The 121,114-nt window shown below is 47.1% G+C and overlaps 4 protein-coding genes across 6 annotated transcripts; 3 read left to right on the top strand and 1 right to left on the bottom strand.

Moving 5' to 3' along the window:
* Window positions 1-13,791: 13,791 nt before the first annotated feature.
* On the top strand, window positions 13,792-22,722 carry LOC144722293 (stathmin-2-like). Of its 3 annotated transcripts, XM_078600409.1 has the most exons (6): window positions 13,792-13,892; window positions 17,438-17,561; window positions 18,775-18,870; window positions 19,859-20,028; window positions 20,842-21,033; window positions 21,652-22,722. In XM_078600409.1, exons 2-6 carry the CDS (start codon window positions 17,537-17,539, stop codon window positions 21,709-21,711), a joined length of 543 nt encoding a protein of 180 aa, XP_078456535.1. In that variant the 5' UTR covers window positions 13,792-13,892; window positions 17,438-17,536; the 3' UTR covers window positions 21,712-22,722. The 3 variants fall into 3 exon arrangements, with proteins under 3 accessions (XP_078456535.1, XP_078456536.1, XP_078456537.1); XM_078600410.1 differs by lacking the exon at window positions 18,775-18,870; XM_078600411.1 differs by lacking the exons at window positions 13,792-13,892; window positions 18,775-18,870 and adding an exon at window positions 15,444-15,578.
* A 1,923-nt stretch (window positions 22,723-24,645) lies between these two features.
* Window positions 24,646-90,162, top strand: LOC144722289 (myomesin-1-like). Its single transcript, XM_078600403.1, has 35 exons — window positions 24,646-24,798; window positions 31,821-31,989; window positions 32,785-33,469; window positions 35,090-35,247; window positions 36,300-36,392; window positions 37,778-37,866; window positions 38,488-38,550; window positions 42,395-42,559; window positions 46,295-46,456; window positions 47,506-47,647; window positions 49,796-49,995; window positions 50,118-50,174; window positions 51,441-51,565; window positions 54,267-54,450; window positions 55,800-55,977; window positions 57,588-57,709; window positions 61,282-61,425; window positions 63,125-63,330; window positions 64,885-65,011; window positions 65,538-65,716; window positions 66,643-66,757; window positions 67,468-67,518; window positions 68,526-68,662; window positions 68,929-69,076; window positions 69,677-69,736; window positions 71,178-71,245; window positions 72,430-72,543; window positions 74,048-74,135; window positions 83,842-83,880; window positions 85,297-85,402; window positions 85,663-85,826; window positions 86,194-86,230; window positions 86,782-86,804; window positions 87,744-87,799; window positions 89,008-90,162. The coding sequence occupies exons 2-35, from the start codon at window positions 31,871-31,873 to the stop codon at window positions 89,296-89,298; spliced, it is 4,695 nt and encodes a 1,564-aa protein (XP_078456529.1). The 5' UTR covers window positions 24,646-24,798; window positions 31,821-31,870; the 3' UTR covers window positions 89,299-90,162.
* A 9,070-nt stretch (window positions 90,163-99,232) lies between these two features.
* Window positions 99,233-103,246, bottom strand: LOC144722292 (fatty acid-binding protein, liver-like). Its single transcript, XM_078600408.1, has 4 exons — window positions 103,096-103,246; window positions 101,822-101,994; window positions 100,447-100,536; window positions 99,233-99,522 (listed from the first exon to the last, which is right to left on the bottom strand). Exons 1-4 carry the CDS (start codon window positions 103,160-103,162, stop codon window positions 99,469-99,471), a joined length of 384 nt encoding a protein of 127 aa, XP_078456534.1. The 5' UTR covers window positions 103,163-103,246; the 3' UTR covers window positions 99,233-99,468.
* A 13,913-nt stretch (window positions 103,247-117,159) lies between these two features.
* Window positions 117,160-120,834, top strand: LOC144722291 (uncharacterized). Its single transcript, XM_078600406.1, has 2 exons — window positions 117,160-117,527; window positions 120,356-120,834. The coding sequence occupies exons 1-2, from the start codon at window positions 117,291-117,293 to the stop codon at window positions 120,641-120,643; spliced, it is 525 nt and encodes a 174-aa protein (XP_078456532.1). The 5' UTR covers window positions 117,160-117,290; the 3' UTR covers window positions 120,644-120,834.
* The last annotated feature ends 280 nt before the right edge of the window (window positions 120,835-121,114 follow it).

Below are 121,114 nucleotides of genomic sequence, written 5' to 3'. Positions count from 1 at the left end.
CTACGTGACTTTACCGAAAAAACCTAAGAATATGATGCCTTGCAGTCACGAAAGCTTCAAATCTAGAATTCAAATATCTGCTTTTTACATAAGCCAAGGTCATAATTCATACGATTAATATAATTCATCATGTCAGCATTCCATATTTCAGGCAGCGTACAGTAACACATTATCTTAAGTGCTGTTTTATACACAATTAAGGGATTAATAATTCAATTTCGTTTTTTTATGTGCTTGCCAAGCTATTTGTGAATTAGCGTGGTGTGTCTATCAGACATACATAACCACAAGCCATAACTACAATTTATTATCGGCCTTTTCATAAGCATCTGTACAATTTTCAGTGCTTCCCTTTACCAGAAGACCACAACATTCAAAATCTGATCCTAAGCTCAATCGGACAAGCTCAAGTATATTAAATAAAGCGTGGCCAGTTTTTGGTTGAAGCGATTGCTGTTGTACCCCTTTAGCCGGTAAACGGACACTGACGTAGGATCCTTGGATGAAATGCGCCTTCCAAATGTAAGTTATTATTATGAGTGTCGGACGAATGCCTCGGGAAGAAAAGGAAAATAATTTCTGACAAAGGTGCCAGACGTATGAGTGACGGACACCGGCCCTCTGACTTAATGACAAAATGTGTGAACAATGTTGGCAGTTCCTGAGCCATTGGGCCACTTTTTTTGTTTAACGCCTGAAACTTATTTTCTAGCACCGGTGCAGGGAGGGGGGCTTGTTTATATACCTTGGGAGGGGGGGGGGGGCGTCGTGTCGGGTCTCGTGTACATCACTGTAACCTTGCCTTGGGGGTCGTCCATAAATGACGTCACGCACCTGGGGGGGGGGGTCAGACAATTGTGACAATGTGTGACGAGGGGGGGGGGGGTGAGAAATGTGACGTCACTTCAACTTTAAATAAATATAGAATTGTTATAACAACACTAATTGTTATAACAACACTCCTACAACATCAGAGTGCAGCGCCACATTAAATACGCACTACAATGACAATAGTTTAAAGCGATTTGAAGCATGTTTTATTTTCAAAATGGAAATATGGTTTTTGGGGGGGGGGGGCAGAGCTTTGTGACGTCATATTTGACAGGGGGTCTGACTTTTTGTGACGCCGTGTGACGAGGGGGGGGGGGTCAAAAATCGTCCAAAATCGCGTGACGTCCTTTATGGACGGCCCCTTGGTTAACGAACAAATGCGTTGCGTTCCAGCCTTCCTCTGAATGCAGGAGCACCTGAACGCGCTTTCGTCCGCGGACAAGCCGACACGCCGATTTCCAGCGATGAGGTTCTTCGACCATGTATGTGTGGTGTGTGCACGGCGAACTTCTTTCGCACCGTACGTTTGCCAACCGCGCTAATCGGAGGTGCGGGGGGGGGGGGGGTTAGGACACAAACTAATCACAAAAAGCTGTTATAGAGAAATACGTTTTCAATTTAGATTTAAAAGTGTAGAGCTCCAGTGGCTTCCTAATATCGGCCGCAAAAGCGCAATCTGCAAATCCCGCGATGCGGTGACCGTATTTTGTTTGACGGTTCGGCAAAATCCGCCGCTGCAAGGATGCCCGGGGTTTGCGTGATGGTTTATGTCCTTGACGAGATCAGCATGGTCTCGTGTGGTTCAAAGGTATTCATCATGCGTCATCTGCATTAACGACCAATCAACAACGCGCCGTTCCTCGCACGCACAATGTCTCACTGCCCCCAAAGACGCCTGTGTCGCCGTTCACTCAACGATGCCACGTTTCCAATGTGAATTTCGAGGTGGAATGTCAACAGTTGCAGTTTACCAGCCAATCGCAATTGTCTATTCCAAGGTTTTAATTTAAAGAACACATCTTAACGACTGTACTTTTCTCAGTGGGTAGTGCTCAGAACCGTTTAGAAAAACTGCAGAAATTAGCATAATTAATTTAATTCCAAAGCGAACACATGCAGACTGTTCGGCCATAAACCTGCTTGAGGCATCCCACATCACAGCAAATAAAAAAACATACACTTGTTGGAGATGCTATTTCACGTGTAATTCATACGAGGCAATAACACACCTGTCATTCATTTACGTGCACTTGCTGCTGTTACCTGTTCCCACAAAACAAGACATATCACATTCAAAACACAGCGCCATTGGAAAATTATGGTGAACATTGGCACGCACTGCATTGCATTTTTGAATGTCTGCTCGGCCTGGAATTAGTGAATGAATTATGAACGTGCAGCAAAGGAACTCGAGTAATAAGAGTAAAAGCGGTGGCCGTGAGGGCAAACGCGAGCGAACGTCGCCGTGACTGCTGAGACACAGGCGGCTTGGACAGGACGCGCGTCGCGAGAAGCGCCGGCTCCAAATGAGGGAACACGTGCCACACGATGATGCTGATGCTGATGTGCAAGGAGGGCAAAGGCCTCATTGAAACTATACAACTATACAACTAGCAACGAAGTGGCACGTTTTGTTTACGTGGTAAACCTTTACTAATTGGCTGCGTCGGGTGGTGGCGGGTTTAACGACACATTTATATTTACGCGATGTAACCCCCCCCCCAAAAAAAAAACCTCATGGATAATATTGGTCGTGAAAGCTCACGTGTCGAAATTTACTGCTTTTTTATTTTACCGGGTAAGGCCCACTGAGCTACATAGCTATTTTTCAGAAGCTACCTTGTCACAAATGATAGCTGAACGAAGTGGCTTATCAAGTGAAAATGTACAGCAGCCAAATACTCTAAACGCATGATGTTGATTCTAAAAGTGGAGGGGAAAACCGGAGGACCCGGAGAAAAATCCACACGACCACGGGGAGAGAGACACGCAAACTCCAAATACACAGCAGGCATCAGGGTCAGGATCGAACCCACGACCTCCTGTATACCAGGCGAGGTCGTTAACATCTCGCCACCGTGGCGCCCCAATTGCAGCAATTGCATCCATACATTGTCACACTGCATTGCGGCAATCATCAAGCACATACATTGCTTTGTTTTGCCACCACCGACAACCTAACCCTCTCCTCCACCCAACAACAACGCGATGTTAATACCCTATTACAAATCCGGAATGTTTGCAGGAGAAACATTCCGGACTCTTGTTATCCGTGGGGTTGCCTGTCAATTTATCTCAATTATCCATGGGGAAAAAATGTGGATACTCACAGTTAATAAGTAAGTCTGAGCATTCCTTTTCTCGTATGTGTCCAGTCCATCACAAAAGCACATAAATATGAAGAATAGGGTCGCACATACTACATTTCTGTAGACCCTAACAGCTACCGTGAATAATCGGAGCAACGTGTAAGAGGGTCGTGAATAAGAGGAGCGCAATAATTGGCTGCCTTGTAACGTTTTTGGGACTGGAGCTGCTCGTGCCCACCTATAGCTAAGGGTGGCATTGGCTGCGAACACCACAAATATCTGCCCATGAGATCGATGCAGTCAAACATTTATAACAGCAAGGAATGTCGCTGTTTTCCTCCTGCATTGAAGTTTAAACGCTTGAGGTGGGTCACTATTGTGGCAAATCGCCCGATGATGCTGGATGTAATTACCAGCGAAACGTCGTACTCAGATTGTAAATGTTGTGGATTCATACAAATTGGTTATTTCGGTAAAGTCACGTATGTAAAAATAATGATTAATTATAACTTGATTTTTTCTTTTATTTCTACATACGTGACTTTACCGAAAGAACCAATGAGTATAATAATTCCTGCAGTCACGAAAGCTTCAATCCTAGTTGTGGATTCACTCTCCAACACACCGGTGGGCTGAAGTAGTAACTGTTTGGCGTTTTGTATACTTGACAAATCCCTTACTGTTTGGCCGTGTCGGGTGGTGGAGGGTTTCGATACATTGACACTTACGCGATCTAACCCAAAACCCTTAACTATGAGTAATATTGGTCGCGAAAGCCTGCTACGTGTTAAACTACGACAACAGAGGCTATCCGCTGAGTAATGTGGCCCTCCGGTGGAGTGTTTCGGAATAGCATCTTATTGCTGTGACGCAGCAACACTCATTGCCATGGCGGGATATTGGGCGGGATTGGTGGCACAGCGCTCTCACTCAGCGGAGTGCACGTACGTGCTACGGAGCCGGCAACCTAAGATCGATTCCTGATGACGAATAAAATCAGTGGCAATCGATATCTGAACCGGTCCTGCCCCTTCATCAACCTCCATGGTGAAGTATGGTCAAACAACCTCTAAGATCGCCATGGCAGGATGAAGCTTTCATCCTGCAGTGAATAGAAACAAACACAACTCGGAGCCAGGATGTCTCAAAAGCACGTGTTTGTTCTCTAATCAATGTGTTTGTTCTCTAATCAATGTGTTTGTTCTCTAATCAATGTGTTTGTTCTCTAATCAATGTGTTTGTTCTCTAATCGATGTGTTTGTTCTCTAATCGATGTGTTTGTTCTCTAATCGATGTGTTTGTTCTCTAATCAATGTGTTTGTTCTCTAATCAATGTGTTTGTTCTCTAATCAATGTGTTTGTTCTCTAATCAATGTGTTTGTTCTCTAATCAATGTGTTTGTTCTCTAATGGATGTGCTTGTTCTCTAATGGATGTGTTTGTTCTCTAATCGATGTGTTTGTTCTCTAATCGATGTGTTTGTTCTCTAATCAATGTGTTTGTTCTGTAATCAATGTGTTTGTTCTCTAATCAATGTGTTTGTTCTCTAATCAATGTGTTTGTTCTCTAATCAATGTGTTTGTTCTCTAATCAATGTGTTTGTTCTCTAATCAATGTGTTTGTTCTCTAATCGATGCGTTTGTTCTCTAATCGATGCGTTTGTTCTCTAATCGATGCGTTTGTTCTCTAATCAATGCGTTTGTTCTCTAATCAATGCGTTTGTTCTCTAATCAATGCGTTTGTTCTCTAATCAATGCGTTTGTTCTCTAATCAATGTGTTTGTTCTCTAATCAATGTGTTTGTTCTCTAATCAATGTGTTTGTTCTCTAATCAATGTGTTTGTTCTCTAATCAATGTGTTTGTTCTCTAATCAATGCGTTTGTTCTCTAATCGATGTGTTTGTTCTCTAATTGATGTGTTTGTTCTCTAATCAATGTGTTTGTTCTCTAATCAATGTCTTTGTTCTCTAATCAATGCGTTTGTTCTCTAATCGATGTGTTTGTTCTCTAATCAATGTGTTTGTTCTCTAATCAATGTGTTTGTTCTCTAATCAATGCGTTTGTTCTCTAATCAATGTGTTTGTTCTCTAATCAATGCGTTTGTTCTCTAATCAATGTGTTTGTTCTCTAATCAATGCGTTTGTTCTCTAATCAATGTGTTTGTTCTCTAATCAATGTGTTTGTTCTCTAATCAATGTGTTTGTTCTCTAATCAATGCGTTTGTTCTCTAATCAATGTGTTTGTTCTCTAATCAATGCGTTTGTTCTCTAATCAATGTGTTTGTTCTCTAATCAATGCGTTTGTTCTCTAATCAATGTGTTTGTTCTCTAATCAATGTGTTTGTTCTCTAATCAATGTGTTTGTTCTCTAATGAATGTGTTTGTTCTCTAATCAATGTGTTTGTTCTCTAATCAATGTGTTTGTTCTCTAATCAATGTGTTTGTTCTCTAATCAATGTGTTTGTTCTCTAATCGATGTGTTTGTTCTCTAATCAATGTGTTTGTTCTCTAATCAATGTGTTTGTTCTCTAATCAATGTGTTTGTTCTCTAATCAATATGTCTGTTCTCTAATCAATGTGTTTGTTCTCTAATCAATGCGTTTGTTCTCTAATCAATGCGTTTGTTCTCTAATCAATGTGTTTGTTCTCTAATCAATGCGTTTGTTCTCTAATCAATGCGTTTGTTCTCTAATCAATGCGTTTGTTCTCTAATCAATGTGTTTGTTCTCTAATCGATGTGTTTGTTCTCTAATCAATGCGTTTGTTCTCTAATCAATGCGTTTGTTCTCTAATCAATGCGTTTGTTCTCTAATCAATGCGTTTGTTCTCTAATCAATGCGTTTGTTCTCTAATCAATGCGTTTGTTCTCTAATCAATGCGTTTGTTCTCTAATCAATGCGTTTGTTCTCTAATCAATGTGTTTGTTCTCTAATCAATGCGTTTGTTCTCTAATCAATGTGTTTGTTCTCTAATCAATGCGTTTGTTCTCTAATCGATGTGTTTGTTCTCTAATCAATGTGTTTGTTCTCTAATCAATGTGTTTGTTCTCTAATCAATGCGTTTGTTCTCTAATCAATGTGTTTGTTCTCTAATCAATGTGTTTGTTCTCTAATCAATGTGTTTGTTCTCTATTCAATGTGTTTGTTCTCTAATCAATGTGTTCTGTCTCTCAGTGATAATTACAAAGCACGCGTCACTTTGTGCTTCTGTGCGCATTGCTCAGTTTCTGTTCCGTCTTTACTTTCGAGTGTCCTTGTCATGGATGGCTGTACGCACTTGTCGTAAACCCCTTTTCAGGTACATTGTCACGATTCCGTTCTTTCTCGCTCCTGGCCCCCCTTACATTGGAGCAAGCTCCCCTACACGTCAAACCATCAGCCTCACTGTCCATTGTCCAAATTTAGACTTTAAACTTTCGTGACTGCAGGAATTCATATTCTTGGTTCTTTCGGTAAAGTCACGTAGATAGAAAACTGAAATCAAAATTGAAAGCAAAAAATCCACGACGTTTCGATCGCAACACAAGCGTTCTTCTTCAGGTGGAAAGAAAATAGTTTAACACGTGGTCGGCTTTCACGTCCAATATCCACAAGAGAGGTTTGTTGGGGGGTTTAGATCGCGTAAATATAAATGCGTTGGTAAACCCGGCACCGCCCGACACAGACAATTCGTAAAGGGTTGTCACGTAAATAGAACATGCGTTACTAGTTTACTCTTAAACACACCAGTGTTCTGCACTCGTAACGAAGTGGCACGCTTTGTTTATGTGACAAACCCTTTACTCATTGGCTGTGTCGGGTGGTGGCGGGTTAAACGACACATTTATATTTACGCGATCCCACCCCCCAAATAAACCTCTATTATGTACAATTTTCGTCCTTACCCTAAAACACTCACTTATTATCCCTTGCTTATCCAAAACTCCTCTTCTCCTCCCTCTCCCTTTCACATCATTAACACCATCCCTCGTTCCAACTTCTCTCCCCATTTATCACGCCCACTCATCATTAACCACTGATTGTCACTCTCGTCATCGTTCATGGCACGCGTCATCATCATATCCATCACGCGCTGCAATCCTTCTCATCGACTCATCTCATCGCATCGCACTATTCTGCTGTACAAAGTGTTCATTCTTTGTTCTGCGTATTCGTCAATGTGCTATAAATCTAAAATTGGAAAGGTTGGATTTTTCAAAAGCATTGCGACGAGCTCGTTCTCATTATTTAACCATTTTGATCTAAATATGCCTCAGCCCTACTACTTTCAAGTGCTTCACATCTTATCGAATTCCTCCAGTCTAAATAAAAAAATCAGATTCCCATATTATGCAGTTCAGCATACAGCAATTGTGAGTAATGTCAACTCCAATATTGTAACTGTGTTCAAGGACTAGCGAACTTAGATTTTCACGTATCATTAAAAAAGCTCCGAAATAGTGGGCCAAGATTTTTTAATGGTTTTGCGACTGAATGTAACGCTTATTAAACTTTCTATCAGGAGGTAATCAAGGGTGCTGAATAAAAATATAAAACATTCGATTTTTGAAATCGAAAAAAATTGTAGTTGTTCATTCTTGACCCTGCCCACTCCCCCCCCCCGCCAAATAATAATTAGGGGTAAAACAACCTTGACCCTTCTAGATTTGAAGCTTTCGTGACTGCAAGGATTCATAACTTGACCCGTTTGTTTTTGAAATGGGTCTGTGGAAGTTTGTATTTGGAGGCTTTCAAGGATGTTTCATCGAATTTTTTTTTTTTTGAGATCCATATTCGTGTCGATTTTTTAAGAGCGTGACACTAAAGCCGCTATGAAGTGGGCAGAAGCCATCGGTTATTGTACTAATAGTTCTGCTCGGCTTGGCCAGTAAGTGCGGGCATGTTGTAATGTGCAATTAGCCCACGATAGTATTTCCTCGACGGCCGCTGATAAGAAACTTTTCTCGTGATGAGTTTGGAATGCATATTTGTGTATCGATTGCTAGCTGCATCATTAACGGAGAGAGATCGCTCTCATGGATTTTTGAATACTGTAATTATGTAATAGCCATGTTAACATCTTGGTTCTTTCGGTAAAGTCACGTAGAAGGGAAGTAATAAAATAATAAAAATAAAACATAATAAAATATTTTTATTATTAAAAATAAAACATAATAAAATATTTTTATTATTTTATTACTTCCCTTCTACGTGACTTTACCGAAAGAACCAAGAAGATGAATCCCTGCAGTCACGAAAGCTTTAAATCGAAATTTAGCCATGTTAACAGTTCGGGGACTGCGATTCGAGTACATTGTCTCGTTTAGAATTATTTCTCAATGTTTCCCTTCTCACGTGTATTTTGTAATCCCCAATAGCCTAAAATGTAAAATGAGTATTTGCATATGATTTGCACAAATTGCAAGTAATTGATTCCCGTGAGCACAGTTTTGCGCAGGTTGTGGGTTTTATTTTAAATAAATTAATCGATGCATTGTTTGGTGCAAACAATTTAATAGGGTTGCCATGATTTTGTTTGATTTTGAGCCCAGGACATTAACCATGCGAACAGTCATGTGGCTTTCAAAAAGTGAATATGACAATTACAAACTCAAACTATAGATGTAATATTAATACTTAATCATGTATATTCATCATAATAAGTCAAGGTCAATGAAGGCTTTGGCAAGCCACATGTATATTATTGGCACATGAGAGAGCAAACTTTAATTTAAGCCACTATGAAGTTGACCTGCGGTAATTATTTAAGTAGATGTTCACGTTCATTTCAAAGTAGGCGTCGTCCTAAAATGAAATTTGTGTTTACTTTAAAGAAATTAATTTTAAAAAATCATCTGAGAGGCCATTAAGGTCAACATTTTGGTCAATATTTTCCGTAGGCAATTCTAGAGACTGCAAAAAAATGTGACAATTAATACATCATTACCATCGATGGTTAGACTAACTGCATACAGTATAGATATTCAGGGAGATCATGCTGTCACCAGCCTCATGTATTATTCAGGAAGTCGATCCATTCTTGTGAAGTGCGCAGAGACAGCCATATATACACACACAGCACTCTCGACCAGCCAGGCAATATTTCACCCGTGTTTAACCTGTTCAGCTCCAACGTTCCGACAGAATGCACGCATGGCTCATGGTTGTTATACGTTTGTTCAACCAGCTGAGACCTCAAGAGGGCAGAACAGGTCTCATTTGAGAGTGACCTCGGTCACAAAAAATTGCAAACCACAAAATAAAAGAATATAATGTACAGCGATGAAGCAGATTGAGATCAGAGCAAACACGCGTGCGAAATCAGTACAGTACTCATGAAGCACGGGCACATAGTCTTTCATTTCCAAGGGATATTGGAACTCGTGCACGAACCTGCGTCGTGCGTTTTTATTTATATATACTTACTCTTTCGTTCTTTCGGTAAAGTCACGTAGGTATAAAATAAAATAAATAACGACGTTTCGGGCGCAACACAAGCGTCCGTCATCAGGTGAGAAAGCTTGGTCTGCTGTTAAGGCAGACTATTTTACAAAAGGTTTGAAATGGGTGTAGCTCAATGGTCATAAAGAAGTGGGCGGGGCTAGTAATGTTAATGTGAGAAATTAGCATGCAAATGTAGAATCGGAGAGTGGCCTCCACGAGGCAAGAGAGAGTGCAATCCAAAGGACAAGTGAGCATGAGAGTGCAATTATATACTGTTGGATGAGGGTCTCCCCCACGCCTTATAGGCTGTGTGTGATATAGCATTTGACTATACTTCACCACGCTGGTCAGTGCTGGTCGAAGGTGCTGGATATTGCCTCTGACGCTGTATTGAGCCCTTTACTTTGCACACGGTCGCCCGTCTGAGTAATATCAAGACTAAAACCTGCTTAGCTCGTCAGATTTTGATGAGATCGGGCAAATTTCTGCTCTGTTTTTTTTCTTCCAAAAATGCAAAATAACAATTTGTATCCATGTCACGAGCTGGTGCGTAAGACAAACATGGGCTCTCTTCCCTCAACCAAGGCAACTGATTTGTGTCTTCCATGTGCAGATGACCAAATCACCTGGGATGGTACCTGATCTCGTCAGATCTTGGAAGTTAAGCAGGTTGGAGCCTGTATTCATCTAGGATGGGCAACACCCATGCATAACAGGTGTTACAGGATGCAGGGCCACGTGGTGAGCAGCAGAGGGCAGTGCAGTGCAAAAGGCACAGTTGTATTGTACTTCAATGCTCCAACGGCTGAGTTTTTGAATTCACTAATTTTCAGTGATCAGCTTGGTAAAGTATATTCATAATCACCCTCATGACTTGTACGGTGTGGAGAGGACCTCATCCAGCAGTGGACTGTTAAAGGGCTGTACATATACATCCCTGTACATGCTCGATGTATTGCTAAATAATTATCCATCACATTCACATCTACAATATAACCCTGTCCTGCTTATATTCACACTTTTATTATTAGCTTTTTTGTAGAGACGGTATCTGGGAAGGACTCATATAGAACCTTAACTCCCCTCTGGCTTGCAGAATTCTACACATAATTCCCTGCACTAATTATAAATACATCCTATTCACACTCTATAAATACTCTTTGGTTCTTTCGGTAGATTCACGTTGGTGAAAAAATAAAAAATTAAAATAGAAATAATCTAATTAAATCACGACGTTTCGGAAGCAACACAAGCTTCCGTCATCAGGTGGGACAACCACAGTAAGAAACAAAAAAATACTGTAGTGGGCAAATTTGATTATTTCAATTTTTATTTTTATTCTTATTTTTTTATTTTTTCACCTCCGTGACTTTATCGAAAGAACCAAAGAGTATGGACCCTTGCAGTCACGACAACTTCAAATATACTCTGCAGATAGTCATGTGTCTTCCTATTTGAATAACGTGTTCAGATGTAGTTGCATTTAAAAAAAGTATCCGTCCAAATCATATTGGACTGTAAAAGATAAAGGTGCAGCCCTGAAAATGACCGTTCACTCCACTGCTGGAGGAATGGTCATCAGTAGAGTGAGCTGGTGGGTATTTTGCCTACTCTTCCACGCTGGCCGGATTTCCTGGAAGATTTGGGAGTACTTACACTTTACATCAACACACGCACCCTTATACTGCTGAGTGGACAAGAGGATGGGATGATTTAAGAAATGTCCACCAATGTATCAACTGCCGTGCTGGGCTATGAATCTGCACCCCATTGATTGCAAGTCGAGTGAGCGAACCAACAAGAGACCACAGCCAACGTCCCTTGCACGTGTCGACAAGTGCGTCGTGGCGGGCATTGATGGGCACCAGAAGGAGTTAAGCTTTCGCAGTGAGTTCAAGAGCCAGGCAGCCGGTACAGGGTCAAATGATAAAGAAAGCAGTGCCATGTCAATAGAGCACGGTCAGCCAGCCGCACAGGAAAGGACACACATTTGTGTGCTCTGCAGTGGACGTTACAGGAATACATTTTGCCATCACTCAAAGGCAGGGGGTGTTCGAGAACCTTGCCAGACTGTTTAACTGCCTTTGCCCGGAGATCGGATTTATGGCCTCTGGTTTGCAAGTTGTGGGCATAACTCGGCACAACAGTCGAATATTACTGCAGTATTACAGTACCATTGGTGTACGTCGTCCCTACTTTATACGGTGTCGATGTACGTTTAGGCATTTGCTCAAGGGGCGGCGATGCACAGGACACCGTCTCTTGGCGTTGTGCCCTTAATACAGGGCAGCAGCAGAAGCCATTCGTTTCATGTCATTGCCAAAGCTGCCTGGATGTTGATATGGGATAGGCACAGGTCCTTGTTTTATGTTGACTGCGTGCACGTCTGTAAAGTACAGCTGAGCACTTTGTTAATGCTCCCACATGCCACCAGATGATGGAAATTACTGTTTTCGCTCATTTTAAATTGAATTAACTACCGAGTGAATCGCAATGCAAACATACATATTCATGTGGTGCAATGTCCTTAGAATTGAATACATTAGTGTCTCGTGTGTGCGTGTGACGGCATTAGGTATGGATCATGCGACTTGCACCTGCAATTGTGATGCCTCTGTGCCTGGCAGAGTGTGAGGGATGGGCTGCTGCTGCTGTGTGTGGTGGTGTCTGTGAGTCTCATTATGAACGCAAATGTCCACAGGATTGACTACATTAGTGTCTCCTTCTCTATCTCGTCACATGGATGGCGCGAGTCGTCCTTGTCACGGTGATGGTGTCCGTAATGGATGGTGTGCTGCTGCGTATGATGGAATCTGCGAAGCTAATTAAGAAGAAGTATCGATACAATTGGCAATGATATATCTTGCCTGTGTGGTGGCATTATCTATGGATTGGATGACTTCACCCTGTAAAGGTGATGGCGCCTGTAGCAATGTAATGGATGGTGCGTTGCTGCGTGTGGCAGTCTGTCCTTTTGCATTTGTGAGACGCTGCTGCTGCTGTTGTTGTGGCATATGAAGGTCGTATCCTAAGAGGGTCACGGCTGGATGACACGACGGAGATGATGCTGCAAGAGGACATGGGAAGAGCGGACGATGGAATCGGTAAAGGAATGGGCTGGTGAACATTTGGATTGAACTCTCCAGGTTGAGACGAACGTTCTCGAAAACGCGTCCAGTGGGACTTTGAGCGATCCATTGAGCTGGCGAGCAACGTGGATCGCTAACGTCGCAGGAGATGGCGACGGACTGGGGAGGCCCTCATCCAGCAGTGGATATATCGCGCCTGCTGATGATTGTAGCGGCCTCTAGCGGCTGTAAGGGCCACATTGGTCAGCATCATCAGCCATGGTCCACAGAACCACTGCGTGCCACGAATAAAACAAAAACATTTATTATTTTAAACCATATTGGATGCGTGTATTGTTGAGTTTATGAATCAATATTAATCCGGTTATCGGTTTACCTCAAGTAACCCCCTCTCACATTCTCCCTCCTCCACATTTCTCCCTCCTCCACATTCCCCCCTCCACCCCCACCTCCACCCCCACCTTCACCCCCTCCACCCCCACCTCCACCCCCACCTTCACCCCCTCCACCCCCACCTCCATCCCCGCTTTTCCCCCTCCACCCCCTCCTTCACCCCCTCCACCCCCACCATCTCCCCCTCCACCCCCTCCACCCCCACCTTCACCCCCTCCACCCCCACATTCCCCCCCTCCACCCCCACCATCTCCACCCCTCCACCCCCACCATCTCCACCCCCACCTTCACCCCCTCCACGCCCACCTTCCCCCCCTCCACCTCCACCTTCACCCCTTCCACCTCCACCCCCTCCACCCCCACCATCCCCCCCTCCACCCCCTCCACCCCCACCTTCACCCCCTCCACCCCCACATTCCCCCCCTCCACCCCCACCATCTCCACCCCTCCACCCCCACCATCTCCACCCCCACCTTCACCCCCTCCACGCCCACCTTCCCCCCCTCCACCTCCACCTTCACCCCTTCCACCTCCACCCCCTCCACCCCCACCATCCCCCCCTCCACCCCCACCATCCCCCCCTCCACCTTCACCCCTTCCACCTCCACCCCCTCCACCCCCACCATCCCCCCCTCCACCCCGGCCTTCCCCCCCACCTCCACCCCCTCCACCCCCACCATCACTCCCTACACCCCCACCTCCCCCCTCCCCTCACCCCCCCCCCCCCACGTTAACCCCTCCCCTCCTGCCCCCTGAACACCCAACCAATGAGAAGGCGCGTTGGACGTCGCGTGACCAAAAAGGACATTTGCTGTGGCGTCGTTGCTATAAACTCCCGCGTTGCGAAATTGGTAAATATTTTGCTTGTAAAGTATATACATACACACCCTTACCAGAATCGTCGCAATTATGAAATCACCCGCGTTTTTCAGGTGTTTTATTTTAAATCTTCGCGGCCGCACACTGTGTTGGGAGAGGGGTGGGGGGGTGTTGAGTCGTCGTGCGGTCTGGACCAGAGAGGGCTTTCAGGCCACGGCCTCGGAATTTTAAATGATCCAGCCACCCTTATTATCTATCCCTCGTTATCGCTGTCGCCAAGCACTATAGCGTTGCTAACGCGCTCCGTAAGCGGAATGAGCCCGGTGTAAGAACGTTTAAATATACTACAAAATTAATATTTGTTGGTAAAAAAATCAACTTTTCGAGGTTGGCGTTTGAGAAGGCCCCCATTTTCTAGGCTTCATGGGTTTTTGAGCCATTTTTGTTAATCTACAATTTTGAATTACACGTCTACTCCAGTTTTTTTACCGCAACTATACAAGGCTTTTCCCACCGTGAAGCGAACAAATCCCATCGTGTGCTCGGCGAACAAATCCAGTGCTCCATCCAGCAGTGGAATCGCCGTGGTCGATGACAAATGGTTCGCTGTACAAGAGGTTCATTAACGTGGCCATAGAATACAATGAAGACGTCCTTTTTAGTGAAATAAAATGTCATCTTACCAAATATTCTAAACGTTTAGAAAAATTTTTTTTAAAAATACTAAAAAAAAACGCTTTAATGAAATGTACTGTCCGAGCTGCCCCTCCCCTGCCCCCATCGCCCCTGGGCGTGGCTCCCCGAGGCTTGCCGTGACGTCAGGGGCCACGTGGTGATTTACAGGCAATGTTGAGTTGAGCGTGGACAATTAGAGCCGTTTAATAGATTGTTTTAAAATATATTTGTTTTTAATGATAGAATATAGTATTGTCATCAGCATAGCATACCTATACCAAGTTTGCAGTCGATACGACATTGGGAAGACGGTTGAAATTGAGTTACAAGATTTGAGGATACGACGACAAATAAAAGCGTGTAAAATGTAAAAAATATATATTTTAATTTTTAATGATAAAATATAGTCTTGTCATCAGTATGACATACGTATACCAAGTTTGCAGTCGATATCACATTGGGAAGTGTGTAAAAATTGAGTTACAATATTTTTCTCTTTTTCATCTTCTTGTTTTTTTCGGTAAAGTCACATAGAAGGGAAGTAATAAAATAATAAAAATAAAACATAATAAAATAATTCTCACGACGTTTCGGCCACAACGCAAGCAGCCATCCTCAGGTCAAAACCAGGTCTGTCGAGGCGACAGCGTCTGAATATTTTTTTAAGGATACGACAACAGACGGAGTGAGTTAAATAATAAAAGCGTGTAATCACAATCGGCCAGGGTTATCGATGATGATTTGTTATTGAATAAACACTTTACATGCTGGTTTTTAAAATTATACAAAATTAAGTACATTTTAAACAATACATATGTTTGGTTTCATATACTGTACAGTACTGTCCCTGTGACTACATCGCCCGGAATTACCCAGCTCGTAGAAGCCACGCAGGTTGAACGTGGATCGTGATTTGTTGAAAAACAGGAGCTACAGGCTGCTGCGAGGCTGCGTTGTGGGAAGCCCCAGAGGACATTGATGAACAATCTTGTTACTGTGTTATGCTGTGCTGAACTTCTACCCACACTGACCGGCGTGGTGAAGTATGCCGTTTTACACCTGATGAGGGGGGCTTGTGTTGCCTCCGAAACGTCGTGATTTATCTTCTTGGTTCTTATTTTATTATTTCCCTTCTACGTGACTTTACCGAAAGAACCAAGAAGATGAATCCCTGCAGTCACGAAAGCTTTAAATTGTGATTTAATTTAGTTGTTTTCATTTATTTTATTGTTTCACCTACGTGACTTTACCGAAAGAACCAAAGAGTATGAATCCTTGCAGTCACGAAAGCTTCAAATCCAGAATATGGTCACATAAACCCATGCGGCGTGGGTAGGCCCTCATGCCGCAGCAGTGAATCCACAAAAGGGCTTCGCGTATATTACATTACTAATTATAATGTATCAGTCTACAGCGGTGTGTTTTTAAATAAAAGACTATTCGTAATTCGTGTTTATCAGGCGACGCTTGCTGGCCATTCTGCCAATGTGAAAAGTGATTCAAGCCTCGCAACAATAGATTACACTTGGCTTATTATGCTTGGATAAATAAGATTCAGTTTAACACGTCGGCTGTGGCGACCAATATAAAGGTCATTGGGTTTGATCGCGTAAGTATAAATGCGTCGAAACCCTCCACCACCCGACACAGCCAATTAGTAAGGGATTTGTCATGTAAACAAAACGTCAAATAGTTACTACTTAAGCCCACCGGTGTGTTGGAGAGTAAATCCACAACATTTACAATTCGAGAAAATGTCCCCTAACCAATATTTTAGTTTGCATTTTAGGAGCGGAGTGCTTGTTGTGGCATTCAAAATTTCTGGCATTTATGTAAACTGCAGACTACATAAAAATACCACCTGTGCATTTTGGTGATATGATGTCCACAGATGTTCATCTGGACAATATGTGAAAAATAGCTTTATAGCTCATCCGATTCCTCCAGTATGAAATATTCGGATGTCCACCCAATACTTATGGTTGTGTACGCAGGTCTACTGTGATCCATTCATGTTTGTACTTTAAAACGCCTGTGGTGTTTGAAGGTTATTGTATTATTAGTACTGCAGTTGAATTTCACGTGTTGCACGCCATGTCCACCTTCTTAGTGTTCTCCATACTGCAGTTTTTTAGGGGATTATATTCACGTATTCATTGTGTACATCTCTTTTAATGTTATCGTTGCACCTGTATGTACATCCTTACTAACAGACATATACTGTAATGATATCTAATACATTAATATGTATTTCCCCCCAGCTATTTTTAGACTAAGAATATTGCATATTTTAAATCGGTGTTAAAAGCAGCAGTATTTGCCAGATTAATTGTTTATTGAGATTCTAAAGCACAAATACCTAATCTGTTTATATATAAGAATATTTTATTGCAACTTCGATAGTTTGCAGAATAATATGTATTATTGTTCAAGGTGTTGCATTACAATGCAGATTTTGGTGTACTCACACTTGCATTAATACATCTGCAAGATGCATGGGTGTGGCATTAACATTTGCATTCGTAATAGTATCTGCACAGTTGTTTTCCCGAACATGGGGTGAAACAAACTCTTAAAAGTATAGAATAAGGTGGCACGAAATCGAATCAGTTTTACGAATACACAAAGGGCAATATCTGATCAACTGCCTCTGCAGAAAAAAGGAAAAAAAGCTCAAGACAGCAAATGCTACGTGTAGGACCATACCATTATATTCAGGGGGAGTCGCACAACATCAATACAATACACTTATTTTATAAATGAAAGCCGGCACAAATTGTAACACGTGTATACAAATTGTAAGCTAAATAGCTTATAATGAATAGTGGTGGAAGATGTTGATTTGGTATTTTTGTAATGACCTTGTGATGGTTTGCTTCTGATGGTTTCTCCCCCACTGCAGTGTATCAGCCCAGTGGTGCTGAGTCAGTGTCTGAATAAAGACAGGCATTCCTTACTGCAGTGTTGAGAACTCTCAGCCTTCATCCCACCGTTATCCGCCATGGCTACCATTTCCAAGACCGCAGGTAAGATTCAACAGAGATAGGAGCGGCTCCTTAGCATTGTGTTGTCTCCAACCAAGCTGCTATTCTACATCATATCACGAGATTACATCGGGCTTTTGTTGAAAACCTTTACATTTTTAGATGGTTTTAAAAATGATGGTACCTTAATTGTTAACAAAATACAGTCGGGATAATATTAAGCGCGTGAGGAAAAAAAACGAATAGCGTACCGGGGATATGGGGTGTTTTGTCGGAATGAAATGCCTGATGCGTGCGCTGCAGTCAGCACCATGGACAGCAGCTTCCTCTCATTGGGGCTGCTGCCACACCCTGAGCAGAGAGCGATGCCAAGCGCAGTCGCATGTGTGAAAGCGATTGCAATTCATACCGAATTGTGTAACCCTTGAAACTAGAAAACCCCCCGTTATGCTTTTAGATGCATAAATTGTATAATTGTGAGTGTTAAACTACGTTGCAAGAGATGTAATCGTCGGTACGGTGTAATTGCTATGTATCGGTTCTTTTAATGGTGCAGGAGCTCGGCTTCGTAAAACGGTTTTGGTACCTTATTGAAAATGTTTCGCGATTAAAATGTATTTGCTCGGGTGAATCGGGGGTATAAACAACGCATTGTCTGATTATGCTGTTTAATTGCCACCGCAATGGCACGAGAGCGGCCACATGCGTTACACACGCGACATTTCCCATATATACTGTATAGATTAATGGTTAATACTCTTCCATGCTGCTGCCTTAAATGGTAACTGATCGACAATTTTACCTACGCAATGCTTTTTTATGTGTATAGATACAGTCGATGTATATTTGTAGTGATTGTTTACCAAATGTGTCTAAAATATCCAAAGAGATTTATAGAATATTATTTTTCTGAGGAAATATATAATTGACTTTGAATGTAATAGATTTAAAAAAATGACCGATTTCGCGAGGCTGTGGTATTATTAGCCTCGATAGTGTGTGCAGTATCATTTCTAAGGTGTTAAAATGCAGTTCATGGTAACGATTGTCATGATTGAATTCGTAAAAGCTGTCGTGATTTCATTGTCACATGCTGGGCGTGGTCTCCCATTGCAGGTCTCTTACAAATCTGGGCCCCCCCCCTACAACCTTCCCTTATCTATTCCTACTGCACATCTACAGAGTCGATAGTGTATATTGTGTACTTGCTTGTGATATCCTTAACACCTCCGTCTCTTGCTTCCTCTTCGTCTAGCTTACAAGGACAAAATGAAGGAACTTTCCATGCTTTCGGTTCTGTGTTCTTGTTTTTACTCTGAACCTCGCCCGGGGTCTGTATATAAATATGGTGGTCAGTAACAATTCCAAACTTCATACATTCTTGTGTGCATGCTGTTTGCATGTTTCTGCGAGTAATGTGTTGTCCTTTTCATATTTTATAAACACATCTCCAAGAGATTGCTCTGAGTATATGTTTGGAGATATCATTGCATGTGGCCTTTGGCGCATACAGCGAGTTTTAGTTGATTTGCTGTTCTAAAAATGGCTTAATATGTTAAACAGCTGTAATCATTTTTTGGCTGAAGATTTGGTATTTCATAATACAGTACTGCACCACCCTAGATGAAATACATTAGTCCCATTGAAGGGTAAATTGATTTGGAAGGATGCTGCTTGACATGTTTTATTGGTGAGGTCCCTGTAATGCCATAACTGACCCCTATCTGCTTCTGTGAACCAAAATTATTTCCACGAAATCTATAGGACCGGAGACATTTTTGTTTTCTGGCGATTTACACGAGACCTGTACAGTCAACATGAGCCTGCATGAGTCTGCACGTACTGTAATTGAAATGTGCACGATTGCATTTACTCCCAAATACCAACAGCAGAGATTGGTTTTAAATGCGTACAGCGATAAAGCTGCTTAACATTCAGCTGAGGCTGTTTATTGCTGACATGGATATGCTGCATATCACAACATCAATGCTAGATCTACAAACATAGGATAAATATGAGCAGATGTAATTATTGCCATAACCACCCCAAAACATATTTAGTCGAATTGCAGTCATGGATTGAATTACAAGTGCAGCTAATGTAAGTTTCATGCATACTCTTCGTATTGTAATGCATGGATTAACTTATTGTTCATTTGACAATCGACTGTGAGTCCTTTTTGATTTTGAAATCGTGTTTCTGTTCCGTTTCTGAATGTTGAATATGCTTATTTTCGTGGCTGTATAAAAGAAAATCATCATTTTTACATGTACATTCACTATATTCCAGCAAATTGGATGTGCGTATTCATGCTAACATTTAACTTCAACTGCCTGCAGACATGGAGGTGAAGGAGCTGAGCAAGAGAGCTTCGGGCCATGCTTTTGAAGTCATCCTGAAACCTCCGTCCGCTAGCAATGCGGAAATCCCACTGTCTCCGCCAAGAAAGAAGGATCTTTCTCTGGAGGAGATCCTCAAGAAGTTGGAGGCTGCTGAAGAGAGAAGGAAGGTAAGGCCTCACGAACAAATTAGATATGACGGGAACGAAGGACATGTTTTTAACCTTTGGAGGGGTTGGAAACATTCCCAAGTTGCCCTTTAACCCGGTGGCACATGAGACTAGCAGAGAACATTCACATAAACAGTAAATATTCTTGGTTCTTTCGGTAACGTCACGTAGAAGGGAAATAATAAAAATAAAACCATAAAATTCTCACGACGTTTCTACGTGACGTTACCGAAAGAACCAAGAATATGAATCCCTGCAGTCACGAAAGCTTTACATCCAAAAATAAACAGTGAATGCAGTGTGGTTCCTAGGGTTTCAACCGAACCGTAGACGATGCATACTTTGTGGTGGAATATCATGATTACAAGACCGTTGGATGTTACAGTAAATACCCGATATGGAAGTGAACTATAATTTTGTAAACCCATGACAGCTCAGATTTGTTTTTTGATCTCTTAATTTGATTCATCTCACATCCATCAGATATTTTGAGTTTTGGTTGTCCAAGCTCTCGCTGAGCTTTGTTTTTGTAAGATTTTTTGACGTTCAAGAAAAAATATGATCATAGAAGGATTAATACTTGGTTGATATGCAGTAATGGTATATATTGACAGGGCAGTCTTGATATGAACAAAAAATCTATGCTACAATGGCCGTGGATCCGAGCAATATCTTAAAATGCATTTGACTAGTAGTACAGCAACAATATAACCCCCCGTCACAGAACTCTAGACCCATTAAAGCACTGGGCACGCTCGGAATGCCGACGACACCGGAGATCGATCAATGGGCACAAACAATTTGTGTGCGCAGTCGCAGGAGGCCCAGGTGCTGAAGCAGCTGGCCGAGAAGCGCGAGCACGAGCGGGAGGTGCAGCAGAAGGTGATGGAGGAGAACAACAACTTCAGCAAGATGGCCGAGGAGAAGCTGTCCCAGAAGATGGAGGTGACCAAGGAGAAACGGGAAGCCCAAATAGCCGCACTCATGCAGCGGCTGAAGGAGAAGGTGAATGCACCACCACAGCCCTGGGCAGCCCGGCCACGTCCATCACCATCGCAGTGCTCCATTGCAACCCAATATAGATCTCTGTTCTTCCAGTTGCTGTGACCGGTAGCCCCTCAATGTCGTTGATAGCATTTGCCAAAAATGTCAGCTGGCTTTGGGGTAATTTTTATTTGCAAAAATGGGCTTTGACTTATTTATGTTGGTTGGTGCAAGCTTGGAATGATAGATTCAGAGCAGAGATTTGTTAAAATCGCACCCGTCACAGAGCTGGGACTGTCCAGGCAACAAGACTCAGGTGGGGTGCAGTTTTTATTAATAATAGAATGATATACATTCCTTCGTCAGTCCACTGCTGTGTAAAGGCCTATCCTTGCTGTGTTAGACATTGAGGTTGTTCGACCATACTTCACCACCCTGGTCAATGCAGGTTAGTGAAGGGGGGGGGTGCACTCAGTACCAGTTTGGATATCACTCACCACTGATGGTCGCTGTGGAGTGGAAACAAACCCAAGCTAGCCCGGTTCATAGTGCAGTGTTTTAACCATCACTTTTTCAATGTAGCCAACTGAAATGACACATCTTTGCCTGAAAATGTGTTTCTGGTTGTGTGATGTGCAGGAGAAGCATGCTGCGGAGGTTCGCAAAAACAAGGAGCTGAAGGATGAGCTGGAGGGATAAAGAGCAAGTCCATCTGTATTCTGTGCTGAATGGATCTGGATACAGTGACATACACGCTTCTTTAATGTGAACAGCATTTTATCATTGGGCTTTTGGGTGGTTTCCATGAAAGGTTTGTGAATTTTGAGTTACATGTTAAAATTGCCAAACATCTGCATATATTGTTGCCTCACTGAATAGGGTTTGACAATAAACTTGAAAAAAATAGTAATGTTATTGCCTGCTATTTGAGCCTGTTGTTAATGTACAAGTAAAAGTTATGTATTTCCTCACTTGTGTTGGTATTTGTTATTTGTACTATTTTGTTTGGTTTTATGTAGTTGTTTATTTTGCTACAATCTCCAGATAATAACCACATTCCTGATCAGAAGCTTACCTGTCTGCCAAAATAACAGGGTGGTGCAATACAGCTCAAAATAGTTCTATAGCTTACATTGTAATAATTTGGTGGTAGTGTAGCTGGTTGGCAAGGCCACAATTAGCATTGAATGGGTAATGCACATTACAACACTTGTAATGTTCTAAGCGCCGTAAGGTTAACGGAGAATTAACTACAAAACAACACTTTTTTGGTGAACCAAGTAATATTGTTTTGAGCTGTAGGTAACCTTAACTGGTGTCACCTGAAGTTACTTGCATGTTGCAGAAAGGATACATACTTTTGAGAGCAGTATTTTTTGCGCTGCACAGTTGGTTCCAAAGCTATGTGAAACTAAATGTGAAATCGAGCATTGTACACAAATTTGTGTACAGGTTCCAATTGTTACTATATTGGCTTAATTGTTAAGGCACTTACATGTAATTTAACTGGTTGTGCAGTATAAAATATGTTTTGCTACAAGTAATAATAGCTTAACCTAGAAGTGCACAGTTGTGGCTTTCTGAATGTTAGAATGGCATATGTAAATGTCCTTGTATGTTGCCTTCTATGCAGTACATTTAAGTACTAGTTGTTGCCATAAAGGCCACATTCGCCATCATTCATTTGTTTAAATAAAGTTTTGAACTTGATTTCTCTTGTCTGAGTTTTCTTTTCACTTGTACAATTGATTTGTTTTTTTCGTTGTAAGATTTTATGACCTAAACTGCACCTACCGCTCAATGTAATAGTCAAGTGTTTGCAAATTATTGGCAATCTAACAGGTTATGTTATATTTGTATATACACCATGCACTGTGATAATGGTTTTTCAGTAATTATTTCCTAGATGTAATAATAGCATTACATTCTTGTTATCAGACAGAAGGCGTGAGCACTAATTCGCAAAATGTCGCTCTGCGTTGAGCTGGGGAGAATATTGGCATAGATTGCATTGCTCATTGCTCCCACTGGTGACCAACGTGTATTGCAAACATTTTAATGAACAACAGAGGTGCAATAAAGCACTTCCGTTGCGAGAGCGGTTCAACACTGCCGCAAATTTCTGTCAGGTTTGACTCTCCCGAAGGCAATGCGTGGCAATAAAGTGGTGATCACGTAATGGCATTCCCCCCCACCCGCGTTATGAATTGAGAACATTGCTGTTCGTTAGCTGTCAGCTCTGTGCTGCACTGCAGTGCTTGCTGTTTTTGCCTCGACTGACCTTTTTTTTTCGACAGCAGTGATTGTGCAAAGCTCGCGATCAAGGATGTATCCATCTGTTGCAATGGAGGTCACCATATGCCACATACGCTAAAGCAAAAATGTCACCTGCACATTGTATTTGTCTCACCTCGTAGCTGTTTGTAGGATGATTTATTGAAGGCCTGGAAAATGCTATTAAGCATAAAAAAAAAGTTTGTTATTTTTAACAAAAATATTTTATTAGACTTTTGCTGCACACAAGAACAAAGGCCTGCGGCATAACGTTAGGTGGGGGGGGGGGGGGGGTGATCACGTTTCTTAATTACATAAAAATACTCATTCAAATATTACATTAATTTGCAGGGCAGCGCCCTGTGTACACTGGTATTCAATTCTGATGTAATTATTTTGTCAGTGTGTATTTTTCAGGGTCTGTCAACAGATAGGTCTTGGGACCTTGCAACCTGTGTTCAGACATTTTCAATACTGTCACTTGCTGCTGACCTGCTCCTACTGGGCCATCTGTAAAAAGAGATGTTTTGCTAATCGGATTACTCCGATCTAAATAAACATGCAGATTCTGATCCACTTGCAGAATTGCATACATACGTTTTTATTTAAAAAATATAAAGCATTTTTTTTGTATACATAAAGATGGGGCTTTATAACCTTTATGCTAAAATGCTATATGGGTTTTACTTTTCACGAAAGTCTCGTCGTTTTGACATGCCTGGACCTAAAATACTGCTGCAGCCTCTTAAAAGGGCTCATATGATGGCCACTAATGGAGCCGCCTGATTTACCACTGCGCCTATGGGAAGATAATCCGAGCTGGCAATTGGGAATTCGTCTGGGAGGTCATCCCTAAATTTGCCGGGACATGATTGACGGCTAGCGATTAAGACGCGGTTTATGGTAATGTTGATAGCAAATTAATATAAATTGTGCTGGTGCCCTTTAATGCTTGCCGGCAAAGTTCCTAAATTGTAAGCTTCTAGCTCAAGATGGGCCGGTGCGAAAACGCAGTTTTAAGTTATGCACAAAGAGCTGAGCTCGGACGAAACGGAGACCACACATGGCTCTGGGAAACCTTTTCGCTCGCCCATTCCAAACCAGCCGTGCGCAGACGCAGAGTTTCTTCGATATTATCCAGGGAGCTCTGCGGGCTATATTTTAACCTCCTCAGCCGCGCGCCACCATACAAGGCCGTGAAAGTATTCGCATGCCCGAGATGCGACCCAGAGGTATTACAGTGTTTATTATTACTACTACTACTATCACTGCTGCCTCTACAGCCCTCTTTGCCTGTGCCAGCTTGGAGTGCATGTCTACCGGCCAACCAACCGTTCGTAGGCACACCCCACCCACCTGTCACCACTAGCACAATCAGCAGCACCACGACCACTCCATCCCATCGCAGCACCATCGCCCTTGCCCTTCAACTGCTGAGACCTAACGCGCGTCTGCTCGGGTGCCACAACCACCATCGCAGAGTCCTGGACCGCGGGCTGCTCTTCGCGTCCGGTGAGTTTCACGCTCGAGCATTCGCGTGCACCCAACAAGGCGAAGTTTGGTCGGGCAAGGCAAAGCGACCTCCGGCCCAAGCGCACGCGTGTTGAAGTTCGATCGCACGGCACGTAACCGACCGGCCTAAATCGGAGGGGAGAGGACAACGATTTAAACACAACTGAGCATTGGGGCGCTGCTCGTCGCACGTTAACAGCCCTGAGTCGGTGGTGGAAATGCCCCGTTCCTGTGCCAGGGGCGAGTCTATCCATAGGATAACCGCAGTTGACTTCCCCACAAAGTGGGGAATAATTTTATCTATCACAGAGAGATGATGGGTTGTCAATCCACCCCCTCGACCAGGTCTTGAACTCGCAACCTTTCCGATTGCGAGCTGCTCGCTCTCACGCTGAGCCACTCGGCCGCTCTCGGCACGTTCGGAGTGGTTGCTGATGGCTGGGGTCAAGGTGTGAGTCGTGGACCTGTTGCACATCAACACAGACAAAGCTGTACGCTTCGCAAAACGTGATAGTTGTCACTGTCAACGATAACGTTGCCTTATAAAGCTAAGCGGGTAATTACAATAATACGTCTTGAAACTGTTTTTCATACATTGATTGGTTCATCAGCGGGAAATTTCAGTGTCAATATTTCCTGAAGAAGGCTAGTCGGCCGAAACGACGACCTAGTCATTTCATGTGACTATAAAAAACCCCATCTATTTTTACTTCTAATCAATCCGTGATGTAAAAGGTAACTCAAGCAGCAAATTAGGAATATTATAAAACTGCAAATTGTAGACGGCACACATTTACTACATGTGTATTGGTAGCATGACTGTTTTTGTCCAATTGCTCATATAATTCATGTAGCGTACATAGACGTTACATAATAGCAAACGCATGTGGACGATTCAATAACATTCGTGTTAACAATGATCATGTTAGTATTAGCACCTATAAAATGAGAGACTTGCTAATCAGTCTGTTGTGTGTGTATTTGACATCCTATGTAACAACAGACTTAAAAAAGTGCATTGATGTAAAACGCGAATGCGTCATTGCAGGGTGATAAAAGGGATTTCATATTAATAATGAGTCTGGGGGCTGTTCAGAGTCTGTTTCCAAACCTTTAACGAGTTTGCATCGGCATGAAATCTTCGTATATCCTGTCGACGGTGATGTTACCTGTCGTGCCGATGTTTACCTCCAAGACTTAGGATTTCAGATTTAAATACAGCACACTGTTGTTGTGTGCATCGAGTCGTATCGGATACAGTATTCGTTTGTATGAAAGTTAAGTGTTAGTTTGTATACATAGGTATTTGGGTATTTTAAGATATCTGAAAATAGCTTAAGTAGTATTCGTCAGCGTATTGGAATTGTCTACAATACAGCAGCAGTCCAAGTCTTTTGCCAGAAGTATCAAAATAGAATCGTTGCTCAATGCTTAATTAGAGTTATGTTGTCTTCCAACTATCCCTATGGACGATTCTATATGTGGCACTGTGTTGGATTGACAAACTACAATAGGATAGTATTATATTTCTTTGAATAATTGTTACATTTGAGAACTTTAAAACGGTCATTACACTTTGCCATTTTTTTTAACCTTATCCATTCGCGGGTATGCGGATGACGGCGTAAACGAACCGCGCATCGAGTCATTAATTGATCGAGATTCTAAATGCTCGCGGTACAATGCATCAATTCAGCTGCGTAAGAATCGATAACGTTGTTAATGGTAAGCCGATTATTTACATTGAGGCGGGATGGCGCACATAACCGTAACAAACGAGACGGACACAAACGCGGCGAAATCATCTACCCTTGAATTGAACCTTGGCCGCAACTCGTGACGAATCAGTTAAATTGTCACATCGCAAATGCTCCCACCAATCGCGCATCTTCGCGTGCAAGAGAGTAATTGTCCGATATTAATTGTATGTGATGAGTTTTTTTTTGTGCGGCGGGGGTGGAAATTGAAATTCAGCCCTACATGGAATGCAATCGGCAGGCTTAATCAATAGTGCGTCAAAGTTATCCGAGCATAATTAACCTGTAATATGGCACTTTATTTATTTAATTAGATGTCTTTGTTCATAAAACAAAGACCTGTGGTTGTCATTAGGGTGCGTCAGGTGGTTACGTAATTAGTAATGCATGTTGAGACAATTGACCCGAGGAGCGCACTAATTAATGGGATTAATCGTGAGAAGGGCGAGGGATACCCGACCCCTGGTGTTAAGTGACGCATTGATGGGGCCGCCTGAGTGAGTGTTCATCTCTCGCAGGATTCATTAGGTGATGACGTGAATGGGATTAGCTTGACTAGGAGGCGGTGTGAATAGGCGATTGGCCACGTCAGCACAGGGATCGGGCCTCGTAGCTGCCAACTCACCTGGGCAGAGTTGTCAGCGGTCCCTATTTAAAAATAAAAATGTGACGATGCCCCCTAATGAAATACATCCCGCATGCATTTTGCTGAATACATATTTACTGTGGCTCAAATGCAATTCCCCTGATGGCCCCGAGTCTTATTTTTAGATACATTCCAAATGACGTAGCAACATGCAATGGTTGGGGTGGAGTGGTGGCGCAGTGGTTAGCACACTGCGCGATGAACCTTTTGTTTGAGTCTTTATGAGTGGCGAGTGATATCGCAACTGGTCCACCAAGCTCTCCCCCGCCCCCCGCCCCCCTTGCCTTTACCAACCTCGACTGAACCAGCGTGGTGAAGTATGGTCAAACAACCCTCATATACAACACGGCATGGGGTAGCCTTCCTCGAGCAGTGGATTACCTCGGGCTTTCAATGATCGTTATACCGCATGAACTAATGGTTACGTGAAACACCAGTGAGGAGTAGTGGTCGGATGATTATACTACCGACGGTCTGCAGTAGCTGTCACAAATCCCGCACATTTATGGGAAAGCAAAAAGAGAGCGCAACCAAAGTCAAGTTGGGTTATGTTGGAACTCTACAATAGTTGTTGGTCCATTTGTTGACACGGCAGTAATTCTATCAAGGATGCACAGTGCGGATAATGGGCTTTCAAAACAACCTTCAACATGCTTCCTCCATCCCCAGCCTCTCGGGACCGATTTAATGTCCGTAAATCGATAAATGCGTGTAGTGCACGTTTTTTTTCTGACTTGTGAAAACATACCACCTGATTTACATGTGCATGGGGAGGACAGGATACAGAGAGTGGAGTCTGTCGTGTTGTATTGGTGGTTCCAGAGACCACGGTGGTTTGAGTGTTATGTTAGGTGCTCCTTTATGATACAAATGTATATGCGGTGGCCTTTTGGCTCAGAGGTCAGAGCACTGGGCCGGTGACCAGGCACCACTGACATCCTGCGTTTGAATTCAGGCAGTCACTCGATAAACCAAGTTGTCAACACACCGTGAGTCAATGATGTAAGTCTGGGCACAAGTGACATCGCACATTTGGATAATCACTGAACTTGACCAAATTTCAGCTACGGGAATAACAAATACGGGTTTTAATGTTATATGACATTAAACATTTCTGTAGAAGGGTGCGTGGGAAAGTGCACCCCCTATAGAGGTTAAATGAAGGAATCTCAGAAGTAGTTATTTAGCGATAGTGCTATTTAAAACGCGCAACAATATTTCACGGACATAAATGACCGTGGGATGTTTTCTAAGAATACATGTGGTGATGCGCACGCCTACGATAGTTTTTCGAATGAATGCTTCGCCTCATGATACGACACTGGCAGAACATTTAGAATAATACTTGGGAAAATACGAGGATTTATTTTAATTCGCTAATTTATTGCAGTTGAAATGTTGCACTTACTAATTATTGTATTGTCTGTAATTAACTCAAGATGCCACAACACATTCTCAAGGAAAGTTGAGTGCGTTTGCAGATTTCTATCGATTTTTACTCACGGTTTGGCTTCCCGAAATATTCCGCATTACGGTAAATGTTGATGGCTTACGTTAGCACCATTGGATATTGTCTTTCCAAAACACATGTTTTCTCAGTAGAGCACTTTGGAACCTGAGAAATAGCAATCTGGATCCACTTTGTTCTCTTCTTCAGTGGTCCTTAGCTAAACAGCTTCAACTTATGTTTTAAAACATTAATAATCATGCTTAAGAGTCACATCTATCATACATTGTGGACGTGATCGATCTCAAGAACACCCCTTTCTTCAAAGAAGGCGTCCCATCCACTTAAATGACTGCAGGTGTATTCTTGAAATCTATTCATTTCAATTTGTAATATTATACACACTATGAACGACAATTAGATTACCCACAACAAATGGCAATGATCTATAAATTGCAATGTTATTTAGTTGCAGTGCCTGGCCTATGGATGATCATATTTCATTTTTTTCTGTGCATATTTCAACGGAGGCAATCTGTAACGCAGTTGAACAGCTGTTAGAGTGTATGCTTGAGAAAGTAACCTTGAAACATTAAAACGACTTTGCAGGCATGCAGAAGAGGCCTATTAGCTTATGCAATAACTTTAAAAAAAAAATTATATATCAAAGACCATGTGGAGTTTTCAGTCGGTGCTCGCAGCATGCAAATATTAATGCCTTTGATCAAATCGTCCAGAATCCACCCCATCTCGTCTCATCTGGGAAGCGAAGCCGGGTTAGAGTCTGGAAAGTGTTCCGAGAGGTGATCACCACGCACGTGTAGGTCCCATAGGGTTGCTGTACTGGGCGACATGCAGCAGAGGGCAGGCCAGCATCATCTATTGTTGTACTGTACCTGTACGCTCCCAGGTCTAATGCTCCTCCCCGCCTTTACCGAGCCACACTCACCAGGCGTGGCGCAGTCTCGTCAGTCAACCTTCACGATCTGCACGGCGTGGGCTTGAGGGAGGAGGGGGGGGGGAGAGCTCACCAGAAGGGTGGTGCTTATGACAGGTGCTGCAATTGCCATGGAGCGATTGACATGAGTGGTGGCTTTTTGGCACTCCGCCACCGGCCCGCCCTTGAAGGTCTCCAGGCTTGGTTGGGAAGTTGGGACTGTGGCCTGGCCTTGTGTAGTAGTTAGACCTCTTTGTTGTGCTAACTTCTTGTTGTTGTTGTTTGTAATTTTTGTGTTTTGGTGCCGTTTCTTTATTTGAAGATTAATTTCTTAATTTGTTTGGTAGTAGTAGGGGTTTACATTTGCTCGGTAGTGGCAAAATATGGGATTTGGTCCATTTCTATGTATGTTGCACTTCTTAAGCTAACCGTGCTAATTGGAGGTGCGGGAAATATAAATATATGTTTCATTCATGTACTTCGTTATGGGATGCCGGTAGCATGAATGACGCTGTGTAAAATAAAAGTATTATTATTAAATGCAGTGGGGGGTATTTTTTTACTTACTTAATAAATTAACATTTCATCTGTGCCCCATTCGCACGAGCGATTCGGATAGGACCCCCCCCCCCGCCACCCCCGCCCTCCTCCACCACCATCCACCACCATCCACCACCATCAATTCGCACTCGGCAGCTGTGATGCGACCTAAAGTCGGCGCGCAGTCGTCACTCCCCGCGGGGTGTTTGCTGGGCTGGGACGGTATCGCTTTAGGAGCTGTCTCCGGACGCCTGGTGAACGAAGGGCGTTCAGAAACGTGGCCGCTCTAACGGCCTCCATATATAGACCGTGCCCAGCCTCGGGTGTGGCTTAGGGGGTACCGGAGCGTGCTCATCCCTCGTCAATGCTGGATTATCCTCGTAGCAAAAGTAGCTACATATGTAGCAGCTACGGGCCCCGCACTTTCAAGGGGCCCGCGCTAAATGCTTTCAAGCTATCAATTCCGGTTCAGTGATTCTGCACTTGCTCTATTGCTATAGTAAAAGCCTTCAACTTTTATGAACGACTGGGTGTTTAAGGTTAGCGATTTTTCATATTATCTGGCTGTATAGCAAATGAAAACATACAATTATGTGACTATGCTGGTAAAAAAGTTTACGTGTTTTAATATTTACGTTTTTTTTTTATTTAGGGCCCCTTTAGAACACGTGCTACAGGCCCCGCACTAGCTTAATCCGGCATCGCCCCTCGTCTCAGTTGAATTGCTGCTTCCCGGCGAAGTCCCCGGCCACAGGCGTTGCGCCGGCGAGGCCAGCACAAGACCCACTTGGATGTGTTGGCGTCCTTCGCCAGTTGATTTGAGCCACGGACCTGCGAGCCGCAGAACGTCCGAGTGCGTTCTCTCAGAAGGGGGCCACCACCTGCTCGTTGACATTGTGCCAACATTGAAACCTCGGGGTACAATTCTCACTCCTGACAACGAGCAAAACCGAGAAAGTCTGTTCTCCTATAAGGCGGCAGTCGCGTGCCTGAAGAACACCGCCTCAAGGAAAATGCGTGATAATAAATAATATATAATGCAGGGGTAAATCGCAGTCCGCGATGACACGTGAGATGCGTACGCAGGCTGAACAAAAACCGAGGTGTGTGGGTAGCATCTAGAAGCATCCAGCAGCATCCCGCTGCCTTGTGCGACGCTGCTACGCTGAGGCAGCCGCACAGCCGCTTATTCCTCCTCGCGCGACGTAGTTCCGTTCGCTCAATCGCGTTATATCCAATTCGCATCTGCGTTATAAACAAAAAATGTTCTCTAATACATTCATCGCGTTATATCCAATTCGCGTTTTGAAAACAACGCGCTTAATAGGAGAACAGACTGTATAAATAAAGGGTTTGACGGGCTGACTGATATCCCCTATCAATAAATTGTGATGATGTGTACAGTCGGCGTGTAACGGTGCAGCAGTTCAACTGCAATTGATTGTTAAAGTCCAGATAAACGCAACAAATAACGCTTGCGAGAACCCTTTTGAAGCGATGTACGAAAAGCGCATACGAAATGATACCTCCCATGTTACGTTTAGGCCAGGGGAGAAAACAGAAGCCGACACAAACGAGACAGAACGAATGCGAGAAGAACGTGCGTGCGGGATGGTCGGGCGTGTGACGGGAACGATTACTGAGTCAAATCGCGTTCCCAAAAATCATGGCCGTTGCGTGACACGTGGGTTGCAGCGCCGTGGAGTTTGTGATTTGAGGGGACGACAACGACCGCCGGGCTCAGGATGGAGACCGCCGCCGCTCTTCCCTTCTACCAGAAGCAGCATGAGCACTTTGACCAGAGCTACCGCTACGCGGAGACACGCAGCATCATGCAGAAGTATCTGCGCAAGGACAAGAAGCGGTGAGTGGGTGGACGAGGGGAGGCCCACAGGGCCATGTGTGCATTCACACAGGCCCTGTGGTGTCATGAGCGCTTCGGTATCGTGGAGCCGGTTGGAGTCTCTTGTGAGGCTGTGTTGAAAGACTAGAGAAGCAGATAATATGTCCTCATTTACTTATATAATATAGTTTTTTACTAATTTATCCATGAGAGCCACACTGAGTCGTAAAATCATTTTTCAGGTTTTTATTTTGCGTTGTTCTAAGCCGATGTGCGAGTGCTTGTGCACGTGGGAGGGAAACCGGAGTGCCCGGAGAAAACTCACACATACAGATGGACACAGATGGCGATTAGCCCGCTTGCTGTACTGCCATCTCCTGGGGAGCCAGGGTATGGCACCTCGTCGATGCCAGCAGGAAGGGAGCTTCACAACATTCGCGTGATTCACCAACCCTCACCCTCAAATTGCTGGATTTCAGGCGTGCGTAGCCACCAGATACAAAAATTTAAGTTTTTTTACACAAGCCATCGGCCACACAACCTAGGTGCTGAGGAATAGGCAAATGGGTGAAAAGGTCGGATACGTGAACTTAATCCGTAATTATCCTGGCCTCTTCCGTTCTCATCTGATTAAAATAAACTTGAAACTGGACACCTACGCGGGTTAATTCATCTGGGCGGGATGTATGTGGCCAGATGTGCGACGTCGTAGTGTGCCTGCAACTGCGAACACATTTCACTTGCGGTTCTCAACACACGACTTCACCACCACTTGCGCCCACGTTCCGCGTCCGCTTCTCTCAACTTTGCGAGCAGCGTTGAAGACGACGACGAGTCCGAAGGCGGCTTCGTGCAGCGGAGAAGCGTCCGGAAGCGCCAGGAGCAGGTCAGCCAGAAGCACCAGGAGAGCCTCCACGTGACGAGCAGCCACAAGCAGCAGCAGCAGCTGCAAGTCTCCAGCCGCCAACAGCAGCAGCAGCAGCTGCACATCAAGAGCAGCTTGAAGCACCGGGAAGCCGAGGGGATGCACCTGCAGCAGCACCAGCAGCAGCAACAGGTGAAAGGGCTGCATCGGCAGCTCGACAGCGGGAGCCACTTGGCCCATGATGATAGCAGCCATCAGCATCATCATCTTCAGCAGCAGCAGCAGCAGCAGTATCAGCAGCAGTATCATCATCACCAGCAGCAGCAGCAGCAGTATCATCATCAGCAGCAGTATCATCATCAGCATCAGCACCATGTGGTGGAGGTGTGTCTCGATTGCCACGAGAAGAAGCTGCGTGAGCAGCAGCAGCAAGAGGTGATCGGGAACGGGCTGGGGGTCGCGCAGGGGTACAGGCTGGGGGACGCGCAGGGGTACGCGAAGCAGCAGCAGGGCGTCCACGCGTGGTCCGTGGATGACGCCGAGGAGGACGAGGAGCTGGAGGAGATCGCCCGCACCGTCAGATCGTCCCGCAAGGAGATCCGCAAGAAAGCCGCCCAGCTCGCTCTGCGCAGGAAGGTGCGTCAGGGCAAATTGATGACACTTTGAGACTGGAGCGTGCCTTTGCCTAACTGCAACCACTGTATACTACTGCTGTGAGTTAACCGCATCGTCATACTACAATACTCTGTTTTATCATTGTTGTAGTAAGTGCACACAGCTTGCAATCGTCGCCAACCCAAGCACCCGCAAGTCAAGCGGTGCAACCAAGAGAGAGAGAGAGCGAGTAGGGGAAGGAACATAGTATCTGCTCTTCAGGTGTCATAGGAGCAATGACACCTGGGGTGGTGACGTGGGTCTGCGGTGGCGTACATTTGCCGCTCGCTACGGAGGATTTCCAGTTCGAGGCCAGTGGCCGCCCCGGTTAATGCTGCACGTGTATTCAACATAAATGACCGCCATCAGCTTCACGGTGGATGTTGTACAAAAACAAACAAATCCCGTGAATAGTTACTCAGTAAAAAAGAGGAAGGCCACGTGTGTCACCAGCTTGGGTCCATAATATATTTTTGTTTAACTTAAATTACTCGTGCATAGGAACATCGTCCCTGCCGGGAGGACTGATATCCATGTGCTGGCCGGTGCTACAGTCATCCTGCGCCACACAGGGACAGCTGCCACTGGTGTCCCCTTGGCTAGACTGTGAGCAGGGAATTGGGATGGTTGAGATAAGACGTGATGTCATGCGCTTTTTGAGTTGCTTAGGCCATCCCTGTACGAGTGTTCTGTCTCATCCAATCCGTGTTCAGTCACCGCTGTGCTGGAGGTCAAAACACTTCCCTTCTCTATCATCTCGGGAACTCCTTTGCCAGTACCAAAATATGAGAATAGTTTTTCCCCTTTTTTCTGGCAACAAAACAAGTGTTGAGATGTTGAAACACCAAACTAAAACCTTTTACAAGGAATCATGTCTGCATTATCCACAATACTTGTGGTCAGAATGCAAAAAAAAACATACTCTGATAATATATGCATTGTCCTTGAAACTGATTGGTCCACACCAGAGACAGCTTTCTTTTGAGCCTCGTCTCAAAAGGTGTTAGACCAGTCTCTGGTGTGGACCAATGAGTGTCAAGGACAATGCATCTATTATCAGAGTGTGTTTTGTGTTTGTATTCTGACCACAAGCATTGTGGTTAAAGCAGACATGATTCCTTGTAAAAGGTTTCAGTTTGGTGTTTTAACATCTCAACACCCGTTTTGTTGCCAGAAAAAAGGGGAAAACCTATTCTCACTCCGCTTCTCTCTTTGCTAATTCCCTCACACCGCTCGACTTTGGAATTCCCTCCCAGAATCTTTGTTGTTGTTTCAAACATATTATAATAACCTTGCTCAATTCAAGAAAACCTGTTAACTGTCTTCTGCTACAGCTTTAATAGGACTGCTTCTTGTTGCTGGACGCTTGACATTTTGGGCATTCAGAACTGTGGCCTAGCAAGTGTAATTTATATAAATAAATAGATCGGCAGATGTCTCCCTGTTGATGTCTCCCTGTTGATGTCTCCCTGTTGAAGTCTCCCTGTTGATGTCTCCTTGTTGATGTCTCCCTGTTGATGTCTCTCTGTTGATGTCTTCATGTTGATGTCTCCCTGTTGACGTGGCCCTGCTTGACGATGACTCCCGATGGGTACCGTGCAGATCCTGGACAGCGAGGAGTACCAGGAGCGCGTGCGGGATGACAAGGTGCAGCACTCGCCAGAGTTTCTCATGAAGCCGCGGTCGCACGTCGTCTGGGAGAAGTCGACCGCACGCTTCAACTGCACGGTGCAGGGCAGGCCCACGCCCCACGTCAAGTGGTGAGGACTTAGAGTGTTGCCTGCCACTGGGCTGGCACGGTGTCCCATCTGCCCAATCTGCCAAACCATACAAATAGATGGAACCTGCAGAATGTGACCAACGGCCTAATGCACCGCGTCTTACTTGAAGGAAAATTTATTTTTTCGCATTGCTGCTGGACATGCATGTGGGCTGCTGCTGCTGCTGCTGCTACTGCTACATCGATGTAACGGTCAGCACAGTGGACTTTGCAATGCAGAGGTCGCCAATTCTATTCCATCTCCTGCAGTAAGAGTTGAAACAATGACGCAATTTTCTTAAACCAACCCTTCCCCCGGGCCTCTGTCCACCCCACAGTATACTCGGGTACACCACATTTATTCACTTGTCAGGTGGTGTGTGGTGGGGTCACGTGTAGTGGGGTCAAGTGTGGGTACTCCCAACTCTTACAAGACATCTGAGCGTGGAAGAGTAGCTGATGAGAGTAGAAAGACCGCCGCTATTTTAATTGCCATGTTATTCTACGATATATATTATCTGAACTGGTCCTGGATAGCCCCAGCCCATCCCCTCTCACCGACGAGCACAGTGACGTATGGTCACACTATCCCCATGCTCCAACGCGGCGAGGGGAGGCATTCGCCCAGGAGTGGATTCGCAAACGGCCGGAATGTTTTCTTTCTTTCTTTAGATCTCTACGAGGTAAGGACCATTTGTTTTGTTGATGGCAAGATGTTAACTTCCTCGCCTGGTATGCAGGAGGTCGTGGCTTCAATCTCGATCCTGACGCCTGCATATTTTGAGTTTGCATGCTCGTCCCATTGTCGTGTGGATTTTTCCTCCGGGTCCTCCGGATTTTCCCTCCACATTTATGAACACACTTTGAGAGTATTTGGCTGATATCAATTTCCACGCGATAAGCCCCTTCGTTTAACTATCGTTTGTGGACAGGTCACTTCTGAAAAAGAGCTATACAGCTCAGTGGGCCTTGCCCGGTAAAAAAGAATTAGTTTAGTTTAGTCTTGTCGGCTGCGTCTTTAATGTGCGCGGTTGTGTCTCTGTTGCGCTGCAGGTTTAAGAACAACAAGCCCATGGATGTGCACCGCGAGCCGGGAAAGTACCGCATCAGCAGCAACTACGGCGTCCACGCACTGGAGATCAACTGGTAAGGGCCCCCAGCTCCTTGAGGCCGAGAGCCCAGAAGCCACGCGCACGGACATCCTGACTCCGTCTTCTTGGTTCTTTCGGTAAAGTCACGTAGAAGGGAAGTAATAAAATAACAAAAATAAAACATAATAAAATAAGATAATTATTTTAATTTGTTTTTTTTATTACTTCCCTTCTACGTGACTTTACCGAAAGAACCAAGAAGATGAATCCCTGCAGTCACGAAAGCTTTAAATCGAAAAATCCTGACTCCGGTCGAGGAGTCTGATGCTCACATCGAGGAGGGATTCTGTTGTCAAGCTCATGATCGTCATCATGATCGTCATCATAATCATCAGCAGGGATCATAGGTCGGTAACCAAAGTAACGAGGAGAGACATTTTTTTCGAATTCGGTAAAAAAAACTTTAATATTTCAAGAGCCGCAATGCATGTGAGTACGAGACGGTGGGTCCTTCATAAATAACGTCACTTATCATCCTCAAACAGCCGCATGCGGCTCCGTAGACGCAGGTTGCCGACTCCTGGGCATGATCGATTCCCTGCTGGATGAAGACGTCCCCAAGTTGCCGCCGTGCGTCAGGGTCCTGCGATTGAACGACCCGTCGAGTATCTGCACCTGGAGCTGATTTCACAGCTCCATCTGCGTTGTCCATGTCCTGTGTAAAGGAGGGCGCCTGCTCTGCAGTCATCAGCAGGCCAGGCTGAAGGGATGTCCACAGGCCTCGCGATGGCTGATCTGTAATATTACATGAATGGCGAGTCAAGTAGAAAAAGTCCCACTCCAATTCCCCAACAGCTTAGTCAGTGCTGGTGCTGAGTCTTCAACAGTAAAACCATGTTACATAACTTGGCATTGCAAAGGACAATATACAATAACGTTGATTTAGTTTTCTCTTATTATTGATGATCTTGTCTGCATCACTTGGCCAATAACAATGTGCAGGGTGTCAGAGTTCACCACGTAGGATTTGCAATTATAATATTTTGAGTTGAGGTATAAATCATCCTCTGTCTCTCCTACCCATTGGCAAATTCTGGATACTGATTCTTTACAACCCATCTGATGTGTGGTTGCCTGTGACCAATTCACTGTGGATGTGCCCAATCTCACTGGGCTCTTAGAAGCTAAATAGGGTTGACTGTGACTAGTACTTGCATGGGCAACCATCAGTGCATACTAGGCTGCGAGATGGCCAGGAGACGGCAGTACAGCAAGTAGGTTCAGTCCGCAGGTCATTCACAGCAATGGAACCATTCACAATGCGAAAGGAGTAGCCGCAGCACGGCTCATGGCACGGCCGCGCCATGCAAACGACTTTGCCTATCGCTGTACAGTGTTGCCCATGGGCGGCTGCTCAGTTAACGTTTCATGTAATTGCAGGTGCAATGAGGATGACACGGCTCAGTACCGCGTCTCGGCCATTAGCACCAGAGGAGAAACGTCCAGCTTCGCCACTCTGGTGGTGAAAAGTGAGTACCCACCTCACCTCACCACCCCCCCCCTCTCTCTCCCTCCTGCCTTCAGTTGAATTTATCTTACCACTCAGACGTGGTACTAAAAATTTATGGTATCGCGCAAGGTTAATCATAATTTGTGTAATTATTGTCACATTAGGTACGATGTCGGAGTAGGCGTGCACGTGAGAACTGATTGTTGACGATTTATACTAATTATATGTAAATCATATGACGAGCTAACTGAGTTGACAAAAGTAATACGAACAAGACAAAACGTGAGATGCAAATACACAAAATAGAAAGGGAGACGGTAAAAAATGAGATCAAGAACCTATTTGGTCTTGAATCGTAGCGCCACCATAAATATTTGTGACAATTCAATCAAACGGCTGGCGTTGCGGTTTTGTTGCAGGCCTCGCTTTCACCATGTCCACAAATCAATGGGGAATATCCAACTTTCGGCTCTTTCTGATGTCACCATTGTCCCGCTCGACTTTGTAACCTCGGATAGCTGAAGGGAGTGATCGCGGGGGGGGGGGGGGGATAAACGAACGAGCGAGCGAGCGAGCGAAGCAGTTTCAGGCATTTCCTCCTTTTGGTGGAACTCAACTCCCGTGTTTTGTGTCACACCAGGATTCAGGAGCGAGTTTGACGAGACCTGCTTCTACTCCGGGATCTCCACTTTCCCCTTTGACTGTGAGTCGCTTGAGCTCAGAGCACCTCCTTTTTGCTCAGAGGCAGTTAAAAACAATTTGGCCTGGGTTTGCAAATCTTCCGATATGGGAAATTGGAGGTGCAATGCTTCCCATTGCATTTATTTTATTTACATATATATGTATGTATGAATAAGAAAAGTATGTTTTTTTGGCTTTCTAATTTTTTTAATATATCAGCCTGGCGTGATTTGCAAACCTAAAAGAAAGTTTCTGTTCTCTGACCGTGAGTACGCATGAATCTGCGGTTGTGCTGCACGGGTCTGCATATGTTGTTTTTGGACCATACCGCATGTTACTTGGCACGAAGAAGCTCCTGGTACATGGAACGAAACGTCGGACATCATGCCAAACAACATATGGTACAACCCGAAAACACATTAGTGTAGATAATCATCGCCATTACCACCACCAGCGCCATAACTTCTATCCATCAGCCCCTTCTCTTGTCAATCACCATCATTCACTCATTATTTACTGCCGATCTTTTAATGTCTCTGTATGCATGGGTTTTATTGAAGAATGTTTATCACGGTTATGCTAGCAATTTTTAAGAGAAACTCATTTTCAAGGGTATATGTTTCTACGGACATTTGAGAAACAGAATGCAACGTGCAAAGCATTTGACGGAAATGCAGCATAATTTAAGCAATAGTCTCCTCAACCCCCCCTCTGCTTCCGTCCAACTAACACTGTCATTTGGTGGTTCACCGCAGATATTTCATTGGCAGGCCGCGTTTGGTGGGGTAAAGTGTGCGTACTGCTACTTCTTGCCAATGTGGAACAGTAGGCCAAGAACCCGGTAGAGGGGTTCTCATGCCAGGCATAGGAAAGAAAGAGCAGGACTGCACTATTACCTTTGCACCTTTTCCATGGCATCTTAAAAAAAAAAAGTGTAAGCAACTCCATGAATCACATTATATAAATATGTAAAAAAAATACATTTTATGAACGTGCTTCAAGATGTTCTCACAGACTCCTGGACGGTCGTGCCAGATGGCGGATTTCTTGTTGCGAACCGAGCCCTTGGCGTCTGCTCCGGGGATTGATTTGAATGTCATCCATGCCCAAGAGTGCCTCTTGCAAAGAACACGCACTCGGGAGCTGACGAAGGCCTTCCTCCAGCTGACTCGTAAAGCCAGCGTGGTACTTGTTGCGAGCGAGTGCTTTGAGGACGAGTGCGTGGGCTCTCGTACAAATTGCTCAGAAGCGCTGATTTCAATATTCTTTCTCGAGACGTTGTGTGTCGTGCGTACTTGGAATTCGTTTTCGATAAGCCCCTTCGTTAAGTGTCAAAATCCCACGGAAAAATACGTGCGACTCTCTTTACAATTACGATAGCGTCATTCATGATGATATACAAGACACGGTGGTCGATCCGCAGCTGTTTAAGGGCCTACCCACGCAGTGCAAGTCACGGGGTTTTTTTGACCATACCTCACCACGCTGGTCACGTTGGTCAAGACTGGGAGCGTAGCGGCATAGTGGCAGGAATGGCACAGCGGTAACACTTGTCCACCTCAGCAAGAAGGGAGCCTGGGTTCAATTGCCGACTCAGGCACCTATCTGTGTGAATGTCGTATGTTCTCCCTCTGTTCTGCATTGGGCTTCTCCGGTTTCTAGTTTCCACGTACAAAGTGTTGGCCAAACATCCCAATTATGAAAAAAAAATACCTCTTTTGGTTTATGCACATCAACATATCCACGGACGGTGACAACTTGGCAAGACCGTCCTGAAAACGAGTCTGGAGACTCGGTGAGGCATTCCTGGGTACAAAAGCCTAAAAATAATAATAATAACAATAGTCATGGGTGCACACAGCCAACGCATGGTGGATTTTACTACACGGCCCTCTGCTTCCCCTGATGCAGCCTTGTGGAAAAACAATAATAATGTATGCTGAACTTCTTTCACACCGTACGTAGCCAACCGCGCTAACTGGAGATGCTGATGTCTCACAGAGCCTCACCCATCTCAGTCTCAACAGGGACCTGCATTAGGGTGTTTGGTTGTGTTCATTTAAGCGTGCGGTCGGTGGTTACGCACGTGGCCTGCGATACCGTGGGCGTCGCCGTGCCTCTGCCCTGTCTCGCCAGGAGAGGGCAGTACAGCAAGTGGACTCATCGCCCTTTGTTTCCACCTGTATGGGGATAGAGTGTTGCACCTCTGACGCGCGTGGGTTTTCTCCGGTTCACTCGCACACTTGTATAATAAACACGCATCATCAATTGGCTGAAACCATGTTAAGATAAAAACCCAATAGGGGCATGACCCTCCTGATAAAGAGTCACGTGACCCAATGTGCCTCTCCTGGATAAATAAGTGCAATATTAGGTACGTTGAATATTATGAACAGACGTTTTCATTTGTAAGTAAACCAGAGTACCTGCAGAAACCCCATGCGTATAAGGAAATAAAACTCATAAGGCCCACACAGATGGGTTCAACAGCTCATTCGCTCTACTGCCGTCGTCCGCTGAGCGCCTCTCCACCCTGTGGGTTTGGGAGTTCTCACAAAACCCGCGTGATCCACCATCCCGTGCCTCGAAAGTGGCGGCTCACAGGCACGCACCACCGACACAACCGCCTTGAAGTAATACGGAAAAACACAGACTAGAAATGAATAGGAAAATAATCTATCAAAAAAATTACGTGTAACATATTGTGCAGGCATTTAAGTGTACTTGTCTGTCCCTAGCTCTTCAGACAGACCTGTCACAGGATTCAATTTGTTTCCAAATCTCGTGAAAATAGCTCTCTCTTTATATAACCGGACGAATTAGCATATTTATAGCTTTGCAGTGAAATATAATTTCCTTTCAATGCGAATCTGTTATAAATGTCGGGCATGCGGCCACAGTAGCAGAAGGTATGGACGCTCGTAGTATGATGCGTATGTCAGTCCCTGACTAATGCCACACAATTTGCTTGCAGCACTTTATCAGCGGAGATGCCGTTTAAAAATAGTTTGGCTCCTACTGCGCCAAAGAATTCACCGCGCGGCCACTTGAAAGCCGGAGATAATGGGATGGAAAATATTGCCACTGTGGAATGGTTGTACCGTTGACACCGAGCACACTTAAGAGTGTTAATAAAATGTAAATTAGCACGAGTAATGTGACCTACGAGAACTGGGCAAATGTTATCGATGTCATTGCAAAGTTGTAAGTTTGTATTGTATACGCAGATAGAAACATATATTCAGCTTTTGAATTGCGTAAACTGTGCCCATTGCATAAAATAATTATAATCAGTTGTTTGTCAATCCGCTGATAGCTTAAACGCCTCTCCATGCCGTATCGGTCATTTAGGGTTGTTTGACCACACTTTAACGTGCTGGTCACCACAGTTTGGTGAAGGAGATGGCCAGAACGGGGTTCCAATATTACTCGCCGCTGATGTTGGCCATGGCGAGGAATCGAATTCATGTTGCTGGGTTTAAGTTCGTTGAGATAAACTTCATGATAAACTTAATGAGAGCGATTTTTACATCTCATTCTGAGAATGGCTGTGATAAATCGTGATGCAAATATCTAATTTCTATACCCTTGGAGAATGCATTCATCTTTGGAATAGAGTGGGTTTTGCCCCGGCAATCTTCCAGGTAATTGTGGGACAAGATGCGGGTGCACTTAAAATCAGCGTGGTGAAGTATGGTCAAATAACCCTCATGAGCCGCACGGCGTGAAGATGTCTCCATTTCAGCAGCCGATTAAAATATACGGAGGGACATTTGCAGATGAAATGTCTTGTTGTCTCCTTCTTGCTCATGTCTCTCCTTCCCTCTCCAACCCATTTGCTGCCCATCTCACCCGCTCTGCTGCAGTGCCAGCCCTGCCCACGGTGTCAGGGCTGGAGTTCGACGTGCGCATCATGGAAAAGTTTGGCGTCACGTTCGGCCGGGAGGGAGAGACGCTGTCCCTGTGCTGCACCGCCGTGGTCGTGCCAAACTTGCACAAGGCTCGCGTGGAAATCCAGTGGTTCCGTGATGGTAGGGGCCTCTCGTTAATTTTAATGAAAGTACATACACGCACACACACACACACACACGTGGAAGGGCCCGTGTGACTCAGGTGGCGAGTTCTGTGTTCGAGCAATGAACTGGCACCCTTGAAATGCTAGGTTAGAATGAAAGTATAACGAGAAGAAAGACCAAATTGAATATACATAGCGTCTAAAGTCAACTACGTCAGAAGAAGTGTTACAAAAGCGGGGACTACGTTATGGGATTAGGTGAAAAGGGGGGAGATCAGGGCAGGGAAACATCGGAGAGAAAAGATGAAGCAGCACCATGGCACAGCCCGGGATGAAGCAACCTGGGCCTAGCACCGACAACAACAACAACAATGAGCCGGGGGCAGCTGGGGCAGCACAAAGGAGTCCCAGGGCAGTCTAAGGAGGGAGTGGCAGGGGCACAACGCCCCACACCAATGAGTGCTAAAGTCTAAACCTGGTTACCATTGACTGTATATTAAAAGTACCCGTTGTTATTTTATTGTTTACTAGTTCAAGATGTTGTGGTTCCAATGATTTTATGTTGTAGTTTTATTCACACGGGAAAAATACAGATGGTCTCCACTTTACGACCATCCGATTGGTGACGGTCCACATTTGCGACGTTTATATAATTCAACCAAGGATCCATTTACGATGCAAACATTTTATTTATGATGCATCTTCATACATGACTCTGAACACATTTGAACAGTCATTCTGGTTTCCGATGCGACTTGGCGTGGAGCTTTTGTTATTCTCATGATTTTTTGTGGATTTTTACCCATTAAACCTTGTTAAACATGTCCGATAAAAGGGAAAAAACCTCATCAGAAAGTGATGTTTTCACTGTTTATACAGTCAATGAGGAAATAGGGTTTCGATTTCCGACGGGGTTTCTAGGAACACATTGTGACGTCGTGAAAGCGGGGACCGCCTGTACTCTTTTTCAAGGTCATGTAAAAAACACATTTTTTTATTTTCTAGGTGAGGCCCACTGAGCTATATAGATCTTTTTTCAGAAGCGACTTGGCCACAAGTGATAGCCCAACGAAATGGCTTATAATGTGTAAATTTGCAGCAGCCAAATACTCGAAGCGCATGTTTTTAATGTGGAGGGAAAGACCCGGAAAAAAATCCACGTGACCACGGGGAGAACATGCAAACTCCAAATATACAGGCGTGAGGGTCAGGGTCAGGATCGAACCCACGACCTCCTATATACCAACCGAGGCAGTTAGCATATCCCCACCACATGTAAATGGTGTCTGTCGCGAGTATGGATACAGAGGCCTATTGATGTGGCTCTTGAACAGAGTGCTGTGGGCTCAATGACAAGCTGCAGGAGTGTTAAATGCAAATGTATTTTTTCATGACACGACACGGAGAGAACGGCCGGATGTGATGGTGAAGAGAAAAAAAAGTGACTGTTACAAAGAAGGAAATCGCCTGTGACAGTGGCTGAGAGGCTCAGTGAAATCCATGCTCACTCCCCATTGTGGCCAATTATATCAGATCGTTCATTCCATCACGCATGATTTCCATTAATTTTACGAGTTGTGTTTTCCCCCCTTTAAATTATTCATGTTTTTTGCTATATCGTACCTCGTTTTACAGCACTTACATGAACACGATGTGAAAATAATTTAGATTCAACGCACGCCATGCATTAAGCTTGGAAAACTAAAAAAATATTTACGCAATAAACAGATGTCAGATTCGTGCCCAGGCATTTTTTTGGCACTGCCTTTGCGGCCATGATAACGGTTTGTGTTTGTACAACCGCTGCAATCCTCATACGACGGATATTTGATGGGGAAATATCCATCGGGCCACGGTATAATGACTCAGCCATCTGCACGCTAAGATACAGGGTGCTCAAAAAAATGTTAACACATATATGGGACTATCGTTTTTAATGGGAAAAGAATGGACAATACACTGTAACATGATAACAAATGTGATGTTAATAGCTTCAAAAGGTCAAAGAGTTTCCACTTGATAATTGTTTTTTTACCCTTCTATCTGGCAACAAAACTGACACCTTTTTACAAGGAGTCATGTTTGCATAGACCACAATACCTGCAGTCATGTAAAAAGGTGTCAGTTTTGTTGCCAGATAGAAGGGTTAAAAAACAATTATCATATTTTTACTGGCAAATGAGGTGAGTTTCCACTTTTTCTCCATTCTTGTCAACACACACGCCTGGAATCTTCTCCAGTCCAGAGGCACATTTCTTGTGGTATTATTACAAATTCCCAGATGTACTTTCAGCATCGTGTTATGAAATTCGTTAGGAACTCTCGCAGAGCAGTACAACCCTGTGTGTTCGGGGACTACCCACAGACACGGATTTCACAGAATTCAGATTTTCTCTGTGTGTGTGTGTGTGTGCAGTCATTGATGTGCAGTGGGGAGCGGTGGCGCAGTGGTTAGCGCGCTGCGCTACGGACCCGGTGAACCGAGTTCGTTTCCCGCTCACGGCCAAAAGCCAGTGACCATTATCTGAACCGGTCCTGGGCCTCCCCTAGATTGACTCAGCCTCAAATTAGTACCTGGTTAGATGTGTAAACATCGCCACTAGGGGAGACAAAGGCGGCCGGGCGTGGTGTTGGCCACCCACCCCCCTCGTGTGCCGTGCCAGCCTTCATAGGTGCTACTCGCCAACAGCACTTGCCCCAACAGTCTGTTAATAGGCGATACGGGGGATTTTTTTGTTTGCAGTCATTGGTGACTTCACTGAGACCGTGAAGCCGGCTTATTGCCCTAACCCCCGCTCTCATCGGCCACCCATGCTCGCTGCACTCTCTGTACGCTCGCAATGCCAACCTCGGCCACAGGAAAGAATACATAATTGAAACATTATGCGGAGCAATATATAAAATATGCCACGTAACTCCCCTTTGCGTATAATGCTTTACTCTTAAATCAAAGTGGTACTTTTTATGACATTTTATACCATTCTATGCCATTCTTTGCTTCAGAATTTTTTTATGTATCACAGTTAGACTGTTTAATATCATGTATTACTCTGGCGTGCATTATTAACGCACGATGTCTGCTGATGTTGTACATTTTACATGGAACTAATGAATTTCTGCCTTTTTGCCAGTAAGTGAGATGCAAATCTCAAGGTTTTGTATCCTGGTCATTGAAGGTTTTACCTTGGGGTAGAGCGGCGGTGCAGCGGTTAGCACATTGCTCTACGAGCTCTGCTTTCTGAATTAAATTCCTGGCCAGAGCTAACATCAGCGTTGAGTGAGACCTGAACTGGTCCAGGGACTCACCTCCTACCAGCCACTGCACGCTGGCCAGCGTGTTGGCGTATGACTTGGCGTGGGGAGGCCTTCACCCAAGCGTGTATTGACAAAGGGCTGTGAATTGCTGTTGTTGGTGCAATAGTTTGCACAGCGGGTAGACGGCTCGTTATCCAGACGTGGCAGACGAAGCGGCGGTGCAGCTTTCGCTAATCTCCCCGCCTCTGTCCAGCCAGCAGTATAAATCGGTGCACCAGAGTTAGTCGATTGGCAGGTCACGTGCGGTGGGGGGTAAAGTGTGGGTACTGCGGCTTCTTCCAAGACGCCTGGCTAGCGAGGAAGAGTAGGCCAAAAATCCCGGGTAGTCGAGGCAGTGGCACAAGCAGGACATTGCAGGGATGCGTCTTTACCTTTTAAAAGTAATTACTCGGCACCCCCCCCCCCCCCAACGGCCGTGTGCGCTGTGCTCGCTCAGACGTGCAGCTGGAGGAGTCCAAGTGGGTGCAGCTGTACTGGAGTGGGGAGAAGGCCACGCTGGTGCTGGCCCACCTCAACAAGGAGGACGAGGGCCTCTACACGGTGCGCGTCGTCACCACCGGCGGCGCCGCTCGCCACTCCGCCTACGTCTTCGTGCGCGGTACGCGGCGGCTCGGCGCGCTTTGCTCCCCGACTAAGACGTCGGGGATCAAGCGCGTGCTGTTCGGCACGCTGGCCCGACGTTTCATCTCCGCGCGCACCGGCAGCTTGTTCAGGATCTGAATTCATCGTGCCGGGCAGCACGCGGTGCAACCCAATTTTTTTTACTCTCAAAGGTGCATTTTTATTTCGTGCCAAACTAAGTGAAACGCCAAATCTAATGTAATGGGTTTGTGTGTGTGTGTGTGCAGTTATTGATCACAATGCTGAGACCATCATCATCTCGCTAGACTTGAGAACTTTGTTTTATCACAGGTGACTGAAACCGGGATTTTAACCCAAGGTTCTTTGTGGTACTCGCTCGAAAGCCTGACACCTAAGCCACCCCGCCACCTCAACACTAAACCTAGATTAACAAGACCGTCAAAGGCCATGCCATGGGGCGCTTCACTATGGGACCCCACCATTGCCACGGGTTTACTGAATAACCTGTCCTGCACACATCTCGGTCTATGGATCTCGCATTGTTTCGCCTGTCTTTCCTATCTTGTATAAAACACGAATTGGATTGATATGGCGTCTAATAGCAACTACAAAAAATGTTTCAAGAAGCTTCTCAGCTCTTGCTAACTGCCCTCACTCGAGCTCAATTTGTTGCTGACCTCTTTGAAGGACTCACTGTTCGATTGTGGCCGCTGCTTAGCAAAGGGGTGAAGTTGTAAGAGTATAATAACACAATTAACTAGGTAACATGACATATTATGCTCCATAGTATCGAGGACAAGGCGACACACTCTTCACCAAGGTTATTCACACCGACACGAGAACACATTTTGCCACAAATTGGACTGGAGAAATGAAGGCATAAATATGGACAGAGGAAGAAAGCAGCCAGTTTTTGCCATTGTAACAACCAATGTGAACGTCCTGTCTGTACGCCCACTACACACGATAGGGGATCTTTGTCTGCACGTACTCACTCGTGCCTGTGAGGTTTCCCATGTGCCTGTGTGTGCCCCCCCCCCCTGCCCACCACCGGCGGTGTTACAGATGCGGCAGCTGAAATTGCCGGCGCACCTCCTGCTCCGCTTGGCGTGGAGATCCACGATCCGAACCGCAACTACGTCATCGTCTCGTGGAAGCCTCCCAGTGGCCAGGGAGGCAGCCCCATCACCGGCTACTTTGTTGAAAGGTCAGTGCCGCAAGCAGATGCCATTTTGTTTTGCTATTCTTCTCTCTCTCTCTCTCTCCAAATTATCCCATCAGGGCCAAGTCATGATGTGTATGTGTCCTCTCGGAGGGAGGTGAACAGTTGGCCCAGAAGTCAAGAGCACTGAGCCAACACTGCTGAGATTCTGCGTTCAAACCTGAGTTTCAGCCATTGGTGATAAAAGAGGGCTCTTCAAGTGCAATGAGTTGATGGTCTCAGTCTGGTCGCCAATGACTGCACACAAAAAACCCCATCGCATGAAGAATGCACCCTCTCGTGCGTAGATGAAATGTTTGATTGAAGAGACCTCGGATGTAGTTCTGCGATAGTTGTCTCAGTGGGCCATTCTCCCACACGACATGACGTACTGCTCCGCCCGACTCCATCGCATCTTTGGCACGTTTCGAATAACATTGGCAATAAAAAAAAAGTCCTCTTTAAATTAATTCAATAACACTATAAACTTTTTTTTTTTACCAGGTATGGCCCACTGAACTATATAGCTCTTTTTCAGAAGCGACCTGGCTACAAGTGATAGCCTAATGAAGATGGCTTATCACGTGGCAATTTATAGCAGCCCAACACTCTAAAGGGATGTTTCTAAATGTGGAGGGAAAAACCGGAGGAACCGGAGAAAAATCCAGACAACTACAGGGAGAATATGCAAACTCCAAATATGCATGGTTCAGGGTGGGGATCGAACCGACGACCTCCTGTAAAGCAGGCGAGGTAGTTAACATCTCGCCACAGTGGCGCCCGTTAAGCAGGGCTTCACATTGTACCATGGGATTTCTCCAGAGGATGGCACCACAGAACTACTTCTGAAGTCACTGCAATAGACCTCTCTTACGCAACACGAGATGGAGCTCATTCATTTGTTCCCTGCAATGTTTAACATCCCAGCGTAGGGGGAATGCGTCCCGTGTATACGTGGTTAGGGCATTGCATATAACGACCAGAAGGTCGTGAGGGCAAAGTTAGTTCAGAGGTCAAATGAGCTTTTAATCTATTTGTAGTCAATGACATATGTACTACTTTGTGCTAAGGAAAAAGCCTTTGTCCTTTTGACTAACTTACTGCCGTCATAGGCATCTGTAAGTTCAACTGCTGACTCAAGGCGACAAATGAGATATAATTGCTGTCCTGAGCAAGTTAGAATGGAAAACCACTTTCAGTGAGTTTTTTTCTTCTTCTAACAAGTAAAGCCCATTTTTGGCTTCTGAGGCATTCGCAAATATTTTTCACATGTGCCTGGAACGGTTGCTGTGCTCGTGTTTTCACACATCATATAAATAAAAATACCAAATGTCCTGGTTTGGCCGACAACACTCCCTATTTCACAGGGGCTGTTACAGTGTCCTCCAAGCATTTGCGAAAAATGCGATTTTTGTCCCGAAGTGTAAAATGTTCTTGTCTCAAACTTGACTCATGATGCGGGAGAAGGGCTCCCACCCTGAGTTTTGGGCACAGTTGGCAAAGATGGAAGGCAGGGCCCTGTGAGCGCTAGACGGGGCCAGTGTCGGAAGAGCACTCGCTGTGGGGCAGAGCTCGTGATCAAGTTGGTGTAGAGTTATGCAAGTGGATGGGGCCGATGGAGAGAGATGGTCTGTCGGCTCACCACGTGTCCCGGTTGAGCCTCCCAGAAATTTGGTCGCTTTAAACATCAACAAAGCAAATGAATGGAAGACGTGGGAAGAGAGGCCATTGCCCAGCTGTGGGAAATGACAACATCAACAACAGTTTTCAATGAATAATATTGGTCGCGAAAGCCTACGTGTTAAGCTAACTAATCTCTATGGGGAGGATTCTTTTCCTCTTCACAAATCTGGAAAATCGCCCGTAGAAGCTGGTTGTAATCGTCAGCCAAACGTCGTCCTCACATTGCAGATGTTGTGGGTTTACGCTCCAACTCACCGGTTGTGCTCAAGTAGTAACGAATTGGCACGTTTTGTTTCTGTGACAAACCCTCATGTCAATTGGCCATGTCGGGTGGTGGTGGGTACACGACACATTTATAGTTACGCGACCTAACTCATAAAACCTTCACGAACAACAACAAAATGCGAATGGAGCTCCTGGTAGCTCCTGCGCGGAGAGTGACGCGAGGTGACGGCGCTTTGTGCCCGGCAGGCGCGAGGTGAACACGGAGAAGTGGGTGAGCTGCAACGACGCGCCGGTGCTGTACGCGCGCTGGGTGGCGGCGGGGCTCGTGGAGTGCCACTCGTACCAGTTCCGCGTGCGCGCCGTCAACGCGGCCGGCCTGAGCCTCCCGTCGCGGCCCTCGGAGCCCGTCATCGCTCTGCACCCGGACGAGGCCGCCAAGCTCAAGGGTGCCCGAACCCGTGTCGGCTGCAAGGACGCGGCGGATATGTTTACGCATGCGTATCCTGCGGGTGTGTGAATGTGTTATGCGAGTGTCGGAACGTTGTTGTTGTTGCTGTTGATGCAATAGGAACCCCTGCTGCCCCATGGACTGGACAAATCTTTGTGACTGAAGAGGAGCCGACGGGTAAGAGGGATGTCCTGAACTGCAGCTGCGGTTTTGCTTTCATCATCGTCAGCATCATCGTCGTCGTTACTGGCCTCCCGCATTTACTTGGCTGATGTTATCAAATGCAAAAAATACAAACACACCTCATTCCTCATTAACACGGCTCTGGTTTAGTTTGTTGTCCTTCCCCTGCACCTCCGATGAGCACGGTTGACTACGTACCGTGCATAAGGAGTTCAGCATACACACGTATCATTGTAATGGGAATGGCTGCAGATTTTATGACAGGCCTGAAGATTTTATTAATTTGTAAAGTACCTGTCAAACTAATGTGGAAAACATGAGAGCCCTATCAGAAAACTTGGTCCACCGAGGCTTCAAAGCACACCAGCCTCCTGATTGCATCAGTCTACCACATTCCCAGTAACACGTGGAATAGGTAGCTTTTCCGGCATACGCTGAATTCCAACTTTCTCAAATTCGGCTTTGATAGGTTTTAGTGAATTGCACTGCCGTGCATGTGTATTACACTTCTGTTTGTGTATAACACCGCTGCATGTATATATTACACTGCTGTGTGTGTGTAACACCGCTGCATGTATATACTACACTGCTGTGTGTGTGTAACACCGCTGCATGTATATACTACACTGCTGTGTGTGTGTAACACCGCTGCATGTATATACTACACTGCTGTGTGTGTAACACCGCTGCATGTATATACTACACTGCTGTGTGTGTGTAACACCGCTGCATGTATATAGTACACTGCTGTGTGTGTGTAACACCGCTGCATGTATATACTACACTGCTGTGTGTGTGTAACACCGCTGCATGTATATACTACACTGCTGTGTGTGTGTAACACCGCTGCATGTATATACTACACTGCTGTGTGTGTGTAACACCGCTGCATGTATATATTACACTGCTGTGTGCGGGGGGGAGCAGTAGTGTCGTGGTTGGCGCATTGTGCTGCAAAACCCAGTGGCCGGAGTTCAATTCGTGCCCACAGTTAAAATCGGCGGTGAATGTCTGAACCGTTCCGGGGCCTCCCTTAGTTCCACTCAGCCTCAAATAAGCAACCGGTTTGGTGCGTGGAACACCAGGACTGGGGAGACAAAGGTGGCTGGACATCAGTGCTGGCCACACCCAGCCCCCTCGTGGGATGCGCTGGCCCTCATCAGTGCTCGCTAGCAGCCCTTGGCCCAGCAGTCTGCACGGACGCAGCGAGAGGACATGGATCTTTGTCGTCGTGTTGAACGGCCGCGTGCCGCCCTGCAGACGCGACGGTGCCGAGCTGCCCGCAGGAGGTGGCGGTTACCGAGATCAGCCGCAGCTACGCGGTGCTCGGCTGGAAGGTGCCGGTCTCCTCCGGCTCCGAGGCCGTCACCTACTATGTGGAGAAGGTACGCGCGCTCCTCGGGGTCCGCGGGGTTCGTGGGCTGGTGCTCGGCTCGACACGAGCGAGTCCCGTAATTTCGTTATCCATAGTCAACAATGGCACGACGTTGTCCCACGATAAAACAATACGCCGTGACCAGAATCAGAATCGTTTATTTGTACGTGCAGAATCCGATGAGCTATAATTATTTATTATTTTACCAGGTAAAGCCCACTGAGCTATTAGTTTCCTTTTCAGAAGCGACCTGGCCACTAATGAAAGCTGAACGAAGTGGCTTATCACGTGGAGATTTCTCGCAGCCAAGTATTCGAAATAACCTAAACTTTCGTATATGTGTGTCCAATCACACTGACCTGACAAAAAAAAGTAATTGTGCACTGGCGTGTAAACGGTCAATTGCTGAAGAAGCCCCCGGCACGTGGAGCGAAACGTTGGTCATCGCGCCGTGCGGCACGCGGCACGACCGGGAAACTCACGGGGAGCGCAACCGCGAAAAACCGGCGCGGGAGGATCACCCGAGTCACGACGTCTCACCACCCCAGTACGTAGAAGCCAATCAGTCGGGCATGGGGCAGCTAACGGCGGACAACGGGCAACTGGCTTGCACATAACAAGAGGATGGCTTGTAGCCGATATGGATTGGCAGTCAGGAGCATCGTCCGCAATGACGACACTTCTAAAGTACTTTTCAAAGGTCACGCGCGGTCAGTGATGCACAATGAAAGTGCGGCCAGCCGCCAATCGCGCTGCGGCGGCACGCATGATGAGCACTCGCTGCGTTCCCCAGTTCCCTAAGCGGCGTCATCGCACTGCGAAGGCCATGCCGGCGCAATAGTCATCGTGTGGGGCGGTACTCGCTGCTTGCTCCACCCTAAGTGATAGAAATAATGTAAATATGTATTCAACATTGATAGGAAACAAACACCGCGTTGCTGTGGAGCATTTATGGCTAAGTGCAAATATCAGCAGGACTCCGTTGTGTATACCCGCACACACACAATACGGTGTTATTTTCTTGTCCATCGGACTACTGGCTTTCCAGACCGATATTATCCAGCAGCATTGGTTTAAGCGAGCACACTCTGGACTGGTTTCGACATTCTGGGTTCTCATCGTCAGAGCTTGGCTTGTTAAACAAATACTGCTGAGTTGGCAGATGCCGTTGGCAAGAAGGACACTCGGTCTGAACGAAAATGGGCCAAGTTGGACGCAACAAGAAACATGATGTACGAACTCATGATGCATTGCTTTGGAGCATTATTGGTTCAGAGCATCGATTGGATCACTGTGCCAGGATGCTGTCGAGGGTGGGCGGGAGAGGCGCTCCCTCAGGATCACGAGGCCCTAATGTGTACATAAGTCGTCTTGTTCCCCGGCTCACTCGCACCTTACCTCCATGGACTCTGTCACGTTTATTTAGGGCACCCCCCAGCGTGCGTGTGTGGTGTGCGCGCACGAGTTTATTTATGGTTCCTTTGCGTACGTGAGCACAACCTGTGGTTAAGGCAGCAAGAGAGGCAAGGGTGGGTGGTGGAGCAATTATGAATGTTGATGCTCATTTGGAAACGAGTTGGCAGACAAACCGGTAGACAGCACGAGGTCCTTCGCTAAAGTCTTCCACGCGGCCCAATGTGACATGAGCACATCGGTTAGGCAGACGAACGGTCCTAGCAATTACGGCTGAAGTAATCTCATCCCCCTTTCACTGAACCTTCCCTCTGGGAATATCTCTCCATCACACCGGCAACAAACAAAACGCAACACTGACTGTATTACTGGCTGTCGCTTCGGTCTCTTTTAATAGCCAGGTATTCAACAATTCTCTGTGGCACCAATTCAATTAATTGTCAGTATGTTGGGGTCCAGATTCCATTCAAGAATTCATTCTCATTTGTACAGATCTTGTCCTCTTCATTAGCTTAAACACAACATGAGCCTAAAATGTTTATATAATCTTCACAAATCACGGATAATTGCATCTTACATGCACAGTTTGGTGCAGGAATTGTGAGCAGAATAAAAAAATTAATCACCGATTTGACGAATTATTATATTCCTATTAATAACACAGCATTTAAAGGCACACATGTGAAATGCTTAGTCTCCAGTAGCACTGTGGTGGAGAATGCCACCGTTAACAAAAATACAACTGCCTCCAATCACAATTGTGTTTTTGACCCAGGTGGTACAGTATAACATTAGGAATGTTAATGGGTGCACCCACAGTGCAATTGTCGTCATCAATATCAAATCATGGACCACATAGCACGCCAATGCCTGCTTGGGTCATTTGCCAACAGCATTCAGATGTTCACCAGGTTGCTCTTGAGGCTGTCCATCAGCTTACCAACCTCAACATGGACATATAAACGTGGGTGAAAGACTTCCCGCCATACGAAAGAAGAATTGGTGTGCACTAATCAAGATTGGGAGAGAGGCGATGAACACGATTGGGGTTAGGAAAAGGGTTACAGCTGCTGAGTGGCTCCTGAATACATTTTTCAGAGCAGCAGTATTTCACACTTACTTTTTTTATCGTCTAAAAGAATAAAAATGATGCCCTGAGGACACGACGAAGAGACGGTTTCAAATTGCTACTCGTCTGTCTTCACGATGAGTTGAATTAGGAAAAGGCGAGAACTCGACGGGCAAAGTCACTGTGGATTCTAGGCCGGCGTTCACGCAGGTCTGTGCCGCGTGCGCAGTCGACGGACGGAGGGGAGTCGTGGGAGCGGCTGAACGGAGGCGTCGCGGTCAAGTCGACGCACTTTGCGGCACTCGGGCTGGCGGAGGGGAAGAGCTACCGGTTCCGCGTGTTGGCCTGCAACTCGACCGGCTTGAGCGAGCCCTCCGAGGAGACGCTGCCCGTCACGGCCCACAACAAACTGAGTATGGCTCTTTGGTGTTTGATATACAAAAAAAAAACACTTCATTAGCATCATCATCATCATCCGACTATCGTTCTCATTCTTCATCGTTCATTATTTATCATTCTGAATCCATTATTCTGAACCACCATCGTTGTCGTCATTCAACCATCATCCATCATTTTCAATCGGCCATCGTTCTGAACCATTATGATCGAAATCAAATATGATCATTGTTAATTCATTCATCGTTCCGATTCATCATCATAATTCTCATTCTTATCCATCATCATCATCATTATTATCCTATTTCTATTTTACAACACACACTTCATTGTGTAACCTCACAAGCACATTTGCACAGAAATGTTATGAACCAGTAATAGTTTTTACAAGATGCATTTTTTTCGATATAAAACCCATTGAAAGTAATGACAGTGCCGAGTGCGGCCCTGCGATTGGCTGCTCACGCCACTGGCAGAATGGCCTTTATGAGAGCGATCTCCAGAGAGCCCCAATAGAGGGTATTTGGCCTGCTCTTCCAAGTTGGCCAAACGTGTTGGAGTAGGTGGGCGCATCTACGCAAATAGACACATCTCAGTCGCTGGACCCGTCGCTCGGACTTCGATCGTGACCTCGAAGCTCACCTGCGACCTTTGCAGCTGCTCCGCACGGTCGAGTTGTTTGGGCGCGACAGCACCTTCTTTGAATGTGTAACTATTTATTATGAATAAAAAAGAATCACAAGTACGGTACGTGATGAATGGCACAGCGTGGTGACGTGTGTGTAGCAAGGGGTCTAGCGATACCTGTGCCCAGGGACACGACTACTTATTTCAGCGGGGGGGGGGGGCTAAGCACAATGCGACTGTGGCCCCCCCCCCTCCTTTCTCCCGACTCACTTTTACTGTAATATCTAGGGATGGTTTTAACCCCGTAGACAATATCACGTAGGCTATAACTACACTGTATGTATTACTTTAGTTGCACAGTGGATCGGGCTCAGAGGAAGACAGTCTCGCAGTGACAGTATTAATTCAACAATTTCATGGTACAATACTCACAATTAAGTTTCTGCGCGTCTTGCTTTCATTTGCATGTCAGTGAGTATTTTTCGGAAATAATAATCGTTCATTTGTACCGACGTTTTTTTTTTTGGCATTCATGGCCAATTGTTGGATACAAATTTTTTTCCAAATTTTTCTTCAAAATGTGTTTTGTTTCCACTTGTTTATCCGTGCATTCGGAGGGCCCTCCTTGTGGTCGGCTGGACCCCCCCCCCCCCATGCGTCGCATAACGCTGCAACCAACCCCCCCTGCCCCCCATAGTTGGCGCTCACCAATCGCACCTCTTTGTCGTTCTCCCCCAAGTGCCGCCCTCGGCCCCGGAGAGCGTGAGCCCTGAGAGGGACTCCGCCACCTCGGTGCTGCTCAACTGGAAGGAGGTGGCCGACACCGCCCAGGGGCTGCTGGGATACTACTTGGAGTCTCGCGCCTGCGACTCCAAGGAGTGGCAAATCAGCAACAACAACCCCGTCAAGCGCAACAAGTGCGTGCCATACGTCCGGGGGGGGGGGGGGGGGGAACAAAACGGCCTGGCGACATGGCACCATCACACCCTGCTCGATGTTGTTGTTGTCGTTGTTGTCGTCGTTGTTGTCGTTGTTGTTGTTGTTGTCGTCGTCGTCGTTGTTGTTGTCGTCGTTGTTGTTGTTGTTGTTGCTCTTTGCTTCCTCACAGGGCACCGTGATCCCCAGAGGAGATCAAGGACTGGCCGTGAAAGATGCGGAGGCTTGCTCGCCGTTCCACGGTTCCATTTATTGTTTCATCGTCCAGGAATATGTCCTCATCGTCTCGGCCCGATCGCCTGCCCTGTGGCCTGCCCTGCCTGTTGGATAAATCAGGCCGCGATCGGCGATCCTCGCTGGCGTTGATTTGAAACTTCACCGACCGTTCACGTGACGCTTTAGCGCCCCGTGCCCATGTTTACTTGAGTCTCGGCAGCGTTTGTGTTTTGGTGTGAAGCGGTGGCGCAGCGGTCAACGCTCTGAACTCAGAACCTGCTCACCCGAGTTCGATTTCTGGTTGAGACGAACATCAGTGGAGAGTGATATCTGAACCGTTCCTGTGTCCCCCCCCCTTTACCAACATGCACTGCTCAGCATGGTGAAGTATGGTCAAACAACCTCCATATTGCATCGGGAGGCCATCCCCCAGTAGTGGATTGAGAAAGGACTGTATACAATGCACATCATTCAATCTCCTGGGTTAAATATAGAAGCTCAACTCTGCGATTTTGTGCAAAGCTGAGAACAATCCGTGCTGTGAGCACTTGGACCTGTCTAAACGGAAAAATAAACGTGAGTGCTCCACACCTATTTCCATGTGTGCTGGCCCACGAAACGGGCTTATTCTAAAAGCAGCTCATGCCCCCAGGGTTTCATAATGAGTCCGTTTTGGACGCTGCCCACCGCAGTGGAATGGTTGGCACACAGGACCTACAATCCGGTGGTTGCCGCTTCAATCTCCCAGCGCAGCGGTTGAAACGATGGACACGTTTCTTAAATCCCCCCCCCCACGGTTAGACCGCAGTTAGTCGATCGGAAGGTTTGCGTGTGGGAGGGTAAAGTGTGAATACTGCCAACTTCTTCCTAGATGTCCGGCCAACGTGGGAAAGTTGATCACACACCCACCCTCTCTAGAGGGGCTCTCTAGAGCGCCCTCTAGTGGAGACCCTTCCTTCAGCAGTGGTGCGAGCAGGCAATTACAGGGCTGTGCCTTTAGAAACGTGCGTTTCGATTATTTAGACTATTTTCCTGCTATAAATTTCCACTTGATAAGCCACTTTGTTGAGCTATCATTTGTGGCCAGGTCGCTTCTGAAAAAGAAGCCAATAGCTCAGTGAGCTTTACCTGGTAAAATACAAATAGTTTAGTTTCATTTCTAGATTTTTTTGTTTACCTTTCCTATACTTTGCACTCCGATCGTGTTTTTGTATTGTTTGTCGTAACGTTCTGACCTGCCCCAACTGGACATCAATTGCAAATAAATATTCTGATTCTGATTAACTTTCACCAACGAGTGAATCGTGGCCAGAAACCGCTCCCTTGGAGGCGTCGCGACTAATCGGGGCGGCGACGCGCGCTTCTGACCCGGCAGCTTTGTGGTGCACGGGCTGGAGACGGGCGGCGAGTACGTGTTCCGCGTTCGGGGCGTCAACGCCGCCGGCTTCAGCAGCTTCTCCAAGGAGTCGGCGCCCTTCAAGGTGGAGGCACCTGTGGGTGAGTCGTGCGCGCAGAGGCGCAGCCCATGCCCCCGTCAATAAACAAGACGCTCTATCTCGGAGCCACAACCTTGCCTTGAATGATTTCGTTAACCGCACAGAATTATTTTATTCCTCACACGTGTGCAATAGCAGGATGGCGCATTTTGGGTTGGCAAATTTATTGCCGTAAAGGCGACTGCGTGTTCACCAAAACAAACGTGTTGACTTTGAGGCTGCAGCTACCAAAATGTCCTGGTTTGGCCAGGACGGTCCCCTGGTGGTTTCAAACAGCTTTTTTTCCCTCCCCCGACGTCTCGAAACATTGGTGCTTATTGCAATTTAGTAACCCCCGTTGAAAATTGTTCTGGCCTCACGATCCACGCGTGACATGAGCGGGGCTACCTGAGCAGTGGGCGCAGTTGGCACGGGAGCGGGCGGAGCCTGTGGGCAGCAGGTGGGCAATGGGTGCAACCAACATCAGGCGGGCAACGCTCCTCACAATGAGGGTGAGCGGACTGCGGTGATGTCACATTAATTGGGGATGAAGTAGCGATGGGGACTGCCAGCTCACCACGTGTTGTGGCCGAATCTCCCAGAAATATGGTAGTTTGTGTGTCCTGAGTGAGCCTCAAGTCAGTTCAGCCTGAAACGATGTGTAAAGTGTAGACCTTGGTTGAGCTGCTAAAGTCGTGACAACCTCTTTTGTCGGGTAGAGAAGGAAGCTTCTTCCGTAATGGGATTTTTTTCTTTCAAATATCGTTTTTTTTTTCTATCCACTGTGGATTGTGTATCATCATGACATGATAGCTGTCTGTGAAGGTTTTGTTGTCTCGTAATTGCACAAGAGAACTGTTCCCTGCGTCATTGTGTTAATATATTTCCCTGTGCGTAAAATAGTTTACATATAAAAAGAGGCAAAACTTTTGAGTGCACTTTAACAACATAAAACATACATTGTATTCCTTCTAGTGATGAGAAAGCTCAATATTGCACATGATGGAGGCAGTTTGGACCAAAGACATATTATTGGGCAGAAGACTAAAAAAATATTAATGTTTTAAAAACGTAATATTTTAAACCACTATTATTTGTACATTTTTACATGCCAGGACTGTGCGTAGTGTAAAGTCACCAGTCAACAGACCCCACCGGGTTTGCGGGGCCGAGAGGAAGTCAGCTGAGCTCCCGCAGTGTCCTGGATGATGGCACAATGTGTCCAGGAACGGTAATTGAATGATGAATAACTTTGCATTCAGCTAACAATAACTGTATTGGACACAGATGGTACGAGCCTTCTGGAAAACTCAAGCTGGCTCCTCTTGTCGCACATGTGGGCTAAAGATTGCACTTTGAGGTTACACAAACGTAATTTTTTTTTTGCTTAAAACATTTAACTTTTGACTTTGAAGATCCCGAGATGATAATGTTTCCTGACGGTTTCCATGTTGGTTGACTTTTGGTGGTGGCATTTGTTTTGTATGTGGTTTCTTGTTCACAAAATGTGCAATTCTAATCTGTCGTGAGGTAATGTCTGTGGGTTGAAACTTTTTTTTCTAAAGGAAAGTCCTCGCTCCTCTTCCTGTTGTTCACTGCTTCTTTTTGCCACCTGGGTACCTTTTTAGTTTCACATCAACAAAAAATTAACCCAGTGTCTTTTTTAGTTTTAACACAAAGTGTAGGGTGTTTAACAAACAAATCGGTACACTCACACCTAATTACTGTTGTTCGCGAACCTCATGCACGCAGTCTATACACGCACTTTGTAAATTCAACGCGAAATGTCAATTCCGAGAAATGACAAATATACTCGTAAAAGCACAGGAGAAATAATGTACTGCCTAAGGTCACACCTTTCCTGGTCTCAACAAATACTGACAAAGGAGGAGGTCCCATGATGAAGCTGCTCACCCCGAGCTCTCAATGCCCTGATGGTGGCATTGTCTTTGTGCTGGTCGCCTTTTGGCGTCCTCTGGTCTAACGCCGTTTGAGACTAGGCTCTAAAGAAAGCCGTCTCTGGTGTGGACCAATCAGTTTCAAAGACAATGCACATTCTGTCAGAGCATGTTTTTTAGTTTGCATGTTCACCACAAGTATATGTGGTTAATGCAGACATGATTCCTTGCAAAGGTTTCAATTTGATGTTTTAACATCTTAACACCTGTTTTATAGCCAGAAAAGGGAAAACCATATTATCCTAAACATATATATTTAGAGGGAGCAATATTTGTTCCCACCAGAGAACTACCCCACCACTACTGATTTGAACCTCCAGAGCAACGAATATTTTTGTTCCAATCAGCGAAATTGTTTTTTTTTGCATTACAGCTAGGGTTAGGGCGAGTTATTTACGTTGAGTTTGGGTCGAGATAAATTCTCCCTTAGAAAGGCAAAAAAATTGCTTCATCGGTGAGTATAAAATACTGAAACGAAACAAACACATTTGGAAAGTGTCCTTAAAGTTACGGTTTTAGTTGCAAATGGACGGAAATGAGGTCACACGCAAAATAACTTTTTGGTGAAGAGACAAACCAAAGACGGCACAGATGTTCGGAAGGGTGACCAACGTTCGTGAATGTCGGTTTGCGAAGGTGGAGGACATTTAGTTCTCGGCAGAACGGAATATACTTGTGAGAGTTAGGGTGGAGGGGGGCGCACACAGATTCACTCACCACTCACACCGGCACCTTCGGAACCCCTCACTGTCCCCATCGCTCACGGCACGGGTGGCCGTACCCCTGTGGTGAAACACGAGAGCACGGTGACCCTCCCCTCCCTACCCCCGACGGTGACCCCCCCCTCCCTACCCCCCCTCCCTACCCCCGACGGTGACCCCCCCCTCTCAAACCCCCGACTCCCGCCGCCTCAAGCCGCTCGTGCGCGGTCGGTCAGTCGGCGGAGAACGTGAACTAAAATGCTTCGCTCTTTGACACCAATAACAATGATGAAGTATTAACAATGTCAATATTGACCGTTGAAGTATTAATCATGTCAATATTGACCGATGAAAACTGGAGCACGCTTAAATATAGAAGATCAAAATTATGCAGAAATGAAATGGTTGATTACAGGGTCGTTTTACTTGACGCGTATTTGTTGTTACTAAATGGTGGCGATCGGTTGCAGTAAAATCCCTGCACCCCCCCCACTCCCAGCGTATTGCAAATGTGTTCAATGTGTTTTTAACGTGATAAGAGTGATGCGGTAAAAGCTGCCAGTTTCATTAGGCTCGGATAGAATGTGGTGACGTGAACAATAAGGGTGTTTGTTGATTTAATGCGGGGATGGTATTACTATACCTAACCACGCTGGTCAGTGCAGATCGGTATAGAATGGACCCAGGGCCATTTCAGGAATCATCCACCGCTGATGAAACCCTAAGCCCATAATTGAGCTCTGGTCGTCACTGTGTGCTTAGCGCAGCGTGCTTACCAACTGCAACCGTAAGCTCTCAATGTGTAACTCCCATATTCATATTTACGATTTGTGAAACGCATTTCATATGCTTTTTGTTGTTGCTTTTATCACCGTGTGTTTGTGTGTGTGGCAAGTGACGTAACTGAGATCCAAATATATAATTGTGTTGCCAAGACTTGCCCACGAGTGGGCATCAGCCGCCGACCCCTGAGCCGGCTTCACGAGTGAGTTTGCATGAGGCCGCTAAATCTGCTCCTGCCGCCGGGAAGAGCGTTGGTCAACCTGCGGCTGCGAGTGTCCGCGCCGGCTCCCCGCACCGTAAGTGGCAGCGCCGTCCTCCGCTGACAAAAAAAGCTTCGGCTGCTTGCATTCCATCGCGTCGCTTTTCCAATGCTTCGTTGTCAAACAGTGCACGGTTTCTGACTCCGGAGAATAATAAAGATCTGGCGGTGTCAAGCACGGAGCCCTTCCAATGCAGGTGTGACGAGGAATCGGAATACGGAGGGAGGTGCGCTCGTAAACGACATGACTTTGCCACGCCGGCTTTTCGCGGCCGCGCTTTAGAGCCCTCTGCGGTGTTCTCTGGGCCGTGGCAACTTGCCGTTTGTTGCAACTTGTTGCACCTCCGATTGGCACAGATGGCTACGCGCGGTGCGAAAGAAGATCAACACACACACACACACGTGGTGTCCTGAAGACGCTGCCGGCACGTCGGGCAAATTGTCCGAAATCATTCCGGACAACTCGAAATGCGCATCAGAGACAGCTATACATGACATGGAGCTAAATTACATGGCGGTATTGCATGTCCTGTATGTGTACCATTACGAAGATGGAAATGATCAATAGAGTACATATATATAGTGTCAGCCACATTCATCACGATATAATTTTAAAAGCAATAGCGTTATTTATGTGATGTGCGCACAAGCGCACAATACACACACGCAAAGAAGTGGACGGGAGGACACCACTGTTAATTTTTATCCATGTTTTTTCAGCCGATGTTTTGAGGCCATTAACGTTCAGATGGGACAGAGGACAATGATTGTGTCTCTCTATGGATCCGTGGTCCCACCCTGATGCCTTCACCTCTTCCAAAGGCACTCGAGCAATAAACCTATTATATTTGTGCCATCGCATTCTAAGGACGTGTGAGAAATGACAGACTTTGTGTGACTTGTAAAGACGACCTTAATATTACCTTAGAATGCCTGTATTAGAAGAAATGAACCTTATGGCCGAACCCCAGGGTACCACTGTACCCCAGCTCTCGCATCATGTCCGTGATGCAGTCATTTTTAGTCTGTTGATGGTCGGCGATGCGACGATCGACTCATCTCGACGAGCTGTACACGATGCACCGCCACTACGGTGCGTACCGCGAGCGTTCAGAGTTTCGGCGCAATCGTCCTCGCTGCGTTTCGACATAGCGGAGTAGCACTGATGTCGGATTGATTGGTACCCCAGTCGCGGAGTGAAGTACACCCCTGGAGAAAAATAGTGTCCCAGAAATAAACTCTTTAATTGCCTCGGCCAGTTTGTATTATTTGGTACCCCGGGGTACCGCCATAAGGATCAAATTACAAAGAAAACCACGTACAATTATATTTGATAATTAATTCATAGTCCTCTGTCAATCCACTGCTAGATGAAGGCCTCCCCAAGCTTTTATTGTGCAGTTGAGAACCGTCCTGCCTCACAGAATCACATGCCAGCTTGCAGCTGTAGAACTGATTTGTGTTTAGTTTATTGTCTCTCCCCCGAACCTTCGATTAGCACAGTTGGCGAGGCAGTTCAATATACATACATAGCAATGCGGAATGGTGGAGTTTCCAACACTGGCTTAGGTCAAAACTAAATAAGATTGCCCATGAATGTGTAGGCGTTCGCGACCAATATTATCCATAATAATAAAATTTACGTGCGTGTCGCGAGCAGCCCTCACTCGGCTCCCTCGTGTCATCATTCTCCCGAGGCTCGTAATAACCCGCACGGCGACCCCTTGATCCTCCAGCCACCGCTCCGCCGCCGAGCAAGATCTCGCTGCTGAACTGCTCCGGCGTCGACATGGTGCTGCACTGGCAGCCGCCCGCCCCTGGCAAGGCGCCGCTCGCCACGGGCTACCGCGTGGAGGCGCGCGCCGTGCCCGAGGCAGGGAGTGATTCCCCGGGCGATTGGCACGATGCCGAGGCGAGACGGGTCGACGACACGGTGTACGAGGCAAGTGCACGCCTCCTCCTCCTCATCCTCCTCATCTTCCTCCTCCTCCTCATCTTCCTGTGCGGTCTGCACATCGCCAGGCTCCGCGGTGGCGGCATGTTGACTACCTCTCCTGGTATACCGGGGGTCGTGGCACTGGCGGAGCCAGTGGGGTGGGGGCACATGCCCCCCCCAATGATTCAATCGAAATCCATAATTTCGATTGGATCATTGGGGTTTATTAGTAATAAATCGGCATTTTGCGACCCCCACTGCCACTGTGTAGCATATTATTACGTGCCAGGGACTCTGAGATGATAGGACAATAGTCTGAGTCCACAATTGGCAATAAGTAACGGCAAAGCAGTTATAAGTGACTCATAATTGTGCGCAGTTGTATATACAGTACACGACTTCCCTGAAGGCATTCACCTTCAGCGAGCGCGATGCCGATCACACACGGTTCAAATTCGACCCTCGCTATATAAAATCCGAGATAACATAAATATTTTAAAAATCGAAAGGATTGCATGGTGGCCAGCAGTACAATGCAGCAAAATCCATTGCTGTATTGCACTTCTTTCCATAAAAAAAAAAATGGTTTCGATCACATAAATATAAAATTGTCGTTAAACCCGCCACCACCCGACACAGCCGTTTCGTCAGGGTTGTCACGGAAACAAAACGTGCCAATTAGTAACTACTTCAGCATACCGCTGTGTTGGAGAGTACAACCCACAACATTTACAATTCGAGTACTGTGACGTTTCGCTGGTGATTACAACAGGCAGCTTCATCAGGCGATTTGCCAGAATTGTGAAGAAGTCTTCCGGTTTCGGACTTAAATCGAGGGAGCCAAGGTGATGCCATCACTGTGGGCCTACCAGGTGCCAAGACCAGAGGGGGTGAATGTAGGCCCCGCTGCCCACCATGGGTTGCCACCTTTCTAGGTTGACCCGGACAGCCCTGGTGCTGCCGTCAGTCTGGGGGCGCCAGGAATTGATTTGTACCGAGATCTGGTACCGGCGTCGTGTTGAGCCTTGTTACAGTCGCACTGCACAGCTTCGACAGACTTACGCCAGGGGTTGGGCAACCAATATAACAAGAAGAGACATTTTTTTAGACTTCGGTAAAAGAAAAACCACTCGATATTTCAAGAGCTGCAATGCATGTGGGAGACGGTGCTCCTTCATAAATAACGTCGCGAAGCAGTCGTTAAAGAGCTGCATCTGGCTCGAGAGCCACAAGTTGCTGACCCCTGACCTAGGCTGACTGAGAAATATTCACGGGTTTGATTCATAGTGGAATAGGGGGTAACCCTATCCCCACCTTCACCAACCCGCACCGACCGGCACGGTGAAGCACGATGCTCGAGTAACTCCCGTGACCCCCGCGCGCCCGTTGGGAGGCCCTCATCCAGCAGTGGATTGACAAAGGGCTGCTCACAGGAGCAATAAATCCTCTCCGTAGCGGTCAAACAGTGAAACTGTTACGGCGCAAAGGCGGAACGTGCGTGGCGGCGCCGACCCCGAGCTCGCTGACACCACGCTGCTCGCGTCTCCCCGCCGCGTGCAGGTTCAGGGCCTGGCAGAGCACAGCAGCTACCAGTTCCGCGTGAGTGCGGAGAACCCGGGGGGGTTGGGCTGCCCGTCGGAGCCCAGCCAGACCTTCCCGTGCGAGAAGTGGACCTTCCCCGAGCCCGGTAAGGGCACCCCCCGCAGCTATGTTTATGGGACTTTTTTTATCGTGGCAAAAGGGGCCATAAATATTCCACATGTTGCATCAGCTCGACGTCGACTAAAGTGAGAAGACTGCTGACTATAGTAACACTCCATAATACGCTTTTTTTTGGGTGAAATCGCGCGAATATGAATGTGTCGGTCAACCCGCCACCACCCGACACAGCCAATTAGTAAGGTTTGTCACGTAAACAAAACGTGGCAATTAGTTACTAGTTCAGCACACCTTTGTGTCGTAGAGTAAACCCACGATATTTACAACAGACGGGTGTGCCGAAGTACTAATTAATTGGCACATTTTGTTTACGTAACAAACCTAACCCACTGGCTGCGCCGGGCGATGGCGGGTTTAACAACACATTTATATTTACACGATCTAACCCCTCCAAAAAAACCTTTCTTATGGATAATATTGGTCGCGAAAGCCTTCCACCTTCGTGCTAAACTAAAGTAACGCCGCTGGCGGCCGTGCCCCCCGGGGTGCTGCAGGTCCCCCGTTTGGCCTGGCCTTCTCGGACATCAAGGACGGCGCGATGGTGGTGTCGTGGAAGCCTCCGCTGTACGCGGGGACCTCGGCCGTGTCCCTCTACCACGTGGAGCTCACGGAGGCCGACGCCGTCAGCTGGAGACGCTCGGACGAGAAGCCCTCCGCCGGCACGCGCGTCAAGGTGAGGCCACGCGGGAGGAGGGCTCTTTAGCAATTTAAAAGGGCGGAGGGCGAGAACACGTGGACCTGCGCGCGTGTGTGTGTTTCTGTGGATGTGTGTGTTTACCTGTCGAGCGGGGGTGTAGCGGTGAACCGGGTGACGCGAGTTCGATTCCCGCTCACGCCCAACACCAGCGAGGGATTTCTGAACCGGTCCTGGACCTCCTCTAGGTCGACTCAGATGCAAATAAGTACCTGGTGCGGTGTGTAAACATCGCCACTGGGGAGACAAAGGCGGTCGGGAGTGGTGCTGACCATCCATGACCGAGTATACCGTGCCGGACTTCATAGGTGCTCGCTAACAGCACTTGCCCCAACAGTCTGTTAAGGATATAGGGGAATCTTTATCTTTGTTAATTAGTGTTTGCGTGAGTATTTTTGAATCGTGGGGAGCACACTGCACGAGTGACCCCGTGGACCGAGCTCGATTCCCAGCTTCTGCTTACATCTGTGGTGATTATCTGACCCATTCCTTGGCCTGCCCTTAGGTCAACTCGGCCGTAAATGAGTACCTGGTGTAACGTGTGAACATCAGCACAAAGGTAGCTGGGTGTGGTGCTGGTGACACCACCCCCCTTCGTGTGCCATGCAGGTTGTGATATATTCTTTGGTTCTTTCGGTAAAGTTACGTAGATAGAAAAAAACCACGACGTTTCGATCGCAACACAGGCGGTTTATTTGTACATATTTTTACGTGGTTTGTTTATATTTCCTATACTTTGCACTCCTATCGTGTTTTTGTATTTTATTGTTGTAACGTTCTGACCCGCCCCGTACTGGACACGTGTGAAAAAGAGCTTAATAGCTCATCGGATTCCCACTGTAGTGTAAATAAATATTCTGACTATGATTCCACATGGGCGCCTGTGTGTGATGTTGTGTGTGCAGGTGGGAGGCCTCAAGGACGGACAACCGTACCTCTTCCGAGTGTTTGCGGAGAACGCTGGAGGCCGAGGGAAGATGTCGGAAGAGTATGGGCCCGTGGTGGCTCGTGGCTTGGCAGGTCTAGCCCACATTGGCTCACGATCGCTGCACACCGACATCCGTGGCTTGCCCAGCCTGCGTTTTCACACCACTCGAAATGTCATCTGGCTTACATTTTTTTGCTTTCGCGCAATGGTGGGTGGCGTGCTTATCGCACCGCGCTACAGCAGACTCAGTCGCATAAGCTCGACTCCCACCTAGGGCTAATGTCGGTGGCGAATTATATATAAAGCACCGGTCCCTCCTCTGGTCAATCAACCGCCATTGGGGACCCAGCATGAGGAGCTCTTCATCCAGCAGTGGATTAACAAAGGCCTGTGTATTATTAGACGTGTTGTTTCGTCACCTCTTTCGAGTTCCCAAACCGCATGCTGCTGCTTACGAGTGTCTAAGTACGTGCGTTTAACTTCTTTCGTACTGTACGTAGCCAACCGTGCTAATCGAAGGTGCGGCAATGTGATTAATGTCTCACGTGACTGGGTGACTTGGCTTTTTTATGGGTGCTTTTTCGACGTTATTATTCACCTGCAAGGAGGTGCCGCATGGAGAGATTGTTCTGCCAGAAAGGGTCTCACATTTTGCATTTATCATTTGAAAAGTGTTCAAGTCCACTTGTTTACAATTTCGCTCCTCCGATTAGCACGGTTGGCTACGTACGGTGCAAAAGAAGCTTGACATACATACTTACCTCTTCCCAATTCAGTTATTTGTGTTTATTTTTATGACCAGTGCTTCCAGAGACCAGCAAGCCTAAGGAGCAGAAGAGTAAGAAGGGCAAACGTGAGTAATGATACTTTTCTTCACGGCGAGTTTACAGCCCACAAAATGCCCCTCTCTTTTAGAAGCAACACGAGAGAGATTGAGGCGGAGAGTGGTGCCGCAACGGTTTGTGCTCTGTGCTGCGAACCCGACCACCCGAATTCAGTTCCCGAGCCACGGCAAACATCAGTGGCGGGTGATTTCTGAACCAGTCCTCTGCCCTCCCCTTCACCAACCCACACTGACCGGCGTGGTGAAGTATAGTCAAGTTAAACCACGTGACCGATCACGGCATGGGGAGGCATTCATCCGGCGGTAGATTGAGAAAGGGGCTGTAAAAATAAAAAGAAGAGATTGGTGTTCAGTCTTCGCAGTAACGTAACGAGCATGCAGGGGGGGGGGCCTTAGTCCCCCTGGTGGCCATAGCTACGAGTTGGGGCCCCCTTGACAACCACCATACTACAGAGCTGCAGTGGCTTGACTATACTTCATCACGCCGGTCAGTGGCTGCATTTTGCAAATACGGAGCGCCCCTACAGCGTTAAATGTTTGAGACCGTGAGCGTAACGATGTGATTAGGCACGAGTCACGATATTTAACAGCCGAGGTGCGACTGTGCGAGACAAATCAAATATTGGGGCCCCACCTGACCGATTGCCACACCCCCCTGAGCTGATGACGTGGTTATGCGCCCTTATCATGCAGCGGTAGCCAGGGCCGGATGAAGATTGTGTAGGCCCCTTGGGCTACAGGTACTGTGGTGCCCCCAGTAATATTTTCAAAAGGAAAACAAAGTTAAAGAAAAAAAAATATTTTTACAAGGCAAACAACAAATAAAATTCGGCATTCATAAGTGAAATAACTTTTCTCTTCATCTCTGGAGGCCCTCCCACTGGTGGAGGCCCCTGGGCCTCCGCCTAACAAACTCTCTGACCTAGAGTGGAGGGAGGTGCTCACCAATAGCACTTACCCTAAGATTCTCTCGGGTTGAGAATCTCTGTTCTCGTTTTGTCTCCCGGTGGGTGCAGCGGCCTCGGTGAAGTCCCCTCTTGCCGTGGAGGTTCAGGACAACGGGACCGTGCGGTTCTCGGCTCAGTTGGAAGACCTGTCCGCGTCCGCCGACGTCAAGTGTATCTTCAACGACAAGGAGATTGAGAAGAATGAGGTGGCTCCACACACTCTGTTCCATCATGGGACCTCTCTTGCCAGTATCAAAATATAAGAATAGGTTTTACCCTTTAGAATCATTCGTTTAGAGTATTTGGCTGCTCTACATTACCACATGATAAGCCACTTCGTTGAGCTATCATTTGTGGCCAGGTCGCTTCTGGGAAAGAGCTACGTAGCTCAGCGGGCCTTACCTTGTAAAATAAAAAGTTTTTAAAGAATGTTTAAAAAATCTCCTCTCCGGATGTTTCACTGACCGAGCAGAAGTATGACATCAAGGTGGACAAGGCCACGGGGCTGGTGGAGGTCCTCGTGGAGACCATCACTGCCGAGGATGAGGGCTCCTACAGCGTCGTCTTCAAGGAGGACGACGGCAAGGAGAATGCGAGCAGCTTGCCGCTGCTGGGCGACGGTGAGCTCGTCAGCGTTGGGAGCGACGCGGTCGATCCCGGCTGCCGGGTTCTCAGTGTGCTCCATGATGCAGGGATTACCAATAGCTGGCTGTATTGGTGTTGCTAGAAATGTACATGTAACAATCCATCGCTGTCAGGGTTAGGAGGGCGACGGTCAACTTTCCGATATTAGGAAGCCACTGGAGTTATGCACTTTCAATCTCGATTGAAAACGAATTTCTTTAGAACTGCTTTTCGTGTTTAGATTATATCCTTCCCCCCACCTCCGATTCACACAGTTGGCTATGTACAGTGTGAAAGAAGTTGAACATACATACATTCAGCACATCCTCTCTGCACTTACCTGTGTCACTCCTGTAAATGAATCTTGATGTCATTCTCATCATCATCAAAAGTATCAGCGTCTCAACTTAATTGTCAAGAGTTTACAATGATATCATCATAATCATCATCAAAACAGCAGCATTCATGATAACTTTCAACATAATTGTTAAGATAAGCCGTCGTCTCTGTATGGACCTTTCACTGTGGACACGTTCTGGAAGTGCTTCCACGTGGTAAGGCAATGGACGTGCCATTGTTGTGCTGTGTCCCTGCAGATTTCAAAAAGCTTCTGGAGCAGTCGGAGAAGGCAAAGAAAGACTGGAAGAGAAAGCAAGGTGAATGTGTGCCGTTTGAGCATTCTGCTTGCATTCATTGCAATACTCGACACCTAGTTAACAATGCGCACTCAACAATGGTGTTGTGTATAAAAGCGTTAATGAGCAGATCGGTCTGGTTTCCAGACAAATATTAAACAGCTGCGCATGTTTAAGCTAACAAACTCTGGACTCGCTTCCAAACTTCTGGGTCTCATCACCAGGGTCAGGCCTGTTGAACGAATGCTGCTCTGATACCACGTGTTAGTGGCAACTACTGCATGTCATATATAAGCAGTGATGCTGAAACCACAGGCCTCATGAACCTCCACGGTGCGGCTTTCCCATACTTCACCAATATTCTCCGTTCGTATGCAAATGAAAGTCACTGCACACTGCATGCACCCGTCACTGGTAATCACAAAGGTCAGCAAAGAACTGGAGTTTGAGAAATACTTGGTAAATGTTATTGGGAATAAGGACATCAGAACGGTACCATTTGTGAACAATTCGAACAATTTAAAGGCATTGCTTGGTGATGCTGCTGCTGCGTTGGCAGTGGCGCCCAAGCACAAATAACAACAAACTAAAACTCAACACATTTGTCAGTAACACTGCCTTAAAGGCAGCGCTATTGGTGAATGTGTTAAGTTTTTTTGTTATTAAAACTGTTTAAACAAAAATATGTTTTTTTCTCAAATTGCCGTCACACCTAGCTTCATTGAGTCATCGGGTGGTATTGAAGACGTTTCAATTTTAGCAATGCTTGTGATGTTGCAGTCATCACATTTATTGTTAAGTTGATCCACAACCAACAACATTGTCTTTGTGTCGTGAGAGAGTAGTGGCTTTTTTGCATAAGACCATTTAAGTAGAATGTTTCAGTTGGGTTTATTTTAAGCACAACGTTATAAGGTTAAGGTAAAAGAACACACGAAAAATAGCTTACGTCGTTTTATGCAACTGGCCAAAGAAAAGATCGATGACAAAATAACCCTGAATGTGCGCGATCTTATCGGATCTCCAAAGCTAAACAGCGTTGAGCCTGGTTAATACAGCACATGGATGGGAGACTGCCTGGGAATAGCAAGTGCTGTAGGCTTGGGCTTCGAGGTGGCCACGAGATTGTAGTTTGGCAATGGATTTTTGAATCTATCTTTGCAGAGCTTTGAGTGTTATCCCATCGTTTTTTATTGTTTTTTTCCCTCCCCGGTTTTTTTCCACGTTGAGCCAGACATCCGTTTACAGAATTGGTCAAATTGGCCAAAATGCAGGATTCATCTGCAAAAGAGTGTTGAGCCTCAGTGAGGCTTCCCTGGGTAAATAAAGGGCATCATTATTATTATTACAAATAATTCAGCTCCCTTGCCCGTCCGTGTATCTGCTGGACCATCTGTGAAAAAGAGCGTGATTGTTTCATCGGATTCCTCCAGTATAAATCCATATTCTGATTCTCATCCAGGGCCGTACGTGGTGGAGCAGGCTCACTGGGAGGTCATGGAGGACTGTAACGTGCGTCTCATCTGCAAGGTGCAATGTTGCGCTCCCCACCAGAGAGTCAAGACAAATCCTACCACTGCGTCGGTTTTGTTGTTGTTGCAGTTGTGCTGTATAACTGTCCAATATGCGTTCGGGTTCTACCGTGTCTTATTTTTTAAAAATAAAAAAATTGCTTTATAGCCCGTCAGATTCCTCCAGTATTAATAAATATTCTGATTCTGTTGGTTATGAGGTCCCATATTTCGCTCCAAGTGCTGGGAGATCTAATTCCTAAAGATGCTCACAGCACGTGGAGTGAAACGTCGGACATCGTGCCAAACAGCATGCGGTGCAAGCCTAAATAAAAATACATTAGACAATAATAATGACGAAAATGTTTTCTTGTAATTCACTCCCAATATTTTAGCCAAAATCTAGGTGTGCATTATCGAATGACGATAAATAACACAAACAATGATGCAAACAAAAAATAGACAACATTAAGCGACGACACAAAAAAAACAAAAGCCTCCTGCAGTAAAATAAGACTGTTTCTTGAAAGAAAACTCGTGTGAAAAAACGAGTCTTGGGATTTGTATTACAGATGTCAACACTCGTAGACTCGTTGATGTTCACAGGCAGTGCGATCCAAAGTCTTGGTGCAATGCTGGCAAACATCTCCGTGCCTTGGATCCACAAACTTCAGGCATCGTATAATTTGAGAGTTGTTGACAGCCTCTGTATATCTGACAGGTCACAGAAATATGCAGGCGCTAAATGATTGGGCACATGGTTTGTAACCAGACCTCCTTTAATCCAATCAACACATTAAGTGGGTGGAGTGGTAGAGGCAAGGTTAGCGCACTGCGCTATGAACCTGGCAACCTGAGTTCGATTCTTAGTCGAGGCTAACATAGATGGCGAGTGATATCTGAACCGGTCCTGGGCCTCCCCACCCTCCCACCACCAACCCGCACTGCCCAGCGTGGTTGAGTACGGTCAAACGAACTCACGCGACAGGCACGGCGTGGGGTGGGAAGAAGCCTTCATCCAGCAGCGGATTGACAAACACGACCGTGCGTCATTGTGAAACAAAATACCGTAATCGACAAAATGCTCGACCACACTCGCGAGCAGCAAGTCGCTTGTGCACGCGCGATCTTTGGCACGGGGACATCCGTGTGGCTCGGTCCGTTCCGAGGGAGACAATGACGTCGCGGTTGTCCTTCACACAGGTGTCGAACATCAAGAAGCAGACCAGTGCCGTGTGGTTCAAGGACGGCAAGCAGATCATGGTGGATGAGAAGCACGACTTTAAGGATGGAATCATCTCTCTGCACATCGCCAAGGTTTGTGCGAGCAGCGGACACGAAGCCTGAGGACTTTTGAAAAGTCGGTTGCGTACGGCAGTGGCCAGGCGTGGTGGTGCGCATCCTGTAGGCCAGGCCACTGATTGGTGGACTCTGCTGAGAGCACGTGATCAATATAAAATAGTATTTGGATTTAATGAAGAAAAAAAAAACATTCATCTCAAGATGCTGCACGAAGCAAGTGGAAACGTGGGTATCCTGGGTAAAGTATGAAACGTAACTTTGTTTTGCTTAATGGAGTCGACGGCATGGACAGCTGCGGGAAGGCAGTTCCAGGTGATAGTGGAAACAGAGGAGATGGAGTCACATTCCGGTGAACTGAGGTCACCTGGGGGTGGCTTCGACGGAAAGCCCTCGTCTGCTGGGGCAGGAGTGCGAACTAAGTTCCAACGAGCAGGGTTTTTTTTCGTCCTCCCATGGCCCCGCTTAATTAAACGAAAGGTGATAAAGCACGCGGGAGAATGGGAAGAAAAAAAGTTCGGCAGCGAGCCGTGCGGTCGAAGGAAAAGCAAACATCGCCGTCACTCGACGGGGGGACCACCATTGATTGCAGATAATTTCACACGCACACACACACACCGCACGCACACACACCGCACGCACACACACCGCACGCACACACACCGCACGCACACACACACACACACGCCACACACACACACACCGCACACACACCACACACACACACGCCGCACACGCACTCGCCGCAAACACACACACACCGCACACACACCGCACACACACACCGCACACACACACACACCACACAGACACCGCACACACCACACACACACACCGCACACACACACACACCACACAGACACACACCGCACACACACACACCACACACACACACCACACACACACACCACACACACACACCACACACACACCGCACACACACACCACACAGACACACACCGCACACACACCACACACACACACCGCACACACACCCCACACATCACACACACACAATACACACACACACACACCACACACACACACAATACACACACACCGCACACACACTCACACCACACACACACACCGCACACACACACCACATACACACATCACACACACACAACACACACCACACACACAACACACACACATACACACCACACACACACACCGCACACACACACACACACACCGCACACACACACACACACCACACACACACACACACACCACACACACACCGCACACACACACACACACCACACACACACACCGCACACACACACACACCGCACACACACCACACACACACCACACACACCGCACACACACACACCGCACACACACACACCACACACACACACCGCACACACACACACCACACACATACCACACACACACACACCGCACGCGCGTGTGAAGTTCGCGAACGTGATTAATGGAGAAAGAGCGACGACGCGCCCGCCGGGGGTGAGGGTGGAACGATGACGAGTGACGCTTGGTGGCCCGTTTGCAGATCACCAAGCGTGACGCGGGGGTGTACAAGCTCCAGCTGAAGGACGAGCGAGGGGCCGACTCGAGCGTCCTGCAGTTCACCGGCAAGAGTGAGTGAAGCTCCCCGCGGCTCGCTCGCTCGGCGCACGCCACCATCCCGCCCTCATTGGCCACCAGAGCAAGGCAAAGGGCATCCGTTGTGACGTGTATTTGGAACGCCTAAATACGATGCAAAATTGAAAATGATGACATTTAATCGGTCGAACGTTCCCCAAAACACCCCTAAAACACCGTTTTGAGACCCAATATAGGCTGAGTTATGTATATTGTTTCGTGCATAAATACGAAAATAAATGGCAGAATAATTCATTTGAACGTCGTGCACTAACGCGGTTATTGTAGTGCGGTGCCTCGTACGGCTGACAAGTCACAGGAACCGTTCATTGGTAGCAAAACATAACGTACAACGATTGTCATAATTTACAGCCCTTTGTTTCAATCCTCGGGTGGATAAAGGCCCTCCCATGCCAGTCGCGAGGTTTGTTTGACCATACTTCGCCGTGCTGGTCAGTGCGGGTTGATGAAGGGAGGAGGCCCAGGGCTGTTTGGGACATCACTTGCGGCCTATGTTCGCCGTGGCCGGGAATTGAAGTCTGGTCTTGCCAGGTCCAAACTCGCTGGTGCACGAACCGCTGTGCCACCACTCCACCAACAAATTGTAAAATATAAGTTTAAAAATACATTTATAAGTTTCTGGAAATACCGTCCAGGGTGCTTCAAAAAAATGTTAACGCTTATATGGGACTATCGTTTTTAATGGCGAAAAGAACGAACAATACACTGTTACATGATAACAAATGTCATGTTATTAGCTACACAAAGTCAAATAGTCTCTCCCACTTGGTCGCCATCGTCGTCAACGCGTGCCTGGAATCTCCTCCAGGTGGTCTCCAGAGCCCGGAGGCACAACATTTCTCGTGGTGTTGTCGCACATTCTCAGAAGTGTTACAAAAAAAACACATTTGAAGCACCCTGTATATCCGAAATATCCACACGCGCGTTTGAGATTAAAGGTACCAAGAGATGCAAATACAGACACACAAACAGTCCGCTGCTGCGCTGCACGGATGTCGCAGACGTCGGCGGCGGTGATGTGGGGGACTCCGTAGCCGTGGCACCCTTCTCTCTCCTGGCTCCAGCCCCCCCCCCCCCCCACTGCCCCCCGCTGCTCCCCGCTGCCCCCCGCTGCCCCCTTTGTCTTCCCAATGCAGTGTTGGTTGATCACCTTTCAGCACCCCTCCCCCCGCCCCCCCCCCAGCTTTCTGTCGCCCCCCAACTACGACCAGGCCTATCCCAATCCCTCTTTATCGATCCATCTTGCTCTAGCTGCTTCAACATTACACCACGTACAATAACCCAATTGTTTATTTAAAATTATTGTCGCGCTATGTGCTATTGTATAATTGCTGCCTTTGTAAAGGCGCTATATGAATCTCATTTAGATAAGATAAGACAAAGACACATGTAGGCACAGAGACACCCATATACACGTGTCACCTGTCTGTGTTTATCCTGCACACGCTGAATTCCTTGATAATTGGAGTAGCTGCCACGTGAAGAAATGTGCTGCGTTTTGAATTGTATTTGGAAAATACAGAACTACAAAATACTGCAATAAAAAAACTATTTTAATTACAAAATGCCCTTGCAAATGTACATGGGATATAAGACGTAAAATGTTACTTTGGACAATTTTCACCACCTTTACTTTGTAACCTTTTGACCTACTTGCAATGCACTGTCAATGCTATGCGTATTAATGCATTATTGATAGTGATGAAGAAAATATAAAACAGTAAAATGTATTTAAAATACTGCCCAGCTCTGGGTACAATCATGGAGCGATACCACCCTACAATCATCCACGTTGCCACGGTGCGACACCGCGTTTGTCAACAACACTCTGATTTGTAACCCACGTGTGCAATTAATAATGTAATCTATGTTTAGACACCGATGTATACTGCAGAGAATATGTTAAAATGTTATATATGTGTAATGTAGTAACTCCACGGGAGACGACTTCACGGGTAACACACTCTTTATTTTATCAAACTTGGTTACAGGTGACTAACACCTACTTTGTATCTCGGGTGACAAACACCCACTTAGCTACTTGGCGACTAACGCCCACTGAGCTACTCGGATGACCAACATCCACTTAGTACTCGGGTGACAAACACCCACTTAGCTACTTGGCGACTAACGCCCACTGAGTTACTCGGATGACCAACATCCACTTAGTACACGGGTGACAAACACCCACTTAGCTACTTGGCGACTAACGCCCACTGAGCTACTCGGATGACCAACATCCTCTTAGCTACTTGGCGACTAACGCCACTGAGCTACTCGGATGACCAACATCCACTTAGTACTCGGGTGACAAACACCCACTTAGCTACTTGGCGACTAACGCCCACTGAGCTACTCGGATGACCAACATCCACTTAGCTACTCGGCGACTAACGCCACTGAGCTACTCGGATGACCAACATCCACTTAGCTACTCGGATGACCAACATCCTCTTAGCTACTTGGCGACTAACGCCACTGAGCTACTCGGATGACCAACATCCACTTAGTACTCGGGTGACAAACACCCACTTAGCTACTTGGCGACTAACGCCCACTGAGCTACTCGGATGACCAACATCCACTTAGCTACTCGGCGACTAACGCCACTGAGCTACTCGGATGACCAACATCCACTTAGCTACTCGGCGACTAACGCCACTGAGCTACTCGGCTTCACTAGGTCTTCAGCTCCGTCTTCGGGTCTTCAACTGGGTAACTCTCCCCGAGTGCTCTCGCGCGTCCCCCTTTATACCCCACCTGCGGACGTCGCTGCGAGCACCCACTTATTCGACCAATCGCCGGGCGCTGGCTACGATCCTCTTTTCCCACATCTCATCGTGCCTCACCACTCACTCCGCGCCGCCTCGTCATCTGTCACTCCCGGCGCGCGCGTCCACACCACGCCCACAACGCGTGCCCAACCCCGCACCCCGCGCCGCCCCGTGATCCATCACTGTCACAGTCGGCGCACGTCAATACCACCACTACATCACCCCCTACCACATAGCTCGCAGCCGCCCCGGCTGCTACAAAAATATACAAACCCTCCCTGTGTGCCCCGTAACACAACACAACAACAAGAACAACAACTAAGCTAACAACACAACACGACGCGAACACCACCATCCGCAACCCTCAACCAATGCCACCGCGACAATAGAACAATATATACAAACCGGCGAGTGACAATAGCAATGTGTATACAAAAAAAATAAATGGAAATTTTTTTTTTTTCTTTCGACTCGTGCAGTGTCCCCTTTTCTTCCGAGCGTCCCTACAACGGGACATTACCCCGGCAGAGGGGAACACCGGGCGAGCTCGGTGTAGAGCACAAAAAAACCGTCCTCATGAAAATTGTTGAGACCTAGCCCGAGTCCGCCTTGCCGGTCCGTCGTACGGCACCAGACGCGGTTGAACGTCCGGTGGTGCCGGCGGTTCAGGAAGACATCGGCCAGGCATCGAGGACTCGTGCGTGCCCCGGGGTTCAGGCTCTCGACGGTCAGCAGCCGTCAAGCCCGAGGCACCTGGGGGTGGGTCAGGTGGAGACACGTGAGGATCAGCCTGCGACACCTCCCTCCCCGAGTCGACGGTCACATCACACGCCCGGTCGTCACGGCACAGAACGGGGTCACACGGTGCCGCATAGGGCTTCAGTCGGGAGGGGTGCACATACCAACGGCGTTTCCCCCATTTAATCTGTATACTCTGGGGCCGTGCAACCCGCACAATTTCCACCGGTCCCCTCCAAGGTCTCAACAACTTGGGGGACGTAGCCAACGGTGCATGTGGACAATGCAGCCAGGCCTTATCGCCTGGTTTCCAATCATGCGTATGCACCCTCCGCTCATGCAATTTCTCGTTTGCAATTTGCCGCGACCGCGAATTCAACCTTGCCCCCTCCCGCGCTTCAGTCAATTTGGCGATATTAAATTTGATGTGGTCTGCCAATTTAGATTTTGCACGTGGCTGGGAAATCCCCAGTTGGACGTCCATGGCCGGATCGGCCTCCCGCCCATACATGAGAAAAAATGGGGAAAACCCTGTCGCCGCATGAGGGGCCATTCGATAGGCCGCGAGTACCCCCGACACCTGTAAGTCCCAATCAACCTGATCGTCGCAGACCTGTTGGCACAACATAGACGTAATCGTTCTGTTCAGACGCTCAACCATCCCGTCAGTCTGCGGGTGGTAGGGGGAAGTACGCACTTTCTTTGTACCCAACAGGTCGCACACCTCGCGCAACAAAACGCTCGAAAAATTCTTCCCTTGATCCGTCAGCAAGCGTTCGGGGGCGCCCTTGTCCAACACATAACCCTGGACAAAGGCGTCCGCCACCGCCGCAGCCGACTGGTTGGCGAGCGGCCATGCCATAGGCCATCGGGTGAAGTATTCCACGCCAACCAGCAGGAACCTATTTCCCCTTGGTGTAACCGGAAAGGGCCCCAAGATGTCCAACGCTACCAATTCGTTTATACGCGAAACCTGAATGGATTGCAGCGGTGGATTAGCTGCCAATGGTGGCGGTTTCCTTTTGGCGCACCCTACGCATCCCTTAAGAATATTCGCCACGTCGTTACCCATCCCCGGCCAATAATAGTCTCGCTGGATTAGGGCGAGCGTTTTGTGAAAACCCAGATGCATGAGCCGTTCATGAGCTGCCAGAACAACCCTACCCCGCATAGCAACAGGCACCATGAGCACGTGACGCCGGGACATGTTGTCCCACCTCATCAACAGGCCCTGTCTGCACACCCAGGAACCGACCCGCGCCTCCCCTTGTTCGGGAGCGCCAACTTTCCGACGCAGCGTAAGTAGGGAGCTGTCGGACATCTGGAGGCGGCCCCACTCAATGAGGGGCAACGACAACAGCGAATCCCTCCCCGTGGGGGCGTCCTCTCCCGGGGTGTCAGTGGCGGCGAGCGCAACTCCCGGGGTGCCGGCGACCGGGGGTTTGCACCGCGCTGATCCCAACAAACATGTGCAGTCCGTGCACGGCGGCAACCGCGACAAGGCGTCCGCGTTTGAGTGCCGCAACCCTTTTCGGTAAATCGTCGTGAATTGGTAGTCTTGAAGGACCTCCAACCATCGGGACAATTGGCCCGATGGCTGCGCCACGCGCATAGCGTATTGTAGAGCCGCATGGTCCGTCCGGACCGTAAAATGACGGCCGTAAAGATACGGCCTGAATTGCTGTGTAAAAAACACAATGGCTAACAATTCACGACGAGTTACGCAATAGCGTTGTTCTGCGGGGGAAAGAACCCTACTACCGTAGGCGACCACCCGTTCAACCCCCCCGACCAACTGTGAGAGCACCCCCCCGATACCCGTATTGCTGGCGTCCGTGTCAAGCAAAAACGGTTGTGTGAAATCGGGGTAACACAAGGGGGGAGCCTGCACCAAAGCGTCACGGAGGGAGCAGAACGCATCCTCCTCCTCTGCCCCCCAGTGAAACCTCACACCCTTAGCCGTCAAAGCGTGCAGGGGCTTGGCTATGGTGGCAAATTGCTTGACAAAACGACGGTAATAGGAGGCAAAACCAATGAAACTACGAACCTCCGTGACCGAGGTTGGCGTTGGCCATGAGCTGACGCAATGCGTCTTAGCAGGGTCCGTCGAGATCCCTGAACGACTCACGATATGGCCCAAATACCTGACCGATTCCCGAAGCAGAAAACATTTAGCCGGTTTAAATTTTAGCTTAGCAGAACGCATCCTGAGGAACACCGCTCTCAGTCGCTGGAGGTGCTCCTCGAAAGTCCGACTAAAGACGATAATATCGTCAAGATAAATCAAACAGGTATCCCATTGGAGGCCCGACAAAACCAATTCCATGAGTCTCTGGAACGTGGCGGGAGCGGAATGTAAGCCCATGGGCAAACGGTTGAATTCAAAAAGGCCCCCAGGTGTCCGGAAAGCAGTTTTAGGTTTAGACTCGTTATCGAGTGGCAATTGCCAAAATCCAGAAAGCAGATCGAGTGTGGAAAAAAACTGCGCTCCCGCCAAGGCATCCAGCGACTCATCCATCCTGGGGAGCGGATACGCATCCGCCATCGAGATTTTGTTTAAGCGGCGGAAATCGACACAAAACCGCAAGGACCCGTCCTGTTTCTTTACTAGGACAATAGGAGCACCCCACGGACTAGAAGAGGGCGAAATGATATCGGCCGCCAACATATCATTAACCGCCGATTGCACATGTTCCTTCTCGGCCGGGCTGAGCCGGAAGGGATTCTGACGAATAGGGGCCGCGTCCCCTGTAGCTATGTGGTGGCGCAACAGGTCAGTGCAGCCGATATCGTACTTATGTTTGCTGAACACGTCAGCAAACTCGATGAGCAAACCCCTCAATGCTCCCAATTGCACCCCGGACAAGTTAGCAGAACCCGCACACAGCGAGTCCAACCACTCAGTCCCCTCATCACTTTGAGGATGCGACTCGACAGTAAAATCTGCTTGAGCCACGAGCCGTTCCTCAACGGGCAGCGGCGCGGCGTGAGCCAGCACCGTTCCCTGCGCAATTACGGCCGGCCGCGACCCCGTATTCAGGACCATTACGAACGGCTCACTGTCCCCTCTCACCACGGTTTGAGCAACCGCTAAGTCGAGGCCCTTACTGGCTCTGTTTGACGGCCCCAACAGCACCCCCTGTGCCTCCGCACCCACCTCGAGTGGCTTCCTGAACCGAAGGGGTACTAACATTTGCGATCCCGGGGGTACCCGTACAGTGTGAGTCGCCAGCGCCTGCACCGTCGCACAAACCGTGCGCACTTTGATAGGGCTCGACAAGAAGGCAACCCGCCGACCTGACGGAAGCTCTATGCAGGCCTGATCAATAAGAATTTTGATGGGCATTTTTGACAAAAAGTCCGTACCTAGCAAACAGGGAACGGCCAGCGATGATGATACAAAAATAGGGCCCGCTAATTTAATGTCCCCAATGCAAATAGTCGCCCGAATCTGGCCGATGATCCCCAGGGATCCCCCATTCGCCGCATAAAATGGCACGTCTACCGGCAGAAGGGGTCTACTTTGGACGGGAAGAATGTTATAAATAAGGTCCGAGATGATGGTGGCCGACGCACCCGTGTCAACAAGCACCCGAAACTCAAACCCGTCAATGAACCCCGTTACCACGGACGACCCGGCTGACGCAGCCACGATCCTGTGGGCCAATTCGGACCACTCGACTGCTTGCGGGCCGCGTACGGACCCCCCTCGCCGAATTGAACCCCCGGCACCCAGCCGCGAACCCCCCACCGCGAAGCGGCGACCCGAATGTGCCGTGTTTGTGGACCGAACGTGTGAGGTGCCGCGACTTGCCGGGTTTTGTTGGGATGACTTGTGGCCCTGGTCGTCGTCCCGACGTGGTCCTGCGGCGCGCGGACGCGGGGCCCGGCACCCGGCTGCGACGTGACCCCGAAGGCCGCAGTTGTAGCAGACGACGGACGTCGTAGGTTTCGGTTGCTCCAGCTTGCGGGGCGAACGTGTGGGCGAACGACCTCCCGTTCTCCACTCCCCCGGACACGATGCAGCGAAGCCCCGCTCCTGCACCGCAGCTGGCTGAGGTTCGGCGATCGTGGCGGCCAGTGCCCCATTCCCCGGCCATTTGCAGACGACCCCCGGCTTGCGTTTGAGGACCTCGTACGCGTGAATGCTCGTGGCGATCGCCAGGGAGCAGATCTCCATTTCGTCTGCCACGTTGATGGGGACCCCCAACTCGTGGGCCAACACCAGCAGCTGCTCCGTCACCATGGCGTCCTTCCCCTCCTTATCCATGCGGGGAAAAGCCGCGTCCGCCAAGGCGAGCAGTGCCGTGCGGTAGGCTAGCGTCGTTTCCCCAGCCACCTTCCGCCGATCGTAGAACTGGTGGCGGCACGTGGAGGGCGGCCCGAATACCTTCGCCATCAGGTGTAGTGCGGCCTGGAGCGTAGAGCGGGACGACCTTGCAGCAGATGTGAAGGCTGCAAGCGCGTCGTCGTCAAGCATCGCTGGCAACGCACGCAGGGCAGTGGTGTCGGACCACCCCGACATCTCCTGATGAGCGAGGAACCTTCGTTGGAAGGCTCCCCAGTCGCCCCCATCCGCCTTGAACGCCGACAGCGCGGGCAATCTTTGCTGGAGGACCCGATCGTCGTCGACGTCGGAGAGATTTTCCCGCGCTCCGCTGGAGTTGTGTAAAATGTCGGCTCGGTTGTCAGGCGCAAAATGGAGGGCTCCGGCGCGCGCCGATGACGTGGGCTGCGCTGCGCGGAGGTGTCCGGCCACGTGGCGTCCGTCTTTCCCGCCAATCGGTGGCGGCCCCCCAAAAACGGCGGCAACTTCCAGGCTTTTAGCGCGAAGCGCCCTTTGGCGGGAATCCTCCACCGTCGCTTCCTCCACGACCCCCGCAGCCGTTTTTCCGCTCGCCGGAACGGAGATGTCGGCCAAGACAGCGGCGGCGGCGAGTAGCAACTCCGCCAAGCGGGCGTGCGCGTCCTGGAGGCCGGTGTCGGAGGCAAGCGGAGCGTCGGCCATCACCGCGAAGTGCTGCATCGGCGGCAACTCCTCGTCCTCTACTCCCGAGGTCGGTGTCCCCGGTACGCCGTCGTCATCCCGACCTCGCTCGTGGGTACGGGTAGTCTTCCTTGTGTCCATACTTCTTGAAGACAGGTTTACTTCTGACGCCAGTTGTAATGTAGTAACTCCACGGGAGACGACTTCACGGGTAACACACTCTTTATTTGATCAAACTTGGTTACAGGTGACTAACACCTACTTTGTATCTCGGGTGACAAACACCCACTTAGCTACTTGGCGACTAACGCCCACTGAGCTACTCGGATGACCAACATCCACTTAGTACTCGGGTGACAAACACCCACTTAGCTACTTGGCGACTAACGCCCACTGAGTTACTCGGATGACCAACATCCACTTAGTACACGGGTGACAAACACCCACTTAGCTACTTGGCGACTAACGCCCACTGAGCTACTCGGATGACCAACATCCTCTTAGCTACTTGGCGACTAACGCCACTGAGCTACTCGGATGACCAACATCCACTTAGTACTCGGGTGACAAACACCCACTTAGCTACTTGGCGACTAACGCCCACTGAGCTACTCGGATGACCAACATCCACTTAGCTACTCGGCGACTAACGCCACTGAGCTACTCGGATGACCAACATCCACTTAGCTACTCGGCGACTAACGCCACTGAGCTACTCGGCTTCACTAGGTCTTCAGCTCCGTCTTCGGGTCTTCAACTGGGTAACTCTCCCCGAGTGCTCTCGCGCGTCCCCCTTTATACCCCACCTGCGGACGTCGCTGCGAGCACCCACTTATTCGACCAATCGCCGGGCGCTGGCTACGATCCTCTTTTCCCACATCTCATCGTGCCTCACCACTCACTCCGCGCCGCCTCGTCATCTGTCACTCCCGGCGCGCGCGTCCACACCACGCCCACAACGCGTGCCCAACCCCGCACCCCGCGCCGCCCCGTGATCCATCACTGTCACAGTCGGCGCACGTCAATACCACCACTACATCTGTATAAGAGGTGATGATTGTTCATAATTCAACCACCTCACGAAACTGTGAGTCATTGATATTGAAAGTCATAGATATTATTTACAGATGATGACGAGATTGTCAGCAAGATGTGTCTGTTGGTGTGGTCTTGTTTTGGCAGCTTTTGATGAAGTCATTAAGGAAGTCTGCAAAATGATTGGTGAGTTGATGTGGGCTCTCCCTTGCCGTTTCTAGCTACCCATCTCACTTTTTTGTTTTGGATGAATCACTAAACACCCGCAATCGACGAGTCATCCATTCTGCACTGCTCCGGTACATTGGCTCCACGGCGTGGATTTTTTTTCCTCCGGGTCCTCTGGTTTTGTCGCGCCACATTTAGAAACGGGCATTGAGATAATTTCGATTATTTTGGTGCTATAAATGTCCAAATGACGGGCCACTTTGTTGAGCTATCATTTGTGGCCAGGTTGCTTCTGAAAAATAAGTTAATACCTCAGTGGGATTTGCCTGGTAGGATGGGGATGGTTAAGTTGTATTTGTATGTGTGTGGCTGATTTGTTTACATTTCTTGTACTTTACACTACTATCACGTTTTTGTACTGTGTGCTGTTGTAACGTTCCTACCCTCCCCTACTGGACATCTGTGAAAAATAACTTTATAGCTCATCGCGTTCCTCCAGGATAAATACAAACTCTGATTCTGACTGCATACGTGTGTGCCGATTCCCATAAATAACTAGAATGCACCTATGGCATGAATAATGTTGTCTCTCTCGCAATTTAACTTGTCGTTTTACCAGTTTACATCCTGTTGTACTCAAATCGGCATCTCGTATTGAGGTGACGTTTCTACTGCAGAGCCCTGCAATTGCTTTTTCACTGCAGATCAGTGCCAACACTCGTAAGTGTTAGGGACTGTCCCACAGAAGCAGATATCACAGAACTACTGAGATACCCCCATGCTGTATAACATACCTGATATAATCACCCAGGAATGTCTGTCCTTAACGCTCGTGACGTCACTCCACATCGAACAGCCCCTCTAATTAATAATCATTATAAGGTGACGTCCTCCAAATTAACACCGCGCCCTTACAAATTGCACACGCATTGATGCTTGCAAGTTTCAGATTTACTGCAATACACCCGTCCTTGGACGGGCAAAATGCTAGTAATATATATTGAGCCCAATCTCAGCGCTGGAGAATCAGAGCTATAAGCTCATGAGGTCCATTCATAAACCTTAGAACAGTCTTAAATACCTGAGCCCAGAACGGCAATGACCTGGCCACCCACCCCGCCTACTCTGATGAGTGTGGTGCGTCTGATATCGTTGATGCCCCTGGTAATGCCGTCCAGAACGTCAGGATGTCGCAATGTACGATGCGAGGGAGGATGTGGAATTAAACACATTTTATGGAATATAAAAAAAAATCAGACCTGGGATTGATTCCGCCACCCCTAACTCATTTATTACAAACTGAACATTCTTCTGGGATGTAGGGACAGTGATTGGCAACGCGTGTAGATATGTGCGCACTGTGCCTTGCCGTGCTCTGCCCACCCATGCCGCCCTTGCCATCGTTGTTCCCACTGCCCTCTGCATCCCTCGCAGTCAAGTCGGCCGCAGCACTGAAAGCTCAGGCCACAGAGGAGGGAGTCCGCATTCATTCCACCATCAAGCACTGCCTTCCCGAGGTGAAGAGCGCCTGGTTCCACGCGTAAGTGATCGTTGACAGCGTCACAAAAACCCGCATTTCGCACATTGCAGTCCAGATTTTACAACGTTTCTAACGAATCTGCCTCGTAAGATAGTGCGCGCTTGACTTGTCGACCGATTTCGCGAACACCCACGGATCCCACACCCTTTGCTTCATGCGAACATTAATTGCGCGCCACGACTAGTGCACAAGTGGCTCTTGCGCAGTCCAACCTAATGCACAGCGGGTGACTGGTCCCCACTGGCGTGACGGCGGAGCAGGGAGAGCAAACTCACCAAGTCGGAGCGGCTGGAGTTCGGCAGCTCGGACACGGAGCTGTGGCTGAAGATTAAAGCTCCCGTCGACAAGGACAAGGGCACGTACCGGCTGGAGGCTACAGGCAGCACCGAGACGGTCAAACTCTCCATTGACCTCTCCGGGAAAGGTAACTTGCCACGCGTCCGGGACGCTGGCGGGGTAGCCGTCTGCAACATGAGAAATAGAATGTTGGTCTCGACGAGTTCTCTTGTCGTCTCTGCGCGCTTCCTAGATGTGTATGTTATCGTTCTGTTCGCCCCCTTTGCGCTTTACGGGATCACCAGTGTCTTGTTTTTGCCTGTGTGGCTGTCTGGCTGTGTATATCTTCAGATAGACTCCTATGTACAGCGTAAGGGAGCGCCCACTCTTTTTAAAGTTATAGCTTGCAGGATTGTTTTGAAATAAGAACGCCTGAATGCATTTTCTTTAACCGCCTTCTCTTTTTTGGTTTGTCCGCTCTAAATTGCGTGAATTTCATTTCCTTTCGTTCGCAGCCTTCGCTAGCTTGCTGGAAGAGTACCAGAAGCTCGAGTGAGTCGGCGTGCTACAAACACTCTCACGCTGGGGGTCAAACCCACAAACAGCGGCCGCAATTCTCACTCGCCCTTCCGTGAGCACCGTCGCTGCGCGTGCATTCTGACTCTACGAGGGGGAGCAGCGTGAAGCGTGGCGCTCTTGGGTTTCTCCCGATGGCCAGATCGCCTGGGATGCGCCCTATCCCGTCAGATCTGGGTAGCTAAGCAGGGTTGACCCTGGAGAGCACTCAGATGGGTGAACACCACACGCGGTGTAACAGGCGTTGTGCGCAGTTGAGGTGCAGGGCAGCAAAAGTTGATCGTTTTTCTTAACTCCCCCCCCCCCACCTACCCACCCCCACCTACCCGCCTTGTTCTGTACACCACAACCCACACTGGCAAACGTGAAGTATGGTCGAATACACATCGCGGCCCGCCAGGCGTGGGTCAGGATGTTGTCCAGCAGTGGGTCGACACATCAGGCTGTGCACGTATTATTTATGTCGCGTTTGCCAGTTTGTGTCTTTATTTAACATTTGACTGCGAATGTTCTTCATTTTTGGACAGGCTTGCTGCCAATGCAGATAAAAGTGAGTACAGTGAGGCGAGGGTGCAGTGTTTACGAATGCCCTTAACCAACAGTGCCTGTGTGTGTGTGTGGGGAGCGGTGGTGCAGCGGTTAGCGCTACACTGCGCTACGAACCCATCCACCCGAGTTTGATTCCCGCTCACGGCCAACATCGGTGACGATCATCTGAACCGTTCCGGGGGCCTCCCCTAGCTCGACTCAACCTCCGATGAGTAGCTGGTGTAGCGGTGTGTAAACATCGCTATTGGGGAGACAAAGGCGGCCGGGCGTGGTGCTGGCTACCCACCCCTCATGTGCCGGCCTTCATAGGTGCTCGCAAACAGCACTTTCCCCAACAGTCTGTTAGGGCTACACGGGGGGGTCTTTGTGTCACAACATTGCGCGCATTGTTCTCTCAGAATGATTTGCAGCCTGGCAGTCTTTTACCCTCATCCAAGCCACTCACGGCAAAAGGCATTCGTACCATTCTTTGAGCACGTTGACAATATAGGCAGCTGAGCCTGGCTTTAGCGCTATATTGTGACATGATGTGATCCCCGCTGTCAAGAGATGTCGTGTGACACAAGAGTCGGTGATCGTGTTTGTGCTGATATCTCGCTGCTGTATGTCATAATCTTTGAGGCTCTCGGAGAGGATAAGTGCATCCGCGAAAATGAAAAGTCGCGTCAGTGCGCGTGCGTGTCCTGCAGACAGACGTTGCTGCTATCGAGGCACGGATTATTTAAGTGACATATCAGTTGTCATGATACACTTGCATGCGTGTGTGTTGGCTCGTCTGCAAGTGTGAAGGTTTGTCTTTACGCTGTTATTTCAATTGCAAGAGATTATTGTCTGGTGATATCTGCCTCAGAAGCGTGGGTGTTTCTTATGAGCAATCTTCAACAATGGAATTAAGCAAAAGTCTCGTATTTGTAACCCATGCCCGATGCTGTTCTTGCAGACCATGCCAGGATCGTAGGAGGGTTGCCTGATGTTGTCAGCATTATGGAAGGAAAGGTAAGGATGGACATTCACAAAAGCAGCTGCTGTTTGAACTTTAGATTGGAATGGAACCTCTGAAATCTGTTTTTGTCGTTCTTGTTGCATTGTTTTCTTTAGTAAAAAATAAATAAAGTTTAGATGTTTGAATATTTCAAATATCCTGTAAAAATAAATACGTAGAATTATTAAACTTTATGAAACTACTACCATTTTTTAACAAGGCCGCAAACTAAAATATGATTTATTTACTGTGAGGTGCTGAACCACACAAAGCACAACCTTACACATGCTTCTAATGCCTAAATGTGAATTTGTTTGGGCTAGGACTATAGCTGCAGTTAAAGTTGACACTCGAGCCAGGGTTTTGGCCAAGGGATAAGGAAAAAGGATGAGGCTAAAGCTAAATCATCAAGATTAACTGCAGGGTAAATAAGTCAAGGATTTGGTCTTAGACAGGCGTTAGGATATCTGCGAAGCTGTAGGTGGCTTGGAGGGAATGACGCAGGCGTTAGGATATCTGTGCAGCTGTGGGTGGGTTGGAGGGATTTAACGCGGATAAACCAAGGAGCATACGCCATCGTGTGAACTCCAGTCATCCTTGCAGCAGCAGCAGCAGCAGCAGCTTCTGGCTAGCCATCGAACAAACAGGGTCGCCACATCGCGCGCTTTCAGATGCGCTTCTGCTGCCATCTGGAACACTGTCCCTTTCCAATCTTTGGAAGCCATGGGAGCTATGCACTTTCAAATCGAGAATGAAAATGTATTTCTTTAGATCTTTTTGTGTTTCGCTTTTTTTGTCCTACCCCTGCACCTCTGATTAACACGGTCGGCTACTTATGGTGCGACAGAAGCCCAAAACGCATACCTACATTCTGTGCCCCACTTCTCAAATTAAAACTTATATTCTTTGGGTCTTTCGGTAAAGTCACATAGATAGGTTTAAATAAAATAACCAAAAAACTACGACGTTTCGATCGCAACACAAGCGGTCGTCATTCATTTCTTGATGACGACCGCTTGTGTTGCAATCGAAACGTCGTAGTCTTTTGTTATTTTCTTTGAACCTATCGACGTGACTTTACCGAAAGACCCAAAGAATATGAATTCCTGCAGTCACGAAAGCTTTGAGTCAAAATTAAAACTGCTTCACCTGCACCCATTCCCCATCCCCCACCACTGCAAGCGTTGTCATCTTGGAAACTGCCTCTTGCCGTTTGGTGCAGACGTTGAACCTGACCTGTTCCGTGGCGGGGGAGCCGGTGCCAGAGGCCACGTGGCTGAAAAACGACAAAGTGCTCTCGAAGAGCGAGCACTACGTCATCAATTTTGAAGAGGGGCGTTTCGCGAACCTCATCATCCAGAACATCACAATGGCCGACACGGGGAAGTATGGCATGGTAGTGAAGAACAAGTATGGCCAGGACACCGTCGACTTCACCGTAAGTGTCTGCAAGCAGGGAAAGGAGATTGAGGAGACTTCGAAAAAACCCAAGTACTCGCACAGCAGAAAGTAGCTCTTCAAAGTGGCCCCTCAAGGCCTTCAGGAAAGACTTCTCTCAGCTGGATCTTTCTCAGCTGATCCTTGCTCTTTTTGTTCAATTTAATATTTAGTAAAATTTTGCCGTGCTATTTCTTGATAAAAAGAAAACCTGGCCATTTTATAGCCAATAAATCGGAGCTGATAATTCCGTTTTGACTAAAATGCTTTCCCAACCAACCGTTGCTATCAAGAAAGAATATGTCCTCTACTTCCGCTTAGGTTGATTTAGAAAAAAAACCACTGCATGGCAAAGGTAATGTTTGTTTTACCTTGTTGCAAAATCAGTAATGATATTAATTCATTATTTCATCAATTCATTGCTCCATTTATTCATTGCTTGATTTATTTTTCGGGAGTTATCTTCATTCTTGCTCTCAGTTATTTTATTTAAAATTTCCCTCCATTGGACGTTGCTCCATATTTACACCTAGCACACTCACTTAAGTCCAAAATTACTGATATCATCATAACACGTTTCCATGTGCAACGTATTTGCCCGTCCATAATTTTCCATCCTACGTGCAAACGTGTTTGTGTGCATGCCCGTATTTGCTTCAGTGTGCCCGACTGTATGTCAGATATGTATGTGTGATTGCGCCAGTTATTCCACTGTTGTGCAACATCGATTGGCATGTGGGCATTGTTCAAGTATTTTTTTTGCCTCAGAATATGATGTGTCAGCATGTTGGAATTATGATTACGTTTTGGTTGGAATTGAAGTGATAACCCTCCTCAACACTTAAAACATAATGAGCATGTGGTTCTTGAGCTAAATGACGTTGTGAACGTTGTAGCATGCTGTTTTCTTGTCCTCATTAAATTTGTTGTATTTCATAAACTTGTTGTGTCTTTCCTTCGTATGATTTGTATTTTTCCCATCGCCTCTTAATTCTTGTTTAATTGTTTTTTGTTTTAACTCCCACGTTGTTTCATTAATGCCAATACTGTCCAGGCATTTTTGTTACTAAGCACACACACACACAAACCTTGCCTTGCTTACTTTGCGACGAGCTTCTTTAAGACGAAAGGGGCATCGGATGTTGAATTGTTTCCCAGTTGAACGCTTCACCTCACCGCCCCTCTCTTAACGCGTTCAACTGTAACAAAACAGCATCGGCTCTCGTGTCGTCTTGTAGCGAGTGCAGATTCCCTCCACCCGGAAGAGTCGTCATCCGTGGGGGTATTTACATTTTGTTTTTGTTCAGTTCTCAAGGAGACGGAGGCAAAACTTGTCTTGGGAGCCCCTTGTCTTAGTCCTGAGATCCTCGTTACAAATCTCTTCAGGGATGTTTCCAAGTGGGGATTTATGAGACCGTTCTTTTTTTTTTGTTTTACGAAGGGGTGCAAATCGTTAACGCGGTCCTCATGGAAGTGCCGCGGAAACGTATTCATCTCGTTCACTCAAAGCAGATGAATCGCTTGTGAACAATTAGTTTTAAAGAGCGGTAATTGAGAGGGTGAGTAGAATGGTCAATATGGTTTGTATTCGACGTTAAAAATGATGTGTATTCTGCAGACGTAAAGTTATGGGAGTGTATTTTAAAAAATTATATTTACAACAACAACAGAGTACAGGAAAGTTGATAGCCAGGGTTAATGGCGTTCAGCTGCGTTCTGTATATATGTGTAACAATAGCAGCCCTGAGTTATGATCAAGGAAGCATTTTTCTTTTTAAAATGATCATTGAAGATATTACGATGTTCTACTGATTTTTACCTTTTTGACCAATTGCTTTAACTTGCCTTTCCACTTACTGAAATTGAAATTTTTTTGGCAGTTTTTTTTCTAAGGTCAACACAGGTGCGGTGATTACTGCAGAAAATTTAGATACAGTAAAGGGACGTTTTTATTAATTACATTTTATTTTATAATAAAGGTTTTTGGGTTAGATCGCGTTATTTATAAATGTGTCACAACCCTCCACCACCCGACACGGCCAATCAGTAAAAAATGTGTCACGTTGACGAAAGACAAATAGTTCACTACTTTAGCCCACCGGTGTGTTGAAGTGTGAATCCACAACACTTTCTCGTCATGGTTTATAATTAAATAAACACTCACAATAACAGTCGGCAGTAATAGTGGCATTGAGGCACCTATAGCTATTAGGATGTTCGTTCAAGTGGCAGGCACTGTAATGAACATTGGCATTTTTTTCGGTAAAGTGACGTAGGTAAAAATAAATAAAATGAAAACATTTTATTTTATTTATTTTTCTTTTTATTTATTTTTACCTACGTGACTTTACCGAAAAAACCAAAGAGTATGAATCCTTGCAGTCACGAAAACTTCAAATCTAGAATTGGCATTTTTGTTTACGTATCTGAGCCAAATGCCGCAGACAATCTACAGCATTGGAGGTGGCCGGGTGACTCAGAGGTCATAGGTCAAAGCACTCAGCTGGCACTGCTGCGACCCTGACTTCAAATCTGGGCCCTCAAATGTCGTGAATGTCTCAGTCCAGCCACAGATGACTGCGCACAAAAATATTACATACAACTTTTGTCTTCAAGTCATTTTTGCTCAATTCCAGCTCTGAAAATTGAAAGTTATCCATTGCACTGTTATGTGAAGGACATTTCTGTCTCGCAGGCCATGTGTGAAAGTCCACCTCGACTGTGTGGATTAAGGGCCGTCCTCCCACAGAGTCGCACTGACCTGCGAGAATTCCGAGTGGATACTTCGTTTCAATACACAATATCAATAGCACAATTGGAATAGATTTGGAATTTAGATTTTACTTATTAAGGCGTTAATGGGGTGGATTTGAATGTGTGTCACCTCTAGCACTGCCCCATATATACTTAATTGTGCGATTCAGTATTACTCCGACCTTGATGAAGCTGTTTTTCAAGAAGGGGCTAACACTTGGATATTGACGGCAAAGGGATCGCTGGTTGTGTGTGTGTCGTGTAGCTGGTAGCGCTACGCTGCGCTACGCTGCGCTACGAAGCCGGCATCCCGAGTTCGATTCCCGCTCATAGCATCGGTGACGATTAACTGAACTGGTCTTGGGCCTCAAACGAGTACCTGGGGCTGTGTGTAAAAACATTGCCACTGGGGAGACAAAGGCGGTCGGGCGTGGTGATGGCCACCCACCCCTTCGTGTGCTGTGCCGGCCTTCATAGGTGCTCGCTCACAGCACTTGCCCCAACAGTATGTCAAGGCTACACGGGGGATATTTGTATTTGTGAGCGACGTCTAACCAGTGCCGGATTAAGCTAGTGCAGGGCCCGTAGCATATGTTATAAAGGGGCCATAAATAAAACAAAACAAAGATGAAAACACAATTTTTTTACTTGCATAGAAAGTAATTGTATTTTTTTCATTTGCTATACAGCCAGATAATATGACAAATCGCTAACCTTAAACACCTGGTCGTTCATAAAAGTTGAAGGCAGTATAGTACTATAATAATAGAGCAAGTTCAGAATCACTGAAGCAGAATTGATAGCTTGAAAGCATTTAGCGCGGGGCTCTTGAGAATGCGGGGCCCGTAGCATATGTAGCTACTTTTGCTACGAGGACAATCCGGCACTGCGTCTAACGTGTGGCTTTGTGGTGCGTGCAGCTGAATGTAACCGACAAGGAGGAGTGACCGGCGCTCCCTTGACGAAGAAACTCCGTGCTCACGCACACAGCATCTTAACTGTACGGCGTTACCAAGGGGTTCTGTATAACCACATCGGTGGACTGGGATGGCTGAAGCAAGGAAGATATCAAACGAACGCAACATTTGCTCAATTACTGAATGAGCAAATCCTGCGTCTGAACGTGAAAGTGCGGTGCGTGTGAGAGTGCCGCATTTATTCACCGGGGCCGACAGTGTCATTTGGCGGCAGCAATGCTGTTGTGATTCCGTTACCCGGGCTCCTGCAGGTAGCACAGAGGGATTACGCTCGCGCTCTCGAATGCTGACCACTGCGTAAGACATTGAACTCATTCATCATCGGTAGCATTGTGCGATTCCTCATGTGCTGTCGACACGCGTTTCCCTCCGCCTCTTCCGATCTTTCGCCGCCTTCTCTGTCGTTGCTCTCCCAGGGCTTTGCTCTTGTGCATCTTCCTGCATCAGTTTTCATCCCATCGGTTATGGACTCAATTGAGCACACAAATCTGGCACGGCAAACATTAATTTTGAAATTAGTTCTCGTTGCCTGCATTGTTTTGGTCTCGTTTAAAAAGTTGACATTCGAGATGACTTGGAAACCCAACATTTCGCTGCAGCTATAATCACCTCCTACACTCCTGACCCGGTCATAGAAAATTCCAGATCAGTTTTTTTTCTCATATTTCGCCCCACTTCAACGCCATACAGGCAGTGCCCTCAATGTTTGCCGCCCTCTGCCGGATAAACCCAGGGTGTAGCTTGGGACACCAGGGTGTAGCTGGGGAGAGACAGCTGTGGAGTGGCTGTGGTACCGTGCTGTGGTTGTAGCTACAATCGCAGCCCCTGGCACGGGCTCTTCAGAAAACCCGCAGCCTGATCACGTAATTTTAAGAGAGAATGAGTCAATGGGGGTCTGAATGTTCTCTGGATTCTGCCCTTTGGCTTTAATGTTCTTTGCCAAAAAATGATTTAGGTTGGGGTTGTGCTGTGAATGGTAGCATCTGTTGACGCCTCAAATTATTTACTTCTCTTCATAACGTAAACTTTTACATCTAAGCTTCAAACATATTTTTGTCCAGATAATAATTAATTACACTTTAGTGACTTTTCTGTATTTCAGTCCTTTCAAGACGTCACATTGCCAAAGAATGGTACAGAAAGTGTTATATTTGAGTTGTTAACGTATTCTTTTTCGGAATCATGATTATTATTTTTAAAAAGTGCATTAACATAATATATCACTCAGAATAACATTAATATATATATAGAGCGGTGTGGGGTAGAGTCGTGGCGCAGTGGGTAGGGCACTGCACTATACACCTGGTAAGCAGCCAACATCAGCGGTGAGTGATATCAGAACCTCTAGTAACCACCGCTTTCACCAGCCCACACACCTACATGGCGAAGCACGGTCAAACAACCCCCATGGCCAGGAGGCCTTCAAAAGGCTGTGTGATTATGGTTGCGTGTGAATTTCGCTGCAACGAGTTATTCCGTCGTTTCGGAGAGCTGCACTCTTTGCATGTCCGAGGCGTCAATCCACAGCTCTGGCCAACTGCCGCAGTTCATTTCTCCACCACGTGATTAAAATCTAGATTTCACAAGCTCCATAATTGTGTGATGATAACAAAGAGAGTGGGATGGAGGTGGTATGCCTTAGTATAAAACATGTGCTCCCCAACACACTGGCGTCCCCATTGCTTTTCAGTTGCATTATTGAGTTTAATTTTTATTTATATTGCGGAAGATCTATGAAACTGATTTCGTGCCAATTAGTACGCAATTAATTATACTCTTGGTAAGTATTCGCATTGCATGAGCAGCACGCTTCTCTTTGCCTTCACCGAGACTGCCTTTTAGCATTAGCTCTTATTTAACATATTCACCATGGTGCTGTAATGGGATGTTAGCCCTCTTTAAATGGCAGTATGAGGAGCCTTCTGTGTTAACATTCTTTGCCATCAGTCCTCAGGTGTGTGCTGACATCAAGCAGATAGATTTATGTTGAGAGAGTCTCGCCTTTTCAAACTGTTTACACACAAGGTCGCACCGCATGATGGATCAGCTCTGAATGGAATGTGCTGCTGCGTTCTCAAATAAAAATCGGAGTGAAGTTATGCTGGTGTGTCTTCTGTTTGCAAATTGAGCCATTGGAGGTGGCTCAAAGGAAAGGAAAGAAATGCCATCACCAATGTTATGTTATAATGTTGGGATAGTAAATCTAAACCCGAATGCTGTTTTATTTGCTGATCAGCTGGTAGACCTGTAAAGATTAGTGTTGTTAAAAACGAGAGCCGGTAACCATTATCAGAATCGATCACTGGTTTAAAGAGTCGGGAACCGGTAATCCTTCCCAGTGGAACTTCAGTAATGATTGTGCTGATTGGCCACGCGCTAACGTACAAACAACACGACGGCCTAAGTCACCGCATGGGACATGCGCCCTCGTTTCTCAATTGAAAGGTAAATTATACAATCTATCAATTGCTTTGCTTGCTTGTTCGCACCAATGCTGGCGGAAGGGCCTCCACTAGAGGGAGCTCAAGAGGGTGTGTGATCTGCTCCCCCACGCTGTTCAGACGTCTTAGAAGAGGTAGCATGCATACCCACGCTGCACGTTTGACTGGTGCGTGGACGTGCAGGGATGGGGTGGTATCTACGAAACTTGGCCCATCATGGAATATAATCAATGTCCTTTTCATTACAAATCCACTGTGCTAACCAGCACACCACAGCGGTTCCCTTTGTGTTCAAATGAATAAGGAAATCATGAATGTTTATTGCCAGACGTTCTATATGGGCGGTAAAAACCGGTTTTAAAAATGCGGTTATAAAGCATAATTAGCAAACGATCTTAACAACCCGAGTAGAGATTCACCCTAAGACGTGATTGAATTGTTTAGCTTCGTGGTTGCGTGAGATTCTACTCAACAAATGAAATCGTTTCCAATCTTGCTAAGAGGCAGAGGCTCCACGACCCGTCTCATCCACCTTTTCAAATGTCCCTCTCCCCAACAATGCTGACTTTTCCAACGCAACCCCAAGTTCAATGCACGATCGTCACGCGAACCTGTCCCCCTCTTCATGAATAAACGCATTTAGGTCCAGGGACCCAAATGCAAAAGCGTAAAAATGTAAAACAAGAATGGTTCACGGAAGATTATACATTTAGTTTTTTTTTGCTCCATAACGTTCTTTGAAATGTCCCAAAATATAATGAAATTATTTTTCAATAAATATTTGTTGATGTCATTGCTGTTTTAATATTAATAGGTTCCTTTATTTGTTAAGATCAATACATTCTATACTTGCGCATGGCAATATGTTCAGAAGCTAAATTGAAATCTCGAGGTCTGCTAGCCATTACATGTGCAATACATCTAACTTACGTTTCTCTAATTATTCATTGAGCATCTTCATAATTTTATTTTATGTAAATGATCACGATCCATGATAGTGAATATCGACAGCAGTGGTTCTTAACCTTTACTGCAGCCTTTCACTCTGTTTCTCAATCGTTAAAAAATGTATAATATTAACAAATACATTGCTTTAATGAAGCAAAGTCGTTTTACTTTAATATGTGCCCGTGCTTAATTTGTTTTTCGACGACTCACCTTCTATAAATAATCTGGCCACGTCTCTCACCCCCAGAAAGGGCATCTCGTACCCTAGGGGGTACAGCGTGCACCCCAGGGGGTGCAGCGTGCACCCCGGGTTAAGAACCTCTGATCTCTACGTTGCTGCTGAGTGAAGCACACATTGCAGGAAACGCGCGCGAGTGGTGACCCAACCATGGGCGCACACGCCCCGTAACGCCGCTGGTGGCACAACTTGTCTGTCTGTGTGTTGTGTGGGGGTCTGTATCTGTGTGTTGTGTGGGGGTCTGTATCTGTGTGTTGTGTGGGGGTCTGTATCTGTGTGTTGTGTGAGGGTCTGTATCTGTGTGTGTGTGGGGGTCTGTATCTGTGTGTTGTGTGGGGGTCTGTATCTGTGTGTGTGTGGGGGTCTGTATCTGTGTGTTGTGTGGGGGTCTGTATCTGTGTGTGTGTGGGGGTCTGTATCTGTGTGTTGTGTGGGGGTCTGTATCTGTGTGTGTGTGGGGGTCTGTATCTGTGTGTTGTGTGGGGGTCTGTATCTGTGTGTTGTGTGAGGGTCTGTATCTGTGTGTGTGTGGGGGTCTGTATCTGTGTGTTGTGTGGGGGTCTGTATCTGTGTGTGTGTGGGGGTCTGTATCTGTGTGTTGTGTGGGGGTCTGTATCTGTGTGTGTGTGGGGGTCTGTATCTGTGTGTTGTGTGGGGGTCTGTATCTGTGTGTGTGTGGGGGTCTGTATCTGTGTGTTGTGTGGGGGTCTGTATCTGTGTGTTGTGTGGGGGTCTGTATCTGTGTGTTGTGTGGGGGTCTGTATCTGTGTGTGTGTGGGGGTCTGTATCTGTGTGTTGTGTGGGGGTCTGTATCTGTGTGTGTGTGGGGGTCTGTATCTGTGTGTTGTGTGGGGGTCTGTATCTGTGTGTGTGTGGGGGTCTGTATCTGTGTGTTGTGTGGGGGTCTGTATCTGTGTGTTGTGTGGGTGTCTGCATCTGTGTGTTGTGTGGGGGTCTGCATCTGTGTGTTGTGTGGGGGTCTGCATCTGTGTGTTGTGTGGGTGTCTGCATCTGTGTGTTGTGTGGGGGTCTGTATCTGTGTGTTGTGTGGGGGTCTGTATCTGTGTGTTGTGTGGGGGTCTGTATCTGTGTGTTGTGTGGGGGTCTGTATCTGTGTGTTGTGTGGGTGTCTGCATCTGTGTGTTGTGTGGGGGTCTGCATCTGTGTGTTGTGTGGGGGTCTGCATCTGTGTGTTGTGTGGGGGTCTGTATCTGTGTGTTGTGTGGGGGTCTGCATCTGTGTGTTGTGTGGGGGTCTGTATCTGTGTGTTGTGTTGGGGTCTGCATCTGTGTGTTGTGTGGGGGTCTGCATCTGTGTGTTGTGTGGGGGTCTGTATCTGTGTGTTGTGTGGGTGTCTGCATCTGTGTGTTGTGTGGGGGTCTGCATCTGTGTGTTGTGTGGGGGTCTGCATCTGTGTGTTGTGTGGGGGTCTGCATCTGTGTGTTGTGTGGGGGTCTGCATCTGTGTGTTGTGTGGGGGTCTGTATCTGTGTGTTGTGTGGGGGTCTGTATCTGTGTGTATGTGGGGAGCCGTCGGGGAGCGGTCGGGGAGCGGCCAGCGGCGCTGCGCTACGAACCTAGCCATCCGGGTTCGATTCCTGCCAACGCAAGTGACGATTATCTGAACCAGTCCTGGGCTTCCGCTAGTTCGACTCGGCCTCAAATCAGTACGTGGTGCGGTGTGTAAACATTGCCACTCGGGAGACAAAGGCGGATAGGCGTGGTGCTGGCAACCCACCCCCTCGTGTGCCGTGCCAGCCTTCGTAGGTGCTCGCTAACAGCACTTGCCCCAACAGTCTGTTAAAGGCTCTCGGGGGGATTTTGTCTCGCGTCTTATATTTGTCTGTAGAGATGCGTGTGTACTTGTACGAGTGTGTACAAATATTGCGTGCGGCAGACCTTTCCATCCCACACGGCAACGGGTTTAGGTGTAGCCTATGAGGGCTCAGGGGTACAACTTTCGAGCGTCCTGATTTAACAACAATCCTAATTTGAGAGTATTTGTAAAAAATGAAATTTTGCCTTGGTTAAAAATGCGCTGGCCCAATCAGAATCTGTTCAAACTGGAGGAATCCGATGAGCTATGAAGCTCTTTTTCACAGATGTCAAGTGAAACCAACAAAACGTAGTGTTGTGAATAACAATGCGTGGCCAGTGTAATAACCTTCCTCTCACCACGTGTCGTGATTGAGTTTCCCAGTAACCTGATTGCTGTTCTCATGGGGAAAAGACGACTGTGACTGTGGCGCATGATTCTCGATAAAGGAATACTTTTCACACGCGTCTATTTTTTGTCACTAGAAAGTACAGAGACTCTTCTACTTGCGAACATTCGACTTGCGAACTTTCATTGATAAGAACAAACCTGTCCGTATGTCCAGTTGCCTGTTCGGACTGAGAATCGTACATTTGCAGGAGATTATACAACTTTTAAAGCCATTCCCCATGTTTAGTGTACATGTCGTACAACATGTTTGGAATCGACAGGAGTAAGTTGTACTTGCGAACAAATCGACTTACGAAGAGACCTCTGGAACCTAACTCGTTCTTAAGTAGAGGAGTCCCTGTGCTCGGTGCTACTTGACATTATTTTTTGCATTCTTTAAAAGTCACAAACAAGAACACTTCATGAACAGCGCATCCAGTGGAAAGATTTTGGAATTAGAAACCTTTATTTCGCAACTTTCAATTTAAACAGAAAAAAAGCCACCCATAGAAAAACAAACAAGCATGCCTTGGTGGCTTTGTAATGTGTGTAGAGCTGTAACGTGAGTATTGATGAAATGTCACCATTACCGATTTTTAAAAAACAAACTCGCGGACAAAGTTTGTGATATGGACGTGGCTTCGGGAGCTCCTGACTGGCGCACACAGGATGGAGTGTTGCGTCTATGCGACGCGCTTGTGCTTCCTGATCAATGTCACACTTCCAGCCGTCACGTTCTGCAGGGTGGGTACACCAAACACAACAAAACCAAACACGTGGTCAACAAAAACCATCGGAAAGAGACCCTTGTACAAATGGGGATGACACTTAAAAACAATATTGACGTCAAGCAGCCTATTTGCTATACGGACGTATATTTGAACTCTGCTGACTCTGCAGGTAGGTAGATATCTCACATGCATAATGGTTTCATGATATACCAGACTGAAATACATTTCCATCTCAAAGTCACAATAGAAAAACTAAAAACATTTCTTTATTTTACTGGGAAAGGCCCACTGGGCTATGCAGCTCGTTTTCAGAAGTGACCTGGCCACAAATGAAAGCTCAACAAGAGTGACTTCTGTGGAAATTTATAGCAGCCAAAAACTCTAAATGCATATTTATAAATGTGGAGGGAAACAACGAAAGAACCGGAGAAAAATCCACCCGACCACGGGGGAAACATCCAAATTCTTAATATACAGGAGTCAGGGTCGGGATCGGGATCGGGATCGGGATCGAACCTACGACCTCCTGCATACCAGACGAGGGAGTTAACATCTCGCCACAGCGGCACCTATAGACTGTTGTCGGTGAGCCAGTGGTACTGGTTCATCATGCACACGAATATAGAGCACTCTATCCGCCTGTGAGCATGGTCTGACCCATAACAGCTCTTGGAGTGACTCACCCACCTATGGCCCTCTGAGAGATATGGCCTGCTAAGACAGAGTACAGATTATTGAGACGAAAGAGAGATAAATAAGCGGTATACGAGAGCCCTAGAGACAAGAGACACTGATTGATTATTATTGTACACGTGGCACTTTGAATGTATGACGACATGTGACCAGCCAGCACACCCACGTTTTATTACGTGTATTTTCTGCAGTGTCTCACACACGGGGGGCCTCTTAGGATGTCGTGCTCGTGCTTACCTCGATGAGCTCATCGCCCTTCACCTCCTGGATGTGCGTCAGCTTGTCCACCTTGTAGATCAGCTTGCCTCCCTCGAGCACGGCGATGCACTGAATGGACACATAATAGATCAGAGAAAGGTGATTCATGCATGATTGCACATCATGAGCCCATCATTCTCACCACTGAGACATCAACCGGTGAGACATTCTCAGTCGAACAACCAAGACACTAATGCATTCATGAGAATTAAAGTCAGATTTTAGGTGTATGGCAATGGTGCTTGACTGGCACCAGAACAGTTTATTTTCTGGGAACCTGTGCGAATTTCACACTGCTGATCGATGAAGTCAATGTCGTCACATTTATTACAGATGCACCCCCACGTGTCCCGTGGCTGGAGTCACGTGCGGAATGGAGGTGCAAATTACATGCATTTGTGCAAAGGGTTATATGTACGTTTGTTGAACTTCTTTCGCACCACACGTAGCCAAACGTGCTAATCGGAGGTGCGGGGGAAGGACAATAAACTAACCACAAAAAGCAGTCCGAAAGAAATTAGTTTTCAATATAGATTATTTAAAAGTGCACAGCTCCAGTGACTTCCTAATATTGGTTGGAAGAGCGTTCCAGACGGCCGCAGAAACGCATCTGAAACCGTGCGATGCAGTGACCGTCTTTGTTCGATCGTTAACCAAAAGCCACTGCGAGGATGACCGGAGTCTGCGTGATGGTTTATGCACTGTGTATGTAATCAGTGCAACCTCATAATGTATTCGTTTGGCAACCGGTAGCCAATGCAGCTCAGCGAGCACCAGACAGACATGGTCGGATCCAGTGCCGGATCATCCTAGTAGCAAAAAAAAAGCTACATATGCTACGGGCCCCGTACTTTCAAGGGCCCCGCGCTAAATGCTTTAAAGCTATAAATTCCGGTCCAGTAATTCTGCACTTGCTCTATTACTCTAGTACTATACTGCCTTCAACTTTTATGAACGACTGGGTATTTAAGGTTAGCGATTTGTTGTATTATCTGGCTGTATAGCAAATGGAAAAAATACAATTACTTTACTATGCAAGTAAAAAATGTGTGTTTTCATATTTACGTGTTTTTTTTTTATTTAGGGCCCCTTTATAACATATGCTATAGACCATGCACTAGCTTAATTCGGCACTGGCCAGAACTCGTGGTTAACGACTGTGCGTTTGCTGACCAGGCGTAACAATATTTTGTGGGCATTGGCCAAATATAGAAAAAATATTGGGGTTGCCCACCTCACGTCCACTCCTACCGCAGAAATTGCCCTCCCCCCACCCCTCTGCTGCTACCATAGTGATGAATTCCCCCACGTGCCCAGGGGTGGTCCCAGCGAGGGGTCGGCGGTCTCCTCGTACCTTGGCACTGGTGCCGAGGGTCCCGGTGAGGCTGGCCTCCTGGCCCAGCGTGAAGCTGTTCACCACCTCCTTGCCGTTGGTGACCGTCTTCACGACGAACTTTTCCCCGGTCTGCTCGATGGTCGTCTCCGTGACGGCGTCTCGGCCCTTGGCGATGACGTCGTCGGGGAATTCTGCGTTCACGGAAGGAAAAAAAGGGGCACGCGCGGACGAACGGTGACTTTTTTGCACGATCGCATCTGCACGTCATGGGTATTTGCCATTTTTATTTTTCCCATTTGCAACCACGGTTGGTCGGCAGGTGTGGTGGCGTGAAGTTTGGGTTGCCCCCCTCTGCCAACGCGCGTGGGTGAGTCAAGTCGATTTACCCTCTCTCTCTCTAGAGCGCCCGTTGATTGGAGGCACCTTTTGCCAGCAGTGGCTTGAGAAAACAATCGCAAGGCTGCGCCTTGAATCTTTGATTTGCTCTGGGACGCCTCACCGAGTGTCAGGACTATTTTTCGTCTGATTGCCCCTGTATCAGGATGTTTGGGTGGTTTCTGCAATGAGTGCGTTGACGTGTTTAGAAGTTACCTGGAATACCCAGAGACAATACGCACATGCAAGTGGATATAACGCTCAAAACTCCGCAAAGATAATGACCTCTCTTTGTTTGCTGTACTGCCATCTTCCAGCCACCTCCCAGCCACGCACGGAAAACCTCGTGTTCCCAGCACACAATGGCTCCCCTGTTGCGAATTATGTAACAAGTCGTTTATTCATATCCAATTTACATTTCCCTTTTTTGAGGAAATCACGCATAGGAATAATACATGGTGTAGTAGAACACTGTCTGGCGTGATTAAATATTAATCCAACAGCCTGATTTAGATTTCTGGCCACAGCAAACATTAGCGACGATGGAAATCTGAACTGGTCCTGGGCTCCCCCTTTCACCAAACTCGCATTGACCAGTGCGGTCAAGTATGGTCAAACAGTCCCCATGACTGGCATGGAGTCGCCTTCATCAATCAATGGATTTAGCAAACTAATGTAACAAAACACCTAAAAAAGCCACGATGTGTGGCTTCAACTGGCGAACTTTGACCCGAAAGGCAGATGCAATGACATTTGAGAGATCAGCAATAACCTACAGCAGGCAGATTTATTTTCCGCAGCATTATTAAATCACTGGTTGTCAGCACTGAACCACCGCTTCTGATTTTGCCCTCCTATCAAAGTAACCGGAGTGGAATTTTAACGAAGTGCAATTGGAGGCGATGATATATACTCACTGCAGATTTTCATGAATTCATCATAGTTCTCGGTTGAGATCAGCTTCCACTTGCCGCTGAACGCCATGGCAGATGAGGGCAGAGGAGGGCAGAAGAGAGTGGGACGAGGCTGAGAGTCTATTGAGTGCTGCAGCTCCAACCAACGATTCCACCGCCCTTTTATATCTCACGTTTCAGGAGGGCAGGGGCGGTGCCAAAGGTGAATGGAAAAATGTGTGGACAGTAAACGTGTAACGTGCCCTCCTCCGCTCATGCACGTGTGTGTGTGCGCGCGCGCGTGTGTGCATTGCGCGTGTCCGTGTATGTGTGGTGGAGAGTGGTGGGAGCGGTAGTGTAGCTGTTTAGCGCGCTGCGCTACGAACCTGGTTACCCGAGTTCGATTCCCGCTCACGGCCAACACCAGTGACGATTTTCTGAACCGGTCCCTGGCCTCCCCCAGGTCGACTCAGCCTCAAATGAGCACCTGGTGCGGTGTGTAAAGATCACCACTGGAGAGACAAAGGCGGCCGGGATGTGGTGTTGGCCACCCATCCCCTCGTGGGCTGTGCCATGCCGGCCTTCACAGGTGCTCGCTAACAGCACTTGCTCCAACAGTCTGTTAAAGGCTGTACGGGGGATCTTTGCCTTTGTGTGTCGGAGCAGCGACGCGAAAGTCATTTCGGGCAACTGTGTTGCAAATCTGGCAACTTGACTACGACAGTGCCGTAGCAGCATGAGTGCGACAGGGAGGGCGGCCATAGTGTTAAACAAAAGGAATCAGCAGTGACGGCTGCGGCTCAAGTGTTTGGTGGGGTGGAGCCGGTGCCACAGCATCATCAGTGGCGAGTGACACCTGAACCGGTCTTGGACCTCCTACGTCATCTCGGATTTCAATTAAACTACAAACACAACCATTAAACCAAGCGAGGTCCACTGAGTTATATAACTATTTTTTTTAAGCGACCTGGCCACAAAGGATAGATTAACTAAGTGGCTTATGTGGACATTCCACGTAGCCAAATACTTCTGAAACGCACATTTCTAAACGCGGAGGGAAAAACCCCGGAGGACCCGGAGAAGAATCCACGCGACCACGGGGAACGCGTGCGAACTTCAAACATATACAACAGACGTCAGGGTCGGGATCGAACCGACGAGTCAACATCTGACCACCGTGACGCCCGAGCGAGGTGTGGAAGCGACGGTACCTGCTCACGTGCCGTGCTCACGAACATAATTTCTCCCAACAGTCTGTGTAGGCTATTTCGTGTGTATGCATAAAACAATACTTTGTAATATATCCATGGTTTAAAGTTCTATGCAAATATAAAGTAGCGTAACGTATACAGCCTGGGACATATCCACTGGGTCAGGGGAATTGATTTCCAATGAATGTACAAACCGAATGTTCTATTTGCTTTCAAATCGGCTGAATGACAGATATCTTTCAGATATTTTCATTCTGTCAAGTAAATTTTGTTTAACCAGGTGAGGAAATCAGGAGACCCGGATACGTTTAATTTGCCAGCGTGACCTGGGTGACCAAAGTTACAAAAGCAACGACAAGAAACAAGTAAAATAAAGAGCAGCAATGAATCAAAGCTAAATCAGCAAAACAATATACTACCGCATGAGAAATCGACAATATTGTGCAAACATAAATCGTGTTTTTATTTATGAATAAATTCCCTGTAGCGTAAGTCAGCTCGAGCAGAATAATTTTTCGACTGGGACAGGGAGGTGAGTTTGAGGGGATTGCAGGTAATGAGCTGAATGAGGGCAGTGATGTAGGTGACAGAAGGGGGGGGGGCAATCAGTGCCGGATGATCCCAATAGCAAAAGTAGCTACTACACATGTAGCTACATATGAAGTAGCTACGGGCCCCGCACTTCCAAGGGCCCCGCGCTAAATGCTTTCAAGCTATCAATTCCGGTTTTGTGATTCTGCACTTGCTCTATTACTATAGTACTATGCTGCTTTCAACTTTTATGAACGACTGGGTGTTTAAGGTTAGCGATTTGTCGCATTATCTGGCTGTATAGCAAATGAAAAAATACAATTACTCTACTATGCAAGTTACAAATTTGTGTTTTAATATTTATGGGTTTGTTTTAATTTAGGGCCCCTTAATAACGTGTGCTACAGGCCCCGCACTAGCTTAATCTGGCACTGGGGGCAATGGGGGTACCCGCCCCCCCATTCCACCCCCTTCCTCCTTGAGACCCTCAACATTTTGTTTGATTATTTTCTAGAGCAGGGGTCGAGAATTGAGTTAATCGAGAGGGTGGGGAGTGAGTTAAGTGAGAGGGTGGGGAGTCAGTTAAGTGAGAGGGTGGGGAGTGTTGTAATGCATGGAGCATGGCTGTTTGCTAACTTAAAAAAATATATATTTAAAGTTACTACTTTGACTTGAAATAAAAATTCTGCCAAATGCCTAATTTGGTATTTGGATTAATACAAAGAGGTGAGTAAGGGCAGGTTGGAGTGGTTATGGGAAATTCGATTCGACACTCAAGAGCAACACGCCAATGTGACTCAAGAAGGCATTCTCAGTTGCCGCACGATGCCTGCTCTGATACAAGTGGAAGAGTCATGGATACTCACAAAATAAAATGATACAAAGCAATAAGCGTGCACAAAGAAACATGGAGAGGCACATGCTTGTAATTACCAGAGAGGCAGAAGGATGAATATTTGGATCAGGGAACACCTAACAGTTCGAGACATCATGTTGATACTGAATGTTTAGACAATTAAGTGAGCTTGTATGTATCCATGAGAGGTTCTTTTTTGGGTTAGATCGTGTAAATATATAATTGTGTCGTTCAAACCCGCCACCACCCGACACAGCCAACTAGTAAGGGTTGCCTGATGAAGCTGGTTGTAATTACTGGCGAAACGTCGTACTCAGATTGTAAATGTTGTGGCTTGGCTCTCCAACACACCGGTGTGCTGTACTAGTGACGAATTGGCATGTTCTGTTTACGTGACAACTCTTACTAGTTGACTGTGTCGGGTGGTGGCGGGTTTTAACGACACAATTATATATTTACACGATCTAACCCAAAAAACCCTCCATTGTGGTTGATATTTTGGTATGCATGTCTAACTTATGTTGCACCACACGTAGCCAGCCGCGCTAAACTAAACACAAAAATCAGTTCGCAGGAAATAGTTTTACATTTATTACTTAAAAGTGAGTAGCTCCAGTGGCTTCCTAATATCGGAAGAGGGTTCCACACGGCCGTAGCAGCTCGCCCGCAGGCACGCGATGGAGTTGCGGTCTTTGTTCGATGTTTAGCCACACGCCGCACCTCCGATGAGCACGGTGTGTTACGTATGTTGCGAAAGAAGTTCAACATAAGCGGCTGCGAGGATGATGACTGCAGTTTCCGTGATCGTTTGTGGCAAGCACTTTCTGTATCATGAGTGTGAACTTAGAGGCTTGGGCCATGGATACGACTGGTGATGGAATGGGGAGAAGGTGCCTGAGAGGGTGACCACCGCAGAGGTGAAGATTTGAGATGGGCTCATGTCGAGTAGGAAGTTGTATTTTGGAATCATGAAGGGTGGCATTGGGGTGGGGAGGCCTCCGTTTACCAGTTTATGAATGCACCCCTATATTCCTTAAGGGGCCACAAGTTATTTATGGAGACCCGACAATCGTTCTGCAGGAGACATTCAACAGAACTTTATGTCCGCAACAGAGTTGCCACTCTGAGCCAAACGCATTCAAGACAGCACGGCGAGATGCCACTGCGATGATTTACACGGTTGTGCCGCGTAGCTCTTGCGTGTTGCGTTATGATTGCATCGCGTGTTTGGCACGATGTCAGACGTTTCGTTTTACGAGCTGGGAGCTTCTTCGGGAAATAATTTGGGCAGCTCAGGTTCTCCCTGGATTGTGCGGCGTTGCTGGCTGCTGCTGTGTGATGTAGGCCAATCAGAGTTATTTCTTTTGAGTCGCAATTCGTGCCAGACAACTTGTGGCACATCCATGAAAGCACACCAGAGAGAGAGAGATCTACATCATGATGCTATTTTTATGTTTTCCTCTGTCATACACGAATGTTGCAATATCAGAATAAGAGTCCTAATGTATCCTGGAGAAATCCGATGAGCTATGAAGCTCTTTTTCACAGATGTCCAGGAGAAAGCCACCTTCTCACAAATGCAACTTCCCCAGCTGCAGAGCAGCCAAATTGAGTACAGGTTTACACGACAGCTTATGATAGTTTTCCAATGTTTGCAGTGTTCTTGATGAATTAAGGTGCCTTTAGAATGGTTAACCTTTGCAATTGAGCAGGTGATGGGGTTAGTGGATTACTTGAAGATGATATAATGAGTAGATTTCTTTTTGAAATCAATATCCTGCAATATGGCAATCTTTTAAGGATAATATTTGGCTATAATTGTGTTACACACGTGAATGTGTTAAAGAGACATTGCACTTCATACCCAGTGACCTGAGTTCGATTCCCAGGCCACGGCTAATATCAGTGCGAGTGGTAAATGTTCCCAGCTGAGCCGTTATAATATCTGCATGTTTCATCAACATGTATCCTTGTGTTTTCATAAATGGATTCATGTAATGGTGTACATGTGTTTGATCTGATGAGTGTGTATATTATATTATCTTGGAGAGCGGTGGCTACGGACCTGGCGACCCGAGTTCGAATCCCGCTCACGGCCAACACCAGTGACTATTATCTGAACCGGTCCTGGGCCTCCCCTAGGTCGATTCAGCCTCAAAAAAGTATCCGGTGCGGTGTGTAAAACATCATCACTGGCTAGACCAAGGAGGCCGGGCGTGGTGCTCGCCACCCACCCTCTCGTGTACCGTTCCGGCCTCAATAGGTGTTCGCTAACAGCACTTGCCCCAACAGTCTGATGCGTCTATAAGGCGATCTTTGTCTTCGTCTTTGTATATCAGTGCTGATTGCGTCTAATGCACTGCGCTGTAATCCCAACGGCGCTGGTTCTTTAGTGACTTTACACCAACCGCAGGTTGTAAACTATGAAGCCTGCCCGTGCTGCATTGTCCATGTCGATGCTACGAAGATCAAAATATCAATAAATAGCAAAGCAAGGTTTAATCTAATGTAACAATACTCTTCGCTGATCCAGCAAAGCCTGAATGAGGATCATAATGATTTTTAAGAGGCTCTTTCATCTGTATGGTTGCGTAATTTCCTTCAATAAAACCACAGTAGTCGTAGAAAATCCATTCGTGTGAGAGGATGGCACTTAGAGTTTCTGAAGGATGGGTTCATGAATCTTTTTGTTTTCGTTAATCTCATCTCTGGCCCACTTCACAGCCAGGTGAGATTGGGAGTTTTACAAACCTCGACATGAATCCACAAAACCCATGCCACCCAAAGCCTGAGGTGACATCGGCATAGCAGCACCCCCCACACACTCGGCTAACAACCCCAGAGAGGAAACTTTGTCATCCTGGCCTCTCCGTGTGTGTGCGTGTGTGTGCGTGTTTGTGTGTGCGTGTGTGTGTGCGTGTGTGTGTGTATGCGTGTGTGTGTGCGTGTGTGTGTGCATGTGTGTGTGCATGTGTGTGCGTGTGTGTGTGCGTGTGCATGTGTGTGTGTGCATGTATGTGTGTGTGCGTGTGTGTGTGTGCGTGTGTGTGTGCTCAGAACACGAGTTCAACGAACTTGAAGCTAGGTTGTGACAACCGATAACGGTCTATTTATATAATTATCTATTTGATGGCATCAGCATTTGTCGATTTCAGACAAGGCCGTTCAAGTGACTTCATTCCTTTTATCTTGACGCTGCTTCGTCCATCTTATTTTTCTCAAGTTAATTTGCCTAAGGGCAGGTTCTTAGCTCACGTTGTCCTTCGTGTCATTCATTTGTGAAAACGTTGAGCAATGCCTTCCCTTTTCTACCTTTTGTTTTTATTTTTATTTCAAACCATCCCTCTCGAGCTTTCTTCAGAAGGCCGTTGTCACTCACAATATGCCCAATCCACGTCGCTTGCCTTCCTTGAATTGTTAAGATCAAACTCCGCTCTTAGTGAACCCACTCCACGCTTCCTCGTTATCCTCCCTGCCCAGCTGATTTTCTCCATTCAACTCCAAAACTCACATCTCAAAACATTTTATATTTACGATTTGATCTCTTTATGTCGACGTGTGCCGGATAAAACACCACGGACCACACGAGGGATTTCAATCCGCCTCCTCAAGTGCGTTCTCATCCGTCCTATCAGCAGCAACTTGTTCCTGCTGAATGCCACCCTTCCCATGGTCATTTTAGTTATCATCCTAAATGTCTTCCCAGATACCTGAACTCTCACCTCTTGTATCCGTTATCCATCCATTGTCAAACTTAACATGCTTCCACTCTTCTATGAGTTTTTATTTCTGTATATTTGTCTCATTCCAGAAACCTTTGCTATCCTGTTTAGCCATGGCTGGGAATCGAACTCAGCTCGGTTTCGAGCACAAGTGCTCAAACCGTTGCGCCACTGCCGTGCACATACATCAAACGCACGATGGAATCCCAGCAAGTCATTGACCTCAGTCAATCTGGAACGTTCGTTAAGTCGCCTTCATAAAAGTCGTAACTTCACGGTTTTTTAGTCTACCAACTGAGTGATTGCTGCTATAAAATGTGCCGATGACACCATGGCCGATTGTGCAAACCTTGGCAATCTTGCTTTTATTACGTTTGTGCACATTGAACACAATTTCAACAATCGATGTAATCAACGTTTTTTTAGGTTAACAGTATTTCATGAGACAATGTAACTTTGTGTGGAACGTTGAGTAAAGCAGAACTACTTTTTTTAAAGATGTAAATAACTTCAGCCAATGGCTAGAACCCCTATATATATTAAACTGTTGAGCAATAAACGCTAACACATTTTGCCGTGCAGTGCTGCAGTTTATCTTTACGGTTTGTAAAGAGGTTTTGTTTTTTAATAATAAACTCCATATCTAAATTGCAACCTCGTTGCACTGCAAACAGTGAATCATTATGAGGTCCGGCCGTGTTTGAATAGATGCATGGTCATTGCCCTGTCTGGCATGGCTTTCTCTGACCTCTGAACTCTTTGCAGGGTACCGCGGGCCTCCTGTCCTTGGCTGTTAATGCACGCTCAGCAGAAGTGAGTTCATGTCAGCTACGCGGGTCATTTTGTTGTAAAAAAAAATGTTCTATGGAATTCCAGAAATGTTCTCTTGGCTTACACACATGTTTGAAATCTCAATAGGCTCCAAGAGAGGTTCATAACCTGTCCGCGGTCCCAGGAATTTCGAAGCCAATCTGTCCTTTCCTTTCATTTGTGCGGACGGACGAAGGCAGCTATCCACTCGGAATGCGAGTCAGGCAATGTACATTGTGCGTGGCTTCATTTTGAGATTTCTTTTCTCAAGAGCTGTGGTCTGGCGGGGCAATGACCAGTTACAAGCAGCGGTCATTCAGTGGTGAGGTCTCGGGGTGAGGGTTGCAAACACGGCCCCATAATAAACAACATTGCTCCCTGTGTGCCCCCCCCCCACCACCCCCACCCCCCCAAACTATCGTTAAGAGGCAGTTTCCAGGGAGGATGAGGAGCAGCAAGATGTAATTTAAATGAGGCCACCAGGGCCAAGGCCGACGATGTGACATCACGCAGGAGTTGCGGTTGACATGCCCTCATGTACGCCCGTGTCTTTTCACACATTAGCACGACAGTCACCCGATATCCGTTGAACGTTTCTGAAACTGAATTGTAATTGTACTGTGGTCAGTTTCAAGAAGTTACCTGCCAGAGCCGACTTACGCTACAGTCAATTTATTATTTAACATTGAATCACGTTTGCACAGTATTTGATATTTCACGATGGGGGGGGGGGATCTTGCTATTCAAGTTCATGTGTATTCCACCTTGAGAAATGTGCGGGTAATTTATCAATGGTGATACGTGGCCAATACCAGTTACATTGTTCTTTTTTTTAAAATCAGAAAGGTCGGAGGAAAGGAGAGAACCCGCAGTGAAATCATAGAGAACAGTGTGGCATGGAAAAACATACAAACGCCACCCAGATCGACACCTGAGTCGGGAATTGAACTCGGGGCTTCTGACGTTGAGGCACAAATGTAACCACTGCGTCACTCTGCCGCCAACATGTAGGAGCAGTACATGCAATAGATGTTGCTGCACTGTTCTCTGTTGCCCACAGTGTAGTCCCCCAGCAGCATGTAACTCATACCTGTTATGCATATTGGTTGCCCATCCAAGCACGATCTCTCAAGGGATACCTGGCTAAAAACAAATCAATGCCTTGTAGAATTGTCACAGGCCACGGGCTTCATGTCCACTTCTGATTTACTGTAAAAGGTAAAGGTGCAGGCCAGCAATTACATCACTCAGGCCACTGCTGGCAGAACCCCCTCCACTCGAGCGAGCTCTCGAGATGCCCTGCAGTGTCATGTGTCCTGCTCTTTCACGCGTCTTCGAGGTCGTGTCGGTGACCACATTTTACCCTCCCCCACGCGACCTGCTGCCGTGTCCACGTTCATGCCGCTGAGCGGACAGAGGCCTGCCCTACTGTTTCAACTGCCTCGCCGCGGAGATCCACTCACACCGGCTACCTCTGGATTTCCAAATCCCAGTGTTGCTAACCTTTACGCAACAGCAGGGTTCTTAATCTTCACTGTAATGGAGCTTACAAAAAAATAAAAAAATAAAAAACAACGCCAACCCCCCCCAAAAAACCCCACCGCAACGTTGGGTTTTGACAAAGCAATTGACTGCACCCATGTATTTTGTACTTTTTTTCCCATCTCGATTTACTGTGCGGCGCACAGCAGCGCTTTATGCGGGTCTGTGGGAAACCTCACTGCCGCCCGCCCTGGGGGGCATCTGTGGGTGGGGAGTGGGGGGGGGCAGAATCCCCTCCTGGCTTGCCGCGCCTTCACGTGTGAATGTGTTAAGTTGAGTGTGTGGGGGTTTAGCGCCTGACGAGGACAAGGGGGTGGGGGGGGGGGGTTCGAGGTTGCCCTCAATGGTTGGATTAAATGGAACATTTCACGAGCACGAGGAGTGCAGCAACACAACGGCCAGGCCCTTTGTCGTGGAGGCGACGCGTCAGACAGCCTTTAAGGCTTCGCTATACATCTTTTTGCCGTTTGAATAAATGTCATTGAAATCGCTTTTTCGCTCGGTCCGTTGAAAGCTGCGCGGTTGGATTGCAGTGCCACAGCGAACGGGGCTCTCCTGTGCTGTTGAGAGCGCTGCCTCGAACGAACATGTCCAAGATACCTCGAACGAACATGTCCAAGATGGTTACGGAAGATGCCAACCGCGCAGGGTGTTCGCGGTTGTTGCGGGCAGCACTTGGACGTGGGTTTTTGTTGTTGTTGTGTCCGGGTGGTGCCCGTGTGTTGTCCGGCGGGAAAGCCGACGTTTCGTTGCTCGTGCTGGGAGCTTCCTCTGCATTCCTGAAGAAACTTTAGTTTCCCGGGGAAGCTCCCAGCGAGTGGAGCGAAACGTGAGACATCCAGTCAAACAATAAACCGTACAATTCGTTAACATCTTGAAACATAATTTACAATTACGTTTTTTGCAATAAGCATTCTTTTTTCTGCGTGTTTTTAACTGACTAGTTATTTCAAACTATTGTAATCCTATGAAAAATAATTGACTACTTTTTCTTGGTCAATCCACTGCTGGATGAAGGCCTCCCCATGCCACGTCATTCACGGGGATTTGTTTTGTCATTTATAACCACGCTGGTCAGTGCGGGTTACGGAAGAGAGGGCCTGGAATTTTTTCAGATCTCACTCGCCACTGATGTTTGCCACGCCCAGGAATCGAATCCATGTTTCAGAGCACAGTGCGTCAAACACTGCACCGCTGCTCCTCATAATATGATTGAATGTTTGCGAAGGTTGACATTCTGAAATATCAAGACTAGTGATGGAATGGCAGCCGAAGGAGAGAATACGCAAAACTTTTACCGTGGAATAATGAGATTGATTGTGGCATTGCAGGACCACGAGGGATGGTGACGGCTTGGGGAGTCCTTCATTCAGCAGTGGGTAGAGAATGTCTGCTGATGATGATCGACTATTGACAATACAAGTCTATTTCAAGTGAAATCTCGGTTTAAAAAAAGTTGCAAAAACTACGTAAAGAAAGGGAAAACGGCATAACAAGAGAAACACCAGCACATGAGTAGACAGAGTATAGACAAACAAATCAAAGTACAAGTGATGTTTTCAAACCGCAGGAAATGGGGAGTACTGGGAGAGTAGTTGACGCTCTGTGTTATGAATCTGGCCGCCGAAGTTTGAGTCTCGGCCACGGCTAGCATCAGTGGCAATTTACATATCAATCCGATCCTGGGCCTCGCCAAGTTCACCAACCTGCACCGATCTGTCCGGTGAAGTATGGTGAAGTATGGTGAAGTATGGTGAAGTATGGTCAAACAGCCCCGATGACCGGCACACCGTGGACACGGATTCATCCATCGGCGGGATTGACAAGGGGGCCGTCCATAAATGACGTCACGCAATTTTGGACGATTTTTGACCCCCCCCCCCCCTTCGTCACACGGCGTCACAAAAAGTCAGACCCCCCTCAAATATGACGTCACAAAGCTCTGCCCCCCCCCCCAAATTTTTTTTTTAACATGCTTCAAATCGCTTTAAACTATTGTCATTGTAGTGCGTATTTAATGTGGCGCTGCACTCTGATGTTGTAGGAGAATTTTTTTTTATAAAAAAGTATATTTAATTAAGTAGAACGTGTTGTCTATATTTATTTAAAGTTGCGCATTTTGATGTGACGTCACATTTCTCAACCCCCCCCCCCCCTCGTCACACATCTTCACAAATGTCTGACCCCCACCCCCCCTAAGTGTGTGACGTCATTTATGGACGGCCCCAAGGGGCTGTAATAAATTATCTAATTATATTATTAGCACCGGCACTACGTAAGCATTTAAACTAAGGAAAGTGGACATAATCTTACGAAAACATATACATTTATTGTACTCGTAAATATAATGCACAAGTCTTTGTTATACGATCGATATACCGCTGCACGCGTATACACTCGGCATACGTTTGTAACTTGTGCAGCTTCCAAGAGGGCAAACATTCCACAACAATTGTGGCAATGTTCTCCACCCATCGGGAATGAGATCTTACTCTAATCCCAAAGTCCGCAAAGCATCGCTTTCATTGGCCACGGTGACGTTCCGTGATGAATGGCTGACTCGCTCGCTCGCTGGCTCGCAGAGCGAGACGGGGGACGCGGCATCATCTTGACCTTGACCCTTGACTCCAGCACGAGCGCTCCGCGAGAGAAAGACATTTGAAGCGCCGCCTTCTCATTCGAGTGACGGCGATTGTCAGCCACGTGCTGTGTTGTGATGAGTCGGCTTAGGATCGCGACGACCGTTCGAACTAAATTGTGTGTTCTGCTCTAATGTATATGCAGCGCTGCGAATGTGTTTTGCCGCTTCCATGCTTTGTTACTCCCTGGGGAGAGATACTTCTCTAGAGGGTGCAGTAGTTTGGGCTCCTCTTCCACACCGGCTAGACATCTTTGAAGAAGTTGGGAGTACCCACACTCTACCCAACAACATGTCACCTTTCGCGATTGACTCACCGTTGGTTGTACCCATTTATACGAATGTGTGGACAGAGGTGTTGGGGGGGGGCTTAAGGATCTCATTATACGTGTGTATGTACATATATACAAGTGTATGGTCCAGTGGGTGAATGCACTGTGGACTGAAGCACATCAGATTGTAGCACATTCTGCGAAGCCACAGCACACTTCACGCTGCAGGCCGCACCGACGCAAGGGCTTATCAGTTGGTTCATTGTGAGTGCACACCAACACACCAACACACCAACACACCAACACACCAACACACCAACACACATGGTCACTGACCCACACAAACTCATTGGCTTCGACGAGGCATGTGAACTGCCGCGATTTTCGGGGGTTTGCGATTTGATGCGAGTGTTTATCGTTTTTCTGCGACGTTTTTACTGTCTTTAATCTTTTTTCATTATTGTTTTCATAGCTATGGTTACCCATTGGAATAAATGTCACAACAGCATGTGATTCGCCTACGTCGCACGCTAATTGTTCTTGCGCGCACAATTCGACACGTGTATAATGAGCACGAGTATCGGTTTTAATCGGTGAACGGGACGACGCCTTGTTACAAGCCCGACCGTGTTAGCAATAGTTACGATCGGTTCAACGCGTAGGCTTTCGCCTATACATTGCGACGGACAACAATCTAGACTTAAGCCAACATCTCCCGGCTAGTGACAATCCGCAATATGCTCATTTTTGTTTTTGAATCTCTCACAAGTGTGGCATCACAGTGGCGCTCTGATTATGCAAATGACTGATTTAGACGATCGCCGTGCCCTGCTCAGCGCCCGGTTCTCTCCCACAGCAACCACCGCCAGGCCTGACCCCCCCCCCTCTCTTCCCGGCACCCCCACCGCGCCAACCCCGACCCCCCCCCCCCCCCCCTAGGGACAGCGATGGGGGTCTCCGGGCTTTCTTCACGATTATTTACGGCGTGAAAACTGGCAACAACAACAAAAAAGCAGACGACAATGCTGCCCAGTGCAGAAGATTCGTTGCCGTAAAAGTTGTGCACGCACCGTGTTTCGAAGAGGCTTTTCACTGCTGAGAAAACATTCAGTGGAGGACGGAGACCTCGAGGGAGGTTTGCCTGTGCCATAACAATCACAATCATAATGACGTCTCTCTCTTTGTGTGCGCCATGTCCATTCTAAAACACGTTGGCGATCGTGGTCTTCTTCCGTCGAGCTCTGTCCATGATATTACTATAAACAATACACTCCCAGTTGCATCCAGTAGTTCAAATTGGTCACAGTATATTCAATTCACTATCTTCCCGGGATTTTGAAAAAAAAGGTAATAAAGCAATAATGTACAGCCTTTTGGCAAATCCACTGCTGGATGAAGGCCCCCTCCCCATGCCGTGTCTGCCATGGGGTTTGTTTCCCTTCACTTCACCACCCTCGTGGGTTTGTAAGTTGGTGAAGTAGCAGGTGCCCAGCAGGGGGTCAGATATCACTCGCCACTGATGTTAGCCGTGGCCATGAAGCAAACTCAGGTCACCGGGGTCACCGTGCTACCAGTGTCATTTCCTACATTTCATACAGCAACCTAGAAATACTTATACTAAAATAAGAACATTTTGCCAAAAATTATTTTACTGCAATTATTACATTTACTTACAATTACTCTAATTTATAATACTTACTTTAACTTTTTAGATTAAACTATGTTGTTTTTAATCCACGGAATAAATGACTGCAGTGAGCCATGGTGCAATTCAGTCACAGACAGCTGAAAGCTGACAACTGGTGTCAAATTCTTAGCCACGTTCAATATTCAGCAACGACAACAATGCAGCGTTCCAGACGATATCCACCCTGACTGCTGAAACGCTTTGGGACCAGCTCTCTGGCCTTTGGCAGAGCCGGACATTTCTAATTAATCCATTCCGTTTATAAATGAAATGCATGTTGAACTGGGATTTTCAACACGTTGGCAATAAATGCTGAGAGCCCGACTGCACAGCGCCGTCTATCTATGCGGCCCTTTCAAAGGCGCCCCATTTATTTTGCCGTTCCATGCACACGTCAGCGTTAAGTGGCACATTCACAGGTTTGGCTACACACGCCGCGTCGTCGAGGAGGCGAAGTAAATGTTGGTTTCCAGCGGCTCTGCTTTCCGGTGGGAAAAAAATCCCCCCACACACGCGAAACAACGCGCAAACGGCACCGTAAAAATGTGGCCGGTATGCAAATGCATCCGTGGCCGCCCCACGCAAGGCAACACAACCAGCATGGGACCGCGCCGCTACATATTGGTGTGCGGTCAAGCTTGTCAAACACGTTCCCTTCACACACCAACTTCTCTTGTGCGGGGCTCGATTAACGGTCGACCGAGACGACGGTCGTCCCTCTCTCTGTGTGGAGCCCTTTTTGCATCCTGATTATCAGCGAGGAAAGTTTTTTTGTTTTTTTTTCGCCTCCCCTTCCCCCCCCGAGCTGTCTCCTCAATTCACGCGTGGGACCTCGTGGCATTCTGAGGTTTAGCATACTAAAGGGAGCTTTGTTGCTGCTGCTGCTGCTGCTGGTCATCGTCGTCCGCGACGGAGTCCGACGGCGTCCCTAGAACGCCGGCACAGCGGCGATGAACGCCGGCCACGGCGACCTGGAGGAGGACTCCGTCTCCGAGCTCGTCCTGCAGAGCATCCGCCACCGGCTTAGGGACGCGTTCCAGAACCCGGCGGCTGGGCAAGGGCACCCGGGTGGCAGCTCCGGGGCGCGAGAGGGCAAGGGGCGGCCACACGGGGCACACCGGGAGGCCAGCGAGGAGCTGAGGAGGGCCAAGATCGAGGGGGCCTTGAGCTGGATCAGGACTGAACTGGTGAGGCTTCGACGTTGATTCCATATTGACGTTCATCTCGAGTCGTGTGGAAGTTCGTCCGCGTTCTAAGTTCGTCACGTTCGGTATCTAGTGACAAGAGGTGCTGATGTTATTCGCTTGAACTGTGCCTGGCTAAATTAGTCATGAATGTACGTGCTAATAATGTCAAATTAGCATTATAATTACACTATGACATTCTTTATTCGATTATTTAAATTAATGTTGCATTATGGTTGCTTTATTGGCTAGTTCGCAAATTAATGTGCCTCATTTCCAAGCGTTATTTAAAGCCCTGACCTCTAAAACAACATTCTTTTACCAAAGCAGTCATGCAGTGGTATGCAACAATTCACCACCCCCCAGTTATGTGGTGAATTTGCAAACTTTTGCATATCATAGTTTGAATCAAATATCTATCATCATTGTTTGTCTCGTTTTTCCCATTTTATTTGTATACTTTTTAAAAAATGTCAGTGCCATATTTTGCACCACCGTCTAATCTATATGACACATGGGCATGTAATTTGCGTACAATTTCCATCAACAGCACGCAAATGGTTCTCACACAATTAAATGTGTGCATTGTTATCTGTTGCATTGATGCTCACCGATGAATCGTCGCTTTGCATCGAAGAGTATCGGTCCAGTGTCGCCGTGACAACCATCTTCACTTTGCTTCCTGCCCGACATCTCTGTTGGCATCGGTTGAATCAGGGATTCAGGGAAACAGAGATTCAACATCGACTATTTCACATTTGCGCTGGACAACTTCCGTTGCGTTCAACCTCAAAATTACGAACATATCGAAAGCTGGCATGTTGTTGGTCGCAAACAAAAGGCGGCAGTACAGCAACTTGGTTCGTGCAAGCATCTGCATCGTGGACCTTCGACTGTTGTCCCCTCATGCGCGTGATGGGGTTTCTCCAGGTCCTTCAGTTTCTTACCACACGAAGCAAAGCAGCTCTGCATTGTAAAAACATCTATTGAGTAGGCATTTAAATTTCAGACACTCGTGATAATTAAAGCTAAGTAAATTCATAATTAATGTATTCCCTTCTGTTACACTATTTGTCCAATATGTGTTTGTTACAATACATCCTTTTTATTTCATCAGCGTTAATTTATCCATTTATCTAACAAAATAATTATATAGGGTGCTTCAAAAATGTGTTTAACACTTCTGAGAATTTGCAACAATACCACAAGAATTGTGCCACCTGGAGATGATTCCAGGCACGTGTTGACAATGATGGCGAACAAGTGGAGACTCTTTGACTTTTAGAAGCTAATAGCATCACATTTCTTATCATGTTACAGTGTTCGTTCTTTTCCATCAAAAACGATAGTCCCATGGTAGTGTTAACATTATTTTGAAGCACCCTGTATTATAGAGCTGGCAACACTTTGAAAGGAGCATAAACCACCACGCGAACTCTGGTCATCCTCGCAGCGGCTTTTGGCTAACCATCGAACAAAGACGGTCACCACATCGCGCGCTTTCAGATGCGCCTCTGCGGCCGTCTGGAACGCTCTTTCTTCCGATATTAGAAGGCCACTGGAGATATGCACTTTAAAATCTCGATTGAAAACTCATTTAATTCGAATTGCTTGTTGTGGTTGGTTTGTTGTCCTTCCCCCGCACCTCTGATGAGCACGGTTGGCTACATATGGTGCAAAATAAGTTCAACATACGTGCATACATGAAATACAATTATTTGGTGCAAGGCATAGTGGTTGACGCATTGTGCTATAAAACCCCCGAGTTACATTTTCAGCCGTGGCGAACATGGATCGTGAAAGCTGAGCTGGTCCTGCCTCCCCCCCCCCTCTGCCCCCTCATATCAGAATCATCAGAATCAGGATATGTATTTATACTGGAGGAATCCGATGAGATATAAAGCTCCTTGTCACATATGTGCAGTAGGGGCACGGGGTCAGAAAGTTACAACAACAAACAATACAAAAACACGATAGGAGTGCACAGTAGAAAGAGGTAAGCAAATAACTTTTTATAAAAGTAAAACTAATCTATTATTTATTGTACCAGGTAAAACCCCGATTACCTTCTTTTTCAGAAGTGACCTGGCCACAAACGAAGCGACTTATCATATGTAAATTTGTAGCAGCCAAAACATCTAAATAATTTAAACAATCTTCACCAGCACAGCGAAGTATGATCAAACAACCCCATGGCTGACACGGTGTGATGGGGGGGGGGGGGCTTCATTCACCCAATCGAACAATATTTCCAAACGGATTTGTGCTACATCATTTATATATATATCATACGAATTCGTACAGCGTGTATGTTATATTGTAAATTCCAACCGAGTTGCAGACACAATGGGGGCATGAAGTGTAATGTTCTCCGCAGCGTGTCACACGCGTGTCTCGTGTCGTCGGTTGCCAGGTCACTCGAGTCTGGTGGCTTAAGACGAAGAGGACCACAATGCACCTCTTGAGGCAAATGGTCATGGCTTTTGCACAAAGGCTGAATGCTTTTTACGCGGTTTTGTCTGCTGTCTGAAACTTAGCGCACTGCTGAAACCCTGGCGACCTGATAACGTCAGTGGGAAGTGGTCTCTCATCTTGTCCTGGGTCTCCTCTAGGCCAGCTGAGCCTTACATAAGTACACGGTGTGGTATACAAAACATCAACATTTGGGGAGACAAAGGCAGCTGGGCAAAGTGCGAGCCACACCCCCCCCCCCCCCCACCTTTATGCGCTGCGGGAGTCCTTAACAGGCGTTCGCTGACTGCTCTCGCATGACCAAATGGGTGAATGATTGTCTATTGTGCACGCGCGTGTGTGTGTTGTACACCGTGCAGTTAGAAATGCGGCAACAGGACTGCCAGCTGGCAAAATCCCTGCTGCACCTGGGCAAGGAGATCGACTCGATGAGAGCGTGGAGAGAGCCAAGCGGCCCTGCTGCTGCTGCCCTCTTCCCACCGTGCACACCGACCGAGGCACCCCGTTCTCCCAGCGCAGTTCACCGCGCGCAAGCCGTGTCGTCCTGCGCGCCAGCCACGACGCCGGACTCAATGGCCACAGCGTTCCACTCTCCGTCCGCGGTGTTGGACGTCACGCCGTCTCCGGCGTTCCACTGCTCCAGATAAATTGTCGTGTGCGCCACGGCAGGCAACGCTCGGCGAAGCAGCTTCATCCCACGCCTCGGTTAAGACGGCCCACACACCAGCTTCCGCTTCCCTGCATGGCCCCAACCGAGTGTAACTGATCGCGCACTGGGAGATCTTATCCCAGGGAGGCATCGCTGCATTTGCTCGAGCATATGTCAAACTAAACTAAACTTTTTTTTAATTTTACCAGGTAATGCCACTGAGCTATATAGCTCTTTTTCAGAAGCGACCTGGCCACAAATGATAGCCCAATGAGGTGGCTTATCACGTGAAAATATATATCAGTAGCCAAATACTAGAAACGCATGTTCATTCTAAATGTGGAGAGAAAAAAAACAGAGGACTGAGAGGAAAATCCACGCGACCAATACAAGCATCAGCCAGGTCAGGCAGTGGAAGTGGCCGAGTGGCTCAGAGGACGGAGTGCTGAGCTGGCACCCCCAAGAGCCT

Source organism: Lampetra planeri, chromosome 14 (assembly GCF_965212315.1).
Source record: "Lampetra planeri chromosome 14, kcLamPlan1.2.h2, whole genome shotgun sequence".
Lineage (NCBI taxonomy): Eukaryota > Metazoa > Chordata > Hyperoartia > Petromyzontiformes > Petromyzontidae > Lampetra > Lampetra planeri.
The sequence above is the reverse complement of the archived record's forward strand: the minus strand, read 5'-3'. Positions and strand labels throughout refer to the sequence as shown.

Bases quoted from the DNA above. Each gene is read 5' to 3' on its own strand.
- LOC144722293 (XM_078600409.1), top strand. From the start codon at position 17,537: ATGGCTACCATTTCCAAGACCGCAG. The intron at 18,871-19,858 runs GTCAGTAACAAT...AACTGCCTGCAG, and splicing joins GTCTGTATATAAATATGGTG to ACATGGAGGTGAAGGAGCTG. The intron at 21,034-21,651 runs GTGAATGCACCA...TGTGATGTGCAG, and splicing joins TGCAGCGGCTGAAGGAGAAG to GAGAAGCATGCTGCGGAGGT.
- LOC144722289 (XM_078600403.1), top strand. From the start codon at position 31,871: ATGGAGACCGCCGCCGCTCTTCCCTTCTACCAGAAGCAGCATGAGCAC. The intron at 54,451-55,799 runs GTATGGCTCTTT...TTCTCCCCCAAG, and splicing joins CACGGCCCACAACAAACTGA to TGCCGCCCTCGGCCCCGGAG. The intron at 55,978-57,587 runs GTGCGTGCCATA...CTGACCCGGCAG, and splicing joins AACCCCGTCAAGCGCAACAA to CTTTGTGGTGCACGGGCTGG.
- LOC144722292 (XM_078600408.1), bottom strand. From the start codon at position 103,162: ATGGCGTTCAGCGGCAAGTGGAAGCTGATCTCAACCGAGAACTATGAT. The intron at 101,995-103,095 runs GTGAGTATATAT...CCGTGAACGCAG, and splicing joins TGAATTCATGAAAATCTGCA to AATTCCCCGACGACGTCATC. The intron at 100,537-101,821 runs GTACGAGGAGAC...GTGTCCATTCAG, and splicing joins CCCTCGGCACCAGTGCCAAG to TGCATCGCCGTGCTCGAGGG.
- LOC144722291 (XM_078600406.1), top strand. From the start codon at position 117,291: ATGAACGCCGGCCACGGCGACCTGGAGGAGGACTCCGTCTCCGAGCTC. The intron at 117,528-120,355 runs GTGAGGCTTCGA...TACACCGTGCAG, and splicing joins GCTGGATCAGGACTGAACTG to TTAGAAATGCGGCAACAGGA.